This window comes from Tiliqua scincoides, chromosome 10 (genome assembly GCF_035046505.1).
Source record: "Tiliqua scincoides isolate rTilSci1 chromosome 10, rTilSci1.hap2, whole genome shotgun sequence".
In the NCBI taxonomy this organism is placed as follows: Eukaryota; Metazoa; Chordata; class Lepidosauria; order Squamata; family Scincidae; genus Tiliqua; species Tiliqua scincoides.
Window position 1 is genome coordinate 28472265 of NC_089830.1, and position 136952 is coordinate 28609216.

The window sequence follows — 136952 nt, forward strand, 5'->3', positions numbered from 1 at the left end:
GAGAGGCAGCCTCAGGTGCTGGGAGCTCCAGGGCCAAGGCCCCAGCAGTCATCAGTGGCAGAGCAGGGGTTCTGACTCAGCCTCCTGCAGCCCCAAAGGAAAACAAGTGGGGCTATTTTAAGCGCCTGGCGATGACAACGTGGCAGTGGCAGGGCAAGGCCTTGGGGACGCAAATAAACCAGGGATGGAAGCGAAGGGAAGGACGGCCGGCCGGATGGACAGAGGGGAAATGCTTCATCGGAATGCTGGACTGACGTCGAGAGAGAGCAGATGGGGCACCCGGGTGTGGCAGTTAATGTGGCGAGGAAGAAGCGGGGGGGTAGCATTCTCTCGTCCCATCTTGTGGTCCTGGTCCTGAACTGGCAACCAGACCAGTAACTAGGCATCCTTGATGGCCTCCGAGTTTGCTGCTTCATCAAGTCACAGGGAGTTCCAGGGGTGGCCTTCTGCAGGCCTAGCTTCCCTGCACAGGAAGAACAACAGAGAGGTCTGATATTTTTTGACTGTGTCTGTTTATCACCACAACGTGCTGGTTTAGCATGAAAGAGAGAGGAAGAAAGTGCCCACCCTTAGCAGCACTCCCCCCAAAGCAAGCAGCACACACAGTCTCCCAGCCATCCAACCACATCCATGTGCATTCAAGACGTAAACTTCTTGCCCTCAGTGCCTGTTTCTTAGTAGCTGTGAGCAGCACAAAGGACAAAATCACCTCTTCGCTTGCCTGTGGCTGGCTTCACAACACTCATTTGCCAAACTCCTCCCTTTCAAAGTACTCTGTGCCTAGCCCCCAACAACAACAGAAGTTGTTTGCCCCGACCATTCCCCCATGACCAGCCTCCAACCTGTCTCGTCTAGAGAGGAAGAGGATTTGCAGGGCTAGGCTGGGAGGGGGCTGGGAACTGGGGAGGCATTTATAGTGAATGTGTTTAAAAATGGACTTTGGGCGCCTCTGTCCTTGGCTCACCCCACAGCCACAGGGACGCTGGGGGCTTCCTCCAGACCAAACCTCTCACGCCGCTGTGGATGTGTCTCGAAATAGTGTGAGGCTGTTCCTGTTTCCTTGTTTTGTTTCTCGTTCCCAAGCCAGGCTGTGGCACCCGCATGCAGCGGTCTGAGGCCCTGGTGGGCTAAGACCACCTACTCCAAGGGCTGCAAGAAATGCGGAAAACAGAACAACCACAATAAAACAGCAACATCCCCCCCCCCCAGCCTTTAGCTGGGGTACATCTCAGCCTCCCTAGCACCACTGTTGGAGCTGGGATCACGAAGACCCTGCTCCCATCTTGCTTTGACTCTCTTCAAGCAAACCAATCTCAGACAGACTCCTAGTTTCCAACACCCAGCATCCAACCTCACTTCTCAACCCCTTCAGGTTGATTGTTTTCTTGCTCCCAAACAGTCAGGTTGAGAAGTGAGGTTGGATGAAGAACATTAACAGAGAGGTCTCAGGGCTTCAGCCACTCCAGCAGGCAACAAATAGTGGCAACTAATCAGTGATGTCACTAGCAGGCGTGGGGGGGGGGGGTGCAGACCACACTGAGTGACACACCTGAGCAGGGGGGATGACACCACTACTGCCAAAATTGTGAAAATCTTGGTATTTTTGAATAATACCATCATGTTATATATTGTTGGATGTATAATTTAATGCAGAATGCAATTAAACAAACCATGTCGAAATAGCTGTATTCTATCAAAAGTTATAGCCAAAGTACCATAAAAGGAAAACACAACTGCTCTATTTAACAAAAAGTGGATTTCTTTAATTCAAAACTGACCAAGGAGACTGATTGTTCTGAGAGCCTTGAAATATTGTTATGACACAGCAGGGAGCCAATAAAGTTCTAGTATGAGTCAGTTCCCATTTCCAAGTAATCAGAGCTAATACTAGCACTCTTAATCAGTTGCATGTCATCAAGTAGTCCACGGTTAGTTGGTTGGTTGATTTTGATTTGTTGGGTGACCTCCTCTGTTATATATATAAATAAATAAAGTTAGGGCACAATCCTAACCAGGTCTACTCAGAAGTGAGTCCTATTTTGTTCAATGGAAAGCATGGTTAGGATTGCAGCCTTAGTTAATGAGAGTTACATCAACCCTAGTGTTGCAACTGCATTGAGGCTGTTTGTATGATCTTGTAATTTATTCTGTATGGTCTGGTACAGGAGGAGGTCCATCATGTGAATTGATGCAATGAGCTCTTACACTCACAAACCCTAGTGACACCTCTGCAGCCAATTATAACCAGGGAGGCAGAGAGTCTTTTCAACGTGAGACCAGGACTTGATTCTAGGGAATACCCTGTGAAAAAGACAGAGTGAAGGACAGCCTTTTCTTCTTGCCAGAAATGATGAGGTGAGACTGTGATCACACAGTGGTGGGGCAAGATCTCTCACACTTCCTTCAGCACCCAAAAAAGGCCACCTCTCCTGGGTACTAAGTTCCTGCTGTCCCTACAGCAGACCCAGAGGGTTGGGAAAGACCCAGTGGCATAGCTAATGAAAGTGTAGCCCGCTGCCAACTGCAAAATGATGCCCTGGAAGTGAAGTCACACCCAGACTTTTAAAAAAGTGAAAAATGGGACAGTGGCATAGCTAAGGCATCTGCTACCCAGTGCCAAAGAAGATTTTGTAGCCCCTGCTCCACAACAAAATCAAATTTAATATAAGTAAGTAAGTGAGTGAGTAAACAAACAAACAGTCAGTCAACAGTCAACAATCAACAAAACCTTTATTAGGCATAAACAACAAACAAACAAACAAACAACTGTTTTCTGGTTAATTGGCCATAACTTTTGTTAGAATACAGATATTCCAGTGTGGTTTGTTTCATTGCATTCAGCATTAAATTACCTTTCCAATGATACTTAATATGATGATACTATTTGTACATAACTAGGTTTTCACAATTTTGGCCACTAGTGTCAGGCTCAGTTTGTTGCCCCCTCAAAACTTGTTGCCCGGTGCAATTGCCACGCCCTGAACCCCTTTAGCTACATTACTGGAAAGACCCTTTTCTGCCTACAGCCAGGCAGTGTGGGCAAAGCTGTGCTAGATGACATGGGGATAGGGAGAACTCGGGGTGCAGAAAGTGTGGTCCAAAGCAGCCAGTTCATCCTTGGCTGCTGCACACGCTCAGTCTGCAAAACACAAGCACAGACAACAACAGCAGCAGCAACCCTCATCCACCCCCAGTCCTGTTGCACAAAGTGCACATCCAGTCTTGATAATAAAAGTAAGAATGGGGGGGGGGGGGAGTGATAGGCTCAGTCACGCAATGCTCACTTCTCATTCCTGCAACAAAATCAGCCAGGGAAAGGAGGGAGGAGGCAGACGCAGGGGGACCGCAGAAGCCAGAGGCCCAGGCCAAGCCTCCCAATAGATGGCGAGCCAACTGGCCCAGATGGACAACTGACCTCAGGCAGACCCAGGACAGCATTCCAGCAGAGCGACCACATTGCTCTTGTCTCAATGCCAGGCCCAGTGCGGGGGCCCAGGACTGCGCCAGAGCAGGGGGAGTTCGTTTGCGGCACAAAGATTGCCTGGCCTGCGATGCCAGGATAAACATTCTTGGTGCAGAAAAATGGTGGGGGGAAAGGAGCGGGGGAGATGGTGTCAGTCTGGGATAAATGCTGGATCCGTGGTTGCGATGACAGGGGGCTGCTGGACAAAGACGTCTGCGCAACTTGCACTTGCCCAAACAGACCCAAATGTCAGAACCCTAAAATGGTGGAGTCCAGCTGGGAGCCCGCCTTGCATGCCAGGTGCTGGGGATAAACAGGGCAGGGGCTTTCTTGCTGGGTTTCCCAGAGGGATATGGTCAGCTGTGTCTCGGTGTGATTCACCAGGGCAGTTCGTGCACTCTCTGTGCTGGACAGCTCACCTGGACTTTTGGCGGTGTCCCTATTCCCCTTTGTGCATCACCCGGACTGGATGGTTTTCCCTGCAGCAAAAGTCATTTAATAAGCAAAGCAGTGGTGGGTGCTGGAACGGTAGCGACCCCCAGTGGTCTGAGGGAGAACTGCAAAAGCATCTCACCAGGGGAAAAGGAATGGAACACTCTCTTTGGAGTCCTATGCTGCAAATGTGAAGGCGGGGGCCAACTCCATGCCGGGATTGCAAGGCAAGGGATGGAGAATAAGGCTGCCAGCTTTGCACTGCCCCTGCAGAAATCTCTGGTGCAGTGGCATTTATAGCACCGTGTCCAGTTCTGGTCATCCAGACTCAGGAAGGATATTGTACAACCAGAAAAGGTGCGGGGGGGGGGGGGTAACCAAAGTTATCAGAGCACCAGAGCACCTTCCTTACATGGAATGGCTGCAGCATACAGGGTTGCTTGGCTTAGAAAAAGGTGCATAAAGGAGGCACATGATCGAGACCTTTAAAGTCCTACCTGGTAGGGAGAGATAGAGAGAAAGAGACAGAGGTTCGTCTTCCTCCCTCACACTACTAGAACTGCACTGACACTGATTGGTGAGAGATTTAAGAGGGACAAAAGAAGCATTAATAACTCCTGGAACTCATTGCCACAAGATGTGGTGATGGCAACTAGTTTTAAAAGAGAACTAAACAGATTAAGGGAGGAGGAGGAGAGGTCGATCACTGACTGTGAGCTGTGATGGCTGTATGGAGCTTCCATGTTCAGAGGCAGCCTACCCCAAGTCGTGAGGGCAAGCAACAGCAGGAGAGGGCTGTGGCCCCTTGATGGACTCCCCAGAGGATTTTGGCTGGCCACTGTAGGATGAAGAAGGATGTTGGACAGGAGGGGCCCAGTATGGGCTTTTTCATGCTCTTTCACTGGCACCCACTACCTTCACCACACATTAAAAGACAACTTGTCCAACTGAAGCGATGTTGACATGCACTCCTGGAGGGAAGAAACCAGCCTGGGTTCGTAGCTGAGGAGAGGACAGTCACCAAGGGAGCACGTGGGTTGTGTGTGCTTGGACACCTCACATGCAGTGACACTTTTCGAAGGAGTCCTGAGCGGAGGCTCTGCCTCACCTGCCTCCCCACCCACCACACATCCCTAGGCTGAGTGTGGCAAGCAGGCCTTTCATGGTCACAGACTTCACGCTGCTGGCACTGGTGAACAGCAGGGGGCGCCTGAGGCCTGCTCTTCCTCTGCTCCCAAGGTCTTCTTCTCTGGGTCATCCCCATGAAACAATTGGCGGAAGGCACACCTCTGGCAGGGCAGGCTGCACAGATCCCATTTTCTCCTCTCCTGAGCAGTTACTGTGGCTGGGGCAGTGGGGGGGGGGATCCCAACTGGAGACCAGGCCTGCTGCTGGGGTGGTGCCCAGGCAGGAGCAGCAGCCTCTCCTTTGGCTACTTGAACGGCTTCATCTCTTCACTGAGCTGACCAAGCACTGATGTGTGCACCCATGTGCAAAGACACATCTTCCTGCATGGCCAAGTTGCAGGGAGGAGTTAATGCCCGGGTGTTTGGGCGACAGGGATTGGCTGTGGGAGCAGCCAATGACAAATGGGCATGGAGGCTGCCAGCCCTTTGGCAAGGATTGGGGGGGGGAAGCAGAGAGCTGGTGGGTGACAGACAGTCCTTGTCTCCATGCCACCTTGCAGCCAATCACAGCCTGTGGGGCTGGCTTCCCACCAGTGTGCTGGCCGGCCATTGGTTGCTGCCCTGCTTTGCAGGGATGTGCACCAGCCCCACAATGCCTGCGGACAAGGCTGGATCACACTGCCCCTTTGGTGCACCCCAGGTGGGAAGGAAGGGGGGCATCCTCCTAGGGTGCCATTGGCCAGGTGCTTCTGCCCCTTGCAGAGAAGAGACATACCAGGTGCCATGGCTTACCTTTGGACTCCCCCTTCTGACAACAGCCTACAGGCCAGGGTTTTTTCTGAGCAGACACCGACTGCCTGGCATCTGACAATGTTCAGGCCCAGCTGGCGTGGGGAAGGGCAGTGGCTAAGACCCCCAGCAACCACGAGCAGAGGAGTCACCAGGCACACCTCCACACTGCACTGAACAGACAGCTGCAGGCAGGGCTCTGGGCTCCCAGCCTGTCACAGCAAAACCCTCCGCAGATTCCTGAATTAGGAATCTGACCCCAAACACCTAATTTCAAGTGCCGAGTTTCGGAAGCAGCAACAGGCCTGCCAGTGTGGTGAAGGTGTAGGGGCAGAGAGCATCAGAACACAAGAAGGGTCAAGCCCAGGGCCCATCTAGTCCAGCTTCCTGTATCACAGTGGCCCACCAGATGCCTCAGGAAGCACACTCAATACCACAAGATACTGGCATTTTGTTGCCACCTCCTTGCATCTAGCATTCTATTCACGCTCACTCCCCCCAGTGAAGACACCAGATGGCAATTGGGTTTAACTTGTGCTACTTTATAAAACACAGTGACCATTTTTTAATGCATGAAACCTACTGAATGTAGCTTCCCTCCCTCACCAGCCTGGGGTAGGTGAAAAAAATTGCCAGCCATGTTGAATTTCCCCAAGTTCCACCTGCGCATGTTGTCCACAGCTGCTCCATCCCTCCACGCCCCCTGGCTGCTCAGCCCAGCTGCCCTGTTCCGTCCTCCAATCAGTTTAGATCGGTGCTTCCAAAACTTTCAAACATTGGGACTCACTTTTAAAAGCAAATACTATGACACACTAGGCAAGATTTAAAAAAAGATTTAGACAGAAACATTTTATTCGTTATTAATAAATGCCTCATCAAAGATAGATTCCACCATCAAAGATGTGATATGTGTGTGATATATGTGAGTATATATCACACACATATATCACATATATTCACCATCAAAGATGGTGGAATGCCTCATCAAAGATAGGATCTCAAAACACATAGACGAACAGGCCTTGCTGAGGGAGAGTCAGCATGGCTTCTGTAAGGGTAAGTCTTCCCTCACAAACCGTATAGAATTCTTTGAAAAGGTCAACAGGCATGTGGATGCGGGAGAACCCATAGACATTGTATATCTGGACTTTCAGAAGGCGTTTGACATGGTCCCTCATCAAAGGCTACTGAAAAAACTCCACAGTCAGGGAATTAGAGGACAGGTCCTCTCGTGGATTGAGAACTGGTTGAAGGCCAGGAAACAGAGAGTGGGTGTCAATGGGCAATTTTCACAATGGAGAGAGGTGAAAAGCGGTGTGCCCCAAGGATCTGTCCTGGGACCGGTGCTTTTCAACCTCTTCATAAATGACCTGGAGACAGGGTTAAGCAGTGAGGTTGCAAAGTTTGTGGACGACACCAAACTTTTCTGAGTGGTGAAGACCAGAAGTGATTGTGAGGAGCTCCAGAAGGATTTCTCCAGACTGGCAGAATGGGCAGCAAAATGGCAGATGCGCTTCAATGTCAGTAAGTGTAAAGTCATGCACATTGGGGCAAAAAATCAAAACTTTAGATATAGGCTGATGGGTTCTGAGCTGTCTGTGACAGATCAGGAGAGAGATCTTGTGGTGGTGGTGGACAGGTCGATGAAAGTGTCGACCCAATGTGCGGCGGCAGTGAAGAAGGCCAATTCTATGCTTGGGATCATTAGGAAGGGTATTGAGAACAAAACGGCTAATATTATAATGCCATTGTACAAATCGATGGTAAGGCCATACCTGGAGTATTGTGTCCAGTTCTGGTCGCCTCATCTCAAAAAAGACATAGTGGAAACGGAAAAGGTGCAAAAGAGAGCGACTAAGATGATTACTGGGCTGGGGCACCTTCCTTATGAGGAAAGGCTACGGCGTTTGGGTCTCTTCAGCCTAGAAAAGAGATGCCTGAGGGTGGACATGATTGAGACATACAAAATTATGCAGGGGATGGACAGAGTGGATAGGGAGATGCTTTTTACACTCTCACATAATACCAGAACCAGGGGACATCCACTAAAATTGAGTGTTGGGCGGGTTAGGACAGACAAAAGAAAATATTTCTTTACTCAGCATGTGGTCGGCCTGTGGAACTCCTTGCCGCAGGATGTGGTGCTGGCGTCTAGCCTAGACGCCTTTAAAAGGGGATTGGACAAGTTTCTGGAGGAAAAATCCATTACGGGGTACAAGCCATGATGTGTGTGCACAACCTCCTGATTTTAGAAATGGGCTATGTCAGAATGCCAGATGCAGGGGAAGGCACCGGGCTGAGGTCTTTTGTTGTCTTGTGTGCTCCCTGGGGCATTTGGTGGGCCGCTGTGAGATGCAGTAAGCTGGACTAGATGGGCCTATGGCCTGATCCCGTGGGGCTGTTCTTATGTTCTTAATAATTAATTAATTAATTAATCAGGATCCTGTATTCCTAAGGCTGCTAGAGACCTTATGTATAGCATGTGTTTGTGGTTATAGACATTTTCTAGACTCTCCCTAGAAATCGAATTCAGGAATTTCCAGAATGAGTGGTGCTGGGGGGCTTGCTCACAATGACAATCTCTGCCCCCAGAACCCCTCCCTTAAATTCCAGGTATGTAGGGGCTGACTTGGGCACTCAGATGCGGGACAGAAAGGCACTCAAGCAGGAGGCCTGGGAAAGCTCTTCCGGGACTCAAAGGCAGCCATGCCTGCGAACCTTGTTTTAGTTCCCAATGCTTGGAAATATTTCAGAGCAGAAAGGTGTGGTTCTAAGCATATGCAGAGTGCCGCCAAGCAATGATTGCCCGCTCCCCACAAATCTAGGGTTAATACGCAGCATTTCCAGGTCAAAGTGCACACCTAGATAGGTGAGCCCATCACCTCCACAATGCCTGAGTGCAGCTTGCACACAAGCACAGGCCAAGTTAGTTCCCAGGTGTTTGCGCTTTGTGTTGGTGGGGTTGGCAGGCTGGCACTCGCCTCTTGGACCAACCTGCAAAGGCTGTCATGCTCACTTGCAGGGGGCTCAGCGGCAGAGCAGGCAGGCAGGGCTGGGCTCAGTCCTCGATAGCATGTACCGGCAGACCTGGGGAGGAGCGGCTCCTGCCAGCCAGTGCAGCAAGCAGGGGCGAGATGGGTGAGATGAGAGGGGCGAGATGAGACCACCTTCCTGTGACCACCCTGTGCCTGGACAGTGTACCTGCTGCCTTCCAGCCAATGCTCAGCAAGACTCCCACCAGAGAGGCTGAGGACAGCAGAGGCGAGACACACACAGCCACTTGCACTGGCTTTTGCCCTGAAGGACTCAACCAATGTTTCTTCACCAGCCTGTTGCCTTTGGAGGAGGGGGGCAGCCACTCCTGCCTGGTCCTCAAACTCCTTTGGAAGTGCCTTCCTTGCTTTCACAGAGCTGGCTGTGCATCTCCCTGTGTGACTGGTGCATTCCCAGCTCTAAACCACACACCAGGTTCAGGTCTCCAGAGTGAGAGGTGCTGGGGCTCAGGGGGCTTGCTTACCACCGCAATCTCTGCCCCCAGAGCACCTTCCCTTAAATTACAAGTGTGTAGGGACCAGCTGCAGGCATTCAGGTGAGGGACAGAGAGGCACTCAGAGGCACCCTTCATTATGGCCAGGAGCTGGGCCTTGACACACTGAGAACTTTGCCCAGATCCTTGGCTCAGGTCTGGTCTGTGGCAAATGGCAGGTGGGCAAAACTGTGGCTTGCCACCTGCTTTGGGAACCCCCATATGCCAAGCCAGGCCAGTGCACCATGGACCAGGCATCGTGTCCCTGTTGGACTCCCAAGAATCTGGAGGAAGCGCTCAGGCATTCATTCAATTCATAGGATTGATTGCCCTCTTCCAGTTGCCAGGTTAGGAGGCACACCCTGGTGACAAGATAGGTGCTTCCGGATGGCCTAGCGGTCAACTGAGTGGATATCCTCCATTCAAGAATTTAGCTCACCCCTTCTGTGAATACACTACCTGCCTTTCATCATAGCCATGGCAAGGAGTTCCAGTTGTGTGCTCACTTTATGGTTGGTGAGGGTTCAGGTGCTCCCCACTTTCTGCCCTTGTGGTTGAGGGTCTGTGTGTACAGAAAATATCAGTGTAAAAGGAGGAGAGAGCAGGGTCACTCCTGGCCCCAGGGCAGTTGGGCTGCCTCAAGCTACACATCTGAGTGCAACCAAAACAAAAACAACTTGGAGGGAAAACACCCAGCAGCTGCTCCTGGGCATCCCTGCTGGGTACCCCGCCTCCTTCACTCCGGATGTGAGTGGAAACCAGGGAGGTACAGTAGGTGGGGAGGCCGGTGAGGCAAAGCCTCCCCACCGGAGTCCTTCAGAAAGCATCGCAGCCATGCAAGGTGAGGCAGAGCCTCCCCACCTGAGTCCTTCAAAAAGCGCTGCTGCTGCTGTGTATTGAGTGTGCTTAAGTGCTGGTGCTTTTGAAGGACTCCAGTGGAGAGGCTCTGCCTCACCTCATGTGGCAGCGGCTCCGGAGGGAGGCTCTGCCTCACCTGCCTCCCCACCCCATGCCTCACACGGTGCGGGTGCTTTTCGAAGAACCCCAGTGGGGAGGCTCGGCCTCCCCATCCTGTGCCTTACACGGTGGGGGGCACTTTTCGAAGGACTCAGCTGGGGAGGCTCTGCCTCACCTGCCCCTCAGCCACCGCAACTCCCTGCTAGAAGCACCTCAAAGAAGAAGGGAAAATGCACTCTGCACACGCTCAGAGGCACCTTATGTGCTCTGCTGCCAGCCTTCCGAGATTGAGAGAAGGTGCCTAGTTTGGGGCTGAGAGCCCCTTCCCCGTTTCGCAGAGGCCCTTCTTGGGGTGTTTCCGTGGCGGAGCCCGCGGGGCACGCTGCCCACGCCCAGAGGCGACTGCGAGTGCGTGGGCGGGCGGGCGGGCGGGCAGGAAGGGGGGGTCCGCCGCGGGGCCGCCTTTCCCTGCGTGCGCCCGGCTAAGGCGGCGGCGCCTTTAAGCGTCTGGAGGGCCGGCGCTGCCGCGGCCCGGCCCGGCCTCCCGCTCGACGGCGCTTCTCCTCGGACCGCCTCCCGGAGGGGCGCCCGCCTTCCCCGCGCCCCGATGGCTCCCTCCGCGCCCGGGACCCGCAGCAGCCCTCGATGAGCAGCGCCGGCGGCCCCAGCAGCAGCGCCGGCGGCCAGCAGCCCTCCCGGCTCGGAGGGAGCCGTATGGAGGCGGCCGGGAGGAAGCGCCGCCTCCTCTGCCCTTTCCTGCCGCGGTCGGGCTGGGCTGCGGAGCCGCGCTGAGCACACGCCCGCCCGCAGCCGGGCAGCGCCCCCGCCGCAGGGCATGAGCCCCCCCGGGCAGTAGCCAGCCAGCCAGCGGACGGACGGCCGCCCCGACGAGCCTGGCGAGGGCAGGAGCGAGGACGCCCCCCGCCGCCTCCCGCCCGGGAAGATGTCTCTGCGGACGGCGCTGGCCTCCGGCAACGAGCGCAGCGCCGAGCCGGTGAGTGCCGGGCCGGGCCGGACGGGTCGCCCCCGCCGGGCTCCTCGCCACTGGAGCCCGGCACTGCGGAACGCCTGGCGCTGCCGCGGCTCCATCACTGGGCGGGCGGCGTCAGGGCCGGGCTGCCCATCGATCCCTTCCGGGCTGACCCTCCACAGCGTCCGGGAGGCAGCTGCCCCTCCGTGCCCCAGATGGGCAGCCCTTCTCCTCCGGGGCCTCCGGCTGCTGCCGCCCCGACCACAGGTGGCTGGCTGGCTGGCTGGCAGGCAGGCAGGCAGGCAGGCAGGGGGCTGCCCGCCCCACCCTGCGCTGCCCTCTGGGCTGGCAGGTGACTCTGCCAGGCGCTCGGGCCGCCAGGAGGGGCCGCGTGCCCAGCCCTGAGTGCCCCTCTGGGTCCTGGAGCCCGGCTGGGGAAGGGCCGGGCTGCAGGGCTGCCAGGGTGTGGGGTCAGCAGGCCGGGTTTTCTGGGTGGGTGATGGGCACGGCGGGGGTGGCGCCTCCGCAGCTGGCAGTGGGGCTGGCTAGAGGTGATCAGAGGGGTGGGCTGCACACCAGGTGGGCCCTCCAAGGCCAGCCGGATCGTGTTTACCTGGCAGAGCCCCACCCAGCAGGGGCCGGGGAGGGGCTGGCCGTCGCCCTCCCGTTCGGAGAAGGGGGGCTCTGATCTCTGCAGGTCCTCAGGCAGTGACTCTGCTGGTTTCTGAGGATGCTGGTGGCCTTCGCCTGCCACAGCGGGACTGCAGTGCAGCCTTTGTTGGCTGGCAGGGGCAGCAAGGAGCCGGGCTGTCTTTCTAGGGTATCTGGGGCTGGTAGTGCCCTGCTGGGAAGCCTTTCGCAGGCCTCTGCAGGCCCACCACAGCAGTCGCCGCCACCACCCACTGAAATATTAGCAGAGAGCAGGCTGTGATCTTGAGGGACTTCCTGGGTTCATTCATCTCTTCCTTTGCCCAGGAAGAGACGATCCGGGAACGGCGCCCCAGAGAGGCGCCAGAGCCTGGTGTGAAAATGTCAGAACAGGCGTGCAGGGAGCTTCTGGTGCCTTTTCCGTGGAAGTGGGTCTGTTCTGACATGCCATCATCTCTCAAGGCTGCAAGATGGATGGCAGCCTTGTGGAACCAGCATGCGGCAGGCTACCTGCTAGAAGTGTGGGGCGCCGTGGGGGTGTCATACACTGGACTGCCGTAATCCCCCCCATGCACACCAGACAGTTATGCCTTCACAGCTCTGCCCTGTTCGCTTATAGGCATCCTGAGTTCCAACCCAGATGGGGTTAACCCTGAACATCCTTGACGGAATTGTTGCACAGGGATAAAGCAAAAATTGTCATGTTGAGGGTTTCTGCTTTATGTAAGTAAACATTGAGAAAAAAGTATATTCCTAAGGTTTCTAGTCCACATGACTGGAGAGAACAACACCTGGGTAGTTGTGGGCTGTGGGAAATTGCAGAAGCTGGAGGAGTGGAGCTTGTAGATTTATACCGTGGCGGAATAAATGGGTTCCACATGTAGCACAGAGGACAGGTGGCTTTGGCTGCCCTGGGCAGTCGTCCCAAGTGGCAGAACCTCATGGCTGAGGGTGGGCCAAACTTTGGTAAACAAAATGAATTCTTTGCCTTTATGCTGCTCCAGTTCTGCAGAAATGGGTCCCTGCACCCCTCACAGGCACCTGCAAACTACAATTCCAGCCCCAGCTAAGCAGATTGTTCCCCTTAAATCAGGGGTGCCCAAACCCCGGCCCTGGGGCCACTTGCGGCCCTCAAGGACTTGCAATGCAGCCCTCAGGGAGATCCCAGTCTCCAATGAGCCTCTGGACCTCCGGAAACTTGCTGGAGCCCGCACTGGCCCAACACAATTGCTCTCAGCATGAGGGCAACTGTTTGACCTCTGGGATGAGGGTCCCTCCATTGCTTGCTGTTTCACATCTGTGATGCAGTAGCGGCAGCAAAGAAAAGGCCAGTCTTGCTTTGCTCAAGGCCTTTTATAGACTTTGAGCTATTGCAAGACCTTCATTCATTTATATAAGTTCCACCTCTGGTATATTAATTTATGTAAATTTATTCAAATTTGAAATGTAAATTCATTCTTTTTTCCCCTGGCCCCCGACACAGTGTCAGAGAGATGATGTGGCCCTCCTGCCAAAAACTTTGGACACCCCTGCCTTAGGTCAAGGAGGCCTGCAGGAACATCCTTGGGATGGTTACCTGGAGGTCAGCGTCCCCTTCCTCCCTTCTTCCAGGTGAATTTGTGCAGGACAGCGGCCTTCAGCGAAAGTTCCCAGGCCATCCCTGGCCTTGCTGCGTGTCTTGGGCAGCTGCTCCTGTCCCTCTTGACCTCAGTTGCTCAGTCCAGTGGAGGCAGCCAGAGGCTGGCCCTGCAGGACTCTTGTGGGAAGGATAGTGGCAATGGTGCTGTGCAGCTCCAGCAGCTCTGGGTGTCCGTGCTAGGGAGGGGCTTATTTGGGGCTCTTGGGCAACCCAGCCATGCTGGGCTCCCGAAGGGTACTTGCCCTGGCAGGTGAGCCCAGCTGCCTCACCTCTGCTGTGTCTGGGGGCCCCACCCGGCCCTGTTGGAGGAGTTAACATTTGTAGTCAACTGATGAAGCTTCCCAGGGATCTGGTGTGTGTCGTAACTAGTGCCGGGTTTCCATGGAAGCGAGGGCTGGGCTGCAGCTGCCGCCTGGGCCTCGCCATGCTTCAGCCCCAGGACCTGTTCTCGGTGCCAGGGTTCAGCAGTTCTCAAATGCAGAAAACAAGGGTGAAGGTGCCTCTGAACATGTGCAGAATGCTCCCTCTCCTGGTGCTGAGTCGCCATAACCTGCCCCTGCTCTTTAGGATCAGGAGCTGTTGTCGGGTGTGGCTTCCAGGCAGCCTGCACCGAGCTCTTTTTGCAGACACACCGTGGATCTGGGGGGATGCCTGAAGCTCAGCTGGACCTCACTTCAGTGCAGGTGCACTAGACTGAGAGCACCAGGAGAGCCGCTTGGGATGCTTCTCCAGCAGTGGCTGCGTGGAACACCTGCTGGGGGGGGGGGGTTAGCCAAACAGGGGAGGCCTGACCTGTGAGCTCCGCATTGGGGCGTCTGCTTTGGCCTCATCCAGCACAGTTCGTCTTGTGTCCTGGTGCACAGCCACCAAGCCAGGCCTCTATGCTTCCCACTCTGCATGCTGGGAACCTCTTGAGCATTGAGGTGCTGCACCGCTCCAAAGGCACGAGCTGGGCCTGTGGCTGCTGCCCCCACCCCATCAGCTGGCTTGAGGGCTTCTTGAGGCACCTGGTTTGCCCCTCTGGTGTGCTGGAGACTGCAGAAGGTGGCGCGCTGTTGTCCAGCAGAACTCTGCTTCTCTTCTTGTGAGCCACGATGGTTAGGAGTTCGGCCTTCATGTTATCTTGCAGTCTACCAGGTGCTGAGGAACAGTAGCAGGGGGTGTTGTTCTCCTCGTACCTGGCAAGGGGGCTTCTTAGGGGGGCTTCTGCTTGTTGACAGGGTGGATGGGCACATTTGGCGTGACCTGAAAGGGCTCTCCTTGTGTTTTAATTTCTGTGTGGTGTAGTGGTTAGTGCACTGGCCTAGGAATGGGGATGCCAGGGTTCATATCCATGTGCCAGAGCTGGCCGGGAGTGCTTGGGCTAGTCACTACATGATTCCTTGGCTGGGTTACTTGGTGCCATCCACTCTGCAGTACGGAGTGACCCAACTGCCACACTGGTTTCACTGGAAATGGCGCCATGTTGCTGGTTTTGCGGCCTCCTCCTTGGAGAGTTGTCTTTAGGGATGAGGTGTCAGGGCAGGGCCACTTCCTGGCTGGCTGGTGCCGCCCTGAACTTGTCTTGTGGTGATCTTCTGGAATTAAAGCCTGTTGTATCTTGGGTGGCTTCCCAGGAGGGAAGGGACACTGCAGTCCGACAGGTGCCTTTTCTGGGGAAGACAAATGCGCTCTGGATCTCTGGAACCTCTCTGTGCAGTGAAGCATTGGTGACTTGGTGCAGAAGTCATCCCAGGCTTGTCCTCCTAAGCAGGTGTAGAGTGTGAGTCAGGGACACCTACGGAGCCTGATTGCTAGATCAGCCGCTACCTCTTGGTAGGAATGTAGGCCCCACAGTGAACACGGAAGGCCTGCTTTTTGTTTAAGAGCCAGGTCGGGAGGCTATATGGATGCCATCTTGCTCCCAAAGGGGAGGATGGGTGTGGAGTGGATTCTGGGCTGGCAGAGGTTGGTGCGGGAGAATAGGAGCGCCCACATTTTGTAGGGCTTCTTGTCAGCCACTGTGGAAAGGGAGCAAATGCTGCGCGTGCTTCTGTCTTAACTGTGAATCACCTGAATGGCTTGGAGTGATCTGAATGTCCACTGAGAACCCTGTTGTATCTTGGCTAAGAAGCTGCATCAGGAAAGCCTGCTGGAGCCATGGGCGCCACACAGGGTGCTGGCTATTGACCCTGGAAGCCCTGTGTGGTTTAAACCCTCCATACCCAGAGGAGGTGTATGTTCTGCTGCATAATTCTTCCACTAGTAAAGACCTTGTGGGGAGCATGTGCTGCCATTGACTAAGGCACAATTAATCTGCCTGTGGGACAGAGCCTCCTCCGTGATGGCCCCAGAATGTGGAACTTCCTGCTTTGGGGAATTGGGTAGGTCCTTCTCTCTTTGCTTTTCAAAACCCCTCAAGGCAGACCTGCTCCCCCAAGCTTTGGGGTGGGAAGCTGGGCTGCTCCTCTGGCTGCTACAGGGATGTTGTCCTTTGGTTGCTCTCTGGTTCCTTTTGAAATGGCTGCACCTGTTTTGATTGTTAGCCGCCTTAAGGCTCGCCAGGGAAAGGCCAGCTAAAAATGAAATAGACATAAATGTGTTTAAATTCCTGTTTACAGCTGCCTCTGTGGCTGCAGGTGAAGCACTCTCTCATATCTCCCCACCTGTGACAGTGAGAGTTACACTGCTGGTCTCCCTTAGAGGGTTGTTGTAAAGAAGACAGAAGTGTCTGGAAAGCACTTTCCACATGCTCAGAGCCAAGCACAATGATGATGATTCACTGAAACTTGTCTGCTCGCTGGGTGTTGGGCCATGTCCCCAACTGATACTTATGTTTGTGGTGATGGTTTTTTGTGAGGAAGGGAGCGGAGCTTGAGGAAGTCGCTGGCTACACAGCTGGGCGGTGGTGGATGCTGACTCAGCAGAGCTGGATGGGGTGGCCTTTTCAGTTCCACAAAGGGCAGACCTGATTCTTGGGCCTCTGGGAGCCTTTGCTCGCCTCCTGTGCCCTCCCTCCAAGTTGGGCACAGTTCTGTCTGCTGAGGGCAGGAGGAGAGGCTGGGGCTTTGGCCTGTGCTGAAGAGCTCCTTTCCCTCCTGCCTCCAGCAACGGATTGGGGTCCCTCTTCAAAGTGGGGCATTGAACAAACATTCTCAACAGCCCTTTGCTGGGGTTGGGGGGCCTGTTCCGCGCAGTGTCATCCGGTCCAGCTGTGGAGTGCCCCTTTGCTCCTTTGAGCTCGCCTGTTAATTTTTTTTTTTTTGGTAAGTGCCTGTAAATCTTTTTAGTTTTTCATTGTCTCTTTAAAAACCCACCATCCACTGAATTGATCTTCCCCTTCCGGGGTCTGAGTATTGTGATGGAATGTGTTGTTTACTACTTTTCAGCTTGGAAGCAAAGCCGGTGTGGAAATGCCCGGTTTTGTTTTGTACCCAAGTGCCTGATACTTATGGGGAGGGGGCACTGCAGGGATCATGTGACAAGGAAGCAGAGCCTCACTTGGGTTCAGTGACCCTGGGGGCAGTCCCTCTTGAAGAGGGGGGAGCACTGCTGAGCGGAAGGCGGCCTCCAGCTGACTCTTCAATCCCCTCTTCCCAGAGCCTCTGAAGAAGTGGCATTTGATTCTTTGGCTGTGGGTCAAAAAGACCTCGGTGGGCCAGGTTGTGCCCTAGGTGGGTGTCACCCCCCCTCCTGCATGCCAAGGGGATAGCTCTGGCTTCTCTTGGCCTTTCCGCCTGCCATCTGTATGTGCCTCTCGTTCTGGTTAGTGGTGCTGCTTGAAGTGCTGGCCAGTGCAGAGGTTGTCACTGCTTCTCTTTGTTTAAAATAAATTTTGAAGACTGGCTCTTGTAATGCAATGAGATACCGTCATAGTATCTTTTGTGCGCTTCTTCCAGGAAAGTGGCTTATAGATGTTCTCAAGTGAAAACAAACACATTCTTAAACCCCCCCCACCTCTTGCAGCTTTCCTTGCAGAATGCCTGGCGTTGGCCCGAGCACATCCCCTCACCTCCTGCTTGCTGCTTCTTTCTGAGTGTGGAGTGTTTTGTGTTCCAGTGCATTATTGATGGGCTTTGCGATGGAAGGGGGGGTCTACATTTGGCGCCCTCCTCCTGCTTGCCCTGTGCTAGCCTGACAGGCGGCTCTCCTTGGCATTATCCCACAATGCACTGTGGCATTCCTGAATGGCCTCCCGTGGGAACAGCTAGCGAGCTTTTCAGAAAGGCCAGTTCTGACAGCAAGCACATTACCCGCCAGCCCCCTCCCCTGCCAGCCCCCACTCCAGGAGACAGGAAAATCCATAAGCACCAGCAGGATGCGGTGAGCAGACCTCCTCTTGGCTCCCCGTCCTCTGCCCTTTCGCGGTGGGGACCCAGCCAGGTTTCTTAGCACCCCTGGAGACCTGGGGCTCATTCCCAGAATGCCCTGCCACCGGCCAGGGCCGTCTCTACACGGCTGGGCCTGCACCTGTCACCAGGCAAGCTCCGTTCGGGGACCTCTCTGAGCCGCCTCCTCCTTGGTGGGTCTCTCTTTTTAAGTTGCAGGGTCAGGGGTGAGGCTGGGGGTGGGAGAAGCGCCTGCTTCTCTTGGGGAGGCTGGGGCTGCCTGTTCGCCGAAGGGCAGGCTGACCATGCAGCATCTGTGGAGGGAGGCTTTGGGCTGAGTGTTGCAGAGGGCCTTGCTGGAGGCATCTTCTGTCGAAGAGGCTGTTGCTTTCCCAGCTAGAAGCAACAGTGAGGGAGGCTTGTGCTCTCCCAAGAGAGATGTAGCTACCCCCGCAGGATGAGAATGCAGGTCTAGAGGAGCCCACCTTGCCCTGAATCAGCAAGGCTCTACTTCAGGCCAAGCGGGATGGGAACTGGGCAGCTGCCCAAAGGAAAACTCTGTGTGACTTGAAGGCTTGCAACCCTCGCTTCCCTCACTCCCTCACTTCCCAGCCCCCCCCCACCTGTTTCGTGGTGAATAGCTGAGTGACCATCGTACAGTGTGGTGTGGTGCAGGGACGTGTGGTGGGCAGGTGAGGCAGGGCATGTGGGTTGTGGGTGCTTGGTTGCCTCCCACGGCAGCGGCGCTTTTCTAAGGACTCTGATGGGGAGGCCCTGCCTCACCTGCCTCTCCATATACCACATGTCTTTGGTGCGGTGGATCTGTGTGCTGGGCTTGCACCAGAGAGCCTTAGGTTCAAATCTCTGTTCAACCATGACAGTTGCTGGGAAGACTTGGGTAAGTAGCAATCTTTGCACCTAGCAGGGTCACTGTAAGTGTGTCTGCGAGCATACAACGTTGAGCTCCTCCAAAGAAGGGGTGGGTGCAATTGGGATAAATAGATGTGTCAATAAGAAGGTGGTGCTCGTTAATGCCCTTAAGAATACTATAAAGTTTACAATGAAGTTTCTTCCGTAGTGCAGAGTAGGGGATTGGTCGCTTATAAGTGTGGCTTTTAAATTTCCGAAGAGACTGTGTCACTTGGTAGTCCTCGAGTGCAGCACCATCACCACTGCCAGCCCCCCCCCCCCGCCCAGCAACCATCTTATCGGTTGCTTTGCACACCCCCCAGACACTCTCTTCCTCCTTAGAGTTCCAGCCAAGAGCACGACGAGTCATAAACCACAAAGGCTGTTTGTTCTTGTTGGAAACCAAGTAGCGGAATGATTGCGCCTCTTCCATCTTGGCGGTGCTCATCCCGCCAAGGAAACCTTCACCACTGGTGGGAAAGAGGCTCCCGAGCTCACACCGGGTTCTGCCTCCTTTTGCCTGCACAGGGCCATGTGACTTGCTCAGCTAGCAGGCTGAGGAAGGCTGGCTCAGGAATGCCCCCCCCCCCCCAGTTTTGCATCAGGAAGGAAACAGGGGGCTTCTTGATCCTCATCTGGGCTGCTGGCCCATGAAGCTCTAGCAGTCTGGTGGGTTTAGGCCAAGGGCTTCGTATAGATCAGCATCTGGTTTCTGCAGTGACCAGCCAGAAGGCTTCCTCCCAGGGATAGATTGCCTCTGGATTTGGGGGTGGGGTGGGGTGTTCCATGCAGTGACCATAGCTGACTGGAATCATACCTCTCCTTTTCCTCTGTGGATTTTCCAGTTTGTCTCTAAAGTCATCTAGGCCAGTGGCCATCACTGTCCCTTATGGTGGTGAGTTTCATAGGGGAATTGTTTGTGGTGTGAAAGGGACTTTAGTTTGCTCCTTTGGAATCTCCTGTCTGTCGGTTTCAGTGGGAACTCCAAGTCCAGCATTCTGGGGGAGGGAGAGAAGCACCCGCTGTTCCTCTCTGTTCTTTGCTGCTTGTGGTGGTGACACATGCACCCCCACCACCCCCACTCAGTTTTGATACAGCCACCCTACAGACATGAAACCGGGGGTCAAGTTCTCGGCTTATCTGTTTGGCATATTTGTTTGAAACATTTGTGCCTCGCCTCAAAAAATATTTTGATATATTTAAAACAATAAACACAGACTGATAAATGCCACAGCAGGACAAGAATGGCCACAGAGTGCAGCTTGTCTAAAACCAACCATGTGGCACCCATAGAAATAATTCAGCCCAAGTGCCAGAAATGGTGAGGGGTTGGGATGAAGAGACTGAGCTGCGAGTAGGGCTTTCCCTGTTCTCATCTGGCCTTGGCCCTGAACCCTCTAAGACAAGCCCCTCCCTTGGCCTTGGGCAAGCCCCTCCTCGAGGCCTCAGTCTTCCTGATCTGTGGTATGGGGGCAAGGAAATTGCTTACCTTGCTGAAGGGCTATGTGAAGATATTGTGCATGATTTGCATTGTGTGCTCAGAAATAGTGATATGAATGCTCTGTGCTGGATTGCTGTTAATTCCAGCAGTGGCCAGTAAAACAATTTGACCTGGAGGCATGATTCTACCAGGCACCCCAAGCTCAAAACAGTGGGCATGAGGCGCTCAGACCAAGGCAGTGCGTTCAGAGACAGACATTGCCCTGGACTAGGGTGGCACAGCGAAAGAGCACAGGCTGTGGGTCCCTGGAGCAGCGGAGGCTTGGACCTCTGCGCAGCACTTTCCACGTGCTGGTGGGCAAACCGAGTCGAGGTCTGCTCCTTTTAGCTGACCAGGCAGACCTGGGCCCTCCTAGGAAGTGCTCCGGCTTGCAGTTTGTGAGCAGAGGGTGGCCGGGGAGAAGGGTGGGAACCCAGGTGGTCAAAAGGTGACGCTCTTTGTTCCCTCTGGCCCCTTGAGCTTACACGAGCAGAATTTTCTCTGGCGCCCTTCCATGTGCCGAGCCGAGCTGCCTGCTCCGTGTTGGTCCTCTCTGCTGCACAAGGAGAAAGCAGCTTCTGAGGCAGAAAAATGCACCTCCCGGCTCTCCTGTCTGGCCCACTCTGGAGAGAAATGGGGCAGAAAAGTGTTCCTTTGTGTGTGCAGACCCTGCAGTGGGGAGGAGAGCTGCTGGGGGCACTCCTGGGCGCCTGCAGTGGTGTTGAATGTGCCTGGCTGTCTTGTCACTTCACGGATGGGTGGGAGGAGGCCTTGCCGGCCCTGTCCTCTCCCCTGTGAAACTTCCTTGCGCAAATCAGCCGCTTCCTGTCTTGACTGGAAATGTCTCTGTCGCGGATGCTGTTTTGCTGCAGACATCTCCGTAGCACAAGCTGGCTGGAGTCGCGAGTCGGTCAAGGGAGCCAAAGTCCTAAAAGGCTTTCTGGCTTATGTCCCCCTCCCCCGCTATTGGGGCTCACCTGGCGAGGCCTTTCTTCAGGTGTGGCAACAAAGCCTTGGTCGCCTGTGCCATGGGGCCCTCAGGATGGCCTCCGCTCTCTCAGGGTTTCTGGGCCAGCTTGACTTGCTCAGGCTGAAGTTCAAGGATGCTGGAGTTTTCTCTCCCTCCTGAGCTTCATGGTGTTTTGTTATTTTTGCGTGACATTTAATGCTGTTTATTCACTGCCTCACTTTTTAAATAAATCCATTTCTATGTCTTATGTTAATTACTCTACTATGTATCTTGCCTTCCTTGAGACGCTGGTTGATGGTTGGTAACCTTCAGCCTCGAAAGACTATGGTATAAGCCTACAGCACCCAGTATTCCCAGGCGGTCTCCCATCCAAGTACTAACCAGGCCTCACCCTGCTTAGCTTCTGAGCTCATGGTATAAGCCTACAGTACCCGGTATTCCCAGGCAGTCTCCCATCCAAGTACTAACCAGACCTGACCCTGCTTAGCTTCCAAGATCAGATGAGATTGGGCATAACACTGGTTAGGAAGCAGGTTATAAATGCATGAAACCAGCAAGCATCCTTTAAACTGGCTGCAAGAATCCTGGCTGAATCCCAGAGGTGCCCAGTTTCTTTTTCAGTGCTTTGGTGTTGAGTAGCTGAGGGCAGCAACCAGTTCAGGGGGGGGGGCTGCTCTTAATTTTATATCTGTCCAAAGTCATTACCTGTCTTACATTTTGCAAATCTCCTTCAGTTTTGGGTGGGCAGATACAAAGAGCTACCAAAGCTGTGCATTTTGTGATTCAGCAAAAGGTGAGAATAGCGTTTTTTTTGGGGGGGGGGGGAACAGGACGACATGGACCTGCTCCCAGTCATAAAACAGTTGAGCAGGTGCAAGGGGAGGAGAGTGTACCTGTGGTAGGCCGTGTGAGAGCTCCATATCCATCACAGCAGATGCCACCTTTTAAGGCATTCCCTCCTGTGTGAGGGGGAATACCTCTATTAATGAATGCCTCTATGAAGATAGTGTTTGCTCTCCACCCTTCTTTTAGGTATTTGTATTTAAAATAATGTGAACATGTTGGGTAATTAACTGGGAATTGCTTTCTAAGTCAGTGTAAAATGAGCTAATCAGCTCCTCCATAGGTGGCAAAAACTCTACCCCTGCACTGTATCATAGGCAACCAAAGGCAAGGTATCTGTATTGATCTGTGTCATTGTTTGTTTGTGTGATTGGCAGCCAGCCTGGAAACAGGGATGTCGAAAGGTGGGGGAGATGCTTGACTAGAGATGTGATGAGTTCAACTTTTGGTTGCAAAATCTCTGCCTGGCTTCAGGGCAGAGGAGCAAGGCCAGGAAGAAATGTGGCAAGGCCTTGGGTGGCAGAATCGAGCTTCAACCGGGGGGGGGGGGAGAATACACTAGTCAGCCTGGTGCAAGCAGGGAGATAGCAAGAGGCCAGCGGGTGCTGTTGCAAGAATGGCCCCCAAGAGTGACAAGTTTTTGGCCCCCTGATGCTCAGGCAGGTGACCTGGAAGCACCTGACCGCAGGAGCCAGTGCCTGGCACTTGACCCCAAGCAGTGGAGAACAGGTGAGATCCAGAGGGGCCCACCTGGCAGGTGTTCTTCCTAAGAAGACAGCTCTATTAGGGTTGCCAGAGTTTATTGCTGGCCTTCTTTCTGTGTAATTGGCCACCAAAGGAGTAGAATTACCTATCCCATCACCTGTTCTTCATATGAAGAGAAGCTTCCCCTGGCGTGTCTCGGGCTGCTTATACAGGCATGTGAGCAGGGCTCAGTAAAAAAGTTGGCCACCAAGGACATGATCTTATGCCAAAGGAGATGATTGCTCACCTCGGAGCTTGATGACTTAAGTCTGGTGACCAGAGCTTGCACAAGCAGATCTTGCTGTTGAGGATGGCTCAGGTGTAGCAGAGTTTCTCCATTAGCCACGAAAACCTGTCTATGATAAATGGGTCAGTTGTTCAAGTGCCGTCATGCTCAAACCTGTTCTTCCCCTGCCCCCTTTTCCCTCACTGTGCTCTGCTGTCTCTCTTGTGGCTGTTTCTAGATTGTAAACCTCTCGGGGCAGGGTCCTGCCTCCTTCTACTATACTTTGTAAAGTGCTGTACGTGTGGATGGTGTTATATGGAAAAGGATAGTTCTGGTAGCTGGGAGCCACTGTGGGGCGTTAATAGGCAGCTCCAAGAAACCTCTTATGGCAAAGGAGATGGTTTGGCACATGTGGAGAGGAAGCAGAGGTGTCTGCCGCAGTGCACTGGCTCTGTTGGCAGCAAGGGGTGAGGTGGGAAGCTGCAAGTGCCCCCCTCGAAGTGGGGGCTTTGTTTCAGAGGTGGAGTCCCCAGTGCTCCCCTCCACCTGGCTCCTGGGCCTGGCTAGACTCCAGCTGTAATGAGTGCCTGTTGGCCGCCTTGCTGCAGGGATCCACCCTTGCGCTTCCGTGGTGTTTTGCTGCCGGGGCCGGCTCCGCCCCAGGAGCAGCTGCATTTCAGGTTGGTCTTCATACCAACCTCCTATTTTTTATTATTCTTTTTTTCTGGTGCATCAGCTCTAAGAAGACTCAGCTCTGCTTCTGTAGACCAAGGCACACGACTGGTTGGTGGAGGTTTGGTCCTGAGTCAGCGCCAGGACCAGGTTGCTGATGGTCCTGGGCAGAGCCCCACAGTGCACACACACGCACACACACCCCCAGCACCTGAACCACACACTGCTCTGACAGGCTTTGGCCTGATAAGCAGGGCATAATATTTTTTTTTTAATAGTCATTTAAAAAATAAAGAAAAAGAATTGGGCAAATTCACTGGGGAGAAGTCTGCTGGTAAGTTGTTGTAGAACCTCCATGGCAGCCATTTTCAACCATTGTGCCATGGCACACTGGTATACCATGGATGGCCGTGGGAATTTGGGAGAGGGTCGTTTGTTAGTAGGGTCACTGGGGGATGTGAGCCATTGCCCTCCATTGGCATCACAGTGTGCCTTGTCATTTGTCAAAAAACTGACGGTGTGCCTTGACCATTTAATGCCTTGCCAGTGTGCCGAGAGATGAGAAAGGTTGAAAACCACTGCTGCATGGTCTGGATGCCGGGTGACGGGCAAGCTAGAGGGGATGGTGTGTCCCTCGCACCCTGCCAGACAAGCTCCAGGAAGGCAAATCTTGTGGCCTGAACTTCCTTCCCCGCTGACTTGTCTCTCTTGAGATCAGATATCTTCACAAGGGTTGGATTCACAGCCCAAGATACATCTTGAAGTGTGTGTCTGATTTTAATTCTTGATCGCGTTGCTTTTGTTTCAGGCTGATAGTGTTACAAGGCCTGGATGTGTGTGTGTTTTTGGTTTTGGATCCAGGTGTTTATTTTTAAAAAGCGAAAGTCTCAGGGTATGAGCCTGCCTAGCAGAGGAGGGTCTGGGGCGGAGAGTGACCCTTGGAAGATGGGGCCTGGCCTGTGCCAGACAGTCAGGAACGGCTGTTCTGCCGTCGCTCGTGTTCTCTGTAATCTCCTTGGACTAAAGATCTTTGGCTGTCTAAGCTTGTTAAGGCGAACAGCCTCCCTGGGGTGGCTTCTGAGATTGGGGCCAGCCAGATTGGGGTGCTTCTGTGGCCCTGCTAGGAAGCCAAAGTGGTTTCCCCTCTATGGTTGCTTTGCGATTTATTATAATCGGGGGGGGGATGCATTTTGGTCAAGGCTGGAGGGCCAGTGATGCTCCTTCGTTGATGCCTGGGACTACCTGAATATCTCCCTGGTTCAGAGCCTGGCATCTTGGCACAGGCCTTAGCAGGGAAGCTCAATCTTCCTGCAAGATGTAGCTGAAGCCCTCCGGATCTTGGGTGGGCAGGCTCAACCAGCATTGATCACCTGCATAAGGACTCCCTGAAATTTCCGCTTCCCCCAGTTCCTCTGTGGCAGCCGTGACTAGCAAGGGCTGTAGGGAGCTGCCGATATGGCTGCTGTCAGAGGCACGCCAGGCCCGGTGCCAGCCCCTCCCCAGCATACCCTCTCCTCTCCAGCTTTCTCTGCTCTCCCTCGACCTTTTCACAGCCAGCTGCCCACTCTGAAAAGGGCTGCAACAGGGCAAAGAAGAGAGTGGCATGTTTCTCCCGCCTCACTGCTTTTGCTGATCCAGGCTGCCCATCTTTGGAGGCTGCGAGAGGCCCCCTCCTTCCCAGAGGAGTGAAAACTTCCCTCCAGAGCTGTAGATTCTGGGAGCCAAAGTCGCATTGGCCCGTGGCTGGTTGAGGATCCACGACATGGTGCCCGGGCATTTGGAGACACAGAGGGCGGCGGAGGGATGATCGTGCCCCCTACCTGAGTAGAATGTCCATCTTCGTTTGAGCCAGAGCATCCCAGGGCTTGACCCTGAGCCAAGTGAAGTAATGGTGATCATTCTTCTGAGCATGTGCAGAGTGTTACCCTCTTGTCATTCAATAACCTTTTAAAATATTTGGAATCAAGGAGAAAGGCCTGCCGGGTTGTGTGTCTCAGCAGAACTGAACCCCATCAGCACTCTTTTTAGGAAGCGGACCAAGGACATAGTATATGTTTAGAATGAATTTTGGGGTTGGCTGTTGGTGTGGAACTTCCCCACTCTGGGGCACTGTCCTCTGTTGGCAGTTGGGAAGTGGACAAAGCTGGGAGAGTTCTTCCTCCTTCTCATGCGTGCTTCTTTCTTTGCCCCTCTAGCACCAGCGTTGCCCCGTGGTGACACTCGACGCGGCTCCAAACCCGGTGACGCCCCCGCTCTCCCCACAGCCCTCCACCCTGGCCAGCAGCCGCTCTGAGAAGGGCTCATCATGGTCCAGCCGCTCGCTGGGTGCCCGCTGCCGCAATTCCATCGCCTCCTGTGCCGACGAGCAGCCCCACATTGGCAACTACCGTCTCCTCAAGACCATCGGCAAGGGCAATTTTGCCAAGGTCAAGTTGGCACGGCACATCCTTACAGGCCGAGAGGTGAGGCCCAATGGGGAAGGCAGTTGCAGTTCTGGCTAGCCCCACTTTGAGAAGGACCTTGTAGGGATGGACCAGATGCAGCTAAAGGCAACCAAAATGAGCAAGTGGCTGGCGCGCCACTCTTGCAAGGGAAGCCAGTGTTTTGTGCCTGAAAAAGATGACAGAGTGGCAGGAGCTCGATAGAGTTTTATCAAATCATTCCCTGGAGGGAGGAAACTGTCTCTCAGTTTCACAGTGAAATTAGTGGGGAGTAGATCCAGGATGAAGAAACAGAAGTGCTTCACCTTATAGTACATCTCTGGCCTCCTAAAACTGGCAGTGGCTGCCAACTGAGTTGACTTTAGGAGGGGGTTAGACAGACAGGTGGAGGAGAGGTCTGTATGCATTGCCCGTGATAGCCGCATGGATCCTCCATGGCCAGTAGCAGTTTACCTCTTACTGACAATTTGTAGGAGGGGAATAGCAGCAACAGGGGTCCTATATGCCCAGCTTTTGAGCTTCCTGGAGGAGACCCCTGGTTGGGCACTGGATCTTCTGGTTTGGCCCCTGTTGACTCCACACTGGAGTCTGTGTGATGTAGATGTGCCCGTGCATTGTGCCAGTTTGCCCTTGGGAAGAAGCCTTGGATGACCAGGGCAGGGGAAACAAGGGTCTTGAGAAGTCTAAGCAGCACAAAAGGGTCACAGTTGTGGGACAGAACTGGGGGCCTCCGTGAATTGGTACTGGGGGCTGGAGGGGCAACGGCAGGTGCCTCCCCTTTTGCTGCCTGTCCTCTGCATCTGTCTGACTTCTCTGCCTTGAAATTCTCTCCAGGTGGCCATAAAGATAATTGACAAGACGCAACTGAATCCAACAAGCCTCCAGAAGGCAAGTACTGCTAGCTTTGCTTCTTTTGGGGCGGGGGTGGGGTGGCAGGAGAAGCAGCCACTGTCCTGTTGACTGGAGCTGGGAGAGTCTGGGTGGGTTCCTGGCAGGATCCTTGGAACAGCCTAAAGGGTGCATTACTCTAGGGTGCGAGGGCATGGGGCAGGTGGCGCTGAGGACATGGAGCTCCTGATGGGGTTCTTTACTGGACACCCTCCCCCCACCTCTTCAGGTCCCTTCCAAGGTCCTCTGGTCAGTCATTTGGTATTTCTCCATAACTTCATCTGTTTTGCGTTGCAAATGCGTGGGGGATATTGGCAGTGTCTGCTTCCCTCAGACTGGGCTCCCCCAGTTCAGCATCGCCATTGCAGGTGCCCCCAACATGAAGCCTGTGAGCAGAGGGGGAAGGCCGTGGTTCTCCCCCACCCTGGCTAAATGTCTCCTGAATAGGGGGCAGCACGTAGTCCACCCTTGTGCCCTCCTGGGGTCGGTGTGAGGCACCCCTTCTGCCAAGTGCCCTGCAGCGCTGCCCGTATCCCCAGGATGGAGGGAGGGGGCGACGAGGTCCTCTTCCCTCTGGGTCTCCTTGTGGCCCACCAGCTTGGGGGGCCTTGTGACCCCCATCTCAGAGCCAGTGACTCCCCCAGCTGACTGACTCCAGGCCTCACTGACACTTGTCGCTCCCCCAGCACTTCCTCCCGTTCTCCCCCCTTTCTTTCCCTAATTAGCGCCTGGAGTCCAAGCTGGTTGCTGTGGTAACGCCAGCCGCCTGCTGCCAGTATCGTGCTGAGGGGGAGGCTGCATGCAGGGGGGGCGGAGCTGCTAATTAGCGGCTGGATTTTCCAGGCCAAATGAGCTTTGGGCAAGATTGCTGGGGGGGGGGAGAGTTGGGTTTTGATGCCCCCCCTTCAGTTTGAGCCATTTTCCCTGGAGAGAGTTCCCTCTTCAAGTGGCAGATCTGTCCAGTCTTCCCAGTTTATGGAGCCAAACTGGCATCCAGTGCTCCTTTGGAAAAGGCCCCATTGCCCCCCAGTGGCTCTCTCCTCCCACCCCATTTGTCTATCTTAAATCTCCTGCCAACCCAGAACTTCCAGGGCATTCCCTGCCTCTCCCTTCGAATAAGGAGCTGGCTTAGCAGTGATACCCACAGCGATACCATAAATAAAATAAAAACGACCCACACGATTGTTAATACAGCAGCAAGTTCTGTCCAGAGCCCTCCCCCCTCCCCCCGCCGTCTCCCCTTGTTGGCTCTCATCTGGCAAAATGAATTTTCAGTGATTGATTGGATGAGTTTTTACTGATTGGTTTTAAAAATGCATATGGATACTGAAGCAAGAAGCATGTTCTGGCTGCTGCGTGTTCCTGCGACACACGTGTGTTTCTCGTAGTGGGCGTTGCTAGTGAGAAGATGCATTCCCTTGTGCGTATGAGAGAAGGGGGAATGCCTCTTAGGCCAAACTGGAGATATGGCCTTAAACGTGCTTGCTTTAAAATGGATCCATTGTGAAATGTTCCGCCCAGTTGGGGAACCATTTTACTTGATGGAACCAGCTGGTGAATCGGTTCCAAGTTGCAGCCCGACTCCCTGTACGTGAAGACTAGAACTGCAGGATGACGCCATCTCTGAAATGCCTTCCAGTCTCCTTCTCAAACCGCAAATCCACTCACCACCCTACCCCAGTTTGACCCACATAACCCATGTGCTTTTGGGGGGAAGGGAGGACTACACGTGGAGAACATGGCACCAGAATAGGCAAACCACGTGCGTGAGTTCTGCAGGAGAGATTACTCAGAGGGAGCTTGCTCAGAAAGGAAATGGGGTTTCCTGCTGTCTGGTCTCTCCAGAGAAATCCTTTCCTCCCTCAACAGTATGATCCATGCATGTCCTGTGGGTGGGAATGAGTCCAAGACATGCTCCACGCAGGTGGGACAGGAGAGCACTTTCTGGGATCTTCTTGATGTGAGGATGGGAGGGTGGCCAACTGATGCATCTCTGTGCTTCCTTTTTCCAGCTCTTCCGAGAAGTGAGGATTATGAAAGGCCTGAATCACCCCAATATTGGTAAGCTGGCCAGGAGCTAAGAGATGAATATGCCTCCTTCCAGGTCTTCAGCATTCAGGAGTAGAGCAGACTGCCCGCATCAGTGCAGAAAAGGGAGGAGCGAGCAGGGATCAAGGAACAATCTTGCCCCCAAGGCAGAGCTGTGTGAATGCTCCAGTCCCACAACTAAGCAAGTAAGAAGAGCTTGGCTGGATCAGACCAATGTGGGCCCCTCTAATCCAACGTCTGACTTGCCCATGCTCCCTAACCAGGAGCTGCGGGAAGATCCTAAGGAAGATGTGAAAGAGACAGTCATCTGACCCTGACAATGAGACTTCAGGGTAGAGTGCCTCTAGGTTTGGAGGCTCAGTGTGATCAGCTTGGCTGATGGCCGTGAACAGACCATGCCTTCTCCATGGATTTCTTCAAGCCCTTCTGAAGAAGCATAACATCATTATGGGACTTAGTGAAAGCTGAGCCTCTGAGATTCTCGGCTTCCAGTTATTGTGACAGCAAGTTGCTAGCCCTTAATGGTGGCAGAAAATGTGCTTTTTAGTGAACCAGTATGGCAGAGAGTGGTGAACTTGGGTTCCAGTTTCCCCCCTCTGCCTCCCACCTAACTGTGGGTTCTGCGTTTCTCCAACAAAAGGATTTTGAAGTGGTTAATGATAAAATGAAAATTGAAACCATTAATTCCAAGCCAAATACCCCAATCCACAAGATTTCAGCAGCTTTTTTCCCCTTGAGCTGGCAAGGGGAAATGGAGGGGGCACTCTCGTGTGCCAGCAGAGCCCAGAGGCCAAGTGAATCTAACAGAGCTCCTCTCTTGGTTGCAGTGAAACTCTTTGAGGTGATAGAAACGGAGAAGACCCTCTACCTGGTGATGGAGTATGCCAGTGCAGGTAAGGACAGGATGCCCCGTGGTGCCAAGCTGGACTCTTCCTGCGCTTCCTCACTCCGTAACTGCTCCCATTTCCTGGGGGGGGGGGGCATGGTGACATGCCATTCCTCTGTCTTCTACTTCACTTTGTTCTTGCCATTAACAGATAATTTTAGTACTTTGGAGTAACCCAAGACTTGCCCACAGAAGCTCATTCTGTGGCCAGAGATAGCTCTGAGCTCCACAAGTGCATGTGGGGAGAGTGGCAAAGTGTGAGGCTGCCTTAGACCGAGTCAGACCAGTGGTCAGACCTCTCTGCCTGGGCTGGGCAGCAGATCTTTGAGGCAGTGACGTGGCCTTCTCTTTTCCAGTGACGGCTGGATTGACCTGGAACCATGACCGGGATAAGCACCTGCTCTGGTGCTACCTGGTGATGCTGGGCTAGGAGGTCACTGGACAACTGCTCCTGGTGCTTCTCTCTCTTCCTCTCCTGTGGCCGCCACTTGCCCTCCCAGGATTGCTAAAATTATCCCCCAGTCTGTTCAAAATATCCTCCACCCCCACGGGAGCTGCGTACCTGGCAGCTGGCTCCGGGAGGCGGCGTGTGTCAGTCTAGTCTGCTGTTGAAGCTGGGTGGTGGCCAGACAAGCGCCCTCATTTCCCCTTCCTCCCAAGGAGAGGCCCTTGTTGCAGTGCAGCCCCAGGATGGTGGCGCTCCTGAGCTGATTCTCAAAGGGTTTGAAATCCGACCTGGGTTCGCAAGCCATCAGTAGCTTCACGGAGTGCGAGTTTTCCTGGTGGACCTCATGCCTGGTTGGCAAGCATTCCCACTGTCTGTGAGCTGCTGGGCAGCATGGGAGCTTGGCCCCAGAGGTCCGGCTGCTTGCGCCGAGTCCGGTTTTGTGAGGGGGGAGCATAGGGCCTCGCCCTCCTTCTTGCTTTTAGTCTTTCGTGCCTGCGTGTTCACTTCCGCCTTTCGTCTGGACACTTTGCTGTACATTCCCATTTAATTTTTGTAAACTGAAGGAGTCAAGAGGCTTTTCTCTGCCCACTGTTTGCCCCCCCTCCCCCCCACACACACTTTTTGCCAGTCCTTTCTGCTTTCGAGCTGGTGTAGATATTTGAAGGGACTGCTGGGGGTGGAGTGGGTTGTGACCCCTCCCCAGAAAAGGGGGCGATATGCAGGCATGAGTAGAGTGTGTACGTGGAGGTGTGCTGCCACAGGCTCATGTGCTTTTGGGAAACAAAGTCAGAGCTGCTTACCCCTTAGGGAGACGCCTCCTCTCCACAGAGGAAGTGGTGGGCACATGGGAGCGGGGAGAGGTTTCAGGCCATGTCCGAGGTGGCCAAGGACGGTTTGGTGTTGGAGGTAGGAAATTCCACCGGCAGGCCCCTTCCTCCTCAAGTGGCCAAACTCTTGCCTGGGTTGGTAGGAGTACTGGAGCACAGCTCTTGGTGGTGTGGCTCTGTGCAGGAGCAGAGCACAACTGTGTTGCAGTGTGGCCGCTGCAAGTGACTGAGAGGACTGGGTCATTTGTGGGGGGCAGGTCTGCCCCTTTCCCACCTGCCTGCCGTAATGACCCCGTTTGCCCTCAGAGGCAGCTGCTGCCCTGCCAGATCAGACGCTTCTCGTCCAATGCCCTGCTTCCCAGCAAGTCCAACCAACCAGTCTGGCCCTGAGAGCTAGACTGCCTCTGAGTCTGGAGGTTCCATGTAGGCCCCACGGCTCGTAGCCATTGGTAGACCTCTCTCCCTCTCTCCAGTTTCCCCTTCAGCACAATCCAAGTCAGTGATGGCCACCACTTGCCTCTGGGAAGAGCCCTCTCTGGCCAGGGCATGGCCTGAGTCTCGCATTCCTTTCTCTTTCTTTCTCCCCCCCTGCAGGAGAAGTCTTTGATTACCTCGTTTCCCATGGACGCATGAAGGAGAAGGAAGCCCGGGCCAAGTTCAGACAGGTCTGGAGAGAGTCGTTTCTCCACACAGCAGGGCCCAGCCTTTCTGCTCTGCTAGTCCCAGCCTGGCCGGGTTGGCAGGGAGCTGCCATGCCTGAGGGGCTGGTCCTCCGAGGATCTGAGCCACTTCTTTATGACCTGGCACTGGGGAACCTGAGCTGGGGGCAGAGGTGCCTCAGAGAGGCTTTTGGGTGTTTCCAGGCTGGCTTGACCAGGTGAGTGTTTGCTCCCTCGCTTCAGCCTCTGGACCATACAGATCACTTGTGTCAGCAGGGACTTGCTTGCTTTCCAAGCAGGCATTCGTGATTACTGAGGGGTGAGGGAGAGTTTCTTCTTGGAGAAAAAGGAGCAGGTTCTTCCAGGACTGTGGTCCTTGGGTGCACACACTGACTCCCCTCCTTCTTCCCCCTTCCCCAGATTGTCTCAGCTGTGCATTATTGCCACCAGAAGAATATTGTGCACAGGGACCTGAAGGTGAGAAACCCCAATGCTGCTCCTGTCCCTGCCACCACCTCTGCCCCCCCCCTTCAAAAAAATCCACCACAAAACATGCCCTGGGGACCAAAGAACTTGGAGTACCTCTGCAGTCTCAGGAATGTTGGTTGGTTGGTTGGTTGGCAACCTTCATTCTCAAAAGACTATGGTATAAGCCAGGGATGTCCAAAGTTTTTGGCAGGAGGGCCACATCATCTCTCTGACACTGTATTGGGGGCCGGGGGGGGGGGGGGGAAGAATTAATTTACATTTAAAATTTGAACAAATTTACATAAATTAATATATTAAAGATGAACTTATGAATGAATGGTCTTGCAATAGCTCAAGGCCTATAAAAGGCCTTGCACAAAGCAAGGCTGGCCTTTCCTTTGCTGCTGCTACTGCAGCACAGACATGAAACAACAAGCAGTGGAGGGAGCCCTCATCCCACAGCTCATGTGAGAGGTCAAACAGTTGTCCTCACGCTGAGAGCAGTTGTGTCGGGCCAGTGTGGGCTCCAACAAATTTCTGGAGGGCCAAAGGCTCATTGGGGGCTCCCTGAGGGCTGTATTGAGTGGCCTCGAGGGCCGCGAGTGGCCCCAGGGCTGGGGTTTGGGCACCCCTGGTATAAGCCTACAGCACCCGGTTTTCCCAGGCGATCTCCCATCCAAGTACTAACCAGGCCTGACCCTGCTTAGCTTCCGAGATCAGACGAGATTGGGCATGTGCAGGGTAACAGTTGGCAACTCGCTTTATACCTTTGTGTAATTAGTCATTGCCCAATTAAAGGAACCTTTACCAATTAATGAGTTTTAGTTCATTGAAGAATGGATTCAGTTTGCCTGTGGATAAAAACAAGAGCTCTGATGCAAGAAGCATCCAGTCTCTGTATTTCAATGACAGGGGTGTGTCTCGGAATTTGACTTGGAAGAGGCCAGGGGGAGGGCCTGGTCTAAGATGGTGCCTCCTGCCTGTGCTGTTTCTATGTTCTTGTATTGAAAAGAAAAGTTTAAAAAAAATCTGCTGCTTGATTGATCGGGACACTTTTTGTCAATTCAAAAATATAAAAACCGATGTCTTCAGCCTTTTTTGTGCCGCAACCCAAACACGTTTTTCTTTAAGTATGGAACTAGGGACCCAGCACCGATCTTGTCTTCCCTCCTGGGACCCAATCTTCCCATCTCCCACCCCCTCCCAATGCGTCTTGCCCTACCACTTGTGTCCTCCCAACAGCAGCCTGAACAGGGCCAGCCTTAGGAGTGGCAGGCCAAGACAGCGAGAAGAGGCTGCACAGGACTGTATCAAGAACTCAGTTTTGAGAAGCTGGTATTGCTATTGAATTGGATCCAGGCCCTCCCTTGCACAGGCTTTTAAGTCTGCTGCAACCCCCCCCCCCAAAAAAAGAGGTTTCATGGCCCCATTGAGTTCTGACCCACAGGTGGAAGAACACTGATCAAACCCATAAACTGCCTGAACACTGCAGTTTTATTATAAGGAATGATTGACAGGTGATCCCGGACAAGTGGACACGCCTCCTTCACCTTCCAAGAAGTTGGCAGCAAGGCTGAGGCCCTTCCACTGGACATTCTGGGGGTCAGTGGCTGGGTGGAGAGGGATTGCAGCCCCGGGTGATTCTCTCTCACTTTGGCTCCTCTGTTCCCACAACACAGGCGGAGAATCTCCTGCTGGACGCCGATGCCAATATTAAGATAGCTGACTTTGGCTTCAGCAATGAGTTCACGCTGGGCTCCAAGCTGGACACGTTCTGTGGGAGCCCCCCCTACGCGGCCCCGGAGCTCTTCCAGGGCAAGAAGTACGATGGTCCTGAAGTGGATATTTGGAGCCTGGGGGTGATCCTCTACACGCTTGTCAGTGGCTCGCTGCCTTTCGACGGGCAGAACCTCAAGGTGAGGCAGTCATGAAGGGGCTCACAGGTAATGGTGTTTGGGAGCAGGGGCAGAAATGGGGAGAGGAACCAGAGGCTTGAGTTTGACTGTTTTTCTGGAGGTTCCCTCTTTGCAGACAATGGCAGCAAAATAACATGAGAGTTGCTTTTTTTCTGAAGTACTTTTTAAAGGCTGCATTATTCTTCTGAGTTAGTGCACTGTCTTCCATGGTGTTAAAGCACTGGTTCCCAACCTGTGGTCCATGAGACCCTGAGAAGTGGTCCGTGAGGTCTCATGAAAAAAAAAAATCGCCTTTGTTCACTTCCAGAGTCTCACTGAGCAAACAATCTCCCACGACCACCAAAGAGGGAGGTGAACGGACTGCCCACAGCCACTGAAGTGTCAGCTGTGACTGTGGGTGGTCCATTCTCCGTTCTCTCTGATAGACCATGGGGGAGTGCTTGGGAGATAGACCACCAGAGAGGGCACAGACTAGACCATCCACAGAGCATTGTGGTCCACAATGCTTACAATTTTTGACTGAGTAGTCTGTGGGCTCATAAAGGTTGGGAACCACTGCGTTAAAGGAAGTATTTTCCAGCTAAGTAACAAATGCCACAAAAATTGAGACAACCAGTAGGAACAGTCAACTTGGTTTTCACAGCAGTGGAGAATGTGTGAGTCGCCCATTTGAGTGAAACAAAGACCCAGATTTGCTCTTTCTGTACCCATCTGAGCTTGAAATTGGTGGAGATCCCCACCTTTTGCGGGGTGGGGGCTTCAGGAGGAGGAAGTGCCTGCAGCAGTGGAAAGTGCCATTATTCCCCCCCCCCTTGGGCACTTTGTTTCAGCCACACAGCCCCCCTATTTTCATCATCATCTGACCGGCCATCAGTGCAATTCTCTGTCCACGTTTATTTGGGAGCAAGTTCCATTGATTTCAGTGAGATTTAGGGTACAATCCTATCCAGCTTTTCAGTGCCAGTGCAGCTGTGCCAAAGGGCATGTACTGCCTCTTACGGTAAGGGGACAGTCGCAGATGCCTCCTCCAGATCAGGGAATGTTTGTTCCCTTACCTTGGGGCTGCACTGGGGCTGCATCGGTGCTGGAAAGTTGGATTGGATTGGGCCCTTACTCCCCAGCAAGCGTGCCTGGGCTGCAGGAGCAGGGGAGCTGCCTTGAGCAGAATGCCTTGGTTGGGGAGATCTGGTTTTCATGTGTGGTGCACCCCCTCCCCACTCCAGGAGCTGCGAGAGCGTGTCTTGCGTGGCAAGTACCGGGTCCCCTTCTACATGTCCACAGACTGCGAGAACATCCTGAGGCGCTTCCTGGTGCTGAACCCCGCCAAGCGCTGCACGCTTGAGGTGAGCACACCTGTGTGTGGAGCCAGCCACAGGCACAGGCTCAGGCTTTTGCCCCCTCCAGTTGGGCACTGTCCACTCTGGCTGTCAGCAGCTCCTGGGCACAGTGTCTTTTCCAGCACATGCCATCCAGTCCCTGCTGCCAGGGCTTGAGTGTGGGAGCCTGTGGGGGCAGAGCAGGATCAGCTGGCAAGTTACAGCCCCTCTCCGAAAGCGCAGACGTTCCAGGGAGAAATAGAGGAAAGGCTGGGAAGGGGCTTTGGGCACGTGGTTGGCTTCTGTCGCCAAGGAGTGGGGCCAGGGCCTGGCTGTGGGGAGGAATGGGACAGTCCTGAGGGTCAGCAGGGCTCCCTCTGCTTCCTCTCCCACTTGTGGCATCCCCGGTGTCTTCTTCCTGATCCTGGGGGTGTGAGAGCGCAGCTGCTGCCTGCCTCCTCCTCCTCCAAGGAGCAACGCTGCCTGCCCTCGGCTTGCCGGGCGCGTCACCAGCCCGTCTCTCCCCTCGCAGGAAGTGCCAGGCCCCTAATTAGCTAATGTCTCTGTGGGATCTGGCCCTGCCCACTGCCGCTGCCTCCCTGCCCCCCTCGCCCCCACCCCCACAGAGAACTGTAATTAGCCTAATCGACTCAGGGATAATTATACTGCATGTGCCAGTGTGCAGGCCCAGCGCCCCCCTGTGTGCGTCTCTCCCTCCTGGTGCTGCTCAACTGGCTTCTCGGGGCCCCGAGTGGGTCAGTCCCTCTCCAGCCTAAACTCAAAGCCGCCTTGGAAAATCAGGGCTGAGGTCTAGAACCAAAGTAGGGCTGGGCCAAGACAGGTCCTCCTAGGCTGAGGTCCTGCCTCCCTCAGTGGCTGGCCGTAGTTGTCTCCGAGGTGGAGTCCACAAAGCTCTCCCCTGCTGTGGCTGCTCCCCATGGAGGCTTCATCATACAGCTAACAGCCAGTGGCAGCCCTTCCTCCTCAGCAACTTGTCCCCGTGTCAAGGAAGGATCTGCTCCTCCTCCACTAGCAGCAGGTTCCCTTGCTGATGCATATGTGCAGAAACCCTTCCTTGGAGCAGCAGCGAAGGTGTCCTTGGGTGGCCCCAGGTTCTAACATCACATGGGGTGTTCAGCAGCACCTTGCCTTCACCACAGTTAGAGGCCTGGACCCTGAGTGAGAAGGGGGTGGGGATTCCCCCCATACCATTTGGTTAACACTTTCTTCTCCCCCCTCCCTGCCCTTCTGCCTCTTCACAGCAAATCATGAAGGACAAATGGATCAATATTGGGTACGAGGGGGATGAGCTGAAGCCGTACAAGGAGCCTGAAGAGGATTTCACGGATGCCAAGCGCATAGGTGGGTGCATGTGTGGACTTTTTTCGCGTGTCTTTTCCCCCTGTTCTTATTCTCACAGCAACCCTGCTGAGTAGGCCAGTCTGAGAGAAAGAGATTTGGCCCAAGTCGCCACTTCAGCTTTGTGGCTGAGGCAAGATTTGAACCTGATGCGTCCCGGTCTAGTTGCAGCACCCTGACTGCGGCACCCGCTGGTTCTCAGGCTCTGAAGCCGGGGCCTTGGTGAGGCCTACCCAGACCTGCAGCCTTTCCCGGGTCTTGGGTGCAGGGACTTCTTGCGTGCAGAGCAGGTGCTCCACCATCAGCCAGAGCGATGTCCCCAGTTGCAAAGAACGCCTGGGAGATGCGGAGGAGATGCTGTGTGAGGCAGTGTTTGGTCTGCAGAGCATCTGCGCCTGCTTGGATTGCGTCATGTTGGGGCCCTTCCATGGCGCCTGGACACAGAGCATCTTTCCTATTTCCCCCCCTCTCCACAGACATGATGGTAGGCATGGGCTACACCCGCGAAGAGATCAAGGAAGCCCTGACCAGCCAGAAGTACAATGAGGTCACGGCCACCTACCTCCTGCTGGGCAGGAAGAATGAGGTGAGACTTTCAGTGGGCACCGGGTGCCTGGCCTCTTTCTCTCCGGAGGTGTTGGCAGAAGAGCTTGCATCTCAGGGACCCGGATGTGAGTCTTCTGGAGGCTGCCTCAAAGAAGGGGCAGATATTGGAGGTTCCAGATTCCTCTCAAGCCTCTCCCGCCCGCCCACCCCCAAGCCCCTTCCCAGAGATAACAATCCACTTGTCTCCCAGCAGGTGGAAGGGGGCGAGTCGCGCACTGGCAGCAGCCTCTCGCTGGCCCGGGTGCGGGCGCCCAGCGAGGCCTCCAACGGCACCAGCAAGTCGTCCTCGTCACACTCCAAGAGCCAGCGGAGCTCCTCCACTTACCACCGGCAGCGGCGGCATAGCGACTTCTGTGAGTGGCACCACGAGCGTTTGGCCCCGGCACGGAGTTGGTTTCCTTCTCCCTGCACCCAGAGAAGGGGCCGTGGCCTGAGAAAGAGAGCTCCGTCCTTTGGCTGATGACTTAGTCCGGGCATGAAGTCTGCAAGCATAAAACAATCACTTTGATAGGGATACAGGGAGAGGGATGTGCAGCCAGTAGTGAGTGACTCAAAGGGGACACTCGCCCAGGAGCAGCTGCTGACGGATCCCATGGGTGTTGGGGGACTCCTCATTTCAGCACAGCAGCCAAGGGGCAGAAGGGCCTTGCTCGCCCACCTGTGAGGCTGTCTGAGAATCCTACGGCAGGCCAGTTTTCTAGCTGAGGCTGTGGGGGAGCAGACCAGCTAGAGCAGTGTTTCTCAAACTGTGGGTTGTGACCCACTAGGTGGGTTGCAAGCCAATTTCAGGTGGTCCCCATTCATTTCAATGTGTATTGTAGTTTTAATGTATTAGACCAGGGGTGTCCAAAGTTTTTGGCAGGAGGGCCACATCATCACTCTGACACTGTGTCAGGGGCCAGGGAAAAAAAGAATTAATTTACATTTAAAATTTGAATAAATTCACATAAATTAATATACTAGAGGTGGAACTTATAAGAATGAAAAAAAGCAAGGCTGGCCTTTCCTTTGCTGCTGCTACTGCATCACAGATGTGAAACAGCAAGCAATGGAGGGAGCCCTCATCCCACAGATAATACCAGAGGTCAAACAGTTGCCCTCATGCTGAGAGCAGTTGTGTTGGGCCAGTGTGGGCTCAAGCAAGTTTCCGGAGGGTCAGGGGCTCATTGGAGACTGGGGTCTCCCTGAGGGCCGCATTGGGAGTCCTCAAGGGCCGCAAGTGGCCCCAGGGCCGGGGTTTGGGCACCCCTGTATTAGACGATGCTCCCATATTATGTGACTGCATTTAGGGAAATGTGACAGATCTCTTTTAAGTCATTTCTGCCCAACATTGCATATACACAACAGGGATCAAATGTGTACACCTGTGGGCTGGCAGAAATGAGTTAACATGCTACACGTATGTGCTTTTAACGATGATAGTCAATGGGGCTTACTCCTGAGTAAGTTTGGATAGGATTGCAGCCTTTGAGATGTTTGGGGATTTTTTTAAACTGATCAACTGCTTGGGAGGGTTAAGAGGGTCGTTCTTTTTTTTCTTTTCTTTTTTTTAGTTTAAACTTACTGTAAACTTTTAGTTCACTTAAATGATTGGTTTGTTTTTTGTCATGCAGGGGTGTTAAAATTTTTCCTGTTTGATGTCACTTCTGGCCATGACATCACTTCCAGGTTAATGACATCACTTGCAGTATGTCCCAACAGATTGTCAATCTAAAAAGTGGGTCCCAGTGGTAAAAAGTTTGGGAACCACTGTGCAAGAGGATATACAGCCTCTGCCTGGCCCTGCGCACCGCTCCCATTGCAAGCAAGCATGGCCCGCCTTCTGGCCCTTCGATTCACAGTGCCGCCCTTGTCTGTCTCCCCTGGTGGGTGTGGAAATGGAGCTGGATCTGGACCTGCTCACTCCTTTCCTTGTGTCCAGGTGGCCCTTCCCCGGTGCCCATGCACCCCAAGCGGAGCCCCACCAGCACTGGGGACGGGGAGCTGAAAGAGGAACGGATGCCCTCGCGCAAGGCCAGCTGCAGCGTGGTGAGCAGTGGGCGTGGCATCCCGCCTTCCAGCCCCATGGTGAGCAGCGCCAACAACCCCAACAAGTCGGAGATCCCCGACCGGCGCAAGGACAGTGCTGTGAACACGGTGAGTCCAGGCCTGGCTCTAGGTTTTCTTGGGCCTCCAGTGAAAACCCACCTCCGGCCCTCTCCAGAGCTTCGTTCCCCTTGCCTTGTTTAGCCCATGCACTCATTGGCATGGACCCCTGTGACCTTCACAGTTTGATCGGGGTTTGGGGGGGGGAGGAATGCACTACTGTTCAGGTGTGACTGACAGACTATCCTCCAGGAGCCCCTCTGCTTTGGATGGGAGGGATGTGGTGCAGCCCCACACTTTGTTGTCTGGAAGGCACTGGCCTCACGAGTGAGCGGAGTTGCTCCCTGCTCCAGCGTGTGACTTTGGCCACAGCACTTTCTTGCTTTACTTTTGTATGGCATTGATGAGGCAGCTTAAAAAAAAAAATCTCAAAACAGACTGTAGAGCAAGAGTAAGGAGACGCTGCCTCTCTGTCCCGAAAGGGGTTCGTGGTGTGCTGAGAGGCACTGGGGAGCCAGCACCACTGGGAGGAATGCTGTCTTGGGGGCTCTCCCTCTTTTGCAACATGTCTCTTGGCCCGGTGAGCGCCTGGGCTGGCCTAGGGTGCCAGGTCAAAGTTTGCCCCCGCTTGGCACCAGCCAAGCCTTGGCCAATTTGTGTGTCTTGTGCCTCTTTGGCAGAAACCCAGAGCAAACATGATGGCATGACGACACCAGCATGGGCTACCAGCGTGGGGCCCATAAGGGCTCTTCTTATGGGCCTTCCTGCCTGTGTGTGGCAGTCCAAGTTCAGGGATTTGAGTGGACTTTGATCGCTTGCATCAGAGATTCTGAAAATGGGCTACCCACCCAAAGGTCCATGCAGTGGCATTCATGTGGTGCCTGGGCACTACTGCTCCTTGTGGAACCATCACCCTCCTCAAAACATCAGCCTCTCTCCATCCTTCTGATTTCAGAATAACATTCCTTCGAGTATGATGACCCGGAGGAATACGTATGTGTGTACGGAGCGGCCTGGTGGGGACCGCCACTCGTTGCTCCAGAATGGAAAGGAGAACAGGTGAGATTCTGGCAAAGAGCGGGCAGAGATTTTGTTTTTACAGTGAGATGTGCTGAGCTACACACGGCACTCCACACACGTTCAGAAGTTCCTTTTCTCATGTGTTACGTATCATCGCTTCACAGTGGCCCAAGGCTGAACCAGGACTTGGGTGGTGTCAGCTGCATGCAGTTCCGGTCACCACATCTCAGAAGGGATATAGTGGAACTGGAGACAGTGCAAAGAAGGGCAACCAAAATGGGTTACTAAGCTGGAGCCTCTCCCTAACGAGGGACAGCTACAGCATTTGGGGCCAGTAGAAAAAAGGCCTTAGAAGGAGGGACACAATTGAGACGTACAGAATTATGCAGGGGATGGATAGAGTGGATAGAGGGTTGTTCTTTTCCATCTCACACAACACCAGAACTAGGGAATATCTACAATTGTGTGCTGGGAGAGTTAGGACAGACGAAAGAAAATATTTCTTTACCCAACACAGAATTAATCTGCAGAACTCCTTGCCACAGGATATGGTGAGGGCTTCTGGTCTAGATTCCTTTAAAAGGGGATTGGACAGATTTACGGAGGAAAAGTCTATCGTGGGTTACAAACCATGATGGATATGTGCCACCTCGTGCTTTTAGAAGTAGGCCTCCTCAGAATAATAATAATAATAATAATAATAACTTTATTTTTACCCTGCCTTTCTCCCTGAAGGGACTCAAGGCGGCTTACAACAGATTAAAAAACATAACTTAAAACAAATAAAAACATATTAACACATGTCATAAAAACAGCAATCAGATAAAAAATAGGTAAAAAGAGCATAGAGCAGCAGCAAATCATAAAAGAATCAGGCCTGTAAAAAATATTAAAATGTTAAAAAAGATGTTAAAAAGGCCAAGAACTCAGAAGGCTTGTTTAAACAGAAGGGTCTTCAGGCCTTGCCGAAAATTCTCAAGAGAGGGAGCCATTCTTAAGTCAAGGGGAAGGGAATTCCATAGTGTTGGTGCCACTACTGAGAAGACCCTATTTCTTGCCGCCGCCCCACGTACCTCCCTAGGCGGCGGCACTTGTAAAAAGGCCTTCTCTGATGACCTGAGAGGACGAGCCGGATTGTACGGAAGTAGGCGATCTCTAAGATACCCTGGCCCAGAGCAGCATAGGGCTTTAAAGGTCAAAACCAGCACCTTGAATTGGGCCCGGAAACGAATGGGCAGCCAATGCAGCCGCTGGAGAAGCGGACTGACAGGGTCGAACCACCTACCTCCAGTAACTACACGGGCCGCCGCATTCTGCACTACAAGCCATGATATGTATGTGTAACCTCCTGATTTTAGAAATGGGCTCTGTCAGAATGCCAGATGCAAGAGTGTATCACCAGGATGCAGGTATCCTGTGTGCTCCCTGAGGTATCTGGTAGCCACTGTGAGATACAGGAAACTGGGCTAGATGGGTCTTTAGTCTGATCCAGCAGGCTCTTCTCATGGTTCGTTTCAACTTCTTATATTGGGTAGGCGTTGGGCTGAGGTTGCGGGGTTGGGGGGCATGCTGCACCCAGGAGAGGGCACCCATGCTCTGCTTCTGAAATGGACATGGTAGGGACCTGGGGAGGAGATGGATCTTGTTGCAGCAGCCACACCCCGACCTGGCTCATGATTCTTCTCAGCCGGCCCCTTTTGGGAGGCAGAGTCTGAGCATGAGGAATCCCTGCCTGATCCAGCAGGGCCATTTGCAAGAGTGGAGGTGCCTGCCTGGCAGCACTGCCATGGGGGGCTGACTCTTGTCCCCATCATCTTCCTCATTCCTGCTCCCCACAAGGCTGCCTTCGCACCACCCCGACAGTTCCTTATGCCCATGCTGGAGAGAAGGTGGCCATGTGGAGTGGGGGTCTGCCTAATGTGAGAATGGAAACAGTGGGGAGGGAGAGACTGGCCTTGGCATGGCCTTTTCTAGCTCTTTCCCAAGTGCTGCCTGCTGCCCCCCACGGCCATCCCTTCCCATGGACCTCGGCTCACTGCTGGCTTCACGCCCAGTTTCCACTGGTCTTGTTCTGGCTCGATGTCTCCTCTGCCCCAGGGAGACGCCAGGCCCTGGTCATCCATGTGACCAGCTCTGGGAAAATCCAGGACAGTCTCCAGGGACTGGGACGGGCACCCCTCCTTTGCCTCCCAGAGGACAAATCCTGTCAACCTCAGCCCAGAAAGTGGACGGAAGTCTGATGAGCCCTAGGGATTGAAAGAAACCGGGGAGGCAAAGGAGAAAATGTTTCTGTCTGGAACGGGGAGGGGGGGGAAGATTAGCCTGAGTTCAGCCTGTTCCATTTCTAGAAAGAGTGGCTTTGAGATTTAGTCAGCCCAAGACTCAGACCCTTAACCTTGGAGGTTCATGCTCTTGATACCAGAGACCGGCTCATGGATAGGTGGGGAAATGCTGTACATTTCCAGAGCCCTTTCCTTAGTGCTTCAGTGTTCCTGCACCGATGTTGACAACTGTGAGATGTGGTGATGGCTGCTTGCTTGAACAGGTTCGAAAGGGGAAGGGGTGGAGGAGGAGGAGCAGTCCAGCCATGGCTGGTGCTAATGTTGGCAAACTGTGCAGGGTCTGGATGTCCCTGAGTACCAGTTGCCGGTGGGCCGTGGTGTGAGGAGGGCTCTCGCCTCTGCTGTGTGTGAGTCTCATGGAGGTGCCTGGTCAGCTGCTGAGGAAGGAGGCTGCGTCTGAACCAGCAGGGCCTGCGTCCTCAGGCCCTCAGTGCATTCCTACTCTTGCTGACTGTTTCTCTGTCCCGCCTTTGCAGCTCCATCACCAGCCGGGTGCCCCCCGCCTCCCCCTCCAGCCACAGCATCGCCACCTCGTCCACCTCCTCCGACCGCACCCGCCTCTCCCGGGGCACCAACATCCGCAGCACCTTCCACGGGGGCCAAGTGCGGGACCGGCGCGGGACCGGCGTGCAGAACGGGCCGCCCACCTCCCCCACGCTCTCCCACGAAGCCACCCCTTTGCCTCAAAGCCGCAGCCGGGCCACCTCCAACCTCTTTAGCAAGCTCACGTCAAAACTCACGCGGAGGTGAGTAGCCTGCCAGCGCGGGGAGGGAGGAGGAGGCATGGAGAGGCACTCGGGGGTCCTGGCCATGTGTCTGGGCCCTGGGCCCCTTAACCCCACGTGGGTTTAACTGAAGCCGTGACAGGATTTCTGCACAGACTCTGCTGCCACAATGAAGTTCCCATGTGCCACTTTTGGGGACGTGTCTATGATTCCAGAGTTCTTGTGATCTTTGGGATTCCAATTAGAGCTGGAGTGACGGCTTCCCAGCTGCCTGACTCTGGGCTTGCTCCTGACTGCCTCTGCTCTGTCTCTTTACCGCAGCAGCTGCCCACCCCACCCAGGGATCTTTTCTTACGAGAGAGAAGGCAGGGGCGAAACACCTTTCCAGAAAGAACCATCAGCAGGGCCTGATTCCTTCGTTCTCCATCTGTGATGTCAGCTTACTTAAAAACATTCCCCCACTGAGACGAGTAGCCCAAGATCCACACTTGACTGACACATTTTATTGACACATGCTCTTCCAGTAGCTGGCAAACCTCTTGGCTGCCTTCTGTCTGACCACGTGGGCCATTTGCCCAAGCAATTTTTGGTATTGCTAAAAATACCATTCCCAGTATATTAGTATACTATAAGAATACAATAAGTATTCCCAGGCGGTCTCCCATCCAAGTACTAACCAGGCCTGACCCTGCTTAGCTTCCGAGATCATGGTATAAGCCTACAGCACCCGGTATTCCCAGGCAGTCTCCCATCCAAGTACTAACCAGGCCTGACCCTGCTTAGCTTCTGAGATCATGGTATAAGCCTACAGCACCCGGTATTCCCAGGCAGTCTCCCATCCAAGTACTAACCAGGCCTGACCCTGCTTAGCTTCCGAGATCAGACGAGATCAGGCATGTGCAGGGTAACAGTTGCTGTTGGAGGTGCTCTAGAGTGCCCTAGGGTTGGGTTTCTGCAATTAGCTGGAAGCAGAATTAAAATGGGGACCCCACGTGATCCTGGATCATCCAGTAATGCCCCTCTGTGGGGTTACATCCTCCTCCTAAGATTTACTCAGGTACGTTCAGTTCAGCAAGGATTCCAAGCAATGTTAATTAAAAGCTTCCTCCTTGCAAGTCCAGCTTGTCTCTATTGCTTCCTGAGGAGCGCAGGTGGGGAATGAACTGCCCCCTTGCACAGCCTCTCTTTACAGCTTCATTGTCCATTTCTGTTTCTGAGGGGTGGAAATGGGTAGGCTTTAATTCCTGAGAAAGGGAAAAAATAATAAGACATAAATAAAGTAAAGCTTCTCTGGCCAACTCCTCAGGAAACCTGCACAGGAAGTTTTCCATGGAAGGCAGTCTCTCCTTCTCAATAGCCACACTGGACAGGCTGGCACTGCGTTTTGGATCTAACCACAGAAATGTCTGGAAAAGTCAGGAAGGCACTGCAGCTAGGTTGATGATGTCATTGCAGTGATTGAGTGAATTGGGGTGGCCCGTTCTGGAAGCAACCGAGATGTGCTTAGGAAGGAACTGCCCGGCCACTAGTCGTGTCGTTCCTCCTTCCAGGGGCTCCTGCAGTGGTGCAGGGAAGCAGGCGTGACCCACGCAAGGCCCTTATCTCTCCTCCCTGCCATGAGCCCCGCTTTGCAGCCTGCAGGCCACGGGCAGCTTCTCCCCCTGCCTGCCGCAAGGAAGGGCTGGCTCCCTCGACTAACCTCTCTTGCCCCCCCGCTCCTTCGCGCCTGTTTTACTCTGGCTTTTCTCTGTTTTCAGGGTCACTCTTGACCCATCTAAGCGGCAGAATTCTAACAGGTGCGTCTCGGGCGCTTCAATGCCTCAAGGATCTAAAATCAGTAAGTTTGGGCTGCTTCTGTTCCTTGGTTTTGCTGCGGGGGAGAGGCCTGCCCTGCTCTTGGGCCGCCTCCCTACCTCTTGCTTTGCTCCCCTTTCTCTCTTTTGCGCTCTGTCTAATTTGTAAAAGGCTGGCTTCCCTTTCTGCTCGGTGAGGGATGTAGAGATTCCTTGGCTGTGTGCTTCAGACCATCCTTAACTGCTGACCAGGGAGAGGGGTCAGCTCCAGAAGCCCTTCCCCCAATCCCAGATACATAGGAGCAGTTAGTGGAGCCCCTCTGAACATAGGAGAACTCTTGCCATTGTTTGCCTGCCATTTGAAAGCTCGTTGTGACACCTGTCAGAAGCCCTCTGCAGGGCTGGATAAGCGCCGGCCAGGCCAGGCCCTTGTTCAAGTGCATGAATGCTTCCTCCACTGTTGAATGTAGGTGGAGGAAGGAGGAGAGGAAATTGGCAAATTGTGACCACAGCATTGATCCCCGAAGCCCAGCGTTGAAGCCTGTGGTCTCTGGATTATACCACTTCTGATTGGGGGGGCATCATGTGACATACTACTCCTCTGTACAAACTCCCATCCTCAATTTCCTGCACATAGAAAACTAACATGTCAGGAAATAACACTGATCCCCTGGAATGCTAGCTTTCTGGGTGCAGAGACAGTTCAGCATTCAGCCCCCCCAGGTGCCTGCAGATTCAATGGTATGAGGCAGTCCAGTCCTCGCACGAGTTGGCCACAGTAGCAAGAGCGAGACCCCATTTGCTCTGTCAGTGTGGGCAGGGAAGCGGAGGATCCATGACTACTAAAGCTGTGCCGGGGGGGGGGGCGTCTAGTTGGTCCATTGCTCCTGCAGCCATGGTAGCAGAAAGAGCCAAGCCCACTGGCCCCTCCCCTACTTACACCCTCCCCCTTCTGACTGACTCTGCCTTGACACCTCATCTTGTTTTTCTTTTCTTCAGGGTCGCAGACGAATCTGAGAGAATCAGGGGACCTGCGCTCACAAGGTGCGTTTGCCCCCCCCCCACTGGCTGGCTCAGAAAGGGTGGTCCACTCTTGCCTCGGCCGTGACGGCCCTCCAGCAGCACAGGGCACTCCCAGGAGTGTGTGTGTGTCTGCTCGGCTTGAGGTGCCTTTGTGTGGACCACTGAAATTCCATGGAAGCACCAGAGCCACAGAAAGCATTGCCCCCTCCTGAGCTGCACATACCTCCATGTTGCCTGTGTGGGGGCAGTATAGTGGGGAGAGAAGGGGGTGCCCAGATGTGGCCAGTGGTGTGTGCGTTGGCTGTGCAGGGGTACATGTGTAGGTGCTTTGAAGGGCATGTTTGGAAGTGTCTGCTTCGGGATAGGGGCTCTTCCTTCCTGAAGCGGGTCCCGTCCTCTGCTGCTCCACAGTTGCAATCTACCTTGGCATCAAAAGGAAGCAGAACCCCGGCTGCTCCGATTTACCTGGAATGTGAAGCTCACCAGCACCCGCTCCGCCGAGGCCATCCTGGCCGCCCTCCGCCAGGCTACAGACTCTGCCGCCTGCTGCTGCCGCCAGACGGAGCCCTTTGTCCTGTCCTGCACCCACGAGAAGAGTCCCAGCGAGCAGTTCTGCTGCTTCGAGGTGGAAGTCTGCAGGCTGCAGCGGCTGGGGGGGCTCCACGGGGTGCTCTTCCGGCGCCAGGCGGGGACCTCGCTGGCCTTCCGCAGTTTGGTGGCCAAAATCTCTGACCTGCTGCAACTCTAGGGGCTGGGGAGCGGCCCGGCCGCTCGGTGTCACCTGACCCCACGTGCTGGTGCCCACAGCGCCTGACCCATTACGCCACCACCCTGGCCCTGCGGGTCCCCGAGCAACTCTGGGTCCTGGCCCTACTGTCCAGCAAAGCCAGGAGCTGCTCTGGAGGAGGCCCTGCCAGCCTCCTGGGTGGGAGAGGGGTTGGGGTGTTGGAGGGGGCGCCCTCAGGCTCTGTCGTGGGGAGAACTGCCTCTTGCTGCCCACCCAGCGGGAGCCCGGTGCCCCCTTCCCTGGTATAATCCAGCCACACTGGCTGGGCTGCAGCAGGAAATGTAGGGAGGGACTCTGGGGCTTCCTTCCTCTTCCTGAGCAGCAGGAATGGGGGGGGGGGGCTGGCTTATATGCACTGTGGCGGTGGGTAGTCTTTGCTGGTGCCTTGATAGCGGACTGGGGGGGAGGGATGGAGAATTCTGCGAAGGAGAGCAGTGATGCATCGGCCCCCCTGTGGCTTATTTGCTTGACCTCTACATCTTCCTGCTCTGGGGGGGAGAAACCTCCAGTTGTTGGATTTCCGGCTGTGGCACCCCTGGCACCCCCCTTCTGGCACAGCAAGGGCAGGAGCCCGAGTGGTCCCCTTTTACCCACTGGCAAGTGTTAGTTCCTTCAGAGCCAGCGGTGCGAACCAGCTCAGCTCGTTAAGGTGGCTCCTGTCCTGTTTCGAATTGAGCCGATTTGATTCTGATTAAATGTCCTGCCCAGCGGTGTGATTCTTATGACTGGCCAGGCTGCCGAGAGGTTCTGACCCCCACCCACCCCCCAAATCGCATCCAAGCTGCGGCAGCCAGCCTGGTCAAGCAAAGGCACCAAACTGTCACTGGAAGGGCAGATCAAAACCAGTAGCCTCAACGGGGCGTCTTCTGGTGCGAGGTCAGGCAAGATAGTGAGAGCAGCGCCAGGCAGGGCAGGCAAGGGGCAGTGTGTCCTCCCCCAGCACCCAGATGGGGTCCCATTCTGTGGGTTTTCACTGGTGCTCAGCCCCTGGCAGCAGGATTGGTACAAGGCTTTCCTGGTCTTGGGTGGTGGCCACTGGCCGTTGTGCCGTTCTAGGGATGTTGCAGCTCCTTGCCCAGCTGGAGGGAGGGGGTCTTCTGCCTCGTCTCTCTCTTCCAGCAGTGGGCAGGCCCCTCACTGCCATCACGCAAGCCGCCACCCCCATTGCTGGACTCCAGAAGCCCCGGTGCTGAGACTGTGCTCCAGAGGAGGCTGGCCCTCCAGGGGTTGGTTCAAGGGCTCCAGTCAATCATCCCGCTAGCCGGACACCCCACTGGACCTGGGCCACATGTTGCTGAGGAAGGCTCTGCTCTGGAAGGGCAGAGGGCGGGAGGGCGCACTTGCCACATGCTGCATCTCATGCAATGGGTGGACGGACGGGCAGCCGTTGTGCCCCCTACATGGCAGTCAGGCGCCACACCGTGCCCCAAACTGGGTGCTGGAAACTGGGGGGCAGCGGCTGGGAGGGGCCTGGTGGCCGGCTGAGAATTGGGGTCTGGTCTCAGATGGTGGAACGGCAGCTGAGTGAGCTGGGGGTGGGGCTTGGGGCAGTCCCATCCCAATCCTGGGGGGGGGGGTTGGTTGGAGCTCACAGGGTACTCGCCCTGGCCATCTAATGATGCTAAGCTGGGCAGCTTTTGTGGGGAAAATTGAGTGGGTTTCCTTCCTCTCTTCCTGCTTCCACCCTCCCCTGCTCCCCACAATTCCCTCCCTTCCTTGCCCCCCAGTCCTGCCTGTTTGGCCTCCCCCCATCTGTACAGACTCCCCTGTAAATAATAGTCCAGTTAGCGCCCCGTATCACTGGGTAGAGATATTAACGAGCCAGCCCTGAGCCTTGGGACGGTTGTAAGTTATTCCAGCCCCAGAGCGACGGTCTGTACCAAACCCTGAATAAATGTAGAGAGCCTCTGGCGGTGCCCCACGTTGTCCTTTCTGCGCCCAAGTGGGGACGGAGCTGCCTTCTGAAAACGAGTGAAAACGGGGGTTGAATGTTGCTGGGCCAATGGGACCCTCTAGTCTTAAGCAGAGGTGTGTGTGTGTTGGGATTACAGGGGTGTGAGAGGCATTCAGAGGTGCTTTGTCGTTGCTTTTTCTTCTGGGGGTTGAGAGTGGGGGTTCTGCTGCAGGGGAGCCTGTGTCTGGACTGGGGAGCACCAGGACGCAGGTTGTGTCTTGTGTGCTCCCTGGGGCGTTTGGTGGGCTGCTGTGAGACACAGGAAGCTGGACTAGATGGGCCTGTGGCCTGATCCAGTGAAGCTTTTCTTATGTTCTTAACTACAATTCCCAGGAAGCCTTGCAGGTCTCTTGTTATCTGGTGTGCTCCCTGGGGCGTTTGGTGGGCCGCTGTGAGATACAGGAAGCTGGACTAGATGAGCCTCTGCCCTGATCCAGTGGGGCTCTTCTTATGAGCCTGTGCCCTTCTCCAATTCTTCACTGGCCTGAGCCTGGCTGGCCAGGGTGACATGGAAGGAGCTGCCCCAACTAGACCATGGGTGTCAAACTGAGAGCGTGGTACTAGTGGGGGGGGGGGCAACAGTGGTTTGCTGAGCTTGGCATTTCCTAAGTGGTCTGGCCCCTTTTTGTCCAGGGTTGTGGCTGGAGCTTTCCCAGCCTGGCTGAGCCTGCAGCCTCTTTCAGGCAAGACTGTCTCTGAGCTGTGCTGCTCCCATTTCAGGCCCTTAGGCTCTCCCCCACCCACTGCCATCCCCCAAGTTGTGTCTTCCACCCCACCCCCACAAGTGGGCCTTTCTTCACTGTGTGTTTCACAGGTTCCAGCCTCCGGGTTGCCACCAGAGTTGGAAATGTTCGTGTGTCCCAACAGGACTTGATGTCCTCTAACCAAGCAAGCCTTGTGGAGACCACCAAAGCTGCGTGTGCTCCTCACCTGGAGGCTCCTGGCCAGTTCACAGGGTTGACAAGACTGGGGTCAGATCTTAAAGTCAGAGGAAGCCCAGGCTTTAAGGCCTCTGTGATATCCCACTTCTAAGCGAAGGCTACCAGCCCCACAAGCAAAGGTCTGGGACAAAAGGCAGCTTCATCCTTACCCCTTGCAGAGTGCCACTTCTAGGGGGTCCAACTACCTTCTCCCCTCCCCAGCAGTGTTCAAGAAAAGACAGACAAGCACCACCTTTTTCTAAGGGAGGCAAGGCTCTGGGGGCCAGCGGTTTTATTAGCTGCGTCCACTATGGCTTCCCGGCTGTCAGAGGGAGGCAGCAGCCCGCCAGGCCCTCACCGCTCCTGGGTAGGAGCAGTGAGGATGCCCGGAGCCACTGCAGCCAGTGGCAGGATTGGGGTCACCCCCCGGAGTCCAAGCCTTGCCCCACATGGTTGGTCGGGGCAACAGGCGCACCCCTCACTTCTGGGCAGGCATCATGTCATCGATGGATTGGCCCTTCTCCAGCCTCTTCTCCATCTCCACCATCAACTTCACACCATCCACCACCAGCTGCACCTGCTCCACCTCAGAGGAGCCCAAACGGTCAGCGTTGGAGATGTCGAAGACTGCACCCACAGCCTCGGTGTCCACACCACCTGCATGGGGGGGGGGAGCTGCTGTCAAGAGAAGGCCCCCATCCACCCAGAACCAGACTGGTCCTTGTCTCCCCCACTGGCTGGCACCATCCACGCAGGGGTCACACTAATGTCACCTCTCCCCCCCCCCCAGAAGTGAAGCTAACATGCTTTGCTGAACCTGTCTGTTTTTAGGGGCCATTCATACTTCAGTGTGTGCGGATCCCTAAGTGCACACGCAGGGCCTGGCCACTGGATCACACCATAGTGGATCCCTTCACTCCGACATCCTGAGACCCACAGTTGCCAGCCAACTAGACCTTCAGGAAGCCCCAAGCAGGTCAGGAAAGCCACAGCCTCCCAACCCCTTCTTCATTTGCTGACTGGTGCAGATGATATTGGGAGGGGGCCCACAGCATAAGGGAGCAATAAACAGAGCCCGCTTTTGCAAAAGCCTTTAGGTTCATTCTCCCCCTTGAAATTATTTTAGGACCAGGGAGAGGAGGAGGAAGCTGGACTGGTCACTCCTCTCTTTGGCAGGTCCCCGCCTGGCCAGGCTTCTCACCTGTGCCACGTTTCTGCAGACGGAGACGTTTGAGGATCTCCTCAAATTTGGGGTGCTTGCTGAGGTGGGCCAGCTTGACATGGACACCCCCGCGCAGGCCAGTGCCCAGGTTGGAAGGGCAGGTCAGAATGTAGCCCAAGTGCTTGTTCCAGCTGAAGGGGTGGCCGGCCGCCTTGAAGATCTCCTCGATCTTTTCCGGGAGAGAAGCGAGAAGCCCTGCATTACTTACCTGCTGGTCTGCCACCAGCCCAGGATGCCCCCCTCCCTTTGAGCCCAAGTGCCTGGCATCTCCATGACCCGTGTGGCCACTGGAATAAGCCAGGGGCTGGCTGCCCCTTGCCAGTGCTCACCTTCTGCAGCCCGACACAGAAGCGCCGGAAGACCTCCTTCATGTTGCCGCCCTTCTGCATGGAGATGACACGGAGATGGTCCTCCTCGTTCACCCACACCAGGAAGGTCTTGTTGTCATTGTGCCTGAGGAGCAGAGAGTGCACTTGCCACAGAGCCTCCTTGGGAACAGAAGGCCTGGCGTGCCCTGCAGGGTCTGCTTTCCCGGTACTCGAGTTAGTTGGGGAGAACTAAAGTGCTTTGAGCTGCACTAGCAAATGACCCTTCAGCTGGAGGCAGAAGCTATAATGGACCCTCTAATTAAAGGGATGGGGTGCCTTGGTGGGCGTTCCTGAAGCTGGTTGTGGGGGGGGGGGCTGCTTAATGGCTGGTCATGCCGTTTGACATGGAGTCAAAGCAAGCAAGCAACCTTCTCTTGTTGCCTCTGGCCATGTTCAGAGCAGGACAATCCCCCTGGCTTTGGTGGCAGTGTTGAGCTCTCCGTGGCTGTGGGCAGGTCTCTCCCCTCCCATACATGTAGCTAAAGCCATTGAAGCTGGCTTGCCATGCTTTGTGGTAGTGAATGCAACTTATCAGTGCAGAGGATATGTGGGGGGAGTCTGTGAGCCAGATTGGGCCCAGGGGTACTTGGTTTCCCCCCCCCCGCCTCCCCCGGAACTTAGAGCCAGAACCCAGCTTCCACAGCCCACCACCCTAAACTCCTTGCTCCACATCAAGCCCCTCCCCCTTGGGTCTTGCCTGCTCTGGCGCAGGGCAGGGACTCACCAGATGCCCCTGGCATCAGGCCAGTCACGGGCCATGCCGGAGGCCAGCAGCAGGGGTGAGACTGGCTTGTCAAACAGGAAGTGGTCATCAATGAGTTGCTGCTGTTCTGCATCGGTCATGCTCTTGAGGGGGTAATACTTGCCCTTGAACTCTCCCGTCAGGCTGTTCAAGGCTGTGGAAGGGGAGGGAAACAAAATGGAGGCCATGAAATTAGGATGTCAGAAGGTCCTGCTTGCCTGCAGCTGACAGCACTTGTGTGCTCCTTTGGAGGTTCTCCTGGCACACAATTGTGGCCCATCGCATCCTGCCACAATTCCCCTCTGCTCTTGTCTCCCTCATCTGTCTGTGACAGATCAGGAGAGAGATCTTGGGGTGCTGGTGGACAGCTCAATGAAAGTGTCGGCCCAATGAGCAGCGGCAGTGAAGAAGGCCTGGGATCATTAATTAACAATAAAATGGCTAAAATTATAATATCATTGTATTATGCCAAATTGATGGTAAGGCCACACCTGGAGTATTGCGTCCAGTTCTGGTTGCCACATCTCAAAAAGGACATAGTGGAAATAGAAAAGGTGCAAAAGAGAGCGACTAAGATGATTACTGGGCTGGGGCACCTTCCTTATGAGGAAAGGCTACAGTGTTTGGGGCTCATCAGCCTAGAAAAGAGGCGCCTGAGAGGGGACATGATTGAGACATACAAAATTATGCAGGGGATGGACAGAGTGGATAGAGACACTCATTTCCCACAACACCAGAACCAAGGGCCATCCACTGAAATTGAGTGTGGGGAGAGTTAGGGGGACAGACAAAAGAAAATATTTCTTTACCCAGCATGTAATCAGTCTGTGGAACTCCTTGCTACACAAAGTGGTGATAGCATCTGGTCTAGATGCCTTTAAAAGGGGACTGGAAAAGTTTCTGGAGGAAAAGTCCATCACAGGTTATAAGCCGTGATGGGTATGTGCAACCTCCTAATTTTAGAAGTAGGCTACCACAGAATGCCAGGTACAACGGAGTGGCAACAGGATGCCAGTCTCACGTGATCTTGTGTGAGGCATCTGGTGGGCCACTCTGAGATGCAGGAAGCTGGACAAGATGGGCTTTTGGCCAGTGGGCTCTTCTTATGTCTGCCTGCCTTAGCTCTTGGCCTGCCCCTTAAAAAGCTTTTAAAGCTCCCAAGGAGCTTTTAAAGAAACAAATTCTTATTCTCAAGTGTGTAGCTTTGCTGCCAACACCAGGGGTTCAAGTGGCAGTTGCCCCCCTCCCCATGCCCACATCCCCTTTGGCCCTGGGAGGGTTGTTCTTGCCCTCTTACCGGTGATGGCGAGTTTCTCCACAGCACGGCGCTCCCCGCGGCTGCAGTGGGGGGGCAGAGTGAATCCTTTGATGGTGCGGCCAGTCCGGACACGGCTGCTGAGCACATAGTTGGGGTCCAGATCATCTCCACCCTTCAGGGAAGGGAAAGGGGGCGTTGTCAGGTTGTGCATCTCACCACCAGCCACTCTGCTTGCGCTGAGCCCAGCATTGCCCACTCTCTCCAGGGTCCCAGGCAGAGGAGAGTCTCTCCCACCCCCTGCGGCCCGATCCTCTCAGCTGCCAGGGGTTGAAGCCAAGACCCTCAGCATGTAAACTGCAACATTCTCTCCCCCCCCCCGCCCCGCACCACGTACTCTTTCCTCTAGGCTCTGACCTTCAGGTTCTCATGGTTGAGATCCGTCTTGTGCATGTCAGTGGGCTTGTAGCCACCATGACGGTCCTGGATGACGGGGTCAAAAAGTGCGCTGAAGACATCATAGCACTCGTCATCACCAGCCACGCAGCCAACGGTCATGATGTAGGGATGACCTGTGTGCATAGGAAGGAGGAGTCATTGGACGGGGGGCCAGCACGGAGAAGGCACTGTAGCAGTGGTCGTGGGGACTGGTTTGTGGTGGTTCCTCACAGCTGTCTGGCAACCGCCCCACTGGTGCTGCTAGTCCCCAAGGCAGAATGAAGCAAGAGTCTGCTGTGAACTGGGAGGAGACCCAGCATGGGCACCATTTAGATTCCGGCTTCCAGGACCAAAACGTCAGTTGTACTTGATCCATCCATAACCACCTCCTATGAATGGTCATTGTGCTACTCCCGCACACCCCCCTCCACCAGCAGAAGCATCTGGTGAAAAATGGAAAGCAGTCACTGAAAAACCTGCATTGGAAAAGGGGGGAGGTGGAAATGCATTTCAGAGAGATCAATCTCCTGGTCTGGTCACTGAACAAAAGTCGAATGAGAGCAAGTGACGGGGGATGTGCTGCGTTGCGATGACTCAGAAACTCAGGTGTGAGGGGGAGGCTCAATGGCACATGAACTTCGGTACAGCGGTCTTAGGGAGGTCACAAGTTTGAACCCATGGCATTGATGCTGGCGCACTGCGGTGCTTGAAATAACTTATGGTGACACCAGGGCCCCTTTTCTAGTTTTCAGATGCATGTTGTGGACAGGGCTGACCTGAGACCTCCCTGCACCGGAGGCAGCCTGTCCAATGCTGGCCCCCTCCCCACCTGGAGATGCGCCAGCCTCTCCTCCTCCCACTTCCTGGATCGGAACAGTGGGTTGGTGGAAGAAGTGTGGAGAGGGGAGAGTTTCCAATGCTTTAGCCTACCCTTCTCCACACTTCCTCTTCCAGGCCAGAGAGCTGGCGCAGAAGCAGTGGAGGTGAGTGCGCAGAGTGTTCTCCGCTAGTCTGCTGCCTAAGGCAGCTGCCTCAGTTGGCTGCATAGATGGGCCAGCCCTGGCCAATTTCACTGAGATCTGTGAATGCAGCAGGGTACAGTCTGAACCTTGAGCAAATGTGCTTGAGGCCCCTGGATCAAAACACAGCTGGTTTTAAGCTCCTCTCTTCAAATCTGAACCCAACTTTCCCCCACCGGGACTATCCATCATCTTGCTCAGGAATGGCCATCAGTGGCCTTGCAGCAACTCTTCTCTCTCCACTCGTTCTCCAAAAAATGTTTGCAAGTTGTAAGAAATGGAGATTCCACATCCTGCTTGGGGATTCTGCATGTGATGTATGTGACAGCTGGTTGATGCACCACTTTCTGTAGCATACATTTGCATTTGTAGAACATTGGTTTTTAAAGTGGCTAATACAGGCCTCGTCAGGGAACGCCTCTCCTGAGATGTTCTGTGTTATCTGCAGTTCTTGCAAACCCCAAATTGCACAATGCCGCCCCCCCAGCTACTGCCTGGAGAACAGTAGGGCTCTCATGGTGACAGAGGTTGGCCACTCTTCACCTCATTAATGCTTGACTTCCCAGAGAAAGAATTCTGTGTGACCTGCAGTCCTGACTCCAGTGTGTGCCACAAGAGGTAGTCCCACTGCTGCCTTGCTGGGGATCCTTGCTGGGTGTCATCAAGGCAGCTGGGCTCTGTCTCTTCCCCCACCCTACATCCCTCCAAACCAGCCACCAGAGGGAGATAAGAAGTCAGACCATAGAAAATTTCAGGGGAGAATATGTGTGCTTGGCGTTCTACTAATACTTGGTCTATACATAGAAAAGGAAAAACTTGGTGGCCTTTTGTGCCGCCTGAGCACTGAGGTTCTGGAAGATGGGACCCACCTGGGTTGTCCACGCCTGTCTGGATGACATCGTCCACGGTGCAGCCGCTGGAGGTCTCCTTCTCACGCAGCTGCTTGTAGATTTCCAAGGTGAGGGCCTTGGCCATGTGGTTGTTGTGCTTGCTGAGGTCGGGGAACTCGTCCTCTGCCTTGTAGTTCAGCTTGTGCTTGTTGTGGGTGTTTCCGAAAGGCATGGTGGCGGCTGATGGGACGAGACCTGCAGGCAGGCACAGGGAGAGGGAAGAAGTGGTTGGCTTGTGGTGAGAGAGAGAGGCTCACATTGGGACCCCTCTGTTCTGGCAGAGCCCAACTGGGGAGGAAATGAATCGATGCCTTTGTGTACAAAAGGCTAGCACAGATTTGCTTGTGAAGATGTACTGTTGGGACTGAGAAAATGGGTAATTAATTTCTAGTAGCCTGCTCCTGTGGGACACAGGAGGAGGAGGAATAAGATACTGCATCGGACGTTCGTATCACAGACTGTTGTCTTAAATGTTTCCATCCCCAGGACAGAAGATCAAGTTGTGAAATGGGAAAATAGGAAGCCAGTCGTTGTTTAGTTGAATAAGCTTCACTTTACAAACTGACCAAAAAGCTATAAAGAGTGGAAAGCTAACATTCTAAGTTTGGAATGGAGATATTTTTGGAGGTGGACTTTCAACAAGTGCCACCGTCTCTGCTTCTCCCCAAGTCAAGTTGGCCTTTGCCTCCTCTGGGACACCAGCTCAGCCTTTGCTCAGGGTAGAAGAAGCTGCCTGGATCGGACCAGGCAGTGGCCCTTTGGCCCCTGTGTCCTAGGACTGGAGGAGGTCTCCAAGCTCTTCGGGAAGTGTTGGGGATTGAAAAGGGACTTTGGGCACAGCAATACTGAACTTAATGATGGGCCCTCTCAGGGGCCAGAGTTCGCTTCATGCCCATCTATTAGAAGACAGCCCACTTGTCCATCTTGCTCAAGCCCCAGCACCGCTCACTGGAAAGGAACGTTGTGCAGTGGTGAGGGCAGTGCCAGTGTCAAAAATGCCAAGGGGTCAAAGATGACAAGGCAGCAAGTGCCAAGGGGGCAAGGGAGTGGGGCTGCACAGAGGCCACCACTCCTATCCAGTTGCCACCAGTGGAAAGCATTGGATAATTTTAGCTGCCAGCCCTTTGGAAACCGAGTTATTTATAGCTGCTGGTTGTGTCCACAAAAGGACCCTGCTTGCGCCTGCTGGTGCAGAGCAGCACTTCAGCTGAGCCCACATTCCTGGGGCTCCTTTCGCAGTCAGGCATCTCTTGGGCCAGGAGAAGAACGGAAATCCAACATGGAGAGAGAGGGGTGTTCTGCAGTGGGGAAAAGGCACTCGGCGGGTTGCAGAGACGACCCCCAACCCCACACCCTTTTCCCCTGCCAGCAACATGCAGGCAGTGATGACTGCCCGAGCAAGGACACTGCTCGGACCCCGAGCAAGGACACTGGCAAGGTCAGGGGGGAAGATCACCTCTTCAGCGCCTTTCTGGGCTGCCCCTAGCCTGGTGCTGCCAAGAGCCTCTCTGCAACCTTCTGGTTGGTCGGCCTTCCGACCACAGATGCCCCTGCCCAGGGATTCCTGCTGACACCCCAAACTTGCAATCCCCCCTTGAGTCTGCTCAAGTGAGAGAGTTCTTTCTGCAAAGTTAATACTGCGTTGGTGAAGGTGGTGTTTAGGGCAGGGAACGACTGCCTCCTTCCTTGTAAGGCACATGCACCTGTCCCCGTCCCTTGGACTCCCGGCCCCCCCATCCCCTAGAAGGCAAGGTACCTGACAGGGAGAATCAAAGCCTGCGCTGCCTCTTCTTGCTCCAGTACAAAGGGTGACCCAAGAGTCTGGCTCAAGGACCTGGGAATATATACCCTGAGCCTCGCTCCCATTGGCCAGCAGCTGACAAGCAGCTGGCCTGCGATTGGGCACTGCTTTCCAGTTTGGCTCAACATTTGGGTAGGTGTCTTCCGATCTGGCCTGGCAGCAGAGTCTTCACCCCGATGGAGTGAAAGGGGCACCAGTGGGGCTCCAATTTTCCTTCTCTCTCTGCGGAGTTGAGACCCTGCCACAAAAAAGAAAGACGTGGCCCAAGAACATGAGCAATGATAGCAAAAAAGGGTTCCTTGGAGTGTGTGCAGGGGATTTCCCCACATCCAGCTAGGGACAGATGAGGGGAGAAGGTCTGCTGAGGTGGGCTGGGCACCTGGGGATCTCTAGATGCAGAAATGCTTGGAAGCTCCCTGCCCCTCCCCCAACAGTCCTCTCCAGACCTCCAGGCAGAACAGGGGGGCATCTCTTGTACCTTGTAAGTCAGATCAGAGTTCTACAGGGGCCAGAGTTCTGACAGGGGCCCTGTAGGGGCCCTGTAAGTCAGTTCTTGGAGAGAGGCTTCTCCAAGGCCACATCTGGCCATCATGGTAGTGCAGGTGGCAAGATGCCGGCTTCTCTCCACTACTCTTGCCCAGAATGGGGACAAACTGGGGGGAATATAGCAGTGCTGTCAGGCAAGAGAGTGGAATAAAAATACTTGCAGAGGAGCTGTGAAGTGACAGTGCTGAGATTCTGGAGCAAGCTAAGGGGTGCCTAAAAATAGGGAGTCGCTGACAACTAATAGGGAGCAAGGAGAACCCACATTCCAGTCTCTGCAGCAGATTCAGAGGATGGTCTTGGCCAAGTTGCTTGTCTCTGAAAGGTGAAGAAAGTTGTGGTGTGTGTTGGGGGGGGGGGGGCAGGAAACAGAACTATAGCATCCAATAAATTTAAAGAATTTTTGCCATATACTAGAGTGTCACAAGATAGGTGCAAAGACCATCTTTAAACTAGTCTAAAGGCTAGCAGGGTGTGTGTATTTGTTAGCAGTGGTGTAGCTAGAGGGGTGCAAAGTGCTAGGTTTTGCAGGGAGCCTTGCCACAGCCTGCAAGCAGCCCCTCCCCCTCAGAGCCAGGCATTTGCCTGTTTTGCTCCCACTGCCAGGAAGGGCTCCATAGGGAAGGGGGAGGGGCCGCTTGCATGTTGCAGGGAGGCTCTCTGCAAAACTTGGCGCTTGGCACCCCCTCTAAAAACACCACCATTGTGTGTTCTTGGGTGATGGAGGTAGAAATATGGGGATTAGGCAGGAATAAGCAAAGGGGCTGTGTAGGCTATTGACCCTCCTTCCTACCAAGTTGTAGGCCCTGCCCCAGACTCTGCTCAGAAACAAAAGACCCCCCCCCGCCCTATCGAACTTTCCCGTGCCAATGCAGCCATGCCAATGAGGTGTTTGCTGCATTCTGTGGTTGGTGGGGGCAGTCACGGAGGCTGCCCAAGGTCAGGTAATGATGGTTCCCTTTCCTCAGGTCTGTGCTGAGGCAGTATCGGCTCTGGAAGGTTGGACAGGATTGGCCCTTAGCTACCTGCTAACTGAGCCAAGAGGTGCCTCTTCAAGTAGTGTGCTTCTTCTGCTTAGCAAGGGGAGAGTAACTGTCCTTCTCCACACACACACACAAACACACACACACACACACAGTGTCTTTTGTGGTGGCTGTTGCTGGTGTTTCTTTGGCATCTTTTAAGATTGGGAGCCCTTTGGGGACAGGGGACCAGTTAGCCATTTGATTTTTGCTCTGTTAATCGCTTTGTGAACTTTTTTGTTGTTGAAAAGGGGGACATAAATATTCTTAACATTGATGATAATAATTTTCCTTGGAGCAGTGGGTTCTGGAAACCCCACTTTTAAAGGAAGTCATAATGTGAAAGCTGGGATCCCTGGATTTCCACAAGAGCAGAATTTATTCCATTCGTTCTTCCTTTGCAACAAAAGCCAAAAGGAAAGATGGGGGAGGGGGAGAGAAAGCAAAACACGGAAAAGCAGTGGCCATTTGCACCACAATAGTGACCTGGTTTCACTGCCCTGGCCCCTCCCCCCAATAGCACAGGCTGGGAACAGGAGTCCTTGCGCCTCCAGGGTGTGTCTTCCATAGACAGGAGTTGCAGGAGCAACCCTCCCCCCTCTGCAACCAGCAACTTGGCTATATCCAACAGTGCCAGTTTGTTGCACCTCTTCGTGACTGATCTGAAGCGAGTTTGAAGTCGGAGTAATACCACTGCTTTCCCTAAATCATCCAGGGAATAGCCGTGTTTTGAGAACAGGAAGAACAGATATTCCTCAGTGCTTCTTCTGTCCATTCCATCCCATCATTCCACTGAGCCCCGCCCCCCATCTCTTTTGCCAAGTGAGTTCCACCCTCTCCTGCCCCTGGAGTCACAGGGGCCACCTGCTCTGGGGCTGGCTGCTGAGCTTCCCGCCCTTTTTTGGGCTTGGCATGTGTCAGGACAGACGCTATTGTCAGATTTCTCTAAAGGAGAGACCCCCCTGCCCTGGTGCCTGGCAGCTGCAGAGAAACCAGGGGGCCCTCTCAGACCTCCTGGTAACTGAACTCTGACAGGCCCAATTGGGGGGGGGGGGCAGAGTCCCCTTCCCACTTGACTGGAAGGGAATCGCTCTGAAATTAGACAAAATGCATGTGAAATGCCATTAGGGAAGCTGCATGCTGACCCAGACTTAATTTAAAAGAATGGTGGGGGAGGGGGAGTGGAGCGCTGGCACCAGCCAGGTGTGTATTCAGTGGGGAGAGAGAAGAGTGTCAACCGCACAGTGTCATCGCCTGCTGTAGTTCCAAGGTTGAGTCACCCGGGTCCTTGTTCTGGAGCTGGGCCCCTGGTGGAGAGAGCAGCCCTCAGAATCCAGGCTGCCCAGGAGGTGTGCCCTGCACGGAGTCAGGGTTGAAAACCGAGGGTAGTTTGCCCCAGCTGTGGTTTTGCGTTCTGGAAATGCAGCGCAGGGTGGAACACGCACGAGCTCCCCCTTCCTCCGAGCCGCCCCTTCGGCAAGAGGCACATGGAGCGAGGAAAGCGCCTGTTTCCGAGCACGGGCCCAGGGGCAGCTGCCAGGCGCCCAGCCCGCGTCGCTGGCTCCCGAGTGCGCCGGCGGGACTGCGCTCGCGCTGCACCTCGTGGTAAGCGGAATGAGACGTCCAGGTGACGGTGGCACAAAAGCATCACCTGGGGGTTCTGCGGGGGGGATGCCGCGCACTTCCACCCTGGGGTGCCACCTCTGCCCGCCCCGCACTACTGAGCGGCTTGGGCTCAGCTCAGCTCCATTCTGTAGCAGCCCTGGACCCCCGGGAAAGTTCAGGAGGGAGCTGCTGGTGCCCTTGAGATGCAGGGCAGCCCCTCCCCCCGCCCCACAGTCTCTTTCCAGCTGTTCAGGTGCCCCCCTCCGGGCGGCGGGGAGCACCGGGCTCAGGCTTGTGTGCCGGCCCTGCGTTCATGCCGGGGACACGACCCACTGGAAGACGGAAGGGAACCCCGAGGAGACCCAGCTGGGCGCCTGGGAGCAGTGGCGTCGCTAGAGGGGGCAAAGCACTGAGTCCCTGCCTTTCCGGGCGGGGGGAGCACAGCGGAGGCTCCCCGCGGGACTTAGTGCTCTGCCCCGCAGCCACGCCACTGCCTGGGAGGAAGGGCCACGAGGAGCCGAGAGGCGTGATGCACGGGGAGGCGGCGGCAGCTCGGGGGCGCCTCCCGTCCCGCACCTGCTGCCCGGGCCGCGCTCTGGGCGCTGCGTGCTCTGCCCCGCTTCTCGCCCGCAGGCCTCAAGGTCAATCCCGGAGCGCCGGGGGTGCGCCTGCCAGGCGGAGGCGGAGGCGGAGGCGCTGCGAGCGATCGGGTTCCATAAATCACCGCCTCCGGGCAGCTGCTGCCGCCCCTCTCTCCGCGCCGCCCCCTGCTAGGGGGCTGGGCGCAGAAAACCCGATCGGCTCTGCCTTCGGACCAGCAGGACGCTGCCGGGCGGAGGCACCCCGAGGTCGCGCCTCCCCTGCCAGGGGCGAGAGGACAGGCTCGCCCCAGACCGCGATCCGGGCCCCTCCGGCCTCCAATTCCCTCCCGCAGCCAAGTCTGGCCTTGGAACTCCCTGCCCCAGCGTCCCCCTCCCCAGTCCAGGGACGTGCGGTGGGAGCGGAGGCAGGGGAGCGGAGGCAGACCCTCCCCACGGCGTCCTCCCGAAAAGCTGCCACCATGTGAGGCGCCCCAAGCAGCGCACCCCCCACACTCTCCGCACTCTCCCCCCTCTGCGCCTGGGTGGGGGTGTTTGGGCGCCTCACAAGGTGGCAGCTGCGGAGGCTCTGCCCTCACCTGCCTCACCCCAACCACACATCCCTGCTCCAGTCTGCCTTGCGAACCCGCAAGCGGCTCCTGCCACCGCTGCTTTACTCAGGCCTTCCCCTTACTCTGAAGTAAGCCTCTGGAGGATTGTGGTCTTTATGCACAAAAAGCCAAGGAAGGACAAGCCAAGACCCACAGCCACAAATCAGCCTCCCCAGGATGGCAGCGCTGGAGCAGGGCCACAGGAAGCCCCTGGGGCTCTTTGAGGGGGCAAGAGAGAGGGTCCTGCAGGGAGGGGGCACCCAGTGCCACGTCCTCCCCTCCCAGAGGTGTCACTCGGGTTGATGTCACCTGGGGTAAGAACGCACAGCATTGCCCCCACCTGCCTTCTCCACCCCAGACCCCACCAAATCCTTAGTGGTGTTTTTGTACTACTGTTGCTTGTAAATCGTTATAGCAACTTTTGCATATGCTCTAATGCAAATTATTGTTTTTTTAATTTAGCAATTGTTACCAGCTATTCTGTGCTTTTAGTCATTGATTTCAAGCAATGATTTAACTGTTTTCTACCATTGGTGCATTTTTGCATCACCATAACAAGTGTAGTCGTTTTAGTGTCATCCCTCCCAGGGGTGTCACTCAGTGCCGTCTTCCCCCCCCCCCCCCCCCCCGTGAAGCCCCTGCGCTGGAGAAAGCAGACCAGGTCTCTTAAGGCAGGAAAATGATGCTTTTCTGCGGACGCAAATGTGGATCAGAACCAAGAGAAACAGGGGACCACCTGGCTGATGAGGGCCAGTCCCGCACCTGCAGTTTTTGCTCTGTTGGGAGCAGGTTGCAGAACTCGTGGCCCACAGAGCCAAGCACAACCTGCTGCCTGTGGCCAGCTCAGTGTTCCCAACCCCCTCCCCAGGCAAACCCAGCAGGACCAGCAAACCCAGAGCCTGAGCAGGTGTTCAGTTGGGTGCAGCCTTCAGACGGAGAGGCAGCTGAAAACTGAATCCTGGAGCACTGTGGACACCCTGCATGAGTTCATAGGGCACTCAGTCCCTGGCACTGCCCAGTGTTTGAATGAACCCAGGGGCTGGAAAGAAGCCTGCCTCCCTCAAGGTGTGCCCTGATGGAAACCAGACGCTCCTGGCAGTTCTGATTAGTCCAGATGCCAAGTCTGCATAATCACATTTGAGAGCTGAGAGGGCAGAATCTAGACCTTAAACTGAATGTGCGTGGGGGGCGGGGGCTGCTAAGCAAGACTAAGCAGGCTTTTTGGAAATGGAGGGATGGGGGTGTGGGGGGGGAGGGCTGGTGAGGGTACAGTGCCCCAGGGAACAGTGCTCAGTTCCATAGGTGCCAAGCAGCGCAGCAGAGATCTCAGCAGGCAAGAATTTTGGCTGCTGTGCGTGGCTGTTTCCCTCCAACTGCCTTGCTGCGGGCTTCTTGGCACTGGCGCTGAGGCAGTCCCATGAATGGGCCGGGGGGGGGGGCCACCAGCCATCATATGACGCCCTCCAGAAGCCCAGGACATTGTGGGGGGGGAGGTGCTGCTGCCTGTTTTGTAAGGGAGTGTCAGAAAGTGGGTACTTATCTGCTCCCACCCTGCTACTTGACCTTGCCATAGATCAGCTCACTCATGGGAATTCTATCCCAGTGGAGCAGGGAAACTGGGCAGGCAAAGGAAGAGGGGGGCGGACGGGGTGGAGTATTTTTAGAGAGCCCTCCAGTTGCAGGTGCTGTCTCAAGTTTCAGGCCAAAAGACGTCCCGGGAGGAGAGCAGGGCTCGGACACTCCTGGGGAGCTCCAGCCAAATGCTGGCCTCCCCCCCCCCCCCTGCCCCCAGCTTGGCCTATCTTCCCTAGGTCCAAGGCATGCAAATCAGACAGATTTTCGGGGGCAGCAGCAGGGTGGAAGTGGGAGCCTCCCCTGGCCTTCCCTCACCTTCAGTTCAGCTGGGCTGGCAAGGAGGAGGGCACTGAGAAAGCCTGACCTCAGCACAGCCTCTGCCCAGCCAGTGCTCTGAGCTTGTAGACACTGCAAGGCACAGAATGAGGCAATACTTGTGCTCTTCTTCCCTGGGCCACAAGCAGCAGACCGACCAGCTGCAGGTTTGGATGGAACAGCTGCCTGAGGTGCCCACCTGCCCCAGCAAGGACATGGAAGAGCACCCCAAATCAAGGGTCCACCTGGCCCGCCATCTGCTTCCTGCAGTGGCCAGGCAGAGAAGCCCACCAGCCGGCATGAGAGCAATGGCCCTCCCTGGTCTGTGCAGCACTCAGACTGTGTTGGATGAGAGGCTGGTTGGATGTGTCTCAGAGCCCTGCACGCCAGCAGCACCTCCAGAACAACGTGCCGTGTGCTTGCACCATTTTTCTAGGGAAGCAGTTACCCTGCACATGCCCAATCTCGTCTGATCTCGGAAGCTAAGCAGGGTCAGGCCTGGTTAGTACTTGGATGGGAGACCGCCTGGGAATACCGGGCACTGTAGGCTTATACCACAGTCTTTCGAGACTGAAGGTTGCCAACCAGCCAGGGCTGCCAGTCCAGGCCACATGAGCTTCCTGGGCAGCTCCCCATTCACTGCAGGATCGGACTGGACCACTTGTGAGATACTGGCGCATGTGTGTGCTGGAGGGGCAGGCGGGATGCGATGTGGATTGGTCCGCCTCAGGCACCAAAGAAGGAAAGTATCTTGCTGCACCAGCACACCAGTCTCTGGAGGCAACGCCGATCTCTCCAGGATCCCCCCCCCCATTCCTGAACCTTCTGCTAGCAGCTGCTGCTTTTCCCTCTGCGGTCAGTCGCTGATGTATCAGCTAATATAGAGACACATGCACATCACTGCGCATGCCTCCCTCCCTCCCTCCCTCCCTCCCCTGACATGCCAAGGCTTCAGGGTTTGCTGTTCCTGGTTGCTCAGCAGCATGTGCTGTCCAGGACAGCACCTGTTGAAGGGACTCCTCCAAGCATCTGTGTGGAGATTATGGGCTTGGGGGCTTGTGAGTGGGGCACAGCTCGCGGCCACACTGCAGACAATGAGAGGCACTCCAGTTTGTGCCTGGCAACACTGTGAGCAAGGCAGAGGCATCACTAGGGTTTGCAGCACCTGGTGTGTGGAGGCCAGCATGTCACCCCCATGATGGACCTTCGCCCATGCAGCGGGCAGAGCAATGTCCTGGGCAGTGGGCATGGTGAGGCACCAGAGCCCTGCCCCCGCTGGATTTTTGGCTATAACTTTGGATAGAATAGAGACGTTTCAATGCTGTTTGTTTCACTGCATTCTGCATGAAATTACGCATTCAAAAATACCAAGATTTTAAACACTTTGGCCACTAGTGGTGTGTCTCACACACACACACACACACACACCCTGTGCATGTCACTTGGTGCAGCCCACATCTCCCGCACCACCCTACCAACACCACTAGGCAGAGGCAACGCTGGCTCCCCTCCCCCCAGTCCTGGCATCTCTTTCCTAGCTCTGATGGTCATTGGCTCGCCCTTTCTCAAAGCTCGGCCTGTGCTTCCTTCTCAGGTGTGTGGGGGCAGACTGAGGGCTACACTGCGGGAAATGGAAAAGCACTTTGCGCACACTCAGAATTTCTCTTTTGATACCTGCTGTTCTGCAAGGAAGCACCAGACCAGTTTACAAATAAGTAAATCCAAACAGGATTTCAAACCAGCCAAACTAAACGACAACAAAACAGACCCAGCATCATGACAAACGCTGCAGCCTGGAGGCAGGAAGGGACAAAGGACACCAAAGGTCTAGAATTTTGTGTGTTTCAGGACTGTGAGAAACCGCTCTGGAGCTCAGCCTTCCATGCAGCATCTAGTTTTGGAAACAAAGAAGTGCAGGGGCTTGAGGCTGCCTCGATGTCATGTGGAATGCCTGGCCCTCGTCCCCACCCACGTTGCTCTCACCCAGTCATGACAGACAACATCTTCTGCACGGACTCTGGGCCAGGCACCACCCTGCTGAGGAACTGCACAGAAACCCCCCATACACATCTGGGTCGGGGGGGGGGAGCTCCAAGTTCCAGATCCTAGAGGAGGGCTCCAAGGCACTTCCAGTCTCCACTGAACTGCAGCTGCCCATCTCTCTGCTTTCTCAACCTATTTGTGAGCAAATAGGTCTGGATCTGACCCATATTTTAGAGCTGGGGGAGGAGAGAGGAGCTAATTGGCCAAGGCCCCCCAGAGACAAGCCAGTGATTAACACAATCCATGTGAATTAATCACCGCCTGGGCACTCTGGGAGGCTTTCCTGGCTGCACTGGGCCCTGTCCCACTTGTGAGCTCCACTGCTCACTGTCCCCGTGGGACAATGCCCTGGCCATACCTCCTGTGGCCAGCCATCATTGTTGCACCCCGAACCAAGGAAGGAAGCAAGGACCAAGTTCAGTAGGGACCAGGTTCCCCAAGAACCCCCCCCCCCCAAAGAAGTCCGCGGCAGGTAAGAGTCTGATGGATAGCAGACTGGACCTCCCTCCATTCTGAGGGAGAGGAGGGGCTTGATCACCCCCTGCAAACACCCGAGTAGCCCCAGACAAGCAGCCAGGGTGGAACCATGTCACTGTAAGGAAAGGAAGAGAAAAATTGGGGGAAGTATTTCTGTAACTGTGTGAGATGTAGATTTGTCCACGGGGGTCAAGGTGGTCTGACCAGGCCAAAAGTAGTACCCCGGAAATGAGAAGACATGGACAGGGGAAGGATGTGCCCCCTGGGTTCTCATGTTGTGCCGTGATGATTGTAAACATACATTCCAAGTTCACTGTGGTATGTATTTAAAGGTCTGTAAAAAAAACACAATAGTTTAAGTTCTCCTCTAAGCAGAATTTGTACTGTGCAAGTTGTTCAGTTTTCTGTGAAAAGTCCCTTGTACCCAACAGGAAAAAAAATAAAAATCAAAACCAACACAGTGTCCTTTAAATGTTACTCCTTCCTCTTCAATCATTCCAGCAAGCCATGTACAGAGTTCTAAGAAATGCCAATCCTTCGAGGTTGGGCAGTTCAAGAAGAAAAAAAGAAATTAAAGTTAAGAACCACATAGTTTAAGCAAAGGAAGATTGAACAGAGGAACTAACTGAGAGTACCAGTTGCAGCCAAGTCAGTGGTAAATCTTTTTCAAAAACAATGAGTTTTATCAAAGGACTTCTATGGTAATATGTGAAGAAACAAAGTTTGGCCTGCTACCGTGATAAGAAAGAGTACAAAGTTTGGCAGAAGACACACGTAAGAAGCAATAAAATTTATTTCAAGCATGGCATTTAGGTAGAGTTAGGATTTTAGAGCAGTTAAGGACAATGGGAAAACTTGGTTGAGCTTAGGGGAGGGAATGAATTCCAGAATTCCGCAAGACATTTGTAAATCCCGACGAGGTTAGCTTGAGTCTAGGAATGGCCCTGTACTTCTAAAAGTGTGTATTATTGTTATTGTGAATTGGTGTCTGTGACAGTTTAAGTGAAATCAGCAAGTTGCATCCATTTCAATACTGCAACATGTTTAATTGCCTGCCCTGTGTCTGTCAAGTCAGATTTTGTTTTGAACAGGTCTGCTTCCACCGCCTGGATTGCTCACTTAAGAGTTTCTTGTCCGTTGACACGTCTGATGAGACAAAATAAGATGAGAAAGCAAAGAATACATAAAAGGACCTGAGCATCCAAGCCAAAAGATTAACTAGTTTCAAGTGACAGGTATTTAAAGTGTCTCTGATTTTTGAAGTTACAACTGTGCCGTTTGTATTTAAAGGTGTAAAATTGCCAGTCTAAAAGTATAACAAGATGAGCCCTTGTCATTAATCTGTATTACAAGCAAACAAATTAACAATGTTATGTTTCTGCAGTTGTCCAGTTTTTGTGTCTCCACTACAGAATAAATGCTAAGAATGCATACAAGTTGCAAGAGATAAGCTTGTGGCAAAAGGAAAAATGAGTCCAAGGTAATGAGGGAAAAGAGTACTCAACAAAAGGAAAACAAATTGCTAAATAATACATGCAGAGAAAAAACCCTCCTGCACAACAACCTTGTAATGATGCTGAAATTAAAAGATGTGCCTAATTGTAAAATGACCATCCAAGAATGTCCAAGTGTTGCTCAGAGGAAACCACAACACCTGAGCCAGTAGAATCAGTTGCTACCTGGAAGAAAAAGGAGCAGCAGCAGGAAAGTTCTACAAGAGGGGCTAAAAGATGAACACCGACTCTGGCAGACGGAATTGCATGACACGCTTCCCTTGTGTGGCTTTGCGCCACAGGGTTGTTGAAGCCCAAAGCCCTCATTCCAGACCTGCGCTCCCAAGAAGTACAGGTTGGGAGAAAAAACCTGATTGCATTTTGAAAAGCAGTTGTGCCAGCAGGCATCTCTCAACTGCCTGTCTGAAGTAAATGTTGTGTGTTAAATGCAATTTGTGCCATCAACTCTTTGTGACTGGACTTGTGCTTTAGAATGCTGAAGAAGAGACTTGTGAACAATGCCAACTTAAGCACTGGAAGGTGTTTGCTGAAATGTGTTCAATATCTTTGTGGGCTGGCAGGTAGCCCTAAAGACTCTTGGACTCTTAGTGACTCTTAGTGGCTAAAGACTCTTGAACAATGTTTCTGTCTTCAATCTGCAGTACCTATGAACTGCGCACCCAATTTGAACCGAAGTTTTGTTTGAATGTACAAACAAAAGAAAAGGGGCGGGGTGAACTAGCAGTTCCAAGCCCTGACTATGAGGTTTGTGCTACTATGAATGTGTGCTGTTTTTTGTGTATTCACCCCTTAGGAAAGCTCTATTGATGCTGCAGTAAAGAAAAAAGCTGCTGCCCACATCATGGCCATTTATTGGCTTTAAAAAAAGTCACTAATGCGTGAAGTGGGGAATGTGGGAAGAGCCTAGCGGAAATTTCTTGGATTTTGTACATGATAAGAGTTATTTGAGCCTGTTCTGAGCATGTACAGAGTGCTTGACTAAAGTAGGCCCTTGTACTTGGTTGTTTAGTTCAGCTGAATGCTTGAAATTACCCCTGTGTCTGTGTTAAAGAGGAAGAGGTGTTGCAGACACAAGCTTTGACCGCAAGAAGTTGTTTTGCAGAACTTTTGCAGTTAAAAAATAGAAAACCGCTAGCTTAACCGCAACAGACAGGTGGTTGGAAAAGAGACTTTTGCAAGCGTCCTATTAGCTAATACAAGGAGGATAATATTATAATGCCAGCTAATACTATAATGCCGTTGTACAAATCGATGGTAAGGCCACACCTGGAGTATTGTGTCCAGTTCTGGTCGCCGCATCTCAAAAAAGACATAGTGGAAATGGAAAAGGTGCAAAAGAGAGCGACTAAGATGATTACTGGGCTGGGGCACCTTCCTTATGAGGAAAGGCTACGGCGTTTGGGCCTCTTCAGCCTACAAAAGAGGCGCCTGAGGGGGGGACATGATTGAGACATACAAATTTGTGCAGGGGCTGGACAGAGTGGATAGGGAGATGCTCTTTACACTCTCACATAACACCAGGACCAGGGGACATCCACTAAAATTGAGTGTTGGGAGAGTTAGAACAGACAAGAGAAAATATTTCTTTACTCAGCGTGTGGTTGGTTTGTGGAACTCCTTGCCACAGGATGTGGTGATGGCGTCTGGCCTGGATGCCTCTAAAAGGGGATTGGACAAGTTTCTGGAGGAAAAGTCCATTCTGGGTTGCTTGTCATATGTCAATCAAAGCTAAATCTGACGTGTATAAAAGCTGGGAGCCCTAAGTATTTCGCTGCCCAGCCTTTGGGAAAGATCCTGCTGGGACGCATTGCTAGCAATGGAATAAACTTACTCCTGACCTCCTAGTGTCCTTGATGCCTGTCTGAATTTCTGAACCTGCAACAAGAGGAGAGGTGCTGGGCACCACGCCCCCTGCTGGGAAAGCCCCACCTCTTAGTACCACACAGGTGATGAGGGAAGCCCTCTGCACACGTTCAGGGGTGCTTTCTTCCCTTGAATGACTTAGGACTGGCTCCTGCTTGGAGAAGTCTCAGGGCCAAGCCCACCGGTGTTCTTTTTCCCTTGCAAATAGTGCAAGTGGGGGGCAAAGGAGGGCAGTGCTGTGGCAGGGGGTTTCTTACTGTAGTTTGCCCTGCACGCTCCTTTCAAGAAGGACAAGCACCACAGCAAGGCACTCAGTCTGCTCAGTGTCCACATCCCAGGTGGCCACTGAAAGATATTTAAGGCAGAACATCAATGGGGGGGCCCTTTTTGTCAAAAAGCTGCCACAGGGGGAGCCCATCTGAGAGCAGACGGGGGGAGGGAACCGACATCTTCCCTCTGCACCACTTTCCCACTGAAAGTGCCTCAATGTTGCGAATTTGGAGGATGCAAATGCACCAACTTATAACTGATGCCTGATGTGGAGATAGAGACATTCTTATCCCTCCCTCCTCATCCTAGTTTTAGAACTTTGGGGCAGCCAATGAAATGGATTGGCAGGCGGTTCAGGGAAGGCAAAAGGAAGTTCTTATCCCCAAAGTGCATGATTAGCTTATGGAACTCACTGCCATAAGGTATGGTGTCAGCAACTGGTGTAGATGGCCTTCAAAGGGAGGTTGGACAAATTCATGAAAAAGGAGGGAAGGCTTCTCAATGGCTGACAGTCATGGTAGTTAAAAGGACCTTCCAAGTTCAGAAGCATTCCACCTCAGAATGCCATTTGCTGGGGAACAGCAGTGGGGGGGGGGTTTCTTTCCAGGCCAGCATGGGGGCTTCCCAGAGGCCTCTGACTGGCCTCTGTGGGAAGCAGGATGCTGGCCTGGATGAATTCCCCCCCCCATTGATCCAGCAGGGCTTCAGTGTGCTGTGTGGGGTACTGTTGGTTACAGCCACCCGCCCCCTGCAGCACGCTTGGCCCAGGTCCAGTTTACCTGGCAGGCCCACGGCTATCTCTGCTTCACCTTGACCTTGTAGGGCTGTCTGTAGCAGCTGCTGAGGCCAGGCTCTCCATAAATCAGCCCCTGACTCCCCTCATTTGCAACCACCGTGCCATGATGTCTGTGTCTGCAAGAAAAAGAAAAAAGATGGGTGCCCTCTTGCGGGAGGCAGGAAGGAAGGGAATGCTGACAGTGTTGTCAAGCGGCTGGTGAGCCCAAACTCAGGGAGGCCCCCAACAGAGCCTCACAGGAGCCGAGCCTCAGCCCCCATTTGCAGCATCAAGTCATCCTTGGTCATACAGAAGAGATCTCTGAGCATGGGGTGAGCATGTCTCCATCACCACAGCAAAGCCCCAGCCCTTCCAGGAGAGCATGTTGTACACTTTAGTGTAACCACTTTTGGGAACAAAGTTCAGTCGGACCCAAGCGCTAGGCCACCATGTCGTACACTTGGTCTCACACTCCCAGGGTTTTGGGTGCTCAGAGTCGTTGGTTCTGAACCCTAGAGCCCTCAAAGAACCCTGTTCGGCAGTACTGCCACCACCCTGTAAGAGCCAGTGCCTCAATCCAGGGACACCGAGACCCTCTAGGCTTAACTATATCCCTTGTAGGCACTGAGCACTTTCTTTACTTAAAGCCTCAGTCCTCAAGTTACTAGTCCACAATGAGGATTTTTGGTAGCTTGCTGAAAGGCTAGGCAGGATTCTGAACCTTTGTTCCCAACAGACAATAAACTAACATGGTAAAAGGGATTTTTACTTTATTAAGTACATAGGGTTACAAAAAGTTACAAAAGGCAGCAAATGCTAGAGGCACAAAAACTTCTAGGAAACATATCAGCATAAAACCACAAAGCTACCTGGCTAACTCTGTTATTCTCTGACTCTCACCTGGGTCAGCTTCTTTTGTAGATCCTCAGGTCAGTTACCTAATGGCCACATGGTCCTGGCGGGGCAGGATGTGCACCCACCACCTCTCTCACCCTGAGACAAAGACCAACCTACAAAAGACTCTGTCCTCTGAAGTGGGCTGGAAGCTCCCCTCTCAGCTCTTCCCTCCCCGCTGGAGATCTACAGCTGTATTCCATCCTTGATGGGCTTCTTTCTGGCTGCCTAGGTGCTACATTATCACTTTCCATTGAATTGTAAATCCTTGCAGCTAGGACTGCAAGCCCCTTGCAAGCCCCTTCTGTGTTCCTGGGTTACTGTGGTTCAGGCTTTGCAATGCTACTAGGCCTGAACTGTACATATTCATGACAGAGCACCACAGAGCACTTGCGCCTTCCTGCTTGGAGATGAGCCTCGTGCCTTGTGGGTTCATTGCTCTGGGCCTTGGACCAGACTCCCTGGCAGAAAAATCTGGTTCCTGAAGGGGGTCTGTCCTCCTGCATGAGCTTGATCCAGACCCTTGGGAAGGGCTGAAGTTCAGAGGCCAAGCCGTCCCTGCTGTGCTTGGCAGCAGCATCTCCAGGGCAGGCCAGGGCAGAGGAGCATTCCTGGCTGGGTCCTGGAGTGCCAGTGACAGTCAGTGCTGGGGCCAGGGCCTGACTCAGCAGAAGGCAATTTCTTGGGCGCGTTGCTGGATTCCCAAGGGACAACCCGGGCCACTGTCCTTCTGCTGACTGGCAGGGCAGAGATAGCGGCCTTGTGCTGTGGCAGTGCCCGAGGGAGATGCACCAGGCTCTGCCACTGCTCACCCCACACAAGTGCCAAAGCTGTCCTTTTGCTGTGGGCATTTTTTAGACTGAGAGTTTCCAAAGAACCTTCCTGTGGCTGCTCTTCTTCCTTTGATCGTTCTCATGTTTTGCTTGCAACTTGCAAGCGGCTGAAAGTTTGCTTATTATAGAAAAGCAGGAGATCAATTTCAAGGTCAACAAATCAGTAAGGTGTGACCCTTTCCCAGCCAACTGTCTGGCTCTGCCTAGATGCAGTGGGAGACCTGTGCCCCCCCAAGAGCTCCCCCACACCTGCTTGGCTGAGGAAGGGGGGGCAATTCCAGTAGTGGCCAAATTGCTCACCTGCCCTTAATGGGCAAGTTCATCCCTAGTGCAGATGACAACACACCACAGGTCTGTGCGTTTGAACCCCTCTTATTTTGTTGAGGTTTCAGCTGAAAAGAGGCCGAGCAACCACAGAACATGCTGCCCAAACCCAAGGCTCTGCTTCTTTTGAAGCACTTTTAACAGATTCTGTCCAAAGTCAGCTCCCCCCCCCCAAATATGGCTAACTTCGCTTTAGCAAACCAACACGTCACACAGCCTTGAAGATCTCCAAGCGCAACATTCAGCCCCAAGATTTCCCAAGTTCCTGACCAAGGGACAGTTCTTTGGAGAGCCACGCAGTGGGTGCCTGCAGTGGTGTAGCTAGAGGGGGAGCAAAGCACTAAGTTTTGCAGGGAATCTCCCCATGGCTTGCAAACGGCCCCTCCCTCTCTCCTTCAGTGCCATTCTGGGTGGGTGGGAGCAAAGCAGAAGCATCTGCCTCCGTTTTGCTCCCACCACCTGGAATGGCTCTGGAGGGGCCACTTGCACTAGGGAGCTGTGGTGAGGCTCCCAACAAAACTTACTGCTTTGCACCCCCTCTAGCTATGCCACTGGGAGTCTGTCCACCTGTGGTTAAGGTGGTGCAACAAGTGACCTTTGTTGCTTCCAGCAAGATATTTGCCAGCAAGCCGTGTGGAAGCTCTGTGCTAAGAAGTGTGAACAGCAAGAGCTGCACTCGGCGGGTTACCCAGGGCCTAGTTTGGAGGTGGTGGAAAGCCTGGCAAGGGAGTTCCTGCTCGGCCTTGTTCTTAAGGGAAAAGGCTACCGACCCTGACATCGCTCCCCCCCCAGCAACCCCTCTGCAGACCCTGCTGCCCCAGACAACGGCCTCGCAGAGGGCTGCTCGGAAAGTAGCCAGCCCAGAAAGTGTCCGTGCCAGGCTTGTTAAATGCAAAAAATGCAGATGATTTCAAACACGCACAACAGCCCAGCTCCCTTTGGCTGGCCCAGCCGCACAGCTCCGCGGAGAGGACACGGCCTTAATTATTTTTCCCTGGTGGCTTTGTTAGGGGAAGCCTCCAATTAAAAGTCCTGCCTGCCTGGGGAACTTGGACTGCAAGGCAGCTCTGCTGCTGCTGTTGGGGGGTGGCGGTGCTGAAGACGGGGCAGGGAGCGGGGTGAGCTGGGCCTCTGCAAACTGCCAGGTCCAGGAAACAGGTGTGGAGAGGCGAGCAACAGTTGGTGCGCCATGTCCAGACCCAGAGGCCTGCTGACAGCTCCCAGGATGGTGAACACTTCATGGAGTAGCGAATGGCTGCCTGGACGGCGGGGGGGGGAGGGCCGAGAAGTTGCTTGCTAGGTCACACAGAAACACAGAATTGCCCTGCAGTCTGCCACCAGCTGCAATTCAAAGTGGCTGTGCAGGGCTGGGAATGAGATGCCTTCTCACTGATGCCTGGCAGTGCTGGCATCAGATTGCTGGGCAAAGCTCTGCACTGGGTTCCCTGGGTGCCCTCCCCCTTGCCTCCTGCTGGCACAGTGGGTGTTATACTGGCCACCAATCCTGAGGCTCAGCCTGGCCAGGGGGGCTCATGGGGAGCTTGGGCCCCTGCCAACCGCGGAGGTTCCCCTGGCCCTGAGCCTGGCCCTGCTACCTGCAGCAGCTTCAGTAACCGACCCCTGTTTTATTCCTTGATGGTGCCTGTCCCCAGAGACAGACCAGCAGGGTGGTGATTTGCCAGAGACACAGATAAGGAGACAGGCACAGGTGTGCCTGTTCTCACCTGTGACAATTTCCAGTTTATTCCACAGATATGGGAAACGCCAACTCCCTGCCCAGGTTGGGGGGCGTGCATGATTGTGAGGAGCCAGTGCTGCCTGGGGGAGGCTTGGGAAGACTCGGCATTCAGCAGAGATGGCGCATGGGGAGCGCTCCTTCTGTGCCGTGGGGAGGGGGGCTTGCACAACACAGCCCACAGTCACGCAGCACCTGCTCCATCTGCGTAGAACATGGCAATGCTTCAGCAGGCAATCTTCAATCTTTGGGAGTGCAGCTTTTTTCCTACTCCCAGGAATTGGAGTTCCGGGGGGGGCCAACGCCCCCCCTTGTTGCCACAGCAACACAACTTCCAAACATTTGCCACCCGGCAGTGATTGGTTCTTGCCAACAGGGATTCCAATCCTTTAGAAAAGGACAGGACTGTGTGTTTCCATGTGCCTGGATAGAGCAAGGCTGTCCCCTCGCGGCTGGCAGCAGCTCTGGCAAGCTGGATGGAGAAGGAGGCTCCAGACACCAAGGCTGGTTGGCTCTGAGGCCAGGAGAGGGCAGCTGCTTGGGGGGGGCAGCTCTGCAGGGACAGGGAAGGCAGAGAGCAGGACTACTGCACCACCAGGGACCTCCCTCTCTCTTCAAGGAGTTTCGTGCAGGAGAACCGTCTACTAGACTGAGCCCTGCGTCAAGCTGGGGGTGTGGGTGCCCTTCTGGAGGTTTCATCTCCAGTGCCAAAGTACCTGAGTCAGTGTGACCGACTTTCCAGTCCAGTCCCCGAACTTTGCCTTTCTCAGCTCCCCTTTGCATTCCCTGCAGGCAGTGGACCTGTGCAGGAGCTGAGCTTCCAGGGCAGAAGAACTTCCACTCTCCAGCACAGCTCAGTGTGCATCACAAAGCAGGTTGCTTGCAAAAGAGCTGAGCTGTGTGCCTGATGGCCCAAGCCTAGCCAACTTTCCAGCATGGATGCAGCCATGCCAAGAGGGTGTGCTCTGCATCCTGGGAGGGGGGGGGGAATCACAGAGGCCTCCCTCAAGGTAAGGAAATGTTTGTTTTCCTTTCCCCAGGGCTGCATTGTGGCTGCATCAGTGCTGGGAAGCTGAAAAGCATTGTTCACACACTTTGTTCTGACCTGATCGATTCAGGCTCCTGGATTTTACACAGCTTTGCAGAACCTGAGTTGCTGTGTCACAGAAGGTCAGAATGTTCAGGCTGGAATGTGCACAGTAGGAGATGTCAACAGCATGGACTCTTTATCCTTTGAAGCTTGGCAGAACGAACCATCTGAGGTCCCGACCCCATTCAACTTTCCAGCACCAGCGCTGCACAGTGCAGCCCTGAGGTGAGCGAACAAATGTTCTTATAGCTCAAGGAGGCCTCTGTAACTGCTTCCCAACCACAGGATGCAGTACATGCCCCATTGGCACAGCTGCACTGGAATAGTATTGGGCCCTGAATCCTTCCTTGTCCCCCACTAGCCTTTTAGAAATACTGATGGATGTCATCTCAGCACCTGCCTATCTGTCTCTTTTCTAGCAGTTTGGCCTTCATGACCAGAGGGTGAAGGCCTCTCTCTTCGGCTCCCACTTTGTTCCAAATGGTGTCAATGGGACAGGCCACCTACCCACCAGGAGCTCTGCAGGAGGGTCAGCCATGGTCAGGGTCCAGGCCCAGAGGTCTGTCTCTTTGGCAGGAACAGAGTGGGCAAGCCCAGCAGTCATTCTAACACAGGGGTGTCCAAAGTTTTTGGCAGGAGAGCCACATGGTCTCTCTGACACTGGGGCTGGGTGGGGAAGAACTAATTTACATTTAAAATTAGAATAAATTTACATAAGTTTACAAAAATGAATATATTAAAGATGGAATTTATATGAATGAATGAAGGTCTTGCTGTAGCTCAAGGTCTATAAAAGGCCATGCACAAAGCAAGGCTGGCCTTTCCTTTGCTGCTGCTACTGTATCACAGATGTGAAACAACAAGCAGTGGAGGGAACCCTCATCCACAGCTCACGTGAGACGCCAAACAGTTGCCCTCACACTGAGAGCAGTTGTGTCGGGCCAGTGTGGGCTCCAACAAATCTCCAGAGGGCCAGAGGCTCATTGGAGACTGGGGGCTCCCTGAGGGCCGCATGGAGAGGCCTCGAGGGCCGCAAGTGGCCCCAGGGCCGGGGTTTGGGCACCCCTGTTCTAACAGAAGACTTTGGCTGGCCATCACCAGCTCATTGTGGTGAAGTTCTCAGGTCACTGCAATGTATCAGGACACACATTGGAGGTCTCCTCTAAGTCCCAGCCAGCCAGTCAGGCACCTGAGCTAAGCCAGGCTTCAGCAGCAGTAGCCTGGTGGAACATTTCAAGTCTTCACACACACACACACACAAGCCCCCATCCCACACACAATGGCTTCTTCAGAATACTTTCGTCTTCCTCTTGCTTCTGCTGATGCGACTTCACTAAAGAGCTCATTTCAGCCCCAGCTCTTGAAGGGGATGTCAGTAGTTTAGAACAAATGTGTAACAACTGCAAAATGGAATTTAAAATGTCCCAGTTAAATATGCAAAGTATATTAGAGGCTGGCCTATGCGCATGTAGTCAGAAGTGAATCCCACTGTGAACAGTAGGGCGTGCACCTAGGTAAATGTGCCCAGGATTGTAGCCTGAGTGTAACATGAGCTGCATATTGTCTCCCAGGCAGCCCAGGGGAAGACAGTGGCTTGGACATTAAGATATACCCCTAGGGAAATTGCTCAGTTTGCCTTGAACTGAGCCTGATGCTGCACAAGTTCCAGAGCTCTGCTTCCCCAGTTCTCTCTAGCGAATGCCTCCCGAATTGACAGCCATTAAAAAGAAGTGACATTTTGTGTTGCATCAATGTCCTTTGTAGTCACAGAAGTTCTGCTGCACCTACAGCAGCCCAGTCAAGGAGATCAGCTTCCTGGTTTCTGTTTGCTGGGAGGACGAACCAAACAAGCCAAGCCCAAATACAGCCTTGCAGGTGGAAGCTCCAATTTGTGTCCAGGGGATGCCCTGCGGCAAGGCTCAACCCTCCTGCCCAACTGCAGCTGGCCTCTTGTGTCCTGGCTCTTCTTCCTGGTTGATTCAAGAGAGCTTCGCCCGCTCAGCATTATCCAGGGCGCTCACACTTATTTCTGCTCTGTGGTTGTCCCTGGTTGGCAACCACAGCAAGCAGCCTGGCTGGCTTTCAGCCATAATGGCTTTTTATGGCTAAGCAGAAAGCCTGAGGTCCATTTGCATCAGCGCTCAGAGGTACTTTTCATGCAATATTAAGTGGGTGACTTCAGACCACTGCAGAATCCTCCCAGCCCCTCCCTCCTGCTAAAGATCCATTTATTCTGGAAGGTGGTTCTGCTCTGCCCTGACCCGTCTGTCTGCACAAGCCCCTTTCATTTCCTCCACTCACAGAGTCACACAATTTGTTCAAAAATCAGACTGTCTTTGTTTTGGGATGGCTCCTCTCTATACCAACGCAGGTGCCATTTTAGAAGAGGCATTCCTGCTGGCATGAGAGAGAAGAGGGAGTACCTCTTCCTAAGATGGTGGCTGCTATCTGCAGTTCAAACTGAGTTTCTTCTTCTTCTTTTTTTTAAGTGTTGGCCAGTTCATTGAGGGTGCCTTTTTAGTAAATTTAAATTTTTTTAATCAATTCATCTGATTAATTAATTAAAGGTTGCAGCTCTAGTTAAAATAGCTGACACTATGACTAAGGGGGCAGGTGAATGGGTTTAAAAAAGCACACACCCCTGGATTCAGGTTGAGCTGGGTAGAGTTTAATTGCAAAAATGAGCTCAAATTATTCCCTCCAGCATTTGGGAGAGCTACGGCTGGGTGCAGGTGGTCCCATTTCGACCTGTGTAGGCCTTGGATTCCAGCCAACCTCCCAGGAAAGCAGCTTCTACATGTGCCTTGCAAACTTTTTAAAAGCAAAATTCTGTCTCCTTGACCCTGAGTCCAGGAGTCCCCCGAGTCCCCCCCCCCCCCGCAAGCTTTAATAAAAATGAAATTAAACAGGGAATCTCATGCATGAATCAAAATGATGGAGGCATTCAATAGATCACAGCCTTCCTGGCCATTGGTGGCTGGTCTGCTCTTTTTTGTAAACTTTGATGTCAAACTTCCTGTGACACTTGCTGGCCGGGCAGCTGAGTCCTTGTAAGGGCTGAGGTCCGGGCCTCCAGCCCCTCAGGTTCTGCAAAGCTTCTCCTGCTTTGCTCACAAAAGAGATAGTGCCATCTGGCATCGTGGGAGGGGGCATTGATACCAGTTCAGTGTTTGAGGCAGGCCACTGCACAAGGCCAGCACCGACAAGCCTGATGTCTGCAATCCGAACGCAGGCAAAGCGGACTCAGCAGACAGGCCACGTCAAAAGGTCAAGTTTCACAGGAGGAAGGGAGGGTGCTAATCCTTGGAATTGGCTGCAAGCAGCAAGAGGGCAGGCTGGGCTGGCATCTCGAGTGCTTCCACTCTGCCTTGTGTAGCCTTTTCGGGCTCTGGCGGAGGGTCTCCTCTGCTCTGTCTCTCTTCCTTCCCAGGCCTGCAAATGGGTACCAGCTGGTGGCCACTGGGGGCTGAGAGGGAGCGTCTCCCTCCCTGCTTGGCACCAGCACAGCCTTTGCTCCTCCCCAGTTTTTGCAACACTGACGGTGGATTTTGGAAGGTGCCTGCGGGGAGGGAGGAGGACCAGAGACCAAGACAGGGGTGCTGGTTCTGAGGAGAAGGAATGCACATGGGGAAACATCTAATGGAAACCGTGTGTGTGTGTGTGTGTGTGTGTGTGTGTGTGTGTGTGTGTGTGTGTGCGCGCACACGCGCGCGCTAACCTAAGAAGAACCCTGCTGGATCAGGCCAAAGGCCCATCCAGTCCAGCTTCCTGTATCTCACAGCGGCCCACCAGTTGCTTCAGGGAGCACAAAGGACCGCAAGACACAATCTGTGCCCTGGTGCCCTCCCTGCACCTGACATTCTGAGGTCACCCTCTTCTAAAATCAGGAGCTTCCACATACCTGTCATGGCCTGTAGCCCGTGATGGGCTTTTCCTCCAGAAATTGGTCCAATCTGTGGCTCCCAATCACTACTTTAGAGCAGGAATAAGGGAGGGTGGGGACATTACGCAACTGAGTTTCTTTACTCAGCGCGTGGTCAGTCTGTGGAACTCCTTGCCACAGGATGTGGTGCTGGCGTCTAGCCTAGACGCCTTTAAAAGGGGATTGGACGAGTTTCTGGAGGAAAAATCCATTATGGGGTACAAGCCATGATGTGTATGCGCAACCTCCTGATTTTAGGAATGGGTTAAGTCAGAATGCCAGATGTAGGGGAGAGCACCAGGACGAGGTCTCTTGTTATCTGGTGTGCTCCCTGGGGCATTTGGCGGGCCGCTGTGAGATACAGGAAGCTGGACTAGATGGGCCTATGGCCTGATCCAGTGGGGCTGTTCTTATGTTCTTATGAGTCTCATTTTTCATTGCAAATTTCATTGCTTCAAACTTTTCAGATAAGCTGCCTATAACTATTTGAAATGCATAAACATAATATACACGTGACAACTGAATAGACACGTGTGCACATTTATATACATATAATATACATGCAAACATTTCTACAGATGCCGCAGGGAGGGCACACTTTCAGACCATGAGGGCTGGGACCTTAGTTTCCCCTTCCAAAATCCACACACACACCCGGCAGAGGGGGAGGTTTTCAGGAAGCAAAATTCTGCCAGAGTCGGAACAGGAGAAGGGGGGGCGGGTCAGCAGCCCATCGAGGAATCTTCTCTGCCAATTCACTTGCAACCCCCCCCCCCGGGCGAGTCCGGGCGGCGTTGCGTCCAGAGCACTGGCCTAGGACGGGCTGGGACGCGGGTTCCAATTCCCGCTCAGCCACGAAACCCGAGCGCGCAGCATATCCATCTCTCGGCCTCGCCGACCTCCCGAGGCTGCTGGGAGGACAAGGAGGGCGGGCTGCTGCAGACCCGGCAGGGCGCGAGCACGCTTGGCGGGCGCGACCTGTTGTACAGCCGAGCGCCCCTGAGCATGTGCAGAGCGCGTCTCCCGCACTGCTGGGTCTCTTCGCCCCCCCGCCGGCTTCAGCCCCGGCACCTCTCTGGGGCTGCTTCCTTGCCAGGCGGCGCCCTTTGCAGGCGGGGGCGGGGGCAGTGACCCCCCCCGGCGCTGCTGGCCCAAGATGGAGGGCAGGGGGCGGCGCAGGCAGGTACGCCGGCCCAGATGGGCGGGGAGGAGCCGCTGCGGCTGGTGCTGCGGGGCGGGGCAGGGCTGGGTCCGGCGGCGGCGCTGCGCGGGGATCGGGGCGCGAGGTGAGACGGGGCGCCCCCGCCAGAGCCGCGGCCAGAGCCGATGGGGTGCCCGCTTGCTGGCCTGCGCGGTGGTGCTCCGCAGGGCGCTGCTGACCCGGGATGCTCCGGGGGGGGGGGATCAGGCTTTGCTGCGGAGGCAGGAGGTGGAGAGGCCCCGGGACCCCCTCCAGCAGCTCCAGCTCCCCCCAGACCTTCCGAGCCCCACCCCCCGTACGGTCGGGGGAGTCTCCGGTCTGGAGACTCCTACCTGGGACTGCGCCGCTCAGCGGAGGGTCGCTGACCTCGGGGGGGCCTCTCCCTTCCCTGCCCCCCCCCCCACAGCTCGGAAAGCAGCCGCCGGATCCTGCTGGGGATGGAGGAGCGGGGCTGCTCCGGGGCTGACCGACGGGCGAAGGTTCGGGGGCCAAGACTCGACGGGACGGGGCAGCATCAGTGGCGTAGCTAAGCGGGAGCAAAGCACTAAGTTTTGCAGGGAGCCTCCCCGCGGCGTGCAAGCGAGGCCTCTTCTCCCCTTCGCAGGGGCCGCTTGCATGCCGCCGGGAGGCTCTCTACAAAACTTAGTGCTTTGCCCCCTCTAGCTACGCCACTGGCGCCCCACTGATCTAACTGTAGCGATGGCACTCCTTGAACAAGTCTCTTAAAGCTGGAACCCAGCTGGATGTTGGGCTTTGATGGTCAGCTGTACTGGGGCAGTGGGTGGCCCCTCCCCGTGGACATGCCATACCTTTCAGGCCGCTGATGGGTGCGGGCAAGAGGTGGGCACCCAGGCTGGCCAGCCATGTGCACCCCTTGCAACTCCGACTGCCCAGCTGGGTGCTTGGGAAAAAGGACTAGTCAGCTTGGCCAGCCCAGAAGGACTTGGGGAGGGAAGACCCCTTGCCCAGTGCAGGAAGCCTGGATTGTTGGAGGTGACTGTAATTTTTGACTCATCAGGGTTAGACGGATGGGTCAAAGACCTTCCAGGGCTTGAGGCAGCCTGCCAGGTGCATCCCGTCTCCCCCTCCTCCCCCCCGCACACACACACTGGTGATGCATCAGGGTTTGTGCCTCCCTGGATTGGAGAGGGAATAGCCCCTCTAGCCTAGCCCTCTTCTTGCCACCGCACTTCCATCTGTCCCCCTCATCCTTTTTCAGGGAATGGGAGGTGGGTGCCCTAATTTGATGCCCGAGGCAACCACCTCAGTTGGCCGGATAGATGGGCCGACCCTGTTGGTAGGCTTGGTGCATGTGCGCATCTTTCGCAGGCTTATAGCAGACACGTGGGACCATGGTCAGCAACTGCTTCTGTAGGAAGGGCAATGGTGGGCCACCTCTTTCCCTGTCCTCCCACCACTTGCTTCTCTTAGCAGCTGTGGAGGGTGTTGCTGGTCTCGGGGGAGGGGGGACAGATTTGGCTCTGCAGCATCCAGTCACCAGTCCCTAATGTACAGCCGGCTTCCCAGTTCCCTGAGCATGTGCAACCCACCCTTCCCCCCCCGCCATGCGTGGGAACACCTCCTTGTCCTGCAGAAAATGGAGACTTCTGGGCTGTTTTGCTTGTTTGTGTTTGTGTATGAATTGCACCTCACCTTTTGAAGTTTCTGTTCACAAAACGTCAAGTAGAAGCATAAAAATATAACTGATATAAGTATAACTTACAATATAAGTAGAAGACCCGCTGTTGGTCATTCATCACAGCTCTTTGCAAGGGTGCAATTGCTGTCATGTCCTGAGCAGCAGCCAGCACATTGCTGGGGCTGTGCTGCGGTGCGGTCCTGGCATCGAGAGGCATCTTTGGGTGCCTGAAGATGGGCGTTCTCGAAACACACAAGCTGGTGTGCAGTTCTCACCTCTGTGCCATGCTGCGTGTGGTAGCGGGCAGGGCTTGGCTGGGGAGCACGTCACGGCTTGCTCGGTGGATGTGTCAGGCTGGCGGGACTGGTTTTGGGGAGCGTCAAGGCAGTGCGCAGCTCCCAGGGCGCACCCCTCCCAAAGTGCAAGGGAGCCAACCAGCCCCACACCAGTCCAGGTGACCTTGCTCTCCCAAGACTGCCAGGGCCCCCCAGAGCCCAAGGATCTCTCCCCTCGTCTATGAGCGCACCTGGCTGCTTGGAGAGGGTGTGTGTGGGAATTTTGGTTTGTGTCCCTAAACGCCAAAAAGAGAGTGGAATTGTCTCCAGTGGATTTAATTTGGCTGGTTTTCATGCCAGTTCTGAGATGTGAAGAATGAAATCATGATTGAGAACATGGTTTGTTCTCAGACATTCCTTGTTGCTTGCAAAAAGATATGTAGTTCAATTCTCAAAAGCTCTGTGATTTTCAAACATGTGCATGTTTCTGAGAATGCACATTGTGCCTTGCCCTCACTTCTGGGATTAGGGGAAAGGGGAGTCTCCAGCCAGCCTTGACATCTTTTTTTTTTTTTCCAGGTTCTGCAAGAGCAAAGACCCTCCCTTGGTTCTTGGCCCCCCTCTTGGTCTCTCTAGCTGGCCTGGTTGCGCCATGTCCATTGTAGTGGAACTTGGGGACAACCAATTGGAGAGGATGACGGCAGATGACATCATTGTCAACACCCGCCAGGTGATGAAGGGCCTGGAGGCCCTGCGGAGTGAGAACAAGAGCATCCATCAGCGGCTGCAGGAGGCCTTGCTCCGGGGACGGCAGCTGTTGAGCGAGAGGGAGGAGGCTGTGGCAGCAGTGGTGGATGCCGAGTCTGTGGACGTGCAGGCCCTGGAACTTCTGGAGGAGAAGCACGACCTGGTCTGCAAGAGCTTGGAAGGGATTGAGCTGGGCATTGCGGAGGCACAGGTATGGGTGGGATAGGCTGCAGTGCCTCCAGTGGTGCTGGTGGGAAGTCTTGGATTATAGACTGCCTTCAGCAACCCTGCAGCCATTGGCTGTGCTGCTGTGACATCACAGAATGTTGACAGGTGTCATGAAGGAGGTGGGAGGGTGGCTTGGCTGGGAAAAAAAAAATTCATATGGGACTGGGCTGCATGCTTAGTAGAGGGCTGTGGAGTTGTTGGCATGGAAAGTGAGAGAGCCTCTTTTCAAGAGAGTGAAGTAGGCAGTGCCAGGGAGGCAAGAAGGGGTGGCCTGTGGGGAAGGTGGCCTGTGGGGACCCTTGCAAGTTCCGTACTGTACGTGGCACGTTGCTGAGTTGACTTTTGTGGCAGTTAACGTGGAGGTTAAAGTAGGGCAAGGAGCCGCCCCTCCATGCCTGGAGGTGGGACACTGCTTGAGTTTCCGGGCTCCCTTCTCCCCTCCCCGCAGATGCTGATTGCACTGTCCTCTCACATCGGGGCTCTGGAGGCCGAAAAGCAGAAGCTGCGGGCCCAGGTGAAGCGTCTCTGCCAGGAGAACCTGTGGCTGCGGGACGAGCTGGCGGTCACCCAGCTGCGGCTGCAGCACAGTGAACAGACGGTGGCCCAGCTGGAGGAGGAGAAGAAGCACCTGGAGTTCTTGAACCAGCTCAAGCAGTTTGACCCCAGAGATGAGCAGGTGAGGACAGGGAGAGAGGGAGGGGCAGGAGGTGTGCAGTGCAGTGCAGTGCAGTGAGTGAGTGGGCACTGAATCTCCAGAAGGAGAGATGCTGGAGTTGCACCCAGTCAATCAGTCAGTCAGTCAGTCAGTCAGTCAACTTTCATGTTCTAGCCATTGGATTTGCTCAGAAGCACCCTTTGTCTCTGAGATGGTTTGTGGTGTCGTCAGAGGGGCCATCTCAGAAGCCAAAGTCCCCCCTCGGCAAGTGCCACTGCGGAGTTGGCACTTGCCGGCAGTACTTCATGGAGGGCCTTCTACAAAAACAAGTGTAACTAGAAACATCTACCCAGTTAATGAGTGGGGGGGGAGGGATATCTTTACCTTGCTAAGACTGGTTAATCTTAACAGGTAAATATTGCAACCTTTTTGCTCTCCAGTGCCAGGCGTGCTCCTTAACATGGGGCTTGCAGGACGTCTTAGGAGAGACACAAGGAAAGCTAATGTCACGCAGCTCAGCAACACTGCTTGGGACCCCGAGGGAAGCAGGATGCTGGGCTGCACAGGGGTCCAGAAGGGCTGCTCCGACCTCCTGAACTAGACGATGCCCACAGACTTCTGAGCTGGGCTTCTGGTCCAAGAAGTCTGGGAGTGCTCAGCTTCTTTCCCAAGCAGCCCCTGCGACTGGGGAAGCAGAGACCTCTACCCTTCCCTGTTACACTTCCTCTCTGCAGGTGGAGAAGGACAATGTGGACCAGCGCAAGGACAGCCTGTCTTCACTTTTCCCCAATGATGATGATGAGCAGCGGTCAGGTGTGTACCTGGTGGGGGGGTGACAGAGGTGCTGGCTAGGAGCTTTTCTGAGAAGTGGTGGAAACCAGCCAGGGATTCTGCCCAGAGAAGAGAAGTCACATGACTCAGGTGTTGCTTCAGTGCTGTGGTCAAGGACAGGTGGAGCTGGCCGCCTGGTTCACCTGGGCCTTGGAGGGGAGCCCTATCTTGGCTCCAGTGTGGCTTTTGGGGGGATGAGGAGCATGGAGTGGGGCAGGAAGCACAGAGGACGGGAGAGGAAAGGGGTGGGCAGGAGCATCGTGGGGCAGAGGCAGGAATGTGACTGGGGGGTGGCGTTTGGCCCAGGAGCCCGCAGGGGGTGCAAAGCTGAGAGCAGCACCCCCATTTGCTGGAGTGGGGAGCACAGACTACAAGGGGTTAAACATTGGACCAGCGCATTGGAGCATGAATGTGCTGCTTTTGTCCAGGCACACAATGTGAGCCAGTCAGTGTTTGTAGTGGAGAGCCCATCACACCCCATGGCCTTGAAGGATGGATAACCAATCTCTTAAGCGAGAGAACGGGTCCCATGGAGCCCCCAAACAGAGGCCACTGGGAAGCCAACAGCAAGGCACGAAGGCATAGCCCCTGCCCTGCAGTGGTGTTTGGAGAGAGGCAGCCAGGCTTGGAGATGGCACTGGCTGCCGTGCCTAAAGCTGCTGATAGACTTGCCCTTGTCCTCCTCTAGGAATGTCTCACGTTCCCTCTTGAAGGCGTAAATTCTTGCATCAGTAAATTCTAGAGGAAAGTTCTGATGACTGCACCTCACCCTTCCTCTTGTCTGTCCTGAATGTCTTGCTGGTCCATTTCCCTGGATCAGCCTGAGTTTGACACCAGAGTTTGAGGAGGGGGAAAAACTTCTCTTTACTCCCCCCGAGCAGGCATAATTTTAGGACCCCCAATTGTGCCTGCCATTGCCTTTTTCCAGACGTCCCAAATGTGGTCACTGTTCCTCAAGAGGAAGGGGCTGTGCAGCTTGGTGGTCCTTTTCTGCCCCTCCCCCAGCTCTACGCTACCCTTTCATGGCCAGAACTGTACACTGTGCTCCAAGTGTGGTCGCACCCTAGATTTGCACAAGGGGGCTGGAAGCGCGCTGGGTCCTGGGTGTTCTCCCCCTCCAGAGCTATTTGGCTGCATGCAGGGAGGTGGGCTCCATTTTCACCAGCTTTGGCTGTCCCCCCCTGCAGGGAGCCACGGCCCCAGCGCGGCAGCCTCGGCAGCGCAGCAAGGTGGCTACGAGATCCCAGCACGCCTGCGCACCCTGCACAACTTGGTCATCCAGTACGCCTCTCAAGGACGCTACGAAGTGGCCGTGCCCCTCTGCAAGCAGGCGCTGGAGGACCTGGAGAAGAGCTCTGGCCACAGCCACCCAGACGTGGCCACCATGCTCAACATCCTGGCCTTGGTGTACAGGTGAGCTGAGGGAGGCTGGGCTCCTGCGGCCTTGGTGCACAGCTTCCGTCAGGAGCTGGGCGTTTGCCTGAACTTCTTGGAAATTTGAGCAGAAGAGCCGCAGCAGCTGTGATAAGCTGGTAGGCCTGCATTCTGCTGCTGCATCCTGTGCAGGAGAAGCTCCAGCTCCGTGCTCGGAAATGAGCTCTGCCAACAGTTTAAGTTGCATGTTTTTGTGGGTGGGTGTTTTCCCCATAGGTTTGCTTGAATGCCTGTTTCGTTATTTCTGTGCATTTTCATCCTGCTTTTCTGCCAGGCAGTTGGTGCTTAACAGGCAGTACTAAGTTAAACGGCAGGCCTGCTGTCTGAATATGATGGCCATAAAGGGACCGAAAGGGGAGACAAGGATGGGAGGGCTGTGGGTCTCGCCCCAGCGTGTTTCACCATCCCAAGTGGTGGTTCTGTGCAACTGCTGGGGGTGGAGGGGTGTTGCCATCCCTTGCGGTGTCTTGAGGGATTCCAGGGGTGTGCCTCTTGGATCACAACTGCTCAGATTGCCAGTGGCAGAGCCGTGGAGCCTTCCAAAGGGCCCTCCCAAAGCTCCCACAGGCACTGTCGCCACACTGATACTTTTTACACGGTGCTGCTTCTCTCCTTGCAGGGACCAGAACAAGTACAAGGAAGCCACGGAACTGCTGAATGATGCCCTGGATATCCGGGAGCAGACCTTGGGAGTGGAACACCCTGCGGTGAGTGTTGAGAGGCTTGCAGGGGTGCTGTGGAGGCCCCCCAACCTCTGAGTGGTGGTTGTTTTTGTCCTATTGCCCCTAGTTCTCTAGGTTCTCAAGGAAATAATAAAAAGGGTCATCCTTCGAGTAGCAAAGGAGTTGTTCTTGGGGTTCCCGATGCAGGAAGTGACAGCATCTTGCTCATTGCAGACACTCTGGAGACACACTCTGGGGTGAATGTGACACTTCTCAGACCCTGGGAGGAGTGGAGAGAGGGCCAGCTAATTTCCCTCCCTTTCTTCCCTGCAGGTGGCTGCAACACTGAACAATCTGGCTGTTCTCTACGGGAAACGGGGCAAGTACAGAGAGGCAGAACCCCTGTGCAAGCGAGCGCTGGAGATCCGTGAGAAGGTAACATGGGAACAAGGTCGAGTCTACTTGGGCTTCAAGCAACAGCATGAAACTTGATACATACTATTCTACTTCAGCTAGCCAGGGTGATGGGAGAGGGGGGCACTAAGGCCCTCTGGCCACCAGGAATGCTACTTCCTCTTGAGTTCTTAGTCCTCATCAGGTGAAACCCACAAATGTGGCTCTTGTCTCTGGAAGGGCAGTTTGGTTGAGAACACAAAGCCTGCTTGACTAATTGGTAGCCTGTTCCAAGGGCTTTGATGCTCACATGTCAGGAAGTGACTATGAGGAGGCAGGGAGAAGCCCAGAGCTTAGGGGTTGTAGACGGTGTGTTTATCCTGCCCCAGCAGCTTGTCTGAGCCTGGCAAATGAGGGTGAGGATGGAGGGCAGTCCCTGAGCTGTGTCTCCCTCTCCTCCCTGGCACAGGTGCTGGGCACGGATCACCCAGACGTGGCCAAGCAGCTGAACAACTTGGCACTCCTGTGCCAGAACCAGGGCAAGTTTGAGGAGGTGGAGGAGTACTACCAGCGGGCCCTCTGCATCTACCAGACCTGTCTGGGCCCCGCCGATCCCAATGTCGCCAAAACCAAGAACAACCTGGTAGAGTGGTGGACATGATGGCGGACTTTTGGGGTGCATCTTCCACGGGGAGGACCAGGCTGCTGTCGTGCTTCAACTGGGGTGGGTCAGTTGGGATCTTCAGAACTTAGGAAGCCTGGACGACATGTGGTTCTTGTGGTCCTTAATTCCCGGTCACCATTACAGAGTGTAGGTTAATTTGTGGGAACAGGGAACCTCCTTTTCTCCATCAGAACTTAAATGGATGGACTTAGTTTTCAAGGGCTTCTTCAGTTCTTTCTGCTCTTCTCAGTCTGCCAGCTTGGCCAGCTCAGCCTTGTGGAGGGAGACTGAATTCCCTGCATGGTCTGCATCCAGGTTGTTTCTCCCCTTCCTTTCCCCCCGCCAGGCCTCCTCGTACCTGAAGCAGGGCAAATACCAGCAGGCAGAGGAGCTGTACAAGGAGATTCTCTCCTCACACGAGCCGGAGCTGGCCAGCCACAGGGGCGGTAAGGGGCCTGCGGGGGGGGGGGGTGTCTTGTGCATTTCCTCTTCGCAACAGCCTGGAGGAGCAACGAGGGAGGAGGCTGAGTACCCTCAGACGGAGCCCCAGCCCCTTGGTCCACTGGCCTGCACTGTCGACCTGGAGGGGCAGGGGGCTCTCCAGGGTCTTGGACAGAGGGAGGGTCTTGTCCCACCTCTGAGAATCTCCTTCCCCTTGGGCTGCGGGGGATTGAGCTGTGCTTGCAGAGAGCGCCTCTCATGCACTGAGCCACAGGGTGGTTGCTTTTCTTCTCAGAAGATGGGATGTCTGCCTGAATGTCTTCCTTTTCTCCCCCCCCCCACCCCCCACCTTCCAGATGAGAGCAGGATGGGAGCTGGACGAGGTGCCCAGCATGGCCAGGTATGTTGCCAACAGGGACACTCAGACCGGAGGCTTGCATGCTCCCCTAATAGGCTTCTCCAGAGCGGAAGCCTTCCGTTAGTGGGGAAGGAGGCAAGGGCCTTTGGACACGGGCTGGGCCTCCTGATCAAATCCTGCTTCTTGAAACACTGGTGTGTTCCCCAACCTGGAGTTGTCCAAACTCCTCCTCCATTTTTATCACACTCTGGCCCTGGATCCCTGGAAGTGGGAGGATGGCAAAAGTGTCCTTGCCCCACCAGAGGTACCCGGCTTCTCTACTGCTCGTGTGTGTGTACACTGTGGCACTTGGTAAAATCAATTGGCAGGAGATTCAGGACTGACAAAAAAAGACCCTTCACAAATACATAATTTTACCCATGGAACTCACTGCCAGAAGATGCAGTGGTTGTGAGTTTCTTTAGCCAAATTCGCAGGAAATAAGTCTGCCGCTGCCCGTCAGCCACGATGGCCGTCACGTACCTCCATGTTCAGAGGCAGCATATCCTGAATAGCAGCTGCTGGAGGGCAAGAGAAGCTGCTGTCTGCATGCCTTTGTTGTGGGGAAACAGAATGCTGGACTTGAGGAACTATTCGTCTGACCCAGGGACTCTGAAGGGGTTGTCTGTATGCACCTTGGGGGGGGGGCTGCCTTTATGGTGCTCCCCGCCTGCTGCCCCCATCTCAGCATCCCCTTTTTCTCTCTCGCTCTGCAAGGATGCTCTGGGCAGCCTGAGACGAAGCAGCTCCTTTTCCCGCTTCCGGGAGTCCCTCAAACGTGGCAGTGAGAAGCTGGTCTCCAAGCTCAAAGGAGAGGCGGTCCGACGCCCCACTGCCTCCCCAACCCTCGGGTAAGCGGTGTCCCTCTAGCAGCCAGAGGCACAAGCCTTGGCTGCCCATCGATGACCCCCAGGGCACACAGAGGGCTTCAAGGGTGTGTCTCCTCTGCAGAATGAAGCGGGCCACCTCCCTTAACATGTTGCATGTGGGCGAGAGGGCGGTGACAGCAGCAGCAGCAGCAGCATTGACAACGGTAAGTTGAGTGTGTCCTGCTCAGTGTGAGGTTCTCCCTCTTCTTAGGGCTACTTATTTCAATCTGGCTCAAGAGGTAGAGACTGGAGGGGAAGCAGAAGACCAGGCTGTTCCAGAGGCAGGGTGTGGAAGTGGGGTGTAGAGGTTGGAGGGAGAGGCAGGTTGGGAAGGCTGGGTCACTGTCTTCTCCTCCTCGCAGCAGCCCAGCAGGCATCTGACCGGCGCCCGCAGCCTGAGTTCCAGCACGCAGGACCTGGCATACAGCAGCCCTCCCTAGGCCTGCGCGTCTCCCCTCCTCCAGCCTGGCTCTCGCTGCTCCCAGGCTGACGACTGCTGCTTGAGCACTACTCTCTCCCCCCTCTGGTTTCCAGCTTGGCTTTCTGCAGCTGTGGCATCTGGAAGGGGGGCTCTGCTACCATGCAGAGGACAGCAGCTGGCCCCATCTCCTCCTGGGCCTCTTGGGGCTGTCAGTTCCTGCCCCTCTGAGGAGAGTCCCCTCCCAGCCAGAGATGGGCAGTGGGGATTCATGCCAAGAATGATAGCTCTTTCTCAGGAAGTTGGCAAGCGGGTGCCCCCCCCCAAAGCAGCACATAGGGGAGTTGTCCATCGTCCTCGCGGCTGCCTTAAACACTCTGCCTTGCACCAGTGCGCTTGGACTCTGCTCTCCACCAGTGGGGCAGAGGTGCTGCTGCTGCTGCTCCTGGCCAGCCAGAAGTGTCACTATTTATTCTATTTATGCAAGAGGGGTCCTGACTCCCTCCAATAAAGATGGTTGAAAAAGATGCTGAAGCTGCTCTAGCCTTATTGGAGGGGCTGCGTACGAGGGGGGGGTGGCAACATACAAGCAGCTTCCTGGGGCCATTCTTGGACAGCACAGATGCAGTGGCAACTGAAAGTCCCCCACAAGGGTTTATGGGTCAGGAAAGTCCAGGCCAAGGGCTTGGTCACCCCTAGCATCCTGCTTGTTTCAGGGGCTGCTGCCAAGCAGACAGCCATTGCCCTCCCCAGCAAGTGGCAGCCAAAGGCAGATACCCCTGAAGACGAGGCTCCTCCTAGCCAGCAGCAACACTTACAGACATTGTCAGGTTGTGGTCCTATTTTCCTGCATTCCCTTTTCATTGTAATAGGGATTTCCTTTGAAATGGCCCAGAAATGGACTTGTTTCTGGAGGAAAAATCCATTACGGGGTACAAGCCATGATGTGTATGTGCAACCTCCTGATTTTAGAAATGGGTTATGTCAGAATAACCAGGAAGAGGTCTCTTGTTGTCTGCTGTGCTCCCTGGGGCATTTGGTGGGCCACTGTGAGATACAGGAAGCTGGACTAGATGGGCCTCTGGCCTGATCCAGTGGGGCTGTTCTTATGTTCTGCTGCAACACAGTTAATTGCCCAGGAGAGTTTCAGAAGGTGACTCCTTCTCCCTTCATGAAACAAAAGCAGCGCTATGGCATATTCAGTGGCTCCCTGCACTATGGCTGCTGGTGGAGCTTTTGCACAGGTAGAGCAGCCGGGTCTTGCCTCTACAGTGCTGTTGAGACCTCTATAGGGCTCTGGAACCTCACCTGTCCAGGGGAGACAACATCCAGCCCCACATACAAAAACAGGCTTTATTGAAATCCCGATCCAAAATCTGTTGTCCATGTCCCTCTGCTGGAATCTTCTGAGCCCCAGCAGGAACACAGGGCAGTCCAGCCGCCGCCTCCTGCTGCCCGTCTCATCCACTGCTGAAGAGTTTCGCTGAAGCAGCACCATTAACAGGGGATGCTGCCTTAGTCCTCTCACCTCTGATCCAAGCAGCCCCCCCAACTCACACCTGGTGTGCGATCTCCTGCACCTTACGCAGTGTCTCCTCCGACTGCAGTTGCTCAAAGGTGAGCAGGGAGAGGCCCAGCTGGTCCTCCTGAGGAAATGAGGGAAGAACAGAGAAGGGGTGGGAGGCATGCCTCCCTTCCCAGCATGCTCAAGGGTAGGAATGGAGGCACCTTCACCATTGACGCTGTCTGTCCCGTCCCGTCCCCCCAGCGATAAGAGATGGGGTGCACAACAAGAACTCTGGAGTTTCATAGGTGGGGCTCTCCAGTGGAAAAGGCATTTTGGGGTCAGGCTTTCTGGGTAGCCACATTGTTGGGCAACAAGTGCTAAATATTTAGGTATTAACAACTTTGTTTAAAAAACACCCCACTGTAGCTGGAAGCAAACTCAGGAAAAAAAGAGGGTGGAAGCTGCCCCCCCCCCAGCAAAAGCACAGGCAAGGGGCAACTGCCCACTCTGTCTTCTACTGCCCCCATCCATCCCTGCTCACCTTGCGGAAGGGCTGGGCCATCTGGCGCAGGAAGTATTTGGCCACCTGGACGGCTTCGTCCAATGTCAGGTTGAGGTTGGCATCTGTGATGTGCTCCTGGATCCAGCGCGGAAGCTTCCCCCGTTTGTCGGCCCGAGCAAAACGCTGGTGAGGAATCCAGGAGGCGCAGCATGAGTGGCCAGGAGAAAGAGTGCCCTCAGCCACACCCGTCCCACTTCTGCCCCTCCCCGGCTCGCTCTTCCTGCCCCAGCACACCTTGTCCGCGAAGACCATCAAGCCGTAGTCCGTCTTGCCCCGGATGGCCCGGCCCACACACTGGGCTGCATGCCGCATAGCATCGAAGGTGAGAAAGTCGTTCTCCCGGATCTGGAACTGGTCCCGCAGGTACTCCAGGCGGGCCTGGGGGCAGAGCAGGGGTGAGGGGCAGAGCTTTTGCTGTTGGGGTCACTGTGCATGTGGGAGGGGGAGCAAGACCTTTTCTGCTTCTTGAAATTACAAATTCAGGTGGCTCTAAGAAGCCCGCGAGCAGAGCACAGGCAACAGTGCGCCTTCCTCCAGTCTGCCCTCAGCCCCTGGGAGCTCCACCAGGGGAAAAAGGCAGCTTCCGGCTCAGCCCAGGAGGGACTGATCTCCAGGAGACAGCGAGGCTGCCCTGCCTGCAGAGCCCCCAGAGGATCGCACAGCCCAGAAGAGGCTGCTTCTGCGTGGAGAGGCTGGCAAGGAGGAAGGAAGCCGAGTCCACACAAAGCCAAGTCAAACCCACCTTCAGGATGCGGCTCTGGGTGTAGACGTAGGGCACCCCAAACATGATGACGGCTCTGCCGTAGTGGTGCACTGCGATGTAGAAGTTGGGAGAAACAGGTCAGCAGCTTTGCTCTCTGCCACACACACCACAGCCCTGCAAGCACCCGCGCCTGGATCTCAACCCCATACAGCCAGCACTTTGGGCGTGAGCAAGAATATGCGGACAGAGTCTCGTTCTGAGCCAGACTGCGGGTCTTGTGTCTGGGCACAAGAATAGCTTATCTGATCAGAAGTGCCGCCGTAGCCAGAGGAGGTGGACGTCAAGGAGTCCCAGAAGCGCAGCACAGTGTGGCTGAAAGGCTTCTTTCCCACTGGGCTCCCTGTGGCCTTCTGCAGGGCTCCGCAGCCCCTAAGCCGCCTCCGCAAAGGTCTCCACCTGTCTGCAGCAGAGGGAGGGGGCAAGAGCAGACAGGGACACTCACCAAAGTCAATGCCTTCAGACACCTTTCCCCTGGCCACGGACAGCAGGATGGCTCCCCGGCCGTTCTCACAGGCCTGTTGTGTGCACACAAGACACAGACCCTCGTCACAAAAAAATCCCTCCTTTTAAGCGGGCACACCCTGTGCCTTTGGGGCACACCGTTTTCCAGGATTTCCAGCTGTAGCAGACCCTTTGCCCAGCCACCCACCTCCTGGTACTTCTCAAGGGCCATGCTGGTCTCGGCTCCATCCTGCGTCTCTATGAAGATGAGCTTGTTGCGCTGGATGTTTTCCAGGATTCCCTGGGGTGGGTGCAGAGAGAGAGAGAGAGAGATGAACAGGGTCACAAGAGGGCTGTGAAATGCCGACTGGTCACTCCTGATCAGAGCCGGGAAGAGGGAGCAAAACACGGAGGTGAGATGCAAGAACTACACAGGGGAGGCTTGCAGCAAACAAGAATTTGGCTCTTTCCGGAAGGAGGGGGCTGCAGAAGAGCCTTTCCTGCTGCCCCCCCCCGAGACACTCTACTCCTAGTTCTCACTGTGGGCCCCCTCCCAAGATGCAAACCTCTCTGGTCCTGCTGAGTCTGGAAACTGTTCCCGCAGCAGAAAGACAAGGCAGGCACCAACTTCCTATCCCAGCTAAGAACCTGCTCTGTTTCCCCGCTTCCTCCAGCCACACGCACACCCACCTGCTCGTACCAGGATGCCACAATGTTCTCCATGTACTGGTAGCTGGTGAAAAAGGCCACGATGCCGTCTGGGACAATGGCCGACATCTCCAGCAGCAGGTTGCCATAGTTCCGGATGACAGCTGCCAAAACACCACAACTGTTTCGGGGGGGGGGGGGGATAGCATATTTCCGTCCCAGCCACCCCCAGGGCCCAGGCCATCTCCCCAGATCTCCCAAAATCTGCCTGCAGGTAGGGAGCAAAAAGGTGCCAAGAACCTAAGACCAGGTGCTAAAACGGGGAAGCTCACGGGAGCATTTCAACAAGCCTCATCTGTGAAAGAAGCCAGCCCAGGCAGTGTGGCCTCCTCCCAAGGAGGCTGGGAATACAAGCCCACCCATTGGGTCACAGCGCTCTTCTTGCGCAGCGCAGAGTGAATGTTTCCCCCCTTCACCAGGGACCAGAGGCGGCTCTGGGCCTAGAGCCCCTCCCCCTGCACCTTCTTGCAAAGGTCCCTTGCACTGCCAGGGGAGGCCTTACCAATGTCTTCGCGGGTCTCAAACTTGGAGCTGATGGCCACCTGGTCGTTCCCTCTCCCCACAATCTGGGAGAAAAGAGGGGGCGCAGGGAAAGGGTCTGGTCAGGGGCTCAGCCAGCCAATTGAGAGGAGCAGTTGCAGCAAGCCTGCAAGAGGCCCTCTCCTGGTAAACTAGCCCCATGGCTAGGCTGGCAGGATCCCCCTCCCTGGTCCTTTCCCTGAGCTCACCATTGGGCAGAGACAGGTTCTGGCAAGGGTCATGGTGAAGGTGGCCATGGTGACGGGCCTGAAGTCCAGGATCTTGGGGTAGATGTCCAGTGGCGACAGGGTCTGCGGCAGAGAAAGGAGGGTGCTTACTGGACGACATGGTGCCGCAGTCACACCCCAGGTAGACAAACAAGGACTGCTGTCTATAGGGAGAGGCAGAGCTGAAGAGGATAATAATAATATAATAATAATAATAATAATAATAATAATAATAATAATAATAATAATAAAACTTTATTTTTATCCCGCCCTTCTCCCAAAAAGGGACCCAAAAAGGATGGAGGTTTGCCGTCACCTACACCAGCACCCCCACCAAGGGGCACACCCCCGAGAGAGGCTGGGTTCCTGCCTGGGTTCACTTACTCCTGAGGTGATAATGACCGACTGGAATCGCTCAAAGACAGGCTTGATGGCGATGGAGGCATCCATGCAGCTTGAGAAAAAAGGGGGCAGTGGCTTGAGGACAGGAGCCTTGCGCAGTCACCTCGCCTGGCTTGGCCCGACCCAAACACAGGATGGAACCAACATCCCCCCTCCCCGCACAGGAATTGCACTGTCACAGCCTACTCCACCAACAGCCCAATCAAGAGCTGCTAGCCATGACAGATGCATGGAGCCTCCAGACCTCGGAGGAGGCGACCTTATGCTGGAGATATATATCGGCTCCCAGCTTCAACTGTCTTCTCTTGTGGGGGCTACAGGTCACACGATCCTTACCTGAAGTGCAGGATTGGGTTGGTGATTGTGGGTGTCCGGTCATCGAAGGGCTCTATGATGATGGTGAAACCTGGAACCAGAGAAGACAGGGGCAGCCAGGTGAGAAGGGCTGCCTCGGAGACCAAGCCAGAGGACCACAGAGGGTCCGACCTGCATTCTCCATCTGTGCCCAAAAACCAGGGAGCCAAATCCTAGTGGTAGATCCCAGAGAGATCTTTTTTCAATTACCAAAAAAAAAAAAAAAATTATAAGAAGCAGGTTTCTAGTCCTCAATGCTGCAAGGGGAAAAAGGTCCATTTTCAAGAGCCAGGCAGAGTTTGCTGACAGTTTGCAGGTCAGCAGAGATTTTTTTTGCTGCTGCTACTCTTTTATGTGTTAACTGGGTCTACGTTAAACTAAGTTTCCTCATTTGCGCTTTACGTTGCTTAAGATTTTTCTTTCCCCCAGAAAGGTAATTTGAAAATTTTATCAACAAAAAGCAAAACAGGAGTTGTAGAATAAACTGTCCACACAGCACTGACCCAAACCTCTCCTCGCCCTCACCCTGGGAAGGGATCCCTCACTCAGCGACATTCCTCATTGTGCTTCTGAGGCCTGCTTGGGAACGGAGTGCCCAATGACAGGGCCTGATCCACCACAGAAACCTCCCAGGCAACAAGAGCTACTCCAGATCTCGCCAGCAAGCGTCAGACACTTCCCAGCAGGCTTACAAACCAGAAGTTTGTTGTGGCTGGAGCTTCTCTGGAGAGCGAAGGGAGCATATGGCTTCTGGGGTCTGCTAAGGCTGGGTTTGTGCAGTATGCTAGTTTACCACCCAGTGCTCAGAGAAGCCATGAGGTGACCCTAATGCTTATTAAGAGGTATCAAAACAGGAATGCAAGATGGGCACTGCTGGATCAGACCAAGGCGGAGTCCCATCAGGCCAGCAACGGCCAGCCAGATGCCTCCAGGAGGCACAAGGGCAATAGCTTCCTACACCGTTGCCCCCCCCCCAGTAGCTGGTATTCAGGGTCACACTGCCCCTGCACACTGAGCCATCCACAGCCCTCTGATCCTCTACAAATTTGTGCAACTGCTCTCAAAGTCAGCTGAACTAGTGGCCACCACCGCATCCTGTGGCAGTGAGTTCCACAGGAATCCCTGGCAACTGTAAGGGTACCTCAGCAGACAGACAAACTGAGGTGCAAAGTGCAGCAGGAGCTGGCATGAGGAAAAATGGTCTCTGGCCTGCAGCTTTTAACATGTGGGTTGGACAAGGCCCCAGACACTAGGAGAGAAGAGAAGCCTCCCCCCCCCCGCCACCCAAGGAGGAGAAATTAAGCTTCTTAAAGGCGGCAGGACTGACTTGGCCTTGGGGCTAAGCACTTAAGAGACTTATGCAGTATTTATACGCTGTGGTCACATCAGACACACACAGGCAGAGCCCTTCTCCTCACAGCCTGGCGAAGAGCCGCAGTGGTCCTTGGCCCAAAGCCATTTGCCTGGGGAGGAGAGGGCTGTCTGGACAGGGCAAACCCACCATCAGGGCCAAATGCAGAGGCAAACATCCTGCTGGTTTCCAAGGGACGCACCTGACAACAGTGGTCCGAAGTCACTTACCAGGCTGACAGCAGTGGAATCCCCCTGCCAGCTCTCCCCTCCTGCCCCGGTCTCCAGAGAGAGTCTTGAGAACCAGCAGGAGCCTGGCAGGTGGAGCTCAGTCTGAGCCAGGGCAGGTTCAGAAACCTCCACTCCCTGAGTACAGCGGGCAAGTCCATGACGCAAGGGGGGGGGGGGAACCAGGGTGACCCCATGCTTGGCCTTTCCGTGGAATCGCAGCCCCTCCCCCATGACCTGCTTGGAGTTTCATGCTGCTGCTTCTGACGGAAAGGGTCAGGCAAGCATCCCTCCCATACTCCAAAGGAAATGCGAAGACTAGGAGCAGGTTCTGCACTCTTCTGCTGACGAAAATGCTCCCAGTTCCTGCCACTGGACGTCCCACAGCCTGACTCTGTGGGGCTTTGAACACCCCTCCCCCCTTTTCTAAACTTGTGAACATCCTTCCTCAGAAGGGCAAAGGGTTTCGGCATGTATTTACAGTTCTTATTTACGGTCCTCTGGTTGCACCCTCAGTGGTTGCCATAACAGTCACCTGCAGATCCCAGGCCTAAACTGCAGGGCTGCCCCTTGCTCACGTGAAACATGCCCACAAATGTCAGTGCGGGCATTAAAAACACACCTGCACCCCCTGGGGGGGTAGGCTTGTGCGGGACACAAGCTGCTCTCTGCAGCAGGGGACTCTCTTACCCTTGGAGTAGGTGCTGACCAACGTGGCAAAGTTAGAAATGAGCGTGATAGGTGAGAAGTCGGAGATGTCGGCAATCTCCAGCGTGCGAAGGAGGGAGCGGAGTCGCTCGGCACAGAACCTGGGAGGGGGGCGACAGGATGCGTCATCAAGCAGGGCAGCTTCCCCACTACCTATGCTGGCTGTCCTGAAGGGGCACCACCTCTGCAGCATACCTCCCACCACCAGAGAGTCCCACAGATCCCACTGCACAAGGCAGAGCTGCTCCTGCCTGTCGGTGACCCCAAGTTCCATAACTAAGAGGCAGAGAAACGGCATCTTCGCCCCCCCCATTTAGTTCTGGACAGAAGCAGCTGCAAATCAAGTGGGGAGTCCCAGCCAGGAAGACTCTCGCCTCGCAGCCCCCACTCACCGGAGAGGCTTGCGCTCGATGCAGACCTTCTCAAAGACGTCCTTCAGGAACGAGGGGGGGCTCTCCTGGACCACGTGGTGGACCCGCAGGCGGGATTTCAGGTACTCCAGAAAGCGTTTCAGGAAGCCTACAAAGTGCTCCGCCGTCCGGATGTTCCCTGGCACAGCCTCTGCCAGGGGGCGGCACGAGAGACACGGGTCACTGCCACGGCCCCTGCCCAGCCACTGCCCTCAGCAGACGCCGGCACCGGGGCAGGGTGAGATCCCAAGGCCCCACATTTACACAGAGAGGGCAACACTGCTAGGCAGACATAAAAACACAAGCGTGCCTTGGAGAACCTCGTCTGGTAACACCGGGTTGGCCAAATAGACATCCGTCTCCCGGGCGACATTGGCCTCCCGCAGTCCCTCCACCAGGCGCCGATACTCCTCCTTCAGCTTCTGGGCATCCGTTTCCTTGATGCTGAAAAGGGAGGGAGGTGCCAATGTCAACCAGGGCACAGCAAACGGAGAGGTGTCTGTGCACAGAGGCAGGGAGGGTGTGCGCAAGTCTTGGGAGACTGCAGAACACTTGCAGGACATTTGCAGCACCACCTAAACAGTCCAAATCCCCCCCAGCATCTCAATTATTCTAGTCCTTTTGACTGAAAGCGCATGAGGAATGCCAGCCGGTCCAATGAGCCGGAAGGAGCATGATTTAGGGGGGCCAAAGGGAAGGCTGCAATACCCCACATAGGCTCCTTGTCCCATCCTGCCATTTCACCAGTTGGAATAAATCGTGTAAAAGGAGAACATGCAGAGCAGTTCAATTTGCATAAAATGAACCCAGCACCACATTCAGACGATCTTCACGTGGATGTTCAAGGCCTCCTTTCCTAAGACCATAACGGGGGAGGGGAGGGGAGAATAAGGGACACGGTCGCGTCACTCACTTCTGGATGGCGGCTTGCAGGGTGGCCACATTCCCCTGGCAGCGATCCAGCGTCTTACGTGTGATGTTGACCCCCATGGAATCAATGCAGACATTGTCTGTGGGTCAAGAGAAGGCAGGGAAATGGGGCAAAGGGCAGTTTCCAAGCAGGATTATTACTTATGCAAACATTTTGAAAGCTGCTTCATGCTATCGGAATCGTCACGGCACCATGTGGCAATGAGTTCCACAGTCTGGTTGTGTGAGAAAGGGCAATCCACACATCAGGCTGGGCTGTTTGCCCACCATCCTTCCACGTACCAATATTGTGTGCCTCGTCAAAGACAACCACGGATTTCCTGGCCAACTCCTTGGAAACCAAGTCAGCAATCTTAGGGTCGAGGAGGTAGTGGTAGCTGTACACCACAATGTTGGCATGAAGGATCTAACCCGACATGGAAGGAGAGAGAGAGAGAGAGAGAGTGAAGCTGACACACACACCACGGAGCATCTACCTGGGAGAAGAGGCTGCATCCACAGGACTCTGGACACAACGTATCTTATGACTGACTTTTGTACAGCCACATACCGAATATCGAGCAAGGAAATAGGGACACCAGCCCTTCTGCCGTCCATAGGCCTTCAAATCATCCAGGTTGTATACTCCATACGGAAGGGGCACCTGGTGCCCATGGGCATCAAACTCCTGTTAGGGGAAGAGAAGCAGCCTTCAGAAAGCGCTAACCGCTCTGCCCCTCTTGGTCCCCACTTGCATGGTGGATACTTCCGACTAGAGTAGACTGTCCAGAATCACAGTGTGGGATCATTCCCAGGGCTACTTCACACCAGCCAGCAGGTCAGCACTGCCAATAGTGAATCCAAGTAGAACAGAGACAGTTATTAGGAAGTATGCAGGAATGACAATCGCATCTGTGGGGAGCCAGGATCAGAAAGATGATCTCTCCCACCAGATTCATCTCACAGCTCCCTGACGCCTTGAGGCCCAGAGGGAGGTGGCTCCAGGGCAGGGCCTCTCCCACAATGGAACCAAAGCTTTGGACCTGCCCTCCAGGGGTGGGGTGCAGGGAATGGATAGAGTGGATACAGAGACGCTCTTTTCCTTCTCACACACCAGAACCAGGGGGCATTCGCTAAAATTGAGTGTTGAGAGAGTTAGGACAAACAAAAGAAAATATTTCTTTACTCAGCATGTCTGTGGAACTCCTTGCCACAGGATGTGGTGATGGCATCTGGCCTGGATGCCTTTAAAAGGGGATTGGACAAGTTTCTGGAGGAAAAGTCCATCATGGGTTACAAGTCATGAAGTGTAACGTGCAACCTCCTGATTTTACAAGTAGCCTACCTCAGAATGCCAGATGAAAGGGAGGGCACCAGGATGTGGGTCTCTTGTGTGCTCCCAGAGGCATTTGGTGAGCCAATGTCAGACACAGGAAGTTGGACTAGATGGGCCCTTGGCCTGATCCAGCAGGGCTCTTATGTTCTTATGGGGTGGGGGGAACACAATTACAATCTGCCTCCTCCTCACTTTCCTCATGTGTTTGTTCACTCACAAGATTCCAAAGACTTGTCACTTTTACCCACGAGGGACACCTTGTTTTGTTGGCACTTAAGAAATAAATATTCCTTCCATGTCCCTCCACAGGAGACAGGATGCAACCCTTTCATCCTTTCACAGGGCGTTTGGGCCTCCAGGCTGCTGTTCTGGCTTTGCTTTCCTGCTGCAGGCCTCAGCTTGCTATTCCGTAATTGCTGTTTCATTTTGTGGTGCTTTAGCATGAGGTGGAGGGGGAAAGATGTTTTTAATCTCAGAAATAATCCCAAATAGCATTTCCAGGAATCTTGGGGTGATCAGATACTGGGCATTTCACCGGCTTTGCAGAAGATATTGTCACAGGATGGTCTGCAAGGGGTGGGCAAAAGGATTCCTGGCTCCCAACTCACTATTCCAGCAACAGCAAACACAAAAAGCTCTCCCCCATTAGATTTCTAGAATCCCTGATCTGCAGTAACTTAGGTGTAGATCAGGTCACCCCAGTGCACAGCTTATGGAGGCCACGGGCTCCACCCCTTCAAGTGCCATGACGCAGAGGCTCTAGCCAGCAGATCCCTGGAATTCTAATCAAAAGCCACAGCAGGTCCTGCAGGCCTGAATCTGTCCATGCTTGACTAGAAGGCCGCCATGCCTTCCTAGCACCACCAGGTTCCTTGCCTGTGCCTGTTCCCTTTTCCTCTCCTCCTGCAACCAGCCCAGCTTCCATTGTGCTCTCACCTCCATCTTTCATAAAAACACTGGCGGGGGGGCATGCAGACTAAAAGTAAAGAGGAAACCCTCCCCCCCACCTTTCACCAGGCAATAGGGGGTAAACAAAGCCCCAAAGGCAAGAGTTCAGTTGCCTGAAGTTGCAGGCTGATGCTCCAGGTGCCTCTGGCCTCTGCCTGTCCAAGGTGATCCAACATGCTGGAGGTGGAGCTCACCTGTACACCCCCCCCCCCATTCTCTTCACCCACAGCACCCCTTACCTCAAAGAAGCAGCAAGAAGGAACGCTGTCATCCTGTTGGTGCTGCACCCGCACATAGGAGGCCGTCAGGCTGAAGCACTTCCCATCCACCTCCTTCCCAAAGCGCAGGGTGCTCACCTAAGACAAGAAATGGGGTCAAGCCCCTCCCCCCAGAGGTTTGGGCTAAGGGATGCACAGCCAAGGAAACAATGTCTCCACAGACATTGAGGGATACATGAGACACTGAGGTACACAGACATCATGTATTGAGGGATACACGAGTCTCTTCCGGTGTCAATTGCTAACACCTTGCACCCCCTCCCTTCTAGACAAAAGCAGCTGCTTCTCAGAACAGGCAGCTTCGGGGCTTGTGGCAGCCCAAGAAAGAGTGTGGCGTAGCAGTCAGAGGGTTGGAACCAAACCAAAATAGTTCCAAGGCCCTGCCCAGCTACCCAGCACAGGACAAGTCAGGCCATGGAGAACAATGCCCCAGGACACTGTCCTACACAAATCCATTTGAAATGACAGGGCACTATGCAAAAGTGAGACTCCTGCATCACTCAGGGCAGCTGGGGGCTCAGGTCTCTCTCACCTCCGGGTGGATGCACAGGTTCTTCCGGGAGCTGAGCGCCAGGCCCAGGAAGGGCAATTTCTCCCCTGTCTGTTTCTCGTGGAAATCCAGAAGTTTGCGCAACTCCTCAATGACCTGGGAAAAAACTCAGCTGCCAGGGCCAAGGCCTCCACATCACTCCCCCAGGGCCGGCCCATCCATGAGGCCAAGTGAGGCAACTGCCTCAGGAGGCAGACTGGGCGGAATGGGGTACCCCAATTTCAGTTGCTCCTCCTCCTTCTCGGAATCAGAAGGGGAAATACTGAATGAAAGGGAACTACCAGAAAGGCTCGAGTCCACCACCCTTCTCTCCTCCACATATTTATGAATTCAAGGAATAGGAGGAAGAGCAGTGGAAGCAGCAACTGGTAGGACCAAGAAGCAGTCCTGTGTACTACTCCCACTCCTGGCAGCCAACCAAGACCACCCTGCAGACCCCAAGTGCCCAGATGAGACCAGTGAGGCTCAGGCCAGGCAAAAGCTCTCCCTGTGACCCATCCCAATTACCTTCTCAATCTCTGGCACGGTTCTAGAGCAGTAGATGAGCTTGGTGACCTCCAAGGGGAAGGCCTGGAGAAAATAAAAGAGTGCTCTTAGTTTGGCCGGCTCCTTTTGGGTGGGGTGGTATTGAGAAGCAGAAGGGGCTCAGTCTTTGGGAACCCACAGGACAGCCACAAGCCCCATCTGTGGTGAACTGGCGCTGTGATCGCTGCAGACACTACACACAGAACCAGCTTGGAAAAGCAGGATGTGTTTTCCTCTGGAACCGATGACAAAACTGAGACTGAGAGTTTTACAGAACATAGCACACTTCTAATTTTTGCACGATTAGATATTGTTACTGTCCACCCATCAAAAAGAAATTATTTCCATAGAATAATATATTATTTTGTGGTAGGTGCAGAGTTCACAGAAAAGAGAAACACCAAATTGTAGAATGAGATGCTTAACAATTCTGAATGCATTTGTGTTTTCCTTTAGCTGCTTTGTAAATCACCAGATTCAAAGATGTATTTTTTTAATATATTTCGGATATATGATCTTGGGGTTTACTTAACAGAGTCACACATGACACCTGTCCTGCGTCTGTTGGATACTCACACGCTGATAGGCCACGATGAGAGACAAGAGGGAGATGGTTTTTCCAGTGCCCGAGGGCATCTCCAACACACCATGGCCCTGGCAGAGAAAAACAGAAGGGCAATATCACGGGCAGGCACCTTTGTGGGCTCCTTCATGGGCCACTTCCTCTCCTTCCCCATTCCAAGGCTCAGGGACAGCTTTAATTCCTGGAAGGCAGCATCAAGCATCCCAGATTCCTAGCACTAGAAGCCTTTTTACAGACCCGCCTCCAACTCCAAGTGAGGTACCGTGAGAGGTTCCCCTGCAATTCTTCACCCCTGTTTGTGTACAGAAGAAGCTCTTATTCCCATTTAATTTGAGCACAAAATAACATCCTCTTCGCTAATATCAGTCCAGGGGCCAAGCTGCTGGGGAGTGCTGATGGCACAGTTCAGCCACTGAGCGCAACCAGACTGGCCCTACAATAGATGTGGGCTCCGGCCAGAGTACCCCAAGTAAGCCCTGCTTCTGCCACACCTTGGCATCCAGCGTCCTCTTGAGCTCCAGCATATATGAATACTGCTCAGGGTAGATGTAGTCGTACGGAAAATAGACAAGCAAGCCATCTATGTTCAACCTGCAGAGAGAAAAGGGCATCAGGAAAAAAAAGAGGAGTCCCGCAAAAGGAGGCCATGCTGTGACTGGTGGAAAGGTTGAAAGGTTGCAACAAGGCCCGAGAAAGGGGAAAGGAAGAGCCCCTTCCACCTGAGTGGAAGGGGCTCCAGCATATACGAATCCTGCTCAGTGGTCTCCTGGTGCAATTGGAGCCAATATGTGCTCCACCTGATGGGTGGCCAAGGTGGCTGATTCCCCAGGAAGTGTGCAAGGATGTGCCCAAATGTACAGCCCATTCGCCAAATGAAGCTTGCTTCCAAATAACAGGGATATGTTGATCCACTGCAACTGCTGCCACTGCGGGAGGTTGTAAGCACTCTAAACCCGGGCGCAAATGCTCGCCCACCTCCTATGGCGGCGCTTTTCGAAGGACTCCAGCAGGGAGGCTCTGCCTCACCTACCTCGCATATGCCCCTGACACACACACTCCTGTAACCCAATTACAAGGCCAACACACATTTTGCTGACTTAAAAGTCAAAGTAGAACAGGGTAGAACAGGATTACTGGGTGTCTTTGGGGTGCTGATTCCAAACAGTGCATCGGTTTTACCCCATCACATCTAGTTTCAGAGACACCGGCATAGCTTCATTAGCGCAGTGGTTCTCAAACTTTTAGCACCGGGACCCACTTTTTAGAATGAGAATCTGTCAGGACCCACCAGAAGAGATGTCATAACCAGAAGTGACATCATCAAGCAGAAAAATGTTTTAACAATCCTAGGCTGCTATCCTACCCACACTTACCAGGAATAAGTCTCATTTACTATTGTTGTTAAAAGTACAGAGGTCTAACGTTTTCCCAAATGCAGTCACATATGGGGCAGCATCAAGTCTAATATTTTTAAAATAGAATATTGAAATGAATAGGGACCCACCTGAAATTGGTTCGCGACCATCCTAGTGAGTCCTGACCCGCAGTTTTGAGAATCACTGCATTAGTGAATGGGTCAAGCAAGGAGCTTCCTCGTGAGGAAGCCTAAGCCGTGGCCTTCTCACGAGGAAGCTGCTCGAACCATTCACTATGCCAAGTCTCCACACCAGAAGCGAAGGGGCAGAATAGATGCCATTCTTGGAATCAGAGCCCCAAGTTCGTATAAAGCCACCAGCCCCCCCAACCCAGCAAATGCCCCCAATGCAAGCCCAGACCCCACTGATCTGCACTGAATGATCCCCACTTCTCCCCCCTGCATTTGCCTTTTGCCCTCCAAATTGCCCCCCTCCACTCAACCCCCCTCCAAATACCCTTCTCTAGTTCCCCAGGGGCAGCCCCCTCCCTATTGCCCACAATGGTACTTCCCAGTTGCCTCCCCCCGCCACTCACTTCATGGTTCCTTCCAGCTGACAACCCCATTGGCCGCTGCTGCCACACTTAAAGTGCAGTTTTCATTCCGGTCCTCCTTCGACTGACGCGCGTCGCTACTGGCCAGACAGCACATAGCTCTGATTGGCTACCAGGCAAAGGAGTAAGCCCCGCCCACCCATACCTAGCAGTTCATTTGACTTTTTACAGTGTTCGTCTGCACTACGCGCAGACATCATAAGCAGCTTGGGAGCTGGACGTGCAGAGCAAAGGCTAGGCAGGAGTAGTCGAGCCCAGAGTAAATGTGGCTTTAGGACACCTGGATAGGACACTTTCATCTGGGGGGGGGGACTGGGCAGGTGCCATGCAGGGTGGGGGGGAAGGAGGCTCAGCTGTTGAAGGAGCACTGGAGAAAGGAGAAAATGATGCTTGAGGACTAACAGCCCAATCCTATGCATGTTTACTCAGAAGTAAGCCCCATTAGAGTCAATGGAGCTTACTCCCAGGAAAGTGTGGATAGGACTGGGCTGTAAGGCAACAATCCTATGCACACTTTCCAGGGAGTAAGCCCCATTGAACGCAATAGCACTTACTTCTGAGTAGACATGCACAAGTTTGTGGTGTCCAAAGTTTTTAGCAGGAGGGCCACCTCATCTCTCTGACGCTGTGCGGGGGGGGGGGGGGGAATCAATTTACATTTAAAATTTGAATACATTTACATGAGTTTACATAAATTAATATACTAGAGGTGGAACTTATATGAATGGATGAATGAAGGTCTTGCAATAGCTCAAGGCCTATAAAAGGCCTTGCACAAAGCAAGGCTGGCCTTTCCTTTGCTCCGCTGCAGCATCACAGACGTGAAACAGCAAGCAGTGGAGGAAGCCCTCATCCCACAGCTCACTCAAGAGGCCAAACAGTTGCCCTCACACTGAGAGCAGTTGCGTCGGGCCAGTGTGGGCTCCAACAAATCCCCAGAGGGTCAGGGTTTGGCAGGAGCAGCGTTTGGGAACCCCTGCTCTAGATCCTTTGTGGGAATTGTTTGCACAGTTGATCAACGAGCAAAATTATTGAGATACATTGTACCTTTTTACTTGTGATACACTCTACATTTATTATGCAGCTTTGTAAGCTGCCTTGAGCATTTGCTTCAACTTGGGAAAGGCGGGATATTGTTGGCAACCTTCAGTCTCGAAAGACTCTGGTATCGCGCTCTGAAAGGTGGTTCTGGAACAGCGTCTAGTGTGACTGAAAAGGCCGATTCGGGAGTGACAATCCCTCACAAGGCGGGATATAAATTTTTCAAATAAATAAAATGGGTCACTGGCACCCAGGCTCATCAGCTGTGCCACACACTCTCTCATCATTCCCAAGTTAGGCATTCAGAACTGCAATTCCATGTACTCTTACCTGAGAATAAGCCCTACTGAATATGCTGGGAATTACTTCTTTGCAAACATGTGCATAAGATCAGGTTGTAAATTTTGGGCTCTCTCTCCGAGCTCGTCTGCCTCTTATTTCAGCTTGTTCCTGCTCCTGGCTGTAGTAAAAGCCACTACATGATTTGGTGGCAGTGGAAGAGAGAGAATTGGTTGAAGACATTCCAAAATCCATCACTCCCAGACTCTGTTTGCTGCACGCAGAAAGAGATGTGAAGGTGGTGCAAACATGGAAGAGATGCGAACCTGAAACAGTGTTGATTGAAGAAGCCCCTCCTGCCTGAGGTGGTGCTCAGAGCCCTGATGCAGTGGTGACCCAGCTGCTACCTCCCTGGATTCAGAAAGGAAGAGGGCAATGGAGGGCCAGAGTACCTGGCAGCCTGTCATCACCCAGCCAGCAGATGGAACTAGCTCATTATGCTTTTCTGCTCCATTCCCCACTTCCTTTTTGAATTCAGGGGGTGGGAGGAAGCTCCATGGAGGCGAGTTCCTCCTGCACCTGAGGCGACCACCTCACTTGGCCTCATGGATGGGCTGGCCCTGCCTCCCACTGGATGCTGACTAGTTTTCTGGGAAGTATGCTGGCCTGAGCCTGCCCACCGCAGGTTACTTCCAAAGGGTGCGACAAGGGCACAGGTCTTGCTCAAACCAGGGGCAAACCGTGATGAGGTGGGGGGGCTTCCCTACGGCTGCTCCTAAGCAGGTTGTTTTGACTATTTTGACTGTCTGTCACTGTTTTCTTGCAGCCTTGCATTTGTTTTCAAATATTTGCAGTTTGTTTTGAGTACGTTTTAAGGAGAAATAAATAAATTTCCTCTGACAGTTGCTCAGGTGGAATATCAAGTGGAAATGTTTGCTACCATCAGAGTATTCTAGTGACCACAACTCACTTGAAGACATTTTAGCTCAGTGACACTTGAGTGTCCTCATTGAAACTCTTGGTGGTGACACTGACAAGTTCCTTGAGTAAATCCATAGGTGTGGTCCTAGCAAGATTTCACAAAGGTTTTCCATCTAGTTGCTCTCAAAAACATGATCCGGATCAGCAGCAATCCAGACTTAGAACAACTGTGTGTTGCTTCCTCTTATCTGGTTTGTTCATCAGAAGACAAAGCACCCAAGGCACCTTTTCTCTTCAAGGCTCTGGGCTGGTTCAATTCAAGAGCACAAATGTTGCATCAAGTATGGGGAATTTATTATTATTATTATTATTATTATTATTAACAGTATTTATATACTGCTTTTCAATGGAAAGTTCACAAAGCGGCTTACAGAGTAAATCAAAGAAACAACTAATGGCTGAACTTGTGAATCTGTTTGAAAACGGTGAATTTGTTGCACCATATCAAGTAATCAAAAGTGTGCAGGGCTGATTAAGGCCACTCAGAAGTAGCAGGAAATGCATTCTGCAGGTGCTCAGCGGGGCTCAGTACTTTTCAGAACTGAACACAGGCCCCTAAACTAGTTAATCCTGATTTTGGAAGGGAAAATGAATGAAACCTTGGAAGGTAGGAGGAAGACCGCAAGGGATTGTTCCCATGACAAGGTGAGGAGCTTCCTGCAGAGACCAGCATCACTGCCCGTTTCACTTCTGTTTATGTTTGGATTCCATGCAAGGAGAGCAAAAAGGTCATGCCTGTTGGCCTCTTCTGTTTGCTTTAAATCGATCAGCAGCATTTCCATCTAGGTGGCATGTGAGACAAATGAGGCATATGCTAAAGTTATTACTTCACCTTAGCTCTGCCTTCAGGGCTAGGGGTACACCTGAGGCTTTAGCTTTGAAGTGATGTCTTTGGCCAGCCCTCCCCCAAGATCTTCAGCAGGCACCGTCTGTCCCCCATGCACCTCTCTGTTCTCCCCTCCACCCCTTGCCTTGCTTCTCTTGCCTCTCTGCACTGGGCGCAGCTGCCACTGCAGGTCCTTCAGCCCAGCTAGCAGTTGGCTGTCCACCTGCATCTGTGAAGCAAGCACCTCTACTGAGGTTCAGCAGCCCTGCTGCATTTATCCTCACCAATGGCAGGGCTCCCAAAATTACAGCCACTCTCCTCCCCCTCCCCCTCCCCCATAACATCTGCACCCTTTGAGTCGCAGCTCCACCGTTGTCATTCAATCCATTAATGAAAATAAACCATGCCGTGCAGTTCAGCTTTTAATATTTATTTCTACAGTTTCCCAGTCAGCATTCCAAAATAGCCTCAGAAGCTTTTGTCTGAACCCCCAGCACTTCCTCCCCCTCCCCCAGAGGAATCAGTTTGAGTTGGGGGGAAGCCCAGTGGGGAGGAGCTGCCGGGAGGATCCAAAATGCTGGCTTTGTATCTATAGGAAAACTATGCAAAAATCCCTTTAATCTGCTAAAAAACGCCACCAAGCCCCATTTCCACCTGGGGACCTGCTAGACTAGAAAGAGTCACTGCCACGGCCCACTGGTCCTGCAGGCGCTGGCCAGCCTGGTGGGAGCCAACAGTCCCCTGTCCCCCCCCGCATCAGTCTCAGTGTGAGCAAGGGCCTTTGGGAGCACATGGTTGGCACTGAAAACACCTGCTCTGCCCCGGGAGCAGTGGACCTAGCAGGGGCGGGGGAGGCCTTTAAAACTGGAGAGGACATAGCAATGCTCTTCCAACTGAAGTGCCCTGGGAGCCTCTGGGAGATGGCAGGTGGAGAAGCAGTGTGCCCCGCTGGCGCTGTACGCAAGCTCACTCTGGGCTATGTGCTATTTCTGAGCCATTGTTGGTGCATCCAAAGAGCTCACAAGGCGGGACTCCAAGAGGATGAACGGAAGCTGCCAGAGGAGGCTGCCTGTCCTCTCCTGGATGGAAAGTGCAAAAGACGGCAGAAGAGTTCTGCGAGGAGAGGACAGGCAGCCTCCTCTGGCAGCTTCCGTTCATCCTCTTGGAGTCCCGCCTTGTGAGCTCTTTGGATGCACCAACAAGGCACTTGGGAGCAGGGAGACGCCTCGACTGGTCCTTGCAAACAGGAAAACAACTTCCTCTCACTGCTGACCCCCAGCCCAGATCTCTGGTTGCTGCAGGAACAGTGAGGCTAGACTCAGAGAGGGAGCTGGGGCCTAACCCTTGCAACAGAGAAGCGAGGGGGCCACTGCTGCCTGTCCCCAGTTGCACCCTTGCATTTGAGCAGACGCTGTCCCCAGCGCAGTCCAAGTTCTTGCACCAGGTCCCAGAGAGGACAGACCATGAGGCAGGCTACAGTCCAGAGGCACTTTGTGGACATGTGCAGAGCAGCATGGAGGCTCAAGGCACCTAACTGGTGGAGAAAGCAGGCCAGAGTAGACCCTGCCCCACACTGTACCCTGAGGGCCAACCTCTAGGGCATGAAGGCCGCAGAGCGAGGAGACCCCAGGGTAAAAGGCAAGGGCTGGGCAGGGGGAACTCTGCTGCCAAGGCCCGCGTAGCCCTAGAGTAGACAACTCCATTGCTGGAGGAGCTGTTCTTTGAGGTGACCTCCCCTTCCAAGTGTTGAGGGGGCTCCTATGGGAGGGGGGAGGGCAGAGAACGATGAGAGGCAGCGCAGTAACTGGGTTGCATCCTGTTCTCCCAGCAATACCCTCATTTATGCTCCTCCACTCCCAGCAGGGTATGTGACAGCCAGGAAGCCATCTACCTGGCAGCTGAGAGCAGGGAAAGGCTGGCCGGCTGTCTGCCCCCTTGTGCACAGCAAGGCCCCTGCCCTGCCCCGCCCAAGCCAGGCAGGGAGGAAATGCAGCCACCGCCTTCTCCAGTTTCCTGCCTGGACATGTTCCTCAGGCTCCTTCTGGAATGGAAGCGGCTGAGCGTCCGCCCTCGAAACTTCACGCCTTTCTCTGCTGGGGCCTCACCCTGGGGAACAGCTGCAAGGAGAAGATTAAGAACAGGTTGAGCTTCTCCTCAACACACAGCAAAGATTCCCACAAAGAGTCTGCTCTGCTGGAGGAAGCAACCCTGCAAAGGCGCCCAGCAGAGATTGCTCAGGACTTGCCCAACAGTGCTCCAACAGTGTGGCCACAGGGCAGGGGGCTCCCTTGCTCTGCCTCCAAGCCTTGTGGTGCACTCTCTTCCAGGGCTCTGCCCCTGCATCTCCACGACCTGCACTGCATCAGGTTTGGGGCTCCCTGGACCACACACTCACCCCAAAGTAGTTCTTGGGCACGTAGCCCTCTTGCCCGTAGAGAGAGGCCCACCACCAGTCAGTCTCCTCCTGGCTCTCGTGGCGTAGCACCGTCACAGGTTCGCCCTCGCGGAATGACAATTCATCGCTGAACTCGGCACTGTAGTCCCAGAGAGCATACACCACGCCGTTGTTCATCAGCCCCATGTTCTGCTCCACCTCTGCAAGGAAGGCGGGGAGGGAGAAGCCCCAGAGGGTCTGCTTACACAGCTGGTCATTAAAGCTTACGGAACCCACTGCCACAAGAGGCAACAATCCAGCACTGTGCAGTGGCCCCTGTGTCCGGTTAAAAGCAGGGAGAACCAGCCCCCCCCTCTCTCTCAGCCTAACTGATCTGATGGAGATGCTGCGAGGGTCAGCTTGCATTCACTTTGCAACACACTTTGTTAGCATGATGCCTTTTTTGCAACTGCTGCGCTAGGTGTGGGCAGCTTGTTTAATTTTGTATTCTGGTAAACTTTTGTTCTTCTGTGTAGGAGTCCTTAAAAGGCAACTTACTCTACAGAGAGGCGGCAGGGAAAATGGTTCAAAAAGAAAACAGCTGCAGCTTTTCCTCCCAGCCCTGAGACCAACACCCTCCGTGCAGCACTGCTTTGTTCCCCAGCCCCCTCCCCCTCACCTGCAAGGTAGCTGAAGCACTCATTGTAGCCCTCACGGTAGGGGTCACACTTCTCAATGGCCAAGCTCCCATCGCTGAAGGTGGTGGCAAAGATGGCCGCTCCGTGCTTGATGAGGGCCATGCAGATGGCAGTGTCGTTGCAAGAAGCAGCGCAGTGCAGGGGAGTCCTGGGGGAGCCATGGGGTTAGAGGATCCAGGTTGGCTCAGGGCAAGGTGGTCCAAACCTCTGCTCAGCCACAGTCTTGCCAGGAGGGTTGGGGCCAGCCAGCCCCCCCTCAGTCTAGCCTGCTAGGCAGACCCGGACAGGGATGAGCTCCCCCCTCCACCACGCCCACAGGGGCTATGCCTAGGTCGGGGAAGAAGCCCACCAGGGTACCTTACCCCCTCTGGCACTCACCAGCCATGGCTGTCCGGGGAGTTGACGTTGGCCCCGATGTTAATGAGGAAGTCCACAATGTTGTAGTTAGCCCCGCAGATGGCATTGTGGAGGGCGGTGATCCCCTCATCATTGGGCTGGCTTGGGTCATTCAGCTGGCAGGGAGGAGACGCACAGTCAGCATCTCAAGGGGGCCACCCCCCCTCAGTTTTAAGGAGGCCGATTTTGCCTGGGGCAGGGAGCTCAGACCGTTCGTCCACCCAGCTCAAGGTGCTCACCTCCTTCACAGCCTCCTTCACCACATCCAACTCGCCTGTCAGGGCCGCGTCCAGGAGCAGGACCAAGGGGTTGAGGCGGGCCCTCTGCTTCAGTCGCTTGCGCGGTGAAGAGACTTTGCGCAGCACCGAGCGCTTCTCCTGCGGACACAGGACAGGCAAGGGTGAGTCCCTGAAAGATATGCCCTTCCCTCAACCAGACCCCAGAACTCCTCTCAAAGCCAGAGCAAAATGCAGGGACGTGTTATAAAGACAAGCATGCCCCTGAGCATGTACAGTGTGCTCCATCAACCACAAGCAATGCTTGCAGATCTAGTGCAAGGGTTCCAGTTTACAGGTTCTTGCCTTCTGGCAAGCTCCAGCCACGGCATCCATTCTTGCAGAAAGTAAGCACTGCCAACACATGATCAGAGAGGAAGTGTTCCTCTGAGCACGTGCAAAGTGCCACCCCCCCCCTCCCTACTGAGAAATCACAACATCCCAGCACAACCAGGATTTGAGGAGCCAGGCCGGGGCTTTCAGGCAGGTTTGGCTCAGTGACTTTGCAGGAATGAGGGACTGGAGCTGGTGCCACACAGCAGGCCGGGCAGAATGTTTCTTAGGACCTCCTGATGGTTCAGAGGAGACCAAGGAAAGGGTTGGGACCCCAATTCTCCAACAGCCTTCTCCAGTCCCCAGAACAGCTGCTGAAACCACAGACATCTGGGGGAAAGCCAGGAGTGGATTTTTGTGTGAAAGGACCGTGAGCTCCACTCTGGTGCTAACAATCCATTCCAGAGGCAGGCTGGTCTTTGGCTCTGAGCAGCCCCTAAAAACTAAGGCATTTTTGGTAGCATCCGTCCGTTCGCCTTGGAGATGCTGCAGGACTGCTAGCTGCTCCTGTCCCGGAAGTTAAGGTGCAGGGGATACATCTGCCAGCCCCCCCCCCCGCACCATTCCACCCTTGGATTCTAGCCAAAGTATATCCAGCACGCCTGACCTCTGCTCACCCAGCTGAACAAAGCTCATATCAGTAACTGAGCTCGCCGACTCCCCGACATACGGGCAGAAAGTGCCCAGCTTCCACCAGACACAGCATGGGCAGAAACCCTAGACTTACTGGGCTGGGCAAAGGGGTGAGTGCTGCAGGACTCTCTGGAGGGGGTGGGAAGGGCGGTGCTGGTGTGGCACTCTGGGGGCTCTGGGGAGCCAAGGAGGGTGCAGCTGCCAAGGAAGGCACGGTGGTCGCTGGCATCTTCTGTTCGGCGGCCTCGCTGATGGCTGCCAGGTCTGGCTGGGCAGGGGCTTCCCCCACCGGCACGGCCTCCTCCTTGCGGGGGTGGTGATGGAAGAGGCGGCTGATTATCTGCTGGTACTGCTTCTTGTGGGTGGGGGGCAGAGCTGGGCTGGGGCTCTGCTCCATGGAGCCCCGCCGCTTCAGGGGCCGGGGCATCTCTGCCAGAACACGCGCCACCTCCTCAAACTCCGGCACTTTCTGGGCCTCAGGCGGGAGCACAGGCTGCAGCCGAGTGGGGCTCAGGGGCCGGGCGACCTCGTCCATGTCTGCAGGCTCACTGCCCGGCAGGAGGTTCTCTAGTTCTGGCTCCGCCTCACCCAGCAAGACGATCGGGACCACGCGCACAGGCTCCGTTGACACCCCAGCAGGCCTGGAGGCGCCATTTCCTGGAGGGAAAGGAAAACAGTGACAGGCTCACCAAAGGGCCTTCATCTGGGGAGGAAACAGGGGCCAGGGCAAGTCCTGCCTTTGGAGCTCAAAACTGGCCGCACTTAGGTGGAGAGCAAAATAACTCTGCACATGCTCAAAAACCGCCACCTTTTTTCACTATTTGGAAATGGGCAGGGGTTGCAGGGGAGGAGCCTTCCAGCAGGAAGGCACCTTGTAGCTGATGAAATGTAATGTAGCCCAGAAAATGGGCTGATGTAGCCCAGCTGATGTAAACGCAGGTCAGAGTTTATGTTTTTGAGATGCACTTGCTCTCATCCAACCCTGGGCTTCTGGAGGTGCATGTAAATACATGCTCACAATTGTTTGGTCCCATTTTTTTAGGAAGGTGTGGGGACGGAAGTGTTTTTGATGCAGAGCTTTGATTTGGGGAGCACAGCTCCTTGGCACAGCTTCATTTCTCCCCCCCCCCCCATCACCATGGTCAAGGGCACTCACCTTCGCTCCCTGGCAGGGTCATCCTAGGCTGGTGCCCAAGGGGTGACTGTGGCATTGGCTTTTGCAAGGTGCGAGGGAAGAGTGGGGGTCCAGCCAGCCCTTGAGAGAAGGGAAACTTGAGCCCGGAGGCACCCGACTCCCAAAAGGCATTTTGCAGCCGGAAGATCATGGAGAGAGGCAGCGGCTTGTGGCGCTTGGGGAGGATGCCCGGAGGGTTGGGGGGCGGCATGGGGATGCGGGAGATCGGCTGCCAGTTCCGGGGCAAGGTGCCTGCTGGGTTTGCAGGAAGGGACCGGCGGAAGGAGCTCTCCTGGCGCCGCTCACTGGCCAGCGGGGAGACCTTATAGTTCCTGGGCAGGGTGGCACTGTGCACCCCAAAGTGCTCCTCCTGCAGGAAAGGGAGAAAACCAGGCATCACATGTGCAGTTGTGCTTTCATGCACAAATGTTGTATATGGTAGACCCCCCCCCCACACACACACACACACAACCAGCTCAAGTCACTTTGGTGCGGAGCAGAAACCAGCCAGGCCGGCCAATTGCAAAGTTGCCTTTCATTTTTCCAGTTAAATCTAGGCAGGAAGCACCAGCACCTCTTTGGCTTGCTTGGCAGTTGGTTTCTCCACAGCATTGTGTTGTTTTCCTTTAAACTTAAGGGCCTCAAGTGAAGCGTAGAAACCACCAAATGGAGGTCTTTGGTTATTCGCAAGCATCCCAACAGAAGCCAGTTTCCAAGGAAGGACTGAAATCTGCTGCTTCCAACTTCTAAAGGGCCCTCAGTGTGCTGTCTTGATTCTGATTTTGTAACCAAGTAGTTCCGTTCTTGAACAAAAGCTTTTCTGAGATGTTTGCACAGCGTGTAATATTAAACACGGCACATTTGTTTTCTCAGGTTTTGTTGATTAAATGTAGGCAGCAGCAAACATGTGAAGTCAGATCCTGATCTGTTTAGGACATCAGGACATTTTCCGACATCACCGCAGCAGCCAATCCACTCGCTATCCGGCCCCCACCACATTTTCTCCCTGCCTTTCACTCAGCAGTTCTCACGGAGAACAGTTTGTGAGGAATTTCCCTCCTGCACATGGACACAATCTGCGCTGGGGCTGAAACTTACCTTGCCCTGCCCAACGCTGCCATCCAAACTCGATTCCCTCCAGGGAGCCAGAGGCAGGCCGGACGCATTCTGGCGAAGGCCCACGTGGCTGTCTCCACCTGCGGGGAGAAATGCTGACAGCTGAGATGGACACCCTGGTGGCACCTGACTGGCTTGCTTTGCCCACTGGAAGCTTCCATCACCTCCTTGGCCCTCCCTGCCCCACCCCGCTCCCAGCCGCCAGCACTCACGGTCATAGCCCACAGTGTGGGACGGCTTCTTCTCGTAAGACATGTCCAGGTCAGACTCATTCCATGCTTTCTGCACCCGTCTCCGGATCATCATGTCATCTGCAGAGGAGAGGGAAAGCCCCTGTTGTGTCCTTAAGGTCTGCACCCCTGAGGCCCTTCCCTGGGTCCTTCATCTTATTTCTTTGCAAGCTGCTGCTTTTGAAACCAGTTTTAAACATCAGATAACTTAAAACAAAATAAAGATAAAACTGTGAGCTCCTTGGGAGCAGGTTCTTATCCGTGTTGGGCAGGCAACTCTGTCAAGGACCATGTATGCTGACAACACAGCACAGATAACGAGGTTGCACAGCACCTTCGTGACAATTAATTCTCCCCCTGACTTTTCCCCAATTGCTCAAAATTCTCGAACTGGCCCCCCCACCCCCATGCCACTCTGGCCCTTACCTTGAGCCCGGAAGGGTGCAAAGGTGTTTGGCACCGAGGGGTACAAGCTGTGGCTCTCGTAAGGCGGCGGCAGAGGTGGCCGTGGAGACAACGCCCGCTCTGGGAAGAAGGCTTGAGGCACAGCACCCTCCATAGGTAGCCGTGGAGAGCCCCCCCAGCCCCCCTGCCCCCCATAGGCCTTGTACTCGTATTGGCGGTCAAAGGACCCCGCTGGCCGGAGGGAGCGCGGGGAGGAGGCATGGGCCGTGGGGCTGGGCAGCGACTCGTACGAGACGGGCAGCACCTTGGGCCTGGGGGACGGGGCCCGGTCCAGGTCTGACTGGAGGAAGAAGGATGGCCGTGGTGAGGTGGGGCGGCCCAGCAGAGGCTTGGGTGCAAGGAGCTGCGTGGGCGAGGAGCTGTATGTGGTGTCGTCAAAGGTGTAGGAGGAAGTGGAGTATGGGGAGGTAGAGACGGGGCTCAGTCTGGACGGCAACTCCTGGTGGTGCACAGAGCTTAGGCTGTGCCTGTCGCCCATCTGCCAAGAACAGAGAAGAGGCCAATGTGAGAAGTGCCTGGCCTTGGCTCCTGGTGGTGCAGCCACCTATGGGGGCCACTTTTGCAATGGGTAGCTCCCCTTGAACCGACCCAAAACTCTCCTGAGCCGCCTCCTGACCCCCTTCTCCCTCTGCTCTTCTCACTGCTGTTCCCCCCCTCACTTGCTCCTCTGCTTGCGACAGCCCATCCCTTGAGGGACAGAAGTGCATGGGAGAAAAGACGCCCCCCCCCCAGAGCAGGAACTTTCCTCTCGGCCTCTTCCCTGACTGTTTTAAAATTTTAAAAAGAAAAAAACAACATTTTATTACAGCCGCATTTCCTAGCAATCATGGCACACAAGCCACAACAGGCATGCACCTAATTCAGGAACGAGGCAGTCTCTGCCCTTGCCAGTTACAGCAGATCTCAGGTGCCGGGAAAGGCTCTCCCTGCCCAACCCCTGAGACCCCTCCTCACTGCTCAGAGGGGACATGACTGGGCTAAGGGGCTGAGTCAGGCCAGGGCAGCTTCCTCAACCAGCCCCAGAGGCCAACCACCATGCCTGTCTGTTTGCGGCCAGCGCACCTTGGGCTGGGGGGCAGTCTGCCCGGGGTTCTCCGTCCAGAGGGACTGCAGCTGCTTGGAGAGCTCATCCACCTTGGCGACTGCCGTGTCCAGCTCCATCTGCTTCATGTCGAAGTGCTTGGAAGCCAGAGCTGTAAGGAACAAGGCAGACTTTGGAAAACCTCCTTCTGTCTGAGCAAGACCTCTGCAAACGCTGTTTTTCTGGACCATCAGAGACAATCACTGCTTGAGAAGAGAACCCTCCTAACTACTTTCTCTGCTGCCCATCTGCCACCAGAGGGCGCTAGCCTATTTTCCAAAGTACTGCATCTCCCATTCAGCCACCAGGCTCCCCATCCCCAGGTGTTCCAGCAGGGGGGGCCCTAACCCCAAAGCTCTCTATGTGGGATGCCCCCAGGATAGGGCAGGGCAGCTTCCTCCCAAATCACAGGGCTCGGATCCTGCAGTTCCTCCTGCCCACTCAGTGAGACCCAGTGGCCCTGTGGCGTGGCTCAGCCCTCTCACCTCACCTCACATGCTTGCCATGGGGCCATTATGTAACCAGCCTCTCAGGAAGGCTCCAAGGGCTATTCAAGGCTCTGCCAAGCAAGCCACAGGAATGTCAAAACAAGTCCCAGACTGGCTCACCAGGACAATACTTTGGGACTGCCCACAGGTGGTGGGCAGGAAGAGGGAGCCCAGGTGGAAGGCCCTGCCCCTTCCACCTTCTCAGACTGAAATGAGAGAGTATTGTCTGATAAAGGTTAGAAAAGGTGGTTTATGCCAATAAAGGTGGAATGAATGAATCAGTTAGAAAAGGAGGAGAGAACCTGACCTGGTCTCCCTTTCATTCATCCCCTCCTGAGATAGCTCCACCCTGAGGCAGGCAGCTGGCACTCCAAGACACATCCAGGGAACTCCTCTGGGCACATCTCAGAGAATGAGCATTTGCAAGGGCAACAGTCACAAGTGCCTAGTGGTTTGTTTGGCCAGGGACCTCTTGGCGGGGTGTGCTTGCACGTGCCAGAAAGTGGCACTCTCCCCGCTCCCTTCCCAAAGGGGCTGTGGAGGTTGGAGGGGGGATTTCTCCATCCACACACACCCCCACTGCACTCCCCTTTCCCCAAAAGCCCTGATCAAGGAATCCAGGCGACGGCATTTTTCTTTGGATGTTTCATTTCTGCAAATATTTTGGCATGTGGCATATTTGGGTGCCCTTCGGGGAGAAAGGCAGAATACAAATCCAATCAATCAATCAATCAATCAATCAAATGTAAATATTGTTCTCCACTTTGCAAAATCATTTGAATTGAACCAAAGATTAGAAGTCTTCCTTGCATGTGACAGGAGAGTGGCAGGAGGAACAACTGGGGGGTGCACCACCTGCAATCAAGCAGCTCGCTAGCAAAATTAACTGAGCTCCTCCTTGCAGGCTGCTACATTTCCTCTGCAAAATCTGTTTCTCCATGAGGCGTCCGGGGGAGAATGTTAACCTGGAGCATGACTCAGAAATGGAAGGCAACTCCATACTGGGGGGAAAGAGGACCCCAATATCCTGTGCACTAAAGCCTGGAAGGGAGGTTGGTGACTAGACCCACAGAGGCTGGCGTTCTTCAGCCACCTTTCCTCTTTGGGAACTGGCTAATTTCGCAGGGTGAACAAAGCAAGACACTGACCTGGGGTTCGCTGGGCCTGTTCAGCATTCCTGTGGCTTGCATGCCTGAGCCCTTACTAGGTGGCTGAGCCTACCCAAGGCTGATGACACAATGGCCCCACGGCAAGGCTCAATGACAGTGCATGCGCTTGAAGCGCATTCATAAGCCTGTGGCCTTTCATGTCAGGAACTCTACTCCAAAGCTCAGATGATTCTTCATCCCCATTTGGAGAGAGAGGACCTGGCCCTCTTCTTTCTCTCTGAACACAGCCGCATGGTGCTTCCTGCCAAGCCTCAGGCACAAATGATTCCAGGAGCACCAATGAGGGCAGACTTGGCTGCTTCCTCCCTTCTTGGTTTCAGCACACTTCCTCATTTGCAATCCTCACTTTGCCCTCCCAACTGTCTTGTTAGGCAGAGAGAGGAGAAAAGGTCCAAGACTGCCCAGCAAGCAACAAGGCCAAGACCTCGACCCCTGTACTCACCCATGTTAAACACTCAAGTCCCTAGGTCACATCGGTGCCAAACTCCCAAGCCAGCCCATCGCACCTGGCTGTGCTAGCGGCAATGCCCAAGTTGGCCTCCCCATTTCGAGCTACGTTAAAAGCCAATACCCATCCACACTACCAATACCCTTCCACAGGACTGCGGGTGGGCCAGGAAATTGTTAGACAGGTGCTGGCACGAGACCGACTCAGGCACCGCTTCAACAAAGAAAGCACACAGAAGTCCTGCAGGGACACTTTTCTGGAGGGGTCCCCGAGCAGCTTGGCCCCAACCCCAGCGAGCCCCAGCAGTGGACAACAAAACATTCTCCTTCCAATAGCACCCACTCAGCCCTTGCCCCACCTACCCACTCCCTGGAGCCAGCCTCCACTCTCCCAGATGACCCCAAAGCCTGAAGAGAAGGGCTCCCCACTCACTCACAGTGGAAGCCTTGGTCCAGAAGTGCCTGGGCACTGGGAAGGTCTTTGCTTGCCATGTTCCCAGTAGGCAGTCTGGGGCCGGACTCCATCAGTGACCAGCACAAAGCAGACCTGGGGAGACAAGGAAGCACCTCCATGACTGGCAGCCGTGGGAGGCACTGTCCAAACCAGGCACTATGCCACTCCAACTCAGGGTGCCCTCCAAACTGCCTCCTGCCAGCCTTGCCCTCTTCCCAGGGCTGTCATGCGGCTGCTGAAAAGGCAGCTCTGCCACCTGCCTGCCTTATAAAGCCCATTGCCAGGGGGAGGGGCTGGGAAAGGGACGGCCTCTGACTCAGGTCTCCTCAGTAATTGGAGGTACCAGGTGGAAGGAAGCAGCACCCACAAGTGCCAGAGGACCCAGAAGCAGCAGCTGCCAATACAGAAGCAGCTACTTCTCAAAATGCGCAGGGGAGGGGGAGGAGCTATGGGCAGAACAGACAGGCACATCTCCTTCCTGTAACTAACTGCCAGGCTGAGCCATGAAACAAACAGTCCATCTCTGGCCCCTGCCCAGAAACGTCCAACGGTGCTCTCCCACACACTCATCAAGCACTCCCCCCCCCCGGCCAAAACTGGTCAGTGTTGTTTAAGAACATAAGAGCAGCCCCACTGGATCAGGCCACAGGCCCATCTACTCCAACTTCCTGTATCTCACAGCGGCCCACCAAATGCCCCAGGGAGCACACCAGATAACAAGAAGACCTGCAAGGCCTCCTGGGAATTGTAGTTTAGGAACATAAGAACAGCCCCGCTGGATCAGGCCACAGGCCCATCTACTCCAACTTCCTGTATCTCACAGCGGCCCACCAAATGCCCCAGGGAGCACACCTGATAACAAGAGACCTGCAAGGCCTCCTGGGAATTGTAGTTAAGGACATAAGAACAGCCCCACTGGAGCAGGCCATAGACCCATCTCCTCCAGCTTCCTGTATCTCACAGCGGCCCACCAAATGCCCCAGGGAGCACACCAGATAACAAGAGACCTCATCCTGGTGCCCTCCCTTGCATCCGACACAGCCCATTTCAAAATCAGGAGGCTGCACATACACATGCTTGTAACCCATGATGGTCTTTTCCTCCAGAAATTGGTCCAATTCCCTTTTAAAGGCATTTAGGCCAGATGCCATCACCACATCCTGTGGCAAGGAGTTCCACAGAAGCTGGAAAAGCCTGTTGACTGAGCACTTGCGGGACCTTGCTCTTGTAGCCAAGCGGGAACTCTTCTAAAGGAGGAAGTTGTGTTTCTAGCCCTCAGGATGCTAAGAAAACATTTTCTCTTCCTCCCCACAATCTTGGCCGGAGCAGAATTTTTCTGGGCCCACTATATATTTGCAATACAAGTGCTTCCCACCTTGGGCCTCATCCTATCCACTTTGCAAAACATTGACAAGGACAGTCTTCTCTCCAGCAACTCTACAAGTTCTTCACCAGATCTAGAGGAACCTCCATGTGGATAGATCCAGGGAAATAGGTTTGCACCCACACCACTCAGTACTGGTCACAATGGAGCTGGGCAGATCTTCCAGCCTCCCAATTCAGCCCAGCATAATGGTTTTTTCATTGGCATCTCTTTTGCATCTCTTTTTTAAAGGTGGCACAGGACCAGTTTTTCATATATTTGGCTTTGTGAATATTTTGGCTGAAAAGTCGTACTGCATATCAATACTCAGGTTGTAAAATACCAATTGTAAACTGGTGCAATGAATTCATGCTTTAAGAGTATATCCCTGTCCCCTCCCCAGAATGCCAAACAACCTTTCCCACCCCTTCCATATCTCCCCTTCCCTTGTGGTCTCCCACCCTCTCTAAGTGTAGACTGCAAGTTCCTCTGAGCTGTGATTTGATTTTAATTTAAGGTCAATCCTGCACAACTGTGTATGTGTGCGTTTCCAGGAATCTAAGAAAGGGTGTCCTCTGGCTTGCAGCAAGTGATCTCAAGCAAATGACATGCACCTCTCCCCAGTGACTAAAATGTTCCAAGCACAGCCCAAGTCACAACTAATTTTTAAGAAATTATTTTTTCCAAATTTGTTATTAGAAGAAGGAAAAATGTGAACAGTAGGTTTGACTTTTTTAAGTTTCACTGTCTTGCTTTGATAACTACAGATACTGCCTTTAAGGGAGGGCCAATTCAGATTACAGCACGCACTGGGAGTCCCACTGTGCTCAGTGGATCTTCCTCCCACAAGTCAGGGTGCAGAGGGTTGCTGTCTAACCTGGACGTCTGCCCCAAGGAATGCTCATGCACTGCAAGTACATAGTAGAAGACCTCTTTATAGATAATGAGCATTTTGAATTGTGCCTTAATCGTAGTTAATAAGTCACAATTTAATAAGTTAAATAATTTTAATAATTATTTACAATTTAATAAGTTAATAAGTCACAATTTGTTTTTTGAAACATTACAGAAGCTGTGAAATACGCAAGCATGCAGGTTTGATCAGTTAATTAACACAAAGCCAACTAGCTAATCGGCCTGAAGGTGGTTATGATGTTGCTGTATGTTTAGTCAAATCTGCATATGTTGGGCAAGGAAACGTGAGTGTTTGGGGTCCAAAAGATACTCCGATTTCCTCACAGACCAAGCGTTGCTCTCGCTCCCAGTCAAGATAGATCCACCAGCCTCATTTCCCCAATGAGGAAAATCCAAGCCTTTGTCCTCTTCCATAAAAGAACTAGGACAAGACAATTTGACAGGAACAGAAGATCCCAGGCCACGAGCCAAAGCCGGTTACGTAACGGCAGGGGGAACCAGTTCAAGCGGGCACAGAATGTGCCCAAACCCTTCCTCAGGTCTCCAAAATGGGTGCCCCGTTTCTTTTCTGCCACAATCAGATCTGGCAACGGGCACCCACTTTTGTTGGTGCATCTCCCAGCGCAGTCTGGAGATGACAGCACTTGACTTGGGGGTGCTGCCCAGATCTCAGGTAGCTGCTGCACTGTGGTGAGGGGAAGACAGTCTGCGCATGAGTAGGGGCATGCCTCTGATGACAATTTTCCAGGGCTGGGCCCTGGCCCTAAAAGATCCAAAACAAAGGCAAGGTTGAGCAGGGCTGAGCCCCACCTCTCCTTCAGCTCCAGAGACATCGCTGGGGGCACAAATGTCCCCCTTTCCTGAGGAACTAATTTTCTCTTCTGGTTTTGAGAAGAACATAGGGGCGGGAAGGAGGGATGTTTAACTGAAGCTGCTTCCTTCCAGAAGGGGTGAGGACAGGGCAGCCTAGGCCTGTTACCTGCCTCGGACCAGGGACTCTGGAGGACCACCTTCTCCCTTAAGAACCTGCCCATCTTAAGGTCTTCTGGGGTGGGGGCTCTCAGGGTGCTCCCACCTTCAGAGCTGGCCAACCGCCTGCACTACCAAGTGATTCATCCAGTCCATTCTCTCTGGGCTCTTAGGAGGCAAATCAAACAGCAAATAAAAAGCTGATCAGGTCATTTCATTAAGCCATTGCTGCCCAACGTTGCATTGTGCAACAGGGGCCAAACGTGTACACCTGTGGGCCAGGCAAAAATGGGATAAGCAGAGCAGCTAAACAAGAACCCCCCTTCCCCCACCCAGGCCAGACCTGTGCCAAGACAGGAGAACGTATGGTTTGCTGTTCAGCAACCAAATCAGAGTATAATAATTCAAAATAAGAGCACTGAAATACATGGAATGACAATGCCCCCATTGAAACAGAAGAGGGACGAGTCAAACCAAGATCCCCCAGGAAAGCAGACAAATGAGCACAAATCACGCAAAACGAGCCTGGAAAAAGGAATGTCTGCTGAAAAGAGGCACCTGTCGGGAGGATAAATACACCTTTTTTAAAACCAGATTTTTTTCCCCCCATGCCAGAGTCAACAGAAACTTTGCACAGAAGTCCCCTCAAATGGTAGACAGGCCATAAAGGGCAAGGAAGCTTCCTTCCGTAAATAGAAGTCTTGCCCTTGCCCTAATGAGGAGAATAAAAAGGAACATAAACTGTGGCAAAAGAAATGTAAGAAGGTGATACGGGAGGCCAAGCGAGACTATGAGGAACAAACGGCCAGCAGCATTAAGGGGAATAAAAAAAGCTTCTTCAAATATGTTAGAAGCAGGAAACCCGCCAGAGAAGCGGTTGGCCCTCTGGATGGTGAGGGAGGGAAAGGGGAGATAAAAGGAGACTTGGAAATGGCAGAGAAAGTAAATGAGTTCTTTGCATCTGTCTTCACGGCAGAAGACCTCGGGCAGATACTGCTGCCCGAACGGCCCCTCCTGACTGAGGAGTTAAGTCAGATAGAGGTTAAAAGAGAAGATGTTTCAGACCTCATTGATAAAGATCAATATGGCATCAATGGCATCCACCCAAGAGTTATTAAGGAATTGAAGAATGAAGTTGCTGAACTCTTGACTAAAATATGCAACTTGTCCCTCAAAACAGCCACGGTGCCAGAAGATTGGAGGATAGCAAATGTCACGCTGATCTTTAAAAAGTGAAAGAGGGGGGACCCAGGAAACTATAGGCCGGTCAGCCTAACATCTATACTGGGTAAGATGGTGGAATGCCTCATCAAAGATAGGATCTCAAAACACATAGACGAACAGGCCTTGCTGAGGGAGAATCAGCATGGCTTCTGTAAGGGTAAGTCTTGCCTCGCAAACCGTATAGAATTCTTTGAAAAGGTCAGCAGGCATGTGGATGCGGGAGAACCCGTGGACATTATATATCTGGACTTTCAGAAGGTGTTCGACACGGTCCGTCACCAAAGGCTACTGAAAAAACTCCACAGTCAGGGAATTAGAGGGCAGGTCTTCTCGTGGATTGAGAACTGGTTGGAGGCCAGGAAGCGAAGAGTGGGTGTCAATGGGCAATTTTCACAATGGAGAGAAGTGAAAAAGTGGTGTGCTCCAAGGATCTGTCCTGGAACCGGTGCTTTTCAACCTCTTCATAAATGACCTGGAGTCAGGGGTGAGCAGTGAGGTGGCTAAGTTTGCAGACGACACCAAACTTTCCCGAGTGGTGAAGACCAGAAGTGATTGTGAGGAGCTCCAGAAGGATCTCTCCAGACTGGCAGAATGGGCTGCAAAATGGCAGATGCGCTTCAATGTCAGTAAGTGTAAAGTCATGCACATTGGGGCAAAAAATCAAAACTTTAGATATAGGCTGATGGGTTCTGAGCTGTCTGTGACAGATCAGGAGAGAGATCTTGGGGTGGGGGTGGACAGGTCGCTAAAAGTGTCGACCCAATATATGGCAGCAGTGAAAAAGGCCAATTCTATGCTTGGAGTCATTCGGAAGGGTATTGAGAACAAAACGGCTAGTATTATAATGCCGTTGTACAAATCTATGTAAGGCCACACCTGGAGTATTGTGTCCAGATCTGGTCGCCGCATCTCAAAAAAGACATAGTGGAAATGGAAAAGGTGCAAAAGAGAGCGACTAAGATGATTACTGGGCTGGGCACCTTCCTTATGAGGAAAGGCTACGGCGTTTGGGCCTCTTCAGCCTAGAAAAGAGACGCCTGAGGGGGGACATGATTGAGACATACAAAATTATGCAGGGGATGGACAGAGTGGATAGAGAGATGCTCTTTACACTCTCCCATAACAACAAAACCAGGGGACATCCGCTAAAATTGAGTGTGGGGAGAGTTAGGACAGACAAAAGAAAATATTTCTTTACTCAGCGTGTGGTCGGTCTGTGGAACTCCTTGCCGCAGGATGTGGTGATGGCGTCTAGCCTGGATGCCTTTAAAAGGGGATTGGACACGTTTCTTGAGGAAAAATCCATTAGGGGTTACAAGCCATGAAGTGTATGTGCAACCTCCTGATTTTAGAAATGGGCTCTGTCAGAATGCCAGATGCAAGGGAGGGCACCAGGATGCAGGTCTCTTGTTATCAGGTGTGTTCCTGGGGCATTTGGTGGGCCTCTGTGAGATACGGGAAGCTGGTCTAGATGGGCCTATGGCCTGATCCAGTGGGGCTGTTCTTATGTTCTTAACTACAATTCCCAGGAAGCCTTGCAGGTCTCTTGTTATCAGGTGTGCTCCCTGGGGCATTTGGTGGGCCGCTGTGAGATACAGGAAGCTGGACTAGATGGGCCTATGGCCTGCTCCAGTGGGGCTGTTCTTATGTTCTTAACTACAATTCCCAGGAAGCCTTGCAGGTCTCTTGTTATCAGGTGTGCTCCCTGGGGCATTTGGTGGGCCGCTGTGAGATACAGGAAGTTGGACTAGATGGGCCTATGGCCTGCTCCAGTGGGGCTGTTCTTATGTTCTTAACTACAATTCCCAGGAAGCCTTGCAGGTCTCTTGTTATCAGGTGTGCTCCCTGGGGCATTTGGTGGGCCGCTGTGAGATACAGGAAGCTGGACTAGATGGGCCTATGGCCTGATGCAGTGGGGCTGTTCTTATGTTCCAGTTATTTGTGAGAGGCTCAAGGGAGAGAGTGGAGGTTCTGGCGCCCTCTATGGGTGGTGGAGGACATGGTCCATGGTTGCTCCTGCAATGCCAAAACTTATTGCAAAAGGAACTTGCCAGAAAAAACCACCATGGCAAACAAGGCTCTGCGGCAATGATGCTGTGCCAGCCCTTCCCTGGCCCATCCAGAGGGAAAACCTGTTTTTCCCTGAACAAGCCCACACTTGATTCCATAGAACCAAGCCAGCCAGCACTGAGATCGCGTCACCAAAGACAACTGGATTGCCAGAAGAGGGAGGCTGAGTCCCAGAATTGCACCGACAAGGAGTCAGCCTCAGAAGACAATAGAATTACAGACAAAAAAGGTCTGTCCAGGCTCTGTCCACCTCCATCCACAACACGTCGAGGTTGAAATCTCTCCTAATTCAGCTGAGCTGAGGGATCAAACCAAAATTATAAATTGGTTGAACTCCGGAGAATGAATTATTGTCCTGTTCTTCCTCCAAAAAAATTCAGTACATGGTTTCCCCTTTTATTCTCATAACAGTCCCATGAGGTAGGTTAGGATGAGTGCAACTGGGAGCCTGGTTGAACAGAGATTTGAACACATCCTAGTTAAGCACTATAACCACTAGACCACACTGGCCCCATAGAGGGTTAAGATCTCTGGAGAATGACTCAACTCCCACGGTCCCTCCACACAGCCTTAGTTTCCCAGCCCCCTGGCCATCCACAACAGGTGACAGGGTTTAAACTAAGGCAGGGAGTACCAATTCTTCATCCCCAAACCCATTTTAAGAACCTAGGCCAGGGTGTGAAATATATGAATACTGAAGAAGAAAAGTACCTCTGAGGATATGCAAGTTCTCCATTCACCAATCAGCCAATTCCCACAGAGACAAGATTAAAGAGAGAGGTTTCCCGGCACCTCTCTCTTTGGGAAGCTGAGTTCTGCTGAGGAGTGCAAAGATGCCCGGTCTCCAGCAGCTCAGCTTGCCATTCTGGAATGATGCTTCCCTCCCTGCCCTCTGCAACAAGGTCCCTCCGATCACCCAGGTGTGCCCTCTGGGTCTCCACACACTGTAGTAAGTCTACAACCAGCAGCCCCAAGAAGCTCAGAAAACCAACCCCACCCAGGTCCTCCACCTAGAAGCCACCTGATTGCACTCTTCTGGCTGACAAAGAGGGCACAGCCTGGGCAACTGGGCAAGGAGCACCTTCTCCCTTACAAAGCTGCCTAAACTTTAAAGCAGGCTTCTCTTCTTAGAGATACAATCAGCCAGTTCCTGAGACAGGGCCATTTCTGGTAGTGGCACCAAAATGCTGGAACACCTTCCCAGACTCCGCTTCTTCCTGCACACAGCTGTTGGTTCACAGCCCACCTATTCAAACCAGACTCCTCTTGCCCAGTAATCTGCTGCTTAGAAGGTCGTATTAGTCTAGTGTTGCTGCAGCTTTGGGTCAGGGAGGATTTTGTTTTGCTCCTTGATTGCTTATTCAGTTGCATTTTGTAAGACACTTTGGGCAGAAAGTCTCATCAAAGAGTGGGGTGCTTGGATTCAGGAGCCCTGCTCTGGGTACGAACAGGACAGCAGCACAGCCAGTTCTCTCTGCACAAGCTCGTGGCCCACGTTTACTGAGCCAGAAACTAGCACCAGCAGTATCACTCAAGGGGGAAGGAGGCTGTCCACAGATCCAGCTCCACAAGCCAGGCATGGGGTGAACCACTAGGCAGGAGTCTTCAGGGCAGAGAACCTTAGATTGCTGGTTTGGAGTCAGTCAGTATAGACAGGGGGAACTCACTCCAACCCCAAATGCCCTGCTGCACCACAGCAATGGACACACTCTTGTTGCCACATAACCCCACTGGAAACCAGGTTGGGATTAATCCTAGATTAACCCTTTACTGAAGGCAGTTCTGGGCACTACAACTGAGGTAAGGAAGAGCCCCAAATATTAGTGGGGAGCAAAAAAAGACCCCTTTCTGAGCTTGACTGAAGATCCAGGACAGGAATCCCAGGACGACCTCTAGGAACCGAAGGGGGAGGACAACACATCCAGACAGAACCAAACTGGTGTCTACTTGTGTACAAACTGGTGCATCCAATCCATGCAGAATTTGCATGTGGGTTGCTCCACTACAATATCCCTGCTGGTTCGGACCAAAGTGGGTCTGACCAGCCTAGCATCTTGCTTCCCAGCTGTGGCTGGTCAGATGCCCCTGAGAAGCCTCCCCGGCAGGTGTTCAGAGGTAGACTGCCACTGAACAGGAAGGTTCCACTCAGCTATCCTGCCTAAGAGCCAGTGAGAGGCCTCTGCTCCTCAAGTTTTGGGGCAGCAAACACCAGAGCAGCCTGACCATGATCCACAGCCATCTGTGAGAATGCAGAGGGCCCACGAGGCCTGTGCAGCCCTCTGACTGGCTTCCCTCTAGAAACAAGGCCGAAGCCGCCTGATTCCTGGGGAAAGCATTCAGCACAAGCTGGCGACCTGCTGCAGCATCAAACTGGGAGCCTGGGAAGTGAGAGCAAGAACCACAGCAAGAGGCACACAGAAAGCCAGGGGACAGCGTGCAAAGCAGGGCGACAATCACCGGGTGACAAATTCCCAGAGATGAGGTCCAGCAAGATGACAGTGGCTGAACGGAGATGGGACCTCCATGGACCCCTGAATGTCCGCTGCTGGGGCTCAAGGGCAGGGGGTGGCCATCCTCTCCATGCCTCACCTGCAAGCTTCCTGGAGGCACCTGGTGGGTTTTCCCTGGACACAAGGCACTGGACTAGACAGACTGTTGTCCTTGCCTATGGGGACTCTTTGCTAAATTAGCAAGATGCTGGTTCAAAGAGAGGCCATTCTGGACCAGTGTTTGCACTGGGGGGGGGGAATGATGACAACAGTCGCTCCTCTCTATTCCTGAGCTTTCCACCCTGTTCCAGTTTCAGGCCTCCCAAGGGAAACTGGACTGCCCAGCACTTGTGCAGGGCTGGAGTTGCCACAGGCCCAGTATGAACATCAGGGTTGGACCCAGCTGTAGACTGGCGGGCACAAAACCACACTCTGACTGGAGTCGTGCTCTGGCTTCTAGAGGCTGAGGGCTGGGAGGAGGGGTGGCCGCGAGGTTATCAGCAGAGGGTGGGGAGCTGGGGGGAGGAATGCCATTTTTGGAACCAGCAAGGCCTGGAATGCAGGGGCTTATCTGGCACCCTCCAGACACCAGCCCTCTGAGCAGAGCGTTCCTTAAGAGAAAGAGGCTCAAACTGCCTGGGGCTCCAACTGACTGGAATGCCTCTCTCCTACATCCGGCATATTTGGGAGATGACTGGGGCAAGAAGACAATACTTTGCGCATCCTCGGAGGCACACTCGTCCCCAGCTTGCTGGGGCCGTGCATGTAGCTGGAAGACAGGTGCTGAGAGCAACCTCTGCAGGTCCTGGGTCAAAGCAAGTCCCCCTCACGAAGTGGAAGCCCAAGAGAGGGCAGATTGGCTGGGGGCCTGGCTGGATGCCGGCAGCCAGTTTGGCACAGCAGTTTGAAGGCAAGGCTGGGGAGGCCTCTGCAAACCCTGCTTAGTGGTAAAGAGCACTGGGTGATCTTGGGCCAGTCCATAAGAGCATAAGAACAGCCCCACTGGATCAGGCCATAGGTCCATCTAGTCCAGCTTCCTGTATCTCACAGCGGCCCACCAAATGCCCCAAGGAGAGCACCAGATAACAAGAGACCTGCATCCTGGTGCCCTCCATCGCCCTCTCCCCCCTAACCCCTAACCCTCTCCCCCCCTCACCTGGGTCGCTGTGACATTAAAACAGGGAGGGGACGGGAGGACTTTGGGGGAAACACAACCCATTCAATTAACACAAACTCCCAGGAAAAAGGATGGAAGTGAAGTGTGACTGATGCAGCTTCTTCCCTGCCCCACCCCACAGATGCTCCCCCCCCCAGGCTGAGCTGCTGATCCTGGTCTCCCTCTTCGCACTGCCAGTATTTTTCCAGAGTCCAGTTTGCGATCAGGAGCTCCCAGGCAGCTCAGGGCTCAGTCACAGGACTGTTCCCAGGAAACAGAGGCAGACAAGCCCATAATCTGTTTTTTCCTCCTCCTGTCAAGAAGGCCTCTCTCATTAGCACCAGAAAGCTGGCCTCGCACTGGCTCACTGAGTCACACAAGACCAGATTCTCTGCCCACGCCCCACATCTGCCTGCACATGTGTGCCCCAATAATCCAACAATCACCTAGTTGTTTAAAGCATTCATTGGGCGGCTCCATGCAGTGACGAAGCTAGAGGGGGTGCAAAGCACTCAGTTTTGCAGAGAGCCTCACTGCAGTATGCAAGGGGCCCCACCCCTCCCCTTTGGAGCCCTTCCAGTCGTGGGAGCAAAATGGAGGTGTATGCCTGGCTCTGAGGGGGAGGGCGTGCACCCTGCAGTGAGGCTCCCTGCAAAACTGAGTGCTTTGCACCCCCTCTAGCTACACCACTGGCTACATGCCAGCAAGGGCAGCAAGGCACCGGACCAGTGAAACTTTGTGATGCTGCCCCGCTCTGCCTGGCTGGCTGCCCTTACTGAGCCTCAGAGCGAGACATCTGGAGCGTCCTCAGAACGTGCTCAGCTGTTCTACATGAAACAAAAGAAGGTGGCATTTATTCCGGTGGTCTCTAAGGTCCTGGGCGTGGGTGCCCCCCCTTAGTGGCGCTGCGGGGCAGGGACCGGCCGAGCGCAGTCACTGCACCCTCTGCCGGCAGGGGCGGTCTTTGCACAGCCCACCGGGGGCTTCCCCCTCCCGCAGACAGCAGGGCTCGCGGCTCCGGCGCTGGCTCGCTCTTCCTAGCCCCCGCCCGGACCTTCTCTACGCCCCCCCCCCGCCCAGGAGCCGTCGAGGGGCAGGCCGGGCTCGCCAGCCTCTGCGGGAATGGCGGGAGCAAGTCCCGACGCGACTCCGCCGCCCAGGCAGAGCCCCTCGGGGGAAGAGGCGAGGCAGGCGGCGCCGGCACCGCTCCGGCAGGGCGAGCGAGCGACGCTTCTGCCCCTTCTCGAAGACGAGGCGCCGGGAGAGGGGGCCCGGGCGGGGGCGCCTCCAGGGGAGGACCGACCCCTCCAATGGGGGGGTCACGGCACAAGCCACCCCCCAAACCCCCGAAGAACAGCCGGGTTGCTCCGGCCACGCACTTCCCCGCAGCCCCCTCTTTCCCACGGCGAGCCGGGGGGCGGCGAGGGGTCGGGGGGCTGGTTCTCACGGCGCCTCCTTCCCCCGCCAAGGCCGGACGGGCGGAGCAGCGCCCTCGCCTGCGCCCACGCCCCGGGACGGAAGCCCCCCAAGCCTTGCCCGGCCCCGCTCCTGACCTGCGGGGGCTTCAGCCCCGTCTGCCGCTGGACGCCGCCGTCGGGGATCCTCATGGGCAGCGCGCCCTCGGCCGAGGCCAGCCCGCCAGCCCGCCGCGCACCTCTGCTTCTCCTGCCCGGGGACAGGTTCCTCCCCACCCCCTTTCGCAACTCCACAGGTAGGGCAGCGCCGGAGCGGCATGCTGGGAGGTGTAGTCCTGCCCCCCCCGGCCCGAACCGGATTCGGTCGGTCTGTTCACACCGCCTCCTCGCAGGAGGAGTTCGATGGGGGCTGGGAACCACTGAGGAGGGTCTCGAGCATGTGGGGAGGCAGGTGAGGCAGAGCCTCCCCGCCGGAGTCCTGCGAAAAGCACGCGTGGGTGGAGTGCTTGCCCACCTCCCACGGCGGGGAGGCTCTGCCTCACCTGCCTCTCCACCCACCGCGCGTCCCTGTTTAAGCGCTCCTCGCAACACTCTGCAGCAGCCGTAGGACTAGCCCGCTTTCCGTCTGGTGCTCGTTGTGTGACGGTGCAGGGAGTTCAAACGCCCTGGGAAGCCTCCTTTTCAATCAGAAGCTCCTTTGTTCCCAGGCGGCATGCAGGAGCACTCTGTCCATGTTCAGAGGCATTGCCCTCCCTCCAGATGTTAGAAGTGAGAGGAGGTGGGGGCGCGAGCGAATGGACGCTCCCCAGCAGAGCGGCACTGTCTCCTAGACAGGTGATTCGGCGGGGGGGGGGGCGTTCCCTAGCTCAAAACGAACTAGAGCCCCCACTTGGCACTTCCCCTACGGGCGGTGGGAAAGACTACAGCTCCCAGCAGCCGCCGCGCCCGCCGGGTGACACATGGCTCTGGAATGCCAGACGCCTCTTTCTCTGGAAGCAGCTGAGTCTGACCCTCTTTGGCCACCGCCGGTCGGTCTGGCCACATTATCCCCCAGCCAGCCCTTGCCCAAGCCATAGAAGAATTAAATGCTGGGGCGAGGTGGGGGGAGGAATGAGGCCCTTACCAGCCCCCGTTCTAAAATCAGGGTTTTCTCCCCTCTAAAACCACTTGCAAAGTTGAGCCCAGTATTTTTTAATTAAATCTTGCAGAACACTGAAAAAGGAAGTGCTTCACTGTGCTGCTAAACACATCATAAAGTGATATTATTTGCACTTGGCGTGGCTCCATCATCATCGCTCAACACCTGCAATTGCTGGATGCTGAACTCACTGAGGTGGAAAGGGAGGAGGCTTCAGAGTTGTGGCTGGCAGTTCCCTGGGATTAAAGTCGAATTTGGTGGGGGCCTTTCCTCCTCCAGCCCCCCAGAGCCAGAAGCCCCCCCCCCCCGGACTGGCAGTGGGGCAAGAGAAGAAAGTCTTGGAAGCCACTTCAGACAGGGGAATTTCTTCTGTGGAATTTGGGAAGAAGAGGTGACTCATTGCTGACTCTTGGAAATTTTATAGGTGGAAGAGGGAGCAGATAACAGCACACTTTTGACTGTGTGTCACCCAGTCGTCACATCCAAGCCTGAGACTAAAAATGCAGCCATTGCACAACCGCGTCCCTCTCTTGCACTTTCCCTCCCTTGCTCAGGAATGCACATCTATGGATCCCATCAAACACAACAGGGCCGTCTTCTGAGTATACCTGTTCTCCCTTCTGCTGTTGTACCCCTGCAACCCCTCTTCAGAGACAGGTTGCTGAACTTTTAACTCCTGATGGTTTAAGAAACAAGTTTAAAGGTTCCTCGGGGATGCCCTTGCCTTGCCTCACTCCATCAAGAACATTGCCCATTTATTCTTCCTCACTGCTTCCTGTCCTTTAGCCAGTTGACCATACACAAGAGAACCCAGCCAGTGGTGTACCTAAGGGGGCTTGAGGGGGTAAATTGCCCCAGGTGCCATGCCTGGGAGTTGTCAGGGAGTGCCTTCCTGAAGCCCAGGGAGGCTGTACACTGCCTTGGAAAGCCTCAGATGTCCTGCTAGAGGCCTTAGAAAGACACTTCTGGTGTTTGCTGAAAATCAAAGTGCCTTTCTAAGGCCTTCAGGGGTGTGTTAAAAAATCTGTGCATCTGGGTGCTAGATGGCATAGCTACACCACTGGACCCAGTGTAAGTTTGAAAACTAATTTATTTTACTCAGAAGTAAGCCCATTGTTCTCAGTAAGACTTGGGCTGCAGTCTTACCAGAAACTAACACCCATGACTGCTACACAAGAGCGTTCAGCATGTGACTTTGTCAAAACCTTTTTGAAAAGTCTACACATGGCTGTGTCCACCTGCCTGTGTCCATTCTCAGAGAACTCCAGCAGGTTTGTGAGACAGGACTGAGCTTGGCAGACACTATGCCACTTTCGCTTCAACGAGGCTCAAATAATCAAAACCCACTTGGAAGGCTGCTTTGAAGAGTGCAGGGAGACAACTATGAGAGACATAAACCAACACGAGCAGTCCACCATAAGATGTGTGATGTAATAATGACAGGAAGAGTGCTGTTGAGCATGTACAGAGTGCCTTTCCCTCACCATCACTGAGTAGCCAAGCCAGCTGCCCTGGTTCTCAGAACTTCCAGGCAAGCCGGCCTGAGCTGCCCAAGTTGCCTCCCATTTTCACAGCAAAGGCGACATCCACGCCTGGTGTGGAGGTGTCTACCTTACTCACTGAAACAGACAGTTGCAGAACAGGTGTGTGCGTCTTGGCCGTCATCAGAATGGTGCGCCAGAAATAAGGGTGAGGAGGTCACAGCTCTGAAGGCCAGCAGGAGTGCTTAGCAGGGGGGTCTATTCAGTCTCAATAGCCCAGCGAAGAAGTCAAGCCCCCTGGGGGGGGGACTTTTGGGAAGGAGGAGCAACAGAGTCCCAGATATGCCCCTGTGGAAAGGAAGGTGCCCATCCGTGCACAGCAAGAGTCCATCAGCTGGTGGGTGTCGTCCCCCCCCCCTCCAGATGAACACAGCCCGTCCAGGAGACCTCCCCAGGCCGGCTCCTGCAGGGAGGGGGGTCTTCTTCAGCCCTCCAAGCCCAGCATCTCACAGGGTCCCCGCCAGGGGTGGCAGCAGCTTGGGGGAGCGGCTCTTCCAGCCCCTGGCACCAGCTTAACTGCGACCTCCTCCTGGCCTCCGGGTGGAGCTCCGGGCCTCCCAAGGCTGCGGGGCTTGCAGCTGCCGAAAGAAACAACCTGCTGTGAGGGAGGGGGCGGGGGACGGATTAACAGTGGAAGAGCTCCTGGCTGCCCGCTTTAGATCACAGGCGCCTGGGGCAGGCAGCCGGAAGGCCTCGGGGCGCGTGGGGGGGGGGGCGCTGCTGGTGCTCAGATGCACGACGCGCCCCCCCCCACAACGCCACTTCCTGCCTTTCTGGGGGCACAGGCGGACCCGTCAGGGCTCCACGTGCTGCATCCTATGCCGAGAGGGTTAAAGCAAAAGCGCCACCTACTGGCCTCCGCGCTGCCCCTCGGCCGGGCTGGGGGCGCCTCCCTTCGCGGGAGGTGAAGGACCTCGCTCGCGGGCTCCGCTTTGACCGGGATGCCGTTTGCAAGCAGGGCAGAAGCTCGCGGGCAGCTTGGGAAGAGAGACGGCGGGGCCGGGCGCCTTCCCGGTCTTGCCCTCCTGGCACCACCTTTCCCACGGCGGCTGCTGCCCACGCAGAGGTGCCCGAGAGTCTGCAGGTACCTACGATGGAGTGGAAGGCGTCGGGCTCGGCTCCCGCGGCCTCCTCTTGGCCCCGATCCGGTGGTGGCTCCTGAGAGTGGAGAAGGGAGAGGGTAGCTTAGCGCTGGCAGCTCCAGTGGCGTAGCTAAAGGGGTGCGGCTCCGTTTTGCACCCCCGCCTGGAATGGCTCCCAGGGGGAGGAGCCGTTTGCAGGCCGCGGTGAGGGTCCCTGCAAAACCTAGTGCTTTGCACCCCCTCTAGCTACACCACTGGGCAGCTCACGCCCTTTCCCTGGCACAGTCGCCGGGAACTGAGCGCAGAGCGCCCCTGGGGCGAGCAGCTCTGGAGAGGCGAAGTCCACCCCTCCCCAAGCCGGCAGCCCCCCTCCCCACATACCTCTCGCTTTTCAACCGCTTTCGCCGAGGCCTAGAAACAGAAGAGGACACGCCTGACTCTCCGCGGAGCAAAGCGGGGGAGTCGGAGCTGTGCTGGGAGCGTTTCGGGAGGGGAGAGGAACAGGCGCCTGGGACCCCGACCAGCCCCTCCCACCTCGGGCTTAGTTTCTAGAGGGGGAGGCGTTAGTCATCCCTCTGGGAAGGGAAATGCACTCTGGCCATGCTCAGAAGCTCTTTGTGAACGTATCACATGCTATTGGACTCAGCTCGGAAGACGATCCGGGGCTAGACCGCGTGAGACACGGCTGGAAACGGAGCTCCTCGCCCCTTTCGCCTGCAGCCCCCTCCCCTGTGGCCTTTCCTACCCCCGCGGGCCGCCCGGCCTCCTCCTCATTCACCTGCAGGCGCAGCGCGTGTGCTCCGTGAACGTCAAGGCTTCCTGCCGAGTCGTGCCCAGGATGGGGCTCACCCGCACCACCTGCGGGGCAGACACACCACAGCCCTTCACCGGGCGGAGTAGCCATCCCGCTGGTCCCAGTTCCTCTCCCTGCAGACCCGCGGGGCGTCTGGGGAAGCCCCTCCCTGCCCCGCCCAGCGCCCACCGGCAGGAGCGCGGCGCTTCCCAAGTGCTGCAGAACACGCGTGGAAGCGTCGCAGGAGGCCCCCCCTGAGCACGGACTCG

The 136952-nt window shown here is 54.4% G+C and overlaps 6 protein-coding genes and 3 pseudogenes across 10 annotated transcripts in view; 3 read left to right on the plus strand and 6 right to left on the minus strand.

Moving 5' to 3' along the window:
• Positions 1–10873: 10873 nt before the first annotated feature.
• On the plus strand, positions 10874–48193 carry MARK4 (microtubule affinity regulating kinase 4). Of its 4 annotated transcripts, none has more exons than XM_066638309.1 (18): positions 10874–11288; positions 25898–26164; positions 26978–27031; positions 29044–29092; positions 29908–29973; positions 31836–31906; positions 32321–32377; positions 34048–34284; positions 35508–35627; positions 36863–36962; positions 37436–37545; positions 37756–37918; positions 39487–39701; positions 40606–40709; positions 43489–43758; positions 45495–45574; positions 46530–46574; positions 46965–47112. In XM_066638309.1, the coding sequence occupies exons 1-18, from the start codon at positions 11238–11240 to the stop codon at positions 47027–47029; spliced, it is 2124 nt and encodes a 707-aa protein (XP_066494406.1). In that variant the 5' UTR covers positions 10874–11237; the 3' UTR covers positions 47030–47112. The 4 variants fall into 4 exon arrangements, with proteins under 4 accessions (XP_066494406.1, XP_066494407.1, XP_066494403.1 ...); XM_066638310.1 differs by having other exon boundaries at positions 37759–37918; XM_066638306.1 differs by lacking the exon at positions 45495–45574 and having other exon boundaries at positions 46965–48193.
• On the minus strand, positions 33008–33121 carry LOC136661935 (5S ribosomal RNA; annotated as a pseudogene).
• Positions 44540–44659, minus strand: LOC136661829 (5S ribosomal RNA; annotated as a pseudogene).
• A 2275-nt stretch (positions 48194–50468) lies between the features above and the next one.
• On the minus strand, positions 50469–57975 carry CKM (creatine kinase, M-type). The gene is made up of 8 exons (XM_066638235.1): positions 57905–57975; positions 56128–56343; positions 54219–54373; positions 53844–53976; positions 52529–52700; positions 51766–51889; positions 51416–51605; positions 50469–50871 (listed from the first exon to the last, which is right to left on the minus strand). The coding sequence occupies exons 2-8, from the start codon at positions 56318–56320 to the stop codon at positions 50693–50695; spliced, it is 1146 nt and encodes a 381-aa protein (XP_066494332.1). The 5' UTR covers positions 56321–56343; positions 57905–57975; the 3' UTR covers positions 50469–50692.
• A 6653-nt stretch (positions 57976–64628) lies between these two features.
• Positions 64629–64748, plus strand: LOC136662085 (5S ribosomal RNA; annotated as a pseudogene).
• Positions 64749–83705: 18957 nt separating this feature from the next.
• Positions 83706–90814, plus strand: KLC3 (kinesin light chain 3). Its single transcript, XM_066638145.1, has 12 exons — positions 83706–84011; positions 84477–84704; positions 85418–85496; positions 86702–86927; positions 87568–87655; positions 87944–88045; positions 88473–88646; positions 89014–89113; positions 89465–89508; positions 90223–90356; positions 90457–90538; positions 90737–90814. Exons 1-12 carry the CDS (start codon positions 83706–83708, stop codon positions 90812–90814), a joined length of 1641 nt encoding a protein of 546 aa, XP_066494242.1.
• A 1317-nt stretch (positions 90815–92131) lies between these two features.
• Positions 92132–106138, minus strand: ERCC2 (ERCC excision repair 2, TFIIH core complex helicase subunit). The gene is made up of 23 exons (XM_066638391.1): positions 106051–106138; positions 104592–104691; positions 104094–104171; positions 103500–103562; positions 102975–103088; positions 102404–102520; positions 100452–100568; positions 100184–100307; positions 99885–99981; positions 99282–99415; positions 98954–99122; positions 98544–98662; positions 96258–96327; positions 95904–95973; positions 95502–95603; positions 95276–95339; positions 94756–94877; positions 94274–94366; positions 94067–94139; positions 93604–93674; positions 93096–93239; positions 92841–92984; positions 92132–92438 (listed from the first exon to the last, which is right to left on the minus strand). The coding sequence occupies exons 1-23, from the start codon at positions 106053–106055 to the stop codon at positions 92346–92348; spliced, it is 2283 nt and encodes a 760-aa protein (XP_066494488.1). The 5' UTR covers positions 106056–106138; the 3' UTR covers positions 92132–92345.
• A 4222-nt stretch (positions 106139–110360) lies between these two features.
• Positions 110361–132552, minus strand: PPP1R13L (protein phosphatase 1 regulatory subunit 13 like). 2 transcript variants are annotated; one of them, XM_066638969.1, is made up of 13 exons: positions 132268–132552; positions 120512–120621; positions 117952–118082; positions 116851–117367; positions 116407–116505; positions 116177–116274; positions 115061–115448; positions 113999–114561; positions 112903–113040; positions 112646–112779; positions 112249–112415; positions 111591–111790; positions 110361–111312 (listed from the first exon to the last, which is right to left on the minus strand). In XM_066638969.1, exons 2-13 carry the CDS (start codon positions 120597–120599, stop codon positions 111274–111276), a joined length of 2562 nt encoding a protein of 853 aa, XP_066495066.1. In that variant the 5' UTR covers positions 120600–120621; positions 132268–132552; the 3' UTR covers positions 110361–111273. The 2 variants fall into 2 exon arrangements, with proteins under 2 accessions (XP_066495066.1, XP_066495067.1); XM_066638970.1 differs by having other exon boundaries at positions 120508–120621.
• Positions 132553–135143: 2591 nt separating this feature from the next.
• Positions 135144–136952, minus strand: part of LOC136661127 (vascular endothelial growth factor A, long form-like) — a 14302-nt gene continuing 12493 nt past the window's right edge. Inside the window, exons 5-8 of the mRNA XM_066638146.1 lie at positions 136669–136748; positions 136272–136301; positions 135901–135966; positions 135144–135386 (exon numbers count right to left, since the gene is read on the minus strand). Coding sequence (XP_066494243.1) covers positions 135233–135386; positions 135901–135966; positions 136272–136301; positions 136669–136748 — 330 coding nt within the window. The 3' untranslated portion in view covers positions 135144–135232. The remainder of the gene's footprint in view (positions 135387–135900; positions 135967–136271; positions 136302–136668; positions 136749–136952) is intronic.

Coding starts and splice junctions, on each gene's coding strand:
- MARK4 (XM_066638306.1), top strand. CDS start 11,238: ATGTCTCTGCGGACGGCGCTGGCCTCCGGCAACGAGCGCAGCGCCGAG. Junction 40,710..43,488: donor CAGAATGGAAAGGAGAACAG/GTGAGATTCTGG, acceptor CCGCCTTTGCAG/CTCCATCACCAGCCGGGTGC. Junction 46,575..46,964: donor AGGGGACCTGCGCTCACAAG/GTGCGTTTGCCC, acceptor GCTGCTCCACAG/TTGCAATCTACCTTGGCATC.
- CKM (XM_066638235.1), bottom strand. CDS start 56,320: ATGCCTTTCGGAAACACCCACAACAAGCACAAGCTGAACTACAAGGCA. Junction 51,890..52,528: donor CCTGATGCCAGGGGCATCTG/GTGAGTCCCTGC, acceptor TCTGCTCCTCAG/GCACAATGACAACAAGACCT. Junction 50,872..51,415: donor TCTGCAGAAACGTGGCACAG/GTGAGAAGCCTG, acceptor CCCCCCATGCAG/GTGGTGTGGACACCGAGGCT.
- KLC3 (XM_066638145.1), top strand. CDS start 83,706: ATGTCCATTGTAGTGGAACTTGGGGACAACCAATTGGAGAGGATGACG. Junction 84,705..85,417: donor TTGACCCCAGAGATGAGCAG/GTGAGGACAGGG, acceptor TCCTCTCTGCAG/GTGGAGAAGGACAATGTGGA. Junction 88,647..89,013: donor CCAAAACCAAGAACAACCTG/GTAGAGTGGTGG, acceptor TCCCCCCGCCAG/GCCTCCTCGTACCTGAAGCA.
- ERCC2 (XM_066638391.1), bottom strand. Junction 103,089..103,499: donor CCGTGCCAGAGATTGAGAAG/GTAATTGGGATG, acceptor GTTTTTTCCCAG/GTCATTGAGGAGTTGCGCAA. Junction 96,328..98,543: donor GGTCAGCACCTACTCCAAGG/GTAAGAGAGTCC, acceptor CTCTGGTTCCAG/GTTTCACCATCATCATAGAG.
- PPP1R13L (XM_066638969.1), bottom strand. CDS start 120,599: ATGGAGTCCGGCCCCAGACTGCCTACTGGGAACATGGCAAGCAAAGAC. Junction 116,506..116,850: donor TGCACCCTTCCGGGCTCAAG/GTAAGGGCCAGA, acceptor TCTCCTCTGCAG/ATGACATGATGATCCGGAGA. Junction 112,780..112,902: donor TGAAGGAGGCTGTGAAGGAG/GTGAGCACCTTG, acceptor CCTCCCTGCCAG/CTGAATGACCCAAGCCAGCC.